The 113,183-nt window shown below is 39.2% G+C and overlaps 7 protein-coding genes and 3 long non-coding RNA genes across 10 annotated transcripts; 4 read left to right on the forward strand and 6 right to left on the reverse strand.

The window, feature by feature from the left end:
* Positions 1-9,877: 9,877 nt before the first annotated feature.
* LOC123658207 (probable ATP-dependent RNA helicase DDX10) lies at positions 9,878-12,789 on the reverse strand. Its single transcript, XM_045593650.1, has 3 exons — positions 12,425-12,789; positions 10,197-12,340; positions 9,878-10,087 (listed from the first exon to the last, which is right to left on the reverse strand). Exons 1-3 carry the CDS (start codon positions 12,551-12,553, stop codon positions 9,946-9,948), a joined length of 2,415 nt encoding a protein of 804 aa, XP_045449606.1. The 5' UTR covers positions 12,554-12,789; the 3' UTR covers positions 9,878-9,945.
* Positions 12,790-14,365: 1,576 nt separating this feature from the next.
* LOC123658620 lies at positions 14,366-17,297 on the reverse strand. Its single transcript, XR_006743918.1, has 2 exons — positions 17,203-17,297; positions 14,366-14,520 (listed from the first exon to the last, which is right to left on the reverse strand). It is a non-coding gene; the product is annotated as an uncharacterized LOC123658620 (long non-coding RNA).
* Positions 14,420-27,202, forward strand: LOC123658619 (cathepsin L). The gene is made up of 6 exons (XM_045593987.1): positions 14,420-14,527; positions 15,364-15,566; positions 18,667-18,829; positions 24,098-24,303; positions 24,785-24,983; positions 26,820-27,202. Exons 1-6 carry the CDS (start codon positions 14,435-14,437, stop codon positions 26,979-26,981), a joined length of 1,026 nt encoding a protein of 341 aa, XP_045449943.1. The 5' UTR covers positions 14,420-14,434; the 3' UTR covers positions 26,982-27,202.
* A 3,049-nt stretch (positions 27,203-30,251) lies between these two features.
* Positions 30,252-39,125, reverse strand: LOC123658485 (zinc finger C4H2 domain-containing protein). Its single transcript, XM_045593893.1, has 5 exons — positions 38,952-39,125; positions 38,161-38,332; positions 32,949-33,127; positions 30,963-31,136; positions 30,252-30,417 (listed from the first exon to the last, which is right to left on the reverse strand). Exons 1-5 carry the CDS (start codon positions 39,008-39,010, stop codon positions 30,291-30,293), a joined length of 711 nt encoding a protein of 236 aa, XP_045449849.1. The 5' UTR covers positions 39,011-39,125; the 3' UTR covers positions 30,252-30,290.
* Positions 39,126-40,089: 964 nt separating this feature from the next.
* LOC123658299 (PHD and RING finger domain-containing protein 1) lies at positions 40,090-49,342 on the forward strand. The gene is made up of 11 exons (XM_045593737.1): positions 40,090-40,244; positions 40,329-40,802; positions 40,874-40,969; positions 41,076-41,522; positions 41,959-42,085; positions 42,119-42,261; positions 42,346-43,727; positions 43,815-46,744; positions 46,814-46,908; positions 48,395-48,523; positions 49,183-49,342. The coding sequence occupies exons 1-11, from the start codon at positions 40,110-40,112 to the stop codon at positions 49,285-49,287; spliced, it is 6,063 nt and encodes a 2,020-aa protein (XP_045449693.1). The 5' UTR covers positions 40,090-40,109; the 3' UTR covers positions 49,288-49,342.
* Positions 49,343-49,452: 110 nt separating this feature from the next.
* Positions 49,453-64,051, reverse strand: LOC123658484 (lysosomal aspartic protease). Its single transcript, XM_045593892.1, has 10 exons — positions 63,804-64,051; positions 63,619-63,709; positions 63,406-63,532; positions 57,615-57,738; positions 56,876-56,994; positions 54,291-54,400; positions 53,289-53,378; positions 52,568-52,724; positions 51,927-52,133; positions 49,453-50,452 (listed from the first exon to the last, which is right to left on the reverse strand). Exons 2-10 carry the CDS (start codon positions 63,678-63,680, stop codon positions 50,291-50,293), a joined length of 1,158 nt encoding a protein of 385 aa, XP_045449848.1. The 5' UTR covers positions 63,681-63,709; positions 63,804-64,051; the 3' UTR covers positions 49,453-50,290.
* A 10,393-nt stretch (positions 64,052-74,444) lies between these two features.
* LOC123658471 lies at positions 74,445-78,632 on the reverse strand. The gene is made up of 2 exons (XM_045593886.1): positions 78,491-78,632; positions 74,445-75,053 (listed from the first exon to the last, which is right to left on the reverse strand). The coding sequence occupies exons 1-2, from the start codon at positions 78,597-78,599 to the stop codon at positions 74,560-74,562; spliced, it is 603 nt and encodes a 200-aa protein (XP_045449842.1). The 5' UTR covers positions 78,600-78,632; the 3' UTR covers positions 74,445-74,559.
* A 52-nt stretch (positions 78,633-78,684) lies between these two features.
* LOC123658472 lies at positions 78,685-79,084 on the reverse strand. The gene is made up of 2 exons (XR_006743881.1): positions 79,044-79,084; positions 78,685-78,951 (listed from the first exon to the last, which is right to left on the reverse strand). It is a non-coding gene; the product is annotated as an uncharacterized LOC123658472 (long non-coding RNA).
* Positions 79,085-87,485: 8,401 nt separating this feature from the next.
* LOC123658300 (tetraspanin-11-like) lies at positions 87,486-96,289 on the forward strand. The gene is made up of 6 exons (XM_045593738.1): positions 87,486-87,718; positions 90,274-90,418; positions 91,463-91,581; positions 91,880-91,969; positions 92,519-92,677; positions 96,059-96,289. Exons 1-6 carry the CDS (start codon positions 87,653-87,655, stop codon positions 96,287-96,289), a joined length of 810 nt encoding a protein of 269 aa, XP_045449694.1. The 5' UTR covers positions 87,486-87,652.
* Positions 89,569-89,814, forward strand: LOC123658729. The gene is made up of 2 exons (XR_006743923.1): positions 89,569-89,600; positions 89,747-89,814. It is a non-coding gene; the product is annotated as an uncharacterized LOC123658729 (long non-coding RNA).
* Positions 96,290-113,183: the final 16,894 nt, after the last annotated feature.

Here is a 113,183-nt window from a genome sequence, read left to right on the forward strand (position 1 = left end):
AGCGGCGTGTGGCACGAGTGGCGCGTCATACTCACGAGCGGCGTGTGGCACGAGTGGCGCGTCATACTCACGAGCGGCGTGTGGCACGAGTGACGCGTCATACTCACGAGCGGCGTGTGGCACGAGTGACGCGTCATACTCACGAGCGGCGTGTGGCACGAGTGGCGCGTCATACTCACGAGCGGCGTGTGGCACGAGTGGCGCGTCATACTCACGAGCGGCGTGTGGCACGAGTGGCGCGTCATACTCACGAGCGGCGTGTGGCACGAGTGGCGCGTCATACTCACGAGCGGCGTGTGGCACGAGTGGCGCGTCATACTCACGAGCGGCGTGTGGCACGAGTGGCGCGTCATACTCACGAGCGGCGTGTGGCACGAGTGGCGCGTCATACTCACGAGCGGCGTGTGGCACGAGTGGCGCGTCATACTCACGAGCGGCGTGTGGCACGAGTGGCGCGTCATACTCACGAGCGGCGTGTGGCACGAGTGACGCGTCATACTCACGAGCGGCGTGTGGCACGAGTGGCGCGTCATACTCACGAGCGGCGTGTGGCACGAGTGGCGCGTCATACTCACGAGCGGCGTGTGGCACGAGTGGCGCGTCATACTCACGAGCGGCGTGTGGCACGAGTGGCGCGTCATACTCACGAGCGGCGTGTCGTGCTCCGCCAGCACGGTGCGCAGGCGCATCTCGCGGAACGCGTCCCAACGGAACTGCAAGTTGTGGTCGAGCGGAGGCGAGTTCTGGTGCAGGTCGCGTAATGCTTCGATCAAGTGGCCCATGTAGCCGGCGCGCATTTGGTGCGGCCTGGAACGAGCGTTTTCTATTTTCATATGGGAGAGCCGAGCCAAATGTATTTAATTTGTGAAATGACAATTAAAAAGGCTTCAACAGCGCTTTTAAGCCGTCATTTCACAAATTAAAATTATATTTGTCGTGACGTATGACACCGTAAGCGACTTACGTTAAATTTTCGTTTGCCTCGAAAGCGTCCATAAACCGCGTTAACAGGTTGCACTCTCCTATTAACTGAAACAATAAGGAGAAGTTAGACAGTTCCTCCCACTAGCCGACAGTTTATCGGTGACAGCTAGTCGGTGTCATGTGGGTATTGTATCGTGTCATGTCGATGTCGTCGCCGATACTCACGTACGCCGTGTACCGGTCGCCGAAGCGTCGGTTTGCGCGGGCATTCCGTATGAGCATGCGCACGTTTTTGTGCAAAAAGTTGTTGTTCGGATACGCGAAGAACATGTCGAGTAACACGCCTGGCGTGCCTGCGGAACAAAATCCATCATTGACTCACTTGGCACTCATTTGATTTGTACAAATTTTTTTATATTTAATGAAAACATTTCATACGGAATCATTGAACATGTTATACATGAACATGTTGTATAAATTAAATCATAAACTACTTTCAAGTAAGCTTTGAAAGCGCTTTTGATTTGTCATTTTACACAAATTATACACAAAAACACATTATAAACAAAAATTGTAATGTAACTGAAATTGAACCAAAGGAAATTGAGATGGAAATTCTACAGGAACGAATTAGCAAAAAACTCCGCAGCTACTGTTTTAAAGTCAGGCAGACTCTGAGGTTGTAAGGGAAAAAATGTAGACGTTTTTTTGATTATACACTACAAAGATCTCTCTAACCTCTTTATACTAATATTATAAAGTTGAAAAGTTTGTTTGTTTGAAAGCGTTTATCTCAGAAACTACTTGAGTTGAGTGTTTTTTTTTTTTTTTTTTTTTGTTTGACAGTCCATTTTTCAAGGCTATTATAGGCTATATAATATTTTTTCCGCAAACAAACGTGGGTGAAACAGCGGAGCACAGCTGGTCTAGTATAATTGAATGGTACTTATAGTACTCACCGAGCGTGATGAGCGCGTTAGGCACGTCGTCCACCTCAGAGCACGCGAGGCGTGCCAGCAGCGCCGACACCGCCAGCCGCTCGTTGCCTACGCCTTTGCTCTGGAACACGAGCACGTGAGATATAGTGATTTCGTAAGCGGCAAGGATGTATCCTTTTTCATTTGTTTAAATTTCATAAAATATACAAATGTGGTGCAGGCGACTTTTGCCAACGTGTCTTTGGTTTTTCTTATTATTTTTTTACGAAGATTAGTATTTCAATGAATAGTCATCACATTAATTTTTGTCTTACAAAGTTTTCATATAATCAGACATCAAGACAGTTTATTATTTTATGTAACTTATAAAATATATAAGTGAAGTGAAAGAGAGGGGGATGGAAGAGAGGAAGGGAGAGGAGGTGGAAGATGAATGGGAGAGAGAGGAAAGAACGAGTTATAACGCGTTGGCGCAACGGTTACAGCACTGGTTGATGCGGGTTTGATTGTCACACATAGCATACATTTCTATTGGCTATACAAATTGCCGTGGTCTAGGCGTTTGTGCTTGATGATTGTATTTCTGGACCCCCGACACAGAAGTAAATCTTAGTAGGTGTGAGGCATTCTTGAACAGAGGGGGGAATGGGTAAGGATGAGAGGGAGAGGGGGGGGGGGAGAGGGACAGGGGGAAAGGGTCAGGGAGAGGGGGGGGGAAGTAGAAGAGATTTTAGTGTACCAGTACGGGCAGGTCGTAGTCAGCGGGGTCGGGCAGCTCCGTGCGCAGCAGCGCGTGGTGCAGCAGCGGCAGGTGCGGCGCCACGGCGCGCTCCAGCTCCTCGGTGTCCGAGCGCGCGCCGGGCTCGGGCCTGCGGGCAGGGCACGGGTTACTGCGGGGCTACTGTGCGCGTGCGTGCGTGTGGCGCGTCACTCACTCGGCGGCCAGCAGCGCTAGCAGCAGCTCGCAGGCGTGCTCCAGCGCGGGCCGGCGCGCGGGGGGCGGCGCCGTGAACACGGCCTGCAGCAGGCGGCGCACGTGCTCCTCGCCGCGCAGGCGCGCCCGCAGCGCGCGCGCGCCGCAGCCGCACGCGGCGCCGTCCCCGCAGCACGCGTCCGCCGCCACGTCGCACAGAAGCTGCGCCGCGTTGCGCGCTGCGAATCGCCGCCGCCACCGGCGATCTGCGCAAACGCACAAATCATTTTTGAAGTGAAACCTTCTTTAGAACCGTTCTAATTAGAAACTCGATGAAACGACAATGCGTCACGATAAGGAAACGTCTATAAATTTATAGGAGAAATTGAGATAGAATACGTCACACAGTATTTTATATTCTCGGTAAAAAAATCTATCGGTAAAGCTTTTGATTAAGAACTATCGAAGTTTGAGATATTGGGGGGAAGGGAGGAAAGAAGGGTGGCGGGGCGCTACCCCCGATACTACTGCCACCCTTCGGAACCCCATGGTTATAGAGATATTATAGAGATACTCATGGTTAAAAGTTTGAGATTAGAAGAAGAATTTCGCCACTTTCACATGTTATTTTCACATTTCACACGTTATTTTTACATTTCACACGTTATTTTCACATTTCACACGTAATTTTCGAACAGGAGTATGTAAAACCGATTTCGACTGCAAGATGAAAAACGTACGTTGTATTGTTTGTTCATTGTTGAATTGTTCGCTTAAAACGAAAATAAAATCATCATATCAAAAATTTCGACCTAACGGGTACATCCAAAACGGTTCCATAACTTTGATCGCATGTTCGATCCCCGCTGGAACGGTCAATTTTTGATATGATATTCAAAAACGTTTAGAATTTCTAATGTGTGGGTAACACAAAAATAAAATTGTACATATTAAAAATAGGAAGGTGTCGTCTCCTGTCAAAAATTTTCATTTTAATATGAAACTTTGAATAGTTACGGGTTTCTGTAAAGAACTCACTATAGACGGCGCCACGGTTCGCTTAAACCGAAAATAAAATCATCATATCAAAAATTTCGATCTAACGGGTACATCGTTCCATTGCTTAATTGGCTAGAGCGCCGACACGGTCAGTCGGAGACGCAGGTTCGATCCCCGCTGGAGCGGTCACTTTTGATAATCAAAAATGTTTAGTAAAATTTCCTATAAAGCATGAGCATGTTTATTAAATGACTGTAACAAACCTCTCTCTTCTTTTTCGGCAGCTTCCTTCTCCTCTCGTTTTTTCTCCTCGTTGTCCGTGCTGTCTTTATCGACGTTCTCAGTAAGCTCAGCGGTGGAAGAGGAAGTAGCAGAGGTCGGGGACGCAGGGTCTGATGGGGCGGAGTCTGCGGGGGCGGGAGCCGCAGTAATAGAGGCCGGTTCAGGAGGTGGGTCGCCGTAAGTTCCGCAGATGATCTGGATCATGCTCTCGAGGAACTGGTGTTCATCGAACCACTGAAAACGAAACAGTAAGGAATTCCACTATGTTTGAAAAAGTACTTCCAAATGTTGATTTTCCAATAAAAAGCCACAAAAAAAATATATTTCGGCAAAATAAACACGCTTTTATGCCATAAAATACATTTTAAACCTTTTTTATTTCCGCGAAAACGCTATCAGCTATTTTGGTGACGTAATATGGTTAATATCAATACGTCAAAAGTTCAATACCTTATACTCTTTGTCGTTCAACGATAACAGCTACAAATATTTGATGTTTTTGTGTAAAATAATGAATTACAATAGCTATCGTTGGTGTGTAGTGTCTAGATGTATAAATACTAGCATTAAAAAAACTATTGTCTTAATTTGGCAGTAACATAAGAAATAAAACATAACCTAACACTTTCTAACATAATTTTTTAAATTAAGTATACTTACATTTAAAAAAAAAACAGTATAATATAACAAGTAATACTTACAAAGATGTTTTAACACTTCGAAATTCGGCAGAACAGTAGTCTGGGTTACATGCAAAAAGCTTTGCAACCGTCATTTAATTAATTTTTTGCATTTTAATAAATAAATATATACAAATGAAATGCACTAACGAAAGAGCACAAGTATTACTCCTTGAAGTTAGAAGTTGATAGATATGTACCTAGCTGTTTACAGCTCTGACGGAACTTTGTTATTGCCTTTATGACGTCATACCATGGCGGGTCGTGTTTTAGGTCACGTGATATACAGATTAAAATATACGACTTTTAATTTTAATATAATAACCTCGTACAGATCAGTGCATTGATACCACAAATAGATAAGAAGATTTATTTACTGCAGTTAAGCAAATCATAAAATTGTGAAATATCTTGTAAAAAATGTTTAAATTGCCATCAAAAAAACCCAACCTAAAAAATATTCTTAAACTTCTAAAAGATACAGTTTCCATTCTAAAGTAAAATTATTATAAATATTAGGATATTTGGTTTCGATTTATCAAACTTATAAACGTTCACAAACCTCTATAATGATCTTGTTGAAGGGGTCCATGAGGCTTAGGAATATTTTGAAGATATCACAGATAGCCGACGTTGATATATGGCGCAGCAGGTTGGGCAGGAAGTCGCGCCGTGACTTGAAGAAATCAAGGACTCGAAGACTGACTATGTGGTGTAAGTATCCATCCTGGAAAGTATAAAATTGGTTTGAGCCACACACATATGGCACACATAGACGATGCGTTGGCGCAGCTGTCACAGCACTGGCTATTGCACTGCGATCGCGGGTTCAATCCCCGCACATGACAGACGTTTGTATTGGCCATTATGATGTTTGTCGTGGTCTAAGAGTTTGTGCTTGTGTATTGTGTTTGTTTGTGGGGCCATTGAATGTGAAATGTTTATTTCTTATTTATTTATATATCCTTCTCCTACGTAGGGAAAGAGGCCTATGCCCAGCAGTGGGATATTACAGGCTGAAGCGTTATATTATACATTCTCTTGCTACGTTTCCTATATGCCAAATTCAAATCAAATATTTATTTCTATATGTCTAAGGCCTATACACCAAGGTCGTCTAGAAAAGTTTGCTCTTTCAGCAATACATCCAATATATCTAGCATTTAAACATCTTACTTTGAACTTATTTTATCCATGTACTATAAAGAGTGTTTATTATACAACATCTTGCTGTTTGCTTGTTTATTATGCAAAGCTGTGTGGCTATGGCAGTGAAGAATATAGACACCCTCTCTCTTCCTACTAAGGATAACACAGTTCCACTACCATCTTTACGTATAAAGCTAACCGATGGTGGGATAACCATCCAACTGCTGGCTTTGAAATACACAGGCTGAAGACGGCAGCAGCGTCTTCACTGCGACAAAGCCAGCCCTGCGGTCACCAACCCGCCTGCCCAGCGTGGTGACTATGGGCAACACACATGAGTTCACGCCATTTTTGGCGCGAGCTTGTGGAGGCCTATGTCCAGTAGTGGACTGCGATAGGCTAAAGTGATTATACAAAATCATAGATGTATTTGGTACATACAATAATACATATTGCCTATGTACTATGTACTAACATCAGTAAATTCTAATATATTTTTCAGACAAACCAATCATAAGTTTATGCCTTAAATGGGGGCAGAAACACAGGATTCTTTACACAAGTATATACATGTCCTGACTCTCAGTACAGAAGATGACGTTTGAAAGTGGAAAATCTAGCCATTTGACAATAGATATTCGGAGCAATAACACCCAATATCAAATTGCTTGCCACTATGGTTTAAATCACGCTTTGCTGTGTGGGCAATGTACATAGACTATCATGCACACATAGCACCGCACACTTAAGTTAATTGAACTTTACATTTCAATGTCAACCAGTTTCAATAATCAGTCCTTGATTTTGCTTACTAGGGATAAAGCAATTCACATGGGGCTTATGGCAAAATTTTATTTCTATATATGTTATAAATAGGTACATTGATCTTTGCTATAATATTACATGATATACAATACACAACATACCTGCTTAGGGTTTCTTTGTAGAAGTATCTCAATAGTCTTGCTATAAAAGGATGACAGCAAAGGGTTTAAGGTTTTGTCCGTATTAACAAAATCACACAGCCTGTTCATCTGTACCACGTCGATGGACAGTCGGTCCCTTAAGGTGGAAATGTTGCTGGCGATCACTTCGCTGGCGGTGTTCGCGTAGCGGTACTGTAAAGCAAGCTCCACATTCTTGGGAGGCTCCTCAGTGACGTGACTTATTAACTCTGCGAGGATATCTGATCTTGTTAGACTGGAATAAAATATTACACATTAATATTCATTCAAAAAAAATAGAAATAATCACTTTTAAGCTATTTAAATTAATTACTAGCATAAAGTCAAGCTTGAAATGCTTCAAATATCCCTACACTGTTATTATGTGTGTGAAATGTTTATTTTCCGTTAACTGAGGTAGGGCACAGCAGGAATTTCCTGCTCAAAATCTGGAGCAGCCTGTCTGGGGTAGTACCTCGACCTTACAGAAGATCACAGCTAAATACTACTGTTTTCAAGCAGTACTGTGTTCCTGTTGGTTAGTAAGGTGACCAGAGCTCCTGGGGGGGGGGGTGGGGGATTGGGTCGGCAACACGCTTGCGATGCTTCTGGTGTTGCAGGCGTCTATAAGCTACGGTAATCTCTTACCATCAGGTGAGCCGTACGCTTGTTTGCCGACCTAGTGGTATAAGAAAAAAAAATTTTTAGAACTAACTAACATTCGTGTAAGCCCACAGAGCTATTTGCTCCTACTCATCACCAACTTAGCCTGCTGTTGACCTATAGTCAGGAATATTAATAAAATTTTGTGATTTTAATTTTCAACTTTTGCTTCATGATCCTAGTACTCAATGTTTGCAAAGGCTATGTAGGTGTTCGTCATATTTGGCAATTTATGTGGCCTGTTTCCTTTCAACAGCTACAATAGATTAGTTTATTTATTGTATTGTATGAGTGGTACAAACGAAGTTAAAAAATAATAAGATGAGCATGTAGAAAAATCAAATGTTACATCATTTTTTTATTTGGTTAACTCAAAATTATTTGTAAATAATGATGATTTAAATTATTGTCATCATTATACAACATTTTTTTATTTCCAAGTGGCGACAGATTGCAGTGTAATGGCAGATTTAAAAAAAAAAAACTGAAAAAATAAATAAATTGGAATTGAAATATTTAGAGTATATTTAGACTACATTATGAGACTACTCTTATTAATTAGTGATATTTATTTATTTAAATTCTTTATTGTACAATAAATACACTAATACAAGTGTGTACAAAAGGTGGGCTTAACGCTTATGCATTTTCTACCAGCCAACCTGGGTATGTGCAAGAAAGTATAGTGTGTTGGTGCACAATAAAAAAAACAAAATAAAAGTAAAACAAATAATATAACATTACATATCATAACATAATATAATGAATTATATAATACAATAATATATAATAAATAATAATATGATATTATAATAGTAAAAAGCGCAACATGTAAGTTTTAAAGATTTCTGAAACTCTTTAGAAATCTGAACAAAATTTCCTTAAAAGATTAAAAAGTTTTCTTCCTACAATATTTAATTTTAGTTAGCCCATCCGAAAGACCGTCATTGAGTTTCAAAATATCTAAGAAAATAATAAAGTATTATCCATAACATTTATATATTAATTGCATATGATAGGCTACATTGTAAGATTAACTGATTATCAGACTACCCACAACGGGGTAAGAGGATAATCTAATTAATCTTGACATTATTACCTTAACAATAAACGAAGTAACTAATTTACTTAACACTAAAGCTTTAAATGAAGTTAAATTATAACTGGTTTATGAATAAGTAATCCTTAAGACTAAACATGATGATTATTATTGAATTTTTTTAAATATCCGTTTAATAATAGAATAAAAAGTCAACTTACAATTGTATTAAGGCCTTGTTGTCCGCCTTGCATTCTTGCAAGATATCGTCCGCTTCCAAAACCTGGGTTAAAGTTACGTTCTGCAACAACCGACAATATTCACATGAACCACCAACAAATCGTTCAATAGCACTACTTCATGTGTGCTTTGCTGTTTTATCATACAAAAAGTGAATTGCAATGGATAGAATTATAAATAGTGGAATAAATTCAATGTTCTCGGCACTCATAACCATCAATTTCAACAACAAAATACGCACCTCCTCCTTCAGGAGAAACTTTAACTCCCTCACTGCTATAAAATTACCGCTCCAAAACATAATTAAAATGAATAAGTACAAAGTATTTAATTATTCTAAATCCATAGAAATTCATTAAATTTCAAAGAATTCAGTATTTCTTGGGGTAGAAGTGCAACGATCCGTTTTCTATTTGACAATCGCCGACACCGACAAATGTATTATCTGTCTAACAAGACGTTTCAATACTGTATTGCCACAGTCGAGTTTGTAGTTTTTTGTCTAGAACTAGACTCTACGAGTTCTAGTCTTAATATATTTAACGAGGATTATGTTATATACTAGTTGTGTCTACGAATCCATCCACGTGGAATTTAACAAAAAATTATTGTTCAATTTGCAGTTGTAAAAAAATAAATTCCTAAAACAAAAGTAGCCTAAGTTACTCCTTATTACATCAGCTATCTGCCAGTGAAAGTCCTCTCAAAATTGGTACAGCCGTTTCAGAGATTAGCCGGAACAAACAGACAGACAGACGAATTTGTACAAAATGTTATTTTGGTACATGTACCGTGTATCCACATACATTTAGTGAAAAGTGGTTATTTTAATATTACAAACAGACACTCCAATTTTGTTTGTATAGATTGGGTTAAAATGAGTCTTTCTCATAATATTTAATTACTTTTTTATTATGCGAATATTTTGCGTTCCTTATCTTTAAAGGTAAGAATATGGTCAATTAGATTATAATTTTGTATTAAATTTTCGTGTAAAATATTTCAGTTTCAATAAATTTCGAGTATAAAATAAAACTTTACAGTGTAGAATAACCATAGAACATTTAAAAATATTTAAACACAACTAGGAAAATAAAAGCACTATGTAATTGTATTTTTTTACTAAAACATCATATTAAAATTACAATAAACAATTAATAAGTTATTGTTAAGATCATTTGGACTTAAGCAATTGCATGGCTAGAGCTTCAGCTTCATTTACAGAGAGTGATGCAGATACATCTTCGATCTTCCTTAATTTGCGAGGTTTTATACTTTTTTGGGGAATATCACCATTTTGTTTTCGTTTATGTGGTCTGTAAAATAACAATAACATCATTATTATATTTAAAATTATTATAAAATAAATGTTTATAAAATATAATAATCCAGTATAAAAAACATAATAATAAACAAAGAACTAACCTGTGAACTTCCTGATCATCCTCGGATACTTTACTTTCAGGTGAATTGTTATTTTCAGAATATTCACTGTCGGATTTTGTGTCATCAGTTTGATCATCCTCTTTTGGCCCATAAAGTTTATCAGGATCTGGAAGCCATGATAGATCAGGCCCGTCTGACTCGGACTGTGACCCAAAGTCATCTTTTTCTCCATCATCTTCCTTTTTCTTGTTCTTGAGTTTCCGCTTCTGCTCCTTGTGTTTGGCCTTCACTCTCTCCCTAAATCTTGTTTTATCGAATTTGTCTTCTTCCTCCAAGAGTTCTCTCGTTTTCTCTAGATCTAAAGTGAACACACTTTCATCGATAAACTGTTTGCCTAAGTCAGATTTTATATCTTTCTTTTCATCTGCAACTACTTCACCGTCGTCTCCAAACTTTACTTTGTTATTCAGTTTAACTTTAGGATCGAGTATTTTCTTGACAACAGCGGTTTTATTTGAAGGTGTATCAATTTTTTTTCGTGGTAGATCATCTTCATCTGGCGGTACAACAACGTCTATGCTTACATTTTTCTCTTTGACTAAAAATAAATTTTGTTCATCACTATCTACTATGACATTATGAAAATCAAATAGAGGAACTTCTTTCTTTGTTTTGGTCTCCGTAACCTTAAAAACAGGTTCAATGACAGCGTCTAGGTCACTCTCATCTGATTTTTCATCATTTCCCTTTTTAGTTATTAATTTTTCAACAGCATCATTTTCGACCTCTGTCACTTTGTCCTCTGTTGCACTTTTATTCTGTTTGTACATAAACTTGACCACCGGTGGAACTATAAGACCTATAGATCTAGCAAAAGCATCCGTGTCTAATAGCTGAACATTGAAGATATCTTTATTTTTCATCAAATAAATAGATTTTATGTAGCTCATAAATGCTCTTTGTGCAGTTTTCTTAAGTTCGCTGTTATCAGAAAGTAGACTTTCAATTTTTCTTAAAGGTAGCATAACTTTGGATGTATCAACGAAAATTTGATTTATCGGGATTTTACTCTTTTGAAGATCTTCAACTATCTTTTCTTCATGTGGTAACAACATCAGCAGTCCGTCCCCTTTGCCCATAACTCCCCTGGCTGTGCGACCCGCTCTGTGTATGTAAGTTTCTACATCTTCTGGACAATCATATTGTATAACCCAGTTAACCCTTGGAAAGTCTAACCCTCGGGAAGCTAGATCTGTAGCAAAAAGTACAACGTTTGATTTTCTGCAAAACTCCTGATAGATTCTTTCTCTTTTCTCTTGATGTAACGTTCCATACAGAGCCAGCAGACTGACGCCAGGTCTCAATTTACAAAATATTTCATATGTATACTTTACTTGCTTACAAGTTGACATGAATACTAACACTTTTTGCTTTAGATGATTTTTTATAAAAGACCACAAGATGCTAAATTTCTCATCAATTTTGCAAATAATGTAGTTCTGTTGAAGAAACTCAGGGGTGACCGTAGCAGCTTGCTCATGAGGGGCGACATATGTAGGAAAAGATAAACTTAATCGTGCTAAATCTTTAACTGATTTGGTTTGAGTAGCTGAAAATAAAAGTGTTTGTCTCTTTGGAGGCAAGTTTTCAACAATTGCATTCATTGTAGCCTCAAAGCCCATGTCCAGACATCGGTCTGCCTCATCCAACACTAGAATCTGAAGGTGAGAGCAATCAAACAAGGGATTTTCGTCCATGTGTTGCAAAAGTCGTCCAGGGGTACATATGAGAATGTTCATTTGATCCATTCTCTTTCTTTCAAATTTAAGGTTTTGGCCTCCGATTATTAAACCAGCAGAAAAGTCATGCAGGTGGCCAACCTTTCTGAGAGTTTCATAAATCTGGTAGGCCAGTTCCCTAGTCGGCGATATGACAATTGCACCAACACCATCCAATCTTGTCCATTTTTTGCAAAATAATAGCTCTAACATTGGTATCAAAAAGGCTAATGTTTTCCCCGAGCCTGTCTTAGCAGCTCCCAATATATCTTTTCCCTGTAAAGCATAACCTATGGCTTGCCTCTGTATGTCTGTTGGAGTGATAAAATTATTTTCTTTTAGACCTTTTAAGGTCTTTTGAGATAATGGAAAATCTTTGAATGTCTTGATTTGATCTGGAAGGATCTGAAAAAACAACACAAACATTTAAAATTAAAAAAATAACACGCTAAGAGCATGTTGTACAAATTTGAGAAGTTACAAACATACGCTGTTATATTGCGCTTGCAGATATTGGATGGCAGCATCTTCTTCCGCGCTCCTTTTCTTCTTGGGTTTAAAAAGCCGGTGCTTCTTTCTATTCGAGTTATTTTGTGGTTTTATACTGTCTTTCGTCATATTGTGATTGTTAATTTAAGTTTTAGAGGCCTTCAGTTGTACACGTTGATTCCTTCAATGTCACGTTGGATATACAAGCATGAAGGATCAGATGAAACAATATTATTAATAAATTTTAGTAAACGTGCGAAAATTGTGTTAAATTTTCTTCGTCTTAATTTAAAAACACGCGTATTCACATTTCAGATGTTGAAGTAAATTTGACAACTGTCACAGTCAAACGTCAATACAATGAGTGCGCTCCACTAAACGACTGTAAAGATTGCAACAGCCACGGCACACTATTGTTCCCCTTAAAGCTCGTGGTCGTCGCGAGCGATTGCTCGACGTCATAGATGACGTCACTGTTCATGACCACATCGCGCACACTTCACCCACAAAATATTGAGCAGGTTATCGCCAAAATGTGACGAGAATTCAAAAAAAAAAAACAACTATCAATATCAAATTGTGAATGTCATCAGAACTTAATGAACTTTTCGAGTCAGTATCTCTCATTCATTTCGTTAAAATAAGCAACGATAAATTCATGGGAATCCATTCATTCATTCATTACAGCCTATACAGTCCACTGCTGGACATAGGCCTCCACAAGTTTACGCCAAAAATAACGTGAACTCATGTGTTTTGTGCTGTGTGGCTACGGCACTAAAGAATTTAGCCACCCCCTCTCTTCCCGTGGGTGTCGTAAGAGGCGACTAAAGGATAACAAGGTTCCACAACCACCTTGGAACTTAAGAAGCTTAAGACGGGCAGCAGCGTCTTCGGTGCGACAAAGCCAGTACTGCGGTCACCAACCCGCCTGCCCAGCGTGGTGACTATGGGCAAAACACATGGGAATCCATGTTGAATTAAATTTCATTCCAATCCATGCAAAATATTTACTCATACACTCCCCACAGCTGCATATTTTTATCATGCCACCATATTGCGAGTACACAGCGCTAGATTATGCGTTCCACCTATAAAATTCACCTACAACCATGGCCTACAACGTCCGTGATGTTTTTACTTTAGTAGAACAAATCAATTTGTTCATTTTTGAAACGATTTATTTTTTGTCTGTAATTCTGAATTGATCATTCGTTCTAATAGCCGGTCTCTTATCCCGATGCTCAATCGTACATCGTTCGTACACTAATCGATGTCGGTCCGATAATCAACTAAATGTTAAAGCAGTAAAAGCAGTAAACAAGGGCCAATCAGTCCAATCTTCATTCTTCAATCAATTTAGCTTGTGCAGTGGAACAGAACTGACGTCTGAGTTGCAGTTTTTGTTTTGACTTCGTATTAAACTACAAAACTAGAATTTACAAAAGTTATTTACTGTAATCATTAAATACTTTTCATAATTTGATTAGAAGAGGAATTAAGGTACGTAAAATTTATTCTAATAAGATCTTCAAATACACCTTCTTTTTTGTAAATGTTGTATCATGCGTAGTTTCTTTGTATCATCGATGTTAACAAATATGTAATTATAATAATTATTTGCTTATATAATATATATATTCCATAAGAAGTATATTCAATAAGAACTATAAAATAATGCTGAAAAGTATATCTATTTGTACTGCAAAATAAGTTTTTTCGTACGAATAAACTAGCCACCAACTTTCTTTTTTTGTTCAAACCAAGCACAACAAAGTGATTTATATATGACGGTCAAATAAATAAAATTAATCTGTTTTTTATCGTTTTTAATATTTTTGAATTGTTAATAGCAAATTATATGATTCATTACGATCAATTAATGAAAAATAATTAGCTTAATTAGTGTCGTTTCAACGTAATAAAGAAATTTTGATTTTATTCCTTTTTTATTTATTTTAGTTATTACATTTAAATGTATATTAATTTCGTAGGTATTAAGACAATAAAATGAAGCGTCTCGCCGTGCTGCTGGCAGTTGTGGCGACGGTCAGTGCCGTCAGCTTCTTCGACCTCGTTCGCGAAGAGTGGAACGCCTTCAAGGTAAAACTCACACATAACACGCTTTTAATATTCAGCGAACAAACTACGGATATCGAGTATAAGTTGCGGAAATATTAAATATGACACTTTTTTTAAAAAATGGACTGATACTTTTTCCCGATGTTTCTCTGCGGAATCTAAATTCCGAATCGCTATTAGCTTCATTTTTAAATGATATTGATAAATTAAAGCTAATATAATTTTAATTTCTAAAATTACTATTTAAAAGTGCTTTTTAAGCCTACTTGAATAAAGTAATTTTTGAATTTAATTTTGACCTGAAAAAAAAAAAGCTAATTGTCTAAGATCCGAACTAGAGGCGAACTTCATCCATCTGTAATGGATGAATTAAAAAAAATCGCGAAAGTGTTGGCTGAAAATTCCTATTAGATATTTATTCCTATAAAATCTAAAGAAATTTTAAGTGTAATAATTTTAAATTAATTGTGCTTATTATAGCATTTACTGAAGCGATTTAGATATTGTTTTTGCTTACGCGCGAATTATCGAAGAAATTAAATATCAATAAATCACACGACGCTAATTTAGTTATGCTTTAGGTACATAAGTTTTATACACTTGATAAATATGCAAGTTAAAATCTTAACTGGAAATAATGGAATTTTTAATACAACTGGGTCTCCAAACAAGACACAGCTCACAGAAGCACCCCAAATGCGTCGGCGACCCTACTCTCCCCAGAAGCTCTGGCCACCTTACCACAGGAATTATTATTTAGCTGTGATCTTCTCTAAATTCGAGCTATTTCCCCAGTAGGTACTTCCTGCTGTCCCCTGTCCATTACCTCACTAAAATATCATATTCTTTTCCAACAGCTCGAACATAAGAAGTCCTATGAAAGTGAGACGGAGGAGAGGTTCCGTATGAAGATCTTTGCGGAGAACAAGCACAAGATAGCCAAGCACAACCAGCGCTATGAGCGTGGTCAAGTGACTTACCGTCTCGCACCAAACAAGTACTCCGACATGTTGCCTCATGAATTTGTCCACACCATGAACGGCTTCAACCGCACTGCCAAGTGAGTTTATGATCATCATAACTTGATAATTGAGTAAATTACATCCAAGTTTTTAAATTTGGTTTAATTATGTAGATACTAAATTGACCAAACATTTCCAAGTTTATAAAACTTTAGGTTGGGTGTCATTAAGTTACGTTATGTTATATGTTCATCATACAACAAGTGTACTCTTTAGTTAATATTTTAATATAAACAAAATTACCCAAGCCAAACCTAAATTTATAATATTTTGGTTCAGTGAAATTAGGTTTATGTTTAGGAATCTCATGAATTATATGTGTATAATGAGTTATATTTTAAATTCAACCATTTTGTTCATTGTAACAGAAAGTATTCGGTGTTTAAATATTTAAAATCTTTATTTAGACGCTCTACTGAACTATATAATTAATACAGAGACGCTGACCGCTGAACCAACAAATTGTTATCTGCCCTGAAGTCAGGACAGATAACTCAGTGTTTGTTCTGTTCATGTTGACTAAGCAAATTCAGATAAACGTCTGCATAAATTTAAATATTGAGACAGTTAATGATAGTGAGAATCAATAACAACAAAAAAAATATTGCATCATGTTTTAAACAGAACTTATAAAACTACTTATTTACAGATTATAGTTTAAAAGATTATCACATTAATATGCTAATGAGTAATTGTTATTATTGTGTTTGTTCGAACGAAAAAACAACCTACTTTAATTATATCGACAAGTAATACAATGTAGGTCGACAAAAAAGTCTAGTAAATACGCATTATTAGATATAATTCGAAAAGTAATTGTCGCATCACAACTAAAATTAAATGCGACCACATGACACGCAACACCTTGCGATTAAAAAAAAAAGATCGAAATCGATCCTCCCAGTCAAAAGTTCTGAAGTACTAAAAAAAAACAACAAACAAAAAAAATACAATTGATTTGAGAACCTCCTTTTTGGAAGTTAGTTAAAAACAGGCCCTAAGCAGTAGTTCCTGTGACATTTTAGCTTTATAATATTAGTATCGGTCACCAACCCGCCTGCCTAGCGTGGTGACTATGGGCAACGCATGAGTTCAAGCCTTTTTGGCGCGAACTTGTGGAAACCTATGTCCAGCAGTGGACTGCGATAGGCTGAAGTGATGATGAGTGAATATTAGTATTAATTAGTTAATTCAGGATAGTGCGCAATGAGACAGGCCCTTTATTTATAAAGAGCGTTTTAAATAAAATAGTAATGTCATGTCGGAAGTCAGTATGCAAAGGTCGGTAGTTGGTACGTCACTAGTAGTGAGTCACGTGTTATTCTAGTTAATCTCATTTGCAAGTTCTGCGTCTTTATTGTTTACTTATCGAAGTCAAACAAACTGATATTCGGTCTATTTGTATATTGATAAGTAGAACGAACTCTTTGTGTTCAGTAGTAGTGATATTTCATTGTGACCTTATTATTTGATTTGGGCAACTCGTTTTACTTATACGAGTTGGTTTTCAATTGATGCGAATTACGTCAAGCTCTTTCATCATCATAATCCGACGAGTTTTTATTCATTCAATGGATGCTTCTATATACGATTTATATGTTTGATAAGTTTTTTTTTTATTAGTGCTCGATTTTCGAAGTTTTAAATATTTATGAATTTTATATTTGTTGTTACCTCATAGTGCAAACAGTAGCTTATTCCATTTCCTACAATTAGGTACGATGTTGTTTCATTAGTCATCTTTAAGCAATTGTGGTAGGTACTGGTACGTTAGGATTTATAGACATCAAAATGGCGGATACTAATATTGTAACAATAAACAGACTTTTATTGTTCCAAACGTTTGCTGTCAAAATAGAGTAGACAATAACAATAATATCGTTATTCTCTATATATATTTTTATATATAGGCGTTATTTACACGAATGGATAATTTTGTTAAATAACCAATTGTAAATATTTACATGTTCATTTATAGTTTTTCGTTGTTCGTAGCAAGCGATGATGGATCGAGGGTCAATGACATGAAACAAAAAGCAGGTTTTACATTTTTTGGACTTGTTTCAAGTCATGAGAAAATTCACGAATATTTTTCAGTTTTATTCTTTCAGTTGTATTCTTCAAAAAGACGTATTTATTAAAAGTCATACAGAGTTATGAAGACTTTTTAAGATTTTCTTCAAAGAAATATTTCTACCAGGGTTTTGTTTTTCATCAATTATCATCTTCGAAAACGATCTATTCTTGTAGTGTATATATAAATAAAAATAATTCCCCGAATAGTAGGTATATACGCGCATAACTTCAGATCTACTGCACCGATTTTGAATAATTTTAATTTTGTATTCGTTATTGTCAGTACAGAAAATTAAAAAAAATCGATAATTTAAAAAAAATACATATTTGGCGGTACAAAGTTCGAGGAGTCGTAACTCACAGTATAAAATAACTAAGATTTAGGTATAATAGGGTTTGTTTCATTTTGTTTTCCTGTAAGTTCGTTGTGTTTCCTAAAGTAGGCATGAAACGTAAATAAGGAAATATTGTAAGTGTTATCGATACAAGTTTCCGTTTGAAGTTGAAACGTGAATTGTTAGTTTTTATTTATCAAAAACAAAATGCAACCTTTGACCTGACGTAACTTTATGAAAGATGCGATATAAATGTATTCGCAGAATTCGCACTAATTACACGCAATTATATCAGTTATTGCGTTGTAATTCTTTTTTACTAAATGAACAAGCGTACTTCGTCGTTCTAAATCGTCTTTTAATAACAGCTAATTATCCATTTCATCCATAATTCTTAAGTACACTACAGTAACAGGTTGGTTATATGGCAGAGCTAAATACTTTGTCTTTTACTTGATCAAGTTTCAAGTTTAATTCACTATATTGTTCCAAATAGATTGATGGATATATGAACCAGAATTCGTTCCCAACAATACTCACAACGCTATACTAAGATTATACTAGAAATTAAACTATATATATCTAAAATGGACAGTAAATAATATTTTAAAGCATAAAACCTATGACCGTCTGTTGTACCATATACGATGCACAAGTTGTGCCTACTGGGTCGTAGCGTGGTCTCTTTACCATATAATTTCTAACGTATGACGTAATGTTAACGCAGACACAACAAGGGCCTGTACAGCAAGGGTAGCGAAGTGCGCGGAGCCAGTTTCATCGCACCCGCCAATGTGGTGGTTCCAGACCAAGTGGACTGGCGCTCTAAGGGAGCCGTCACTGACGTCAAGGACCAGGGCAAGTGCGGCTCCTGCTGGTCCTTCAGTACTGTGAGTGTTATTGGCATCATTTAATTGTATATTATATTGTTGTATGTGTCTCGTAGTGTTTTTAGTTCTCTCGCACTACTGTACCCCGAGATAACACCATCATTAACTCCCACGGGAACTGGCGTAGCGAGGGGTGCGGGGGCGGACACGGGGGGGCTTCATGCCCCGGGCACTACTCACAAAGTGGGGGCCAAATTGTCCGTAAAACAAAACATTTTTGAACATATTATGTGATTTTCGAATCGCTAAAAAGGTATTGTGCCCCGGGCGCGAGTTAAGCTCGCTACGCCACTGCCCATTGGTAAACTGGTAGAAATCTCTTTTAGAGAAAAGTTCGTTCTTGCCAACTGCCATGGTATTAATATTTTGTATATGTGTTTTAACATATACATGCCCGACACGTACGACTGAATAAACTCTGAATGAAACGGATATATTGTGTGTCATTATAACACAATTGAATTATTAGAAGATCAAAACTGTCAAAACTTAACATAATGTCAAATATAGCAGAATTTCGTTCAGTTCATAATTCTTTCCTTACATTCCATAATGCTTCGTATTGAACAAAATATAAAAAAGAAAAATAGCGTTTTTACCTATTCTTGATAATAGTAATTACGGTATTGTTAAATGTACCCACAGATGAGTTTCTGTTTGGATTTTTCCTCATGCCAATAGTTTATATTTTGAAGTGCATCAGACTGACAATTTGATTTACATTTTATGTCAACTACACTATAACTGTTATCTTTAATTATTGTTTGTTTTTTTTTTTACAAACCGCTCAATTTACATCGACAAGTAAATAAATGAGAATATCGTCCTCGTAGTCGAAGTCAAGTTACCGCATTATCCCTATATATCGTAATATATATATCGCGTATATATAACGCGTCACGTTGTTTGTCTGAGATGGACTCCTAAACTACTTAACCGATTTTAATCAAATTTGCACTCCGTGTACAGTTTGATCCAACTTGAAAGATATAGAGGCTATATTTTATTTCGATATATCATATGTAATTATTATATTCAAAAAAAAATTAAAGCGGTACGAAGTTCGCCAGGTCGGCTTACTAGCCTAATATCATGTGAATTTAAGTTTGTTTGTTACGTTTTCACACGAAAACTACTTAACCGATCATCATAAAACTTTGTACACATAATCTTAGAGGTCATAGAAGTAACATAGGATACCTACTTTTTATTTAAAAAAATCAATGCGAGCGAAGCCGCGGGTATAAGCTGTCACATATAGTTCAATTTTAAAAAGCACCACATGATGGGCACTAGCATTGAAATATAAAAAGAATCATCAAAATCGACACACTGCACACACAGTTCAAAAGTTATGAGGTAACACACTAAAAACACTCGAATTTCGAATCACCTCTTGTTCGAAATCGGTTTAAAATTAACAAAAAGCTTCATTCAAGAGATAATAAAACCAGTACGTAATGTATAGATGTAATTGCGTCATGAAAGAACAACAAAACTGGAATCAACAGTTGCGTGACCGCAAAATGAATACCTAACATTAGTGTTTGTTTCCTGATACATATTATCAGAATATGCGTTTATGTTGCTATTTATTATAAAACATAAAAAAGCCGATAGCCGTGTCTTATTACGAGTAATACTAAATACAAGATATGAAACAAATATATCCACAGCTAACTTAATTGTATAGGTAGTGATTATAAAAATCGTATCTTGTTTTTTTTAAGTGAAGGTTTATATATTTTTTTTTAGATAAAGATGGAGTAGGTGTTTGTATAAACAGTTGCTGACGGTAGGTTACGGTTGATATCGCTTCAATAGTCTTTTCGTAACACGCGTAAAACGAAATACCTTTTGTCATCTATTCATTTGTCATATATACAGGGTGTGGCGTAAATAGTGGTCCACCGTTAAGGATTCGATAAACCAGATAATTTACTATAACATATTACAATTTTATCCATTTTTACCCAAAGGTTCCGGAAATATTTTTATTTTTTATTTTTTTACGATATTTGTACCCCTTGTTACAAATTTGGTTGTAGTTTTAATAAATACCATTATTTTTTCATTTTGATTACTGGTAATTACTGCTGAATACTAGAGCTATCGTTAAATAACATGATTTTAATATAAATTTAAAGCTTTTGAAGAAAAAAATTAGTTTTACTCTACTTTTAACCCAAATTGTTAACATATCATGTTAATTCAAGAGCGATTTTTGTAAAAAAAATGTACTAAGCTGTCAGTGCCCATTCATTTAAAAATATGCCTACCAAATACCAATTTCAAAATGGTATCACAATAGCAGATCCTTTTGTTTAACAGAAAGATATACAATTTTAATTGAAGAAAAGAAGTTTTTCATTAAAATACATTTTAAAATTTAGTTGCGTTAATACTTATGATTTTTGTAAAAAAAGTAACTACACTGTCAGTGCCTGTTCATTTTAAAATATTCCTATTAAACACAGATTTTTAAAACGATTTGCCATCCCATTAATAAAAAAAATTATTGCAATTTTAATTGAAAAAGACTTAAAATAAAAATAAAATACTACTGTTACAGAGTGATCTTGGCCTAACTTGTAAATTAGAACAACGCATTAAAAAAAAAACAAGTCATACTGTCATCGTTTATTATTATTCTTTGACATGATTACAAACACTGTAAAAATTACACCAAATGCTCGAATTGGCGCCCATTCGCAACTATACATGCTCTGCAACGTCAAATAAACGACCGTTTAAGTCGTCGAGCAAACTCGCTCTCGCTGATTTTTCTAGCCACTGTCTGGATTCTAGTCCTCAATTGGTCAATAGAGGTGATTTGTTCCTTGTAGACATTTTCTTTCAGGCAACCCCAATAAAAAAAGTCCAGGGGATTTAGGTCCGGCGAGCGCGGTGGCCACATTATTGGACCTAAGCGCCCTATCCACCTTTTTGGATACGCTGTGTTACAGAGCATGTATAGCTGCGAATGGGCGCCATTTCGAGCATTTGGTGTAATTTTTACAGTGTTTGTAATCATGTCAAAGAATAATAATAAACGATGACAGTATGACTTGTTTTTTTTTAATGCCTTGTTCTAATTTACAAGTTAGGCCAAGATCACTCTGTAACAGTAGTATTTTTTTTTTTAAGTCTTTTTCAATTAAAATTGCAATAATTTTTTTTATTAATGGGATGGCAAATCGTTTTAAAAATCTGTGTTTAATAGGAATATTTTAAAATAAACAGGCACTGACAGTGTAGTTACTTTTTTTACAAAAATCATAAGTATTAACGCAACTAAATTTTAAAATGTATTTTAATGAAAAACTTCTTTTCTTCAATTAAAATTGTATATCTTTCTGTTAAACAAAAGGATCTGCTATTGTGATACCATTTTGAAATTGGTATTTGGTAGGCATATTTTTAAATGAATGGGCACTGACAGCTTAGTACATTTTTTTTACAAAAATCGCTCTTGAATTAACATGATATGTTAACAATTTGGGTTAAAAGTAGAGTAAAACTAATTTTTTTCTTCAAAAGCTTTAAATTTATATTAAAATCATGTTATTTAACGATAGCTCTAGTATTCAGCAGTAATTACCAGTAATCAAAATGAAAAAATAATGGTATTTATTAAAACTACAACCAAATTTGTAACAAGGGGTACAAATATCGTAAAAAAATAAAAAATAAAAATATTTCCGGAACCTTTGGGTAAAAATGGATAAAATTGTAATATGTTATAGTAAATTATCTGGTTTATCGAATCCTTAACGGTGGACCACTATTTACGCCACACCCTGTATATATAATATTCTGTGCGTGCGTTTGTCACTGAAATCCAGCTGGACCGCTTTGGTTAAAATTTTGTACGTATATTTCTACGGGTTCAAGGATGGTTTGAAAACAAAATTGGATCCGGTAGGTGGCGCTGCTATCGGGCAACGTTTGCTGGATCCGCTAGTATTATATATATATTAGCACAACTTTGTACCACTGTTTTTGGAATTAAGTGGTAGAGCACACCAGGATATATCCTGGTCAAAACCTGGAGCGACCCGACCGGGGAAGTACCTCCATCTTACATAATATAACGGCCAAGTAACACTGCTTTAAAGTTGTCTTGTGTTCCTGTGGTGAGTGAGGTGACCACAGCTCCTGGGAGGGACTGGGGTAGGCTCGGCAACGAGTTTGTGATTCTGGTGCTGTAAGCTTGTTTGCCGACTTATTTGTATAAAAGAACACATGTGTAAATAAGTTTTAATACATTTGAATTTGTTACACAAAGGTATACGGACATAGTGAATTATGTATGTCGAATTATATACATAAATTATATATTTACATATGAGTGTAAGTTGTCCTGATTTCATCGTTTACAGTATGACTAATTGTTAATCGTTTAAAACAATATGATATCGCGTTTATAATAATATGAAAACAAAAAACCGTATGTCGTCTGTTTGAAGATTATACACAATTGTAACAAGAGGAGGATCTGGTTTGAAATCATTGATTATTCACACATGACTCATTCGATACGCGGATGTTATCGGAAATTATGATTAATACGCGTGAAATGTTGTGTTTCGGAAATTAATTTGCAATTGCAACTTGCACCGGACAATATTATATATTTTGATTGGTTTGAATATAAGCTACAAAGTTAGTAGAACTAAGCTATAAGCTTTCGTTTAAGTGTCTGAACTTTCAAACCACGCATATACTGTTACAGCGTTATAAATGTTAAAAAGTCTTTAAAATTTATTTATTTAATTTTTAATGGAAACAAACTATATAATAATTTTTATAAAAAAGCACACATTTGGAAAATCATCACCAGAACAGTTTCCAATGACTACTGTAATAAAATTTAACATTCAAGTATATTTTGTTAAGCAATATTGAAAGCAAACACACAAAGAATATTATTATCACTTAAGATAATAATTAGAAAAGGAATTATTGAAAATTATGGGGTCCAAAAGTTCCTTTTCCTATGTGGAGAAAGAGGCCCATGTCCAGCATATTGGAATGTTACAGGCTGAATCGTTTCTTCCTCGTCCACAAGTTATTTAACGAGACTTAGAGACAGCTAACAGTAAATCTTTTTTATTATTATGTTATGGGCTTACTCTTGACCTCAGTCTAGCTCTAGAGCACAGACGAGGTCGAAGATGGAGCGAGTTCGCCCAGAAGAAGCCTGTTCACTCGCGCTTTAAACATGTTTGGGTTGTATGTAAATGTATATGTAAATCTTTGTCGCAGACGGGCGCCTTGGAGGCTCAACACTTCCGCAAGAGTGGCTTCCTCGTATCCCTGTCGGAGCAAAACCTGATCGACTGCTCGTCGGCGTACGGGAACAATGGCTGCAATGGCGGTCTCATGGACAACGCCTTCAAGTACATCCGCGACAATGGAGGCATCGACACCGAGAAGAGCTACCCCTATGAGGCTGTTGATGACAAATGCAGGTAACGTACCCCCTATCTCCAAGACCAACCTCCACTAGGTAGTTGGTAATGGCAACATGCTACCCACGAAACTTTTACTAAATTAATCATATAAAAACTGTATTAGGTATATATGGTAGATTCGACCTGATATCCTCTCCGTTTGTTATCCCTTTTTTTATGGGGAAAATCCTCATGGAAACCCTCCGGCGCGGTGGCACCGGGTGTGACAGACTCTTACTGCTTAAAAACCACCCACCCCTCCTGAGTGAAGCGAGAGGGACACCCACAAGACCAACCCTCCCGACGACCGTTTGTTATCACTACCTCAGCTTTCTTTTACCTGTATTTACTCCATTGATCACGAAATCGTCTGTGATTACTCTGGAAAATATCAGTTTTATGAAAAAATACCTTCCCTAGAAATAAATTATCCTTGTAATTGTACTGTCTATCGATGTCCGTCGATGATTGCCAATGACGACAAGCCTTCGCTCTGCAGATACAACCCTAAGAACGCTGGCGCTGATGATGTGGGCTTCGTGGACGTGCCCGAAGGTGATGAAGAGGCTCTGATGAAAGCTGTGGCCACCGTGGGGCCTGTCTCGGTGGCTATCGACGCCAGCCAGGAGTCCTTCCAGCTCTACTCCTCTGGAGTCTACTACGACGAGGACTGCTCCTCCAGCAACCTAGACCACGGGGTGAGTTACATCCGACCCACTGCCACAGCTTGGCCTTTTTGTCTGTTTTTTTTTTCTTCTTTAAATAGTGGTTGCCAACAGCATACAATAAAAATAGTAATATACATACATTTGTTCGAATAACTATGGACAAATTAAAATAAATTGAACGTTACAAGTAGATAAAATTAAGTCAGATCCGTACTTGACCAACGATTCAACTGAGGTAGGGAACAGTAGGGAATATCCTGCTTGAGCCCGATTGAGACATTATACATCGACCTTATATCGACCTTATAAAAAAGCTACACCACAAACAAGAATAGAAAATGCATGAAATTAAAACATATTCCAACAAACATTCAAATATATCCTTTGCAAGAGATAACAAAATATACCTTCATATTAACATCTAGTATTTACCTTCCTGAACGAAATATTAAATTTATAATCATTTTTTAAATACACTGTTGTGTTGTTATATAAAATTAATTAACAATTCTGACTAGCCCGTTGGCGCAGTTTGTAGTGACCCTGCTTTCTGCTCCGAGGATTGTGGGTTCGATTCCCACCCCGAGTCTGGGTGTAATATACGTATTTATTTATATATGTATTATTTATAATTATGTTTATCGAAAAAAAAAATTTTTGCTGTATACCAGTCGGCTGTTACCTATAACACAAGCATTAAGTTGCTTCCTTTAGGAACAGACGACCGTGTGTGTATTGTGTAGATATTTTATTTATTAAAATTTACCTAATTTATAACTAATTAAGTATTAATCATAATGAGGTAAGACCACATTAGCTTTAAATGGGCCATTAACTGGAAACTGTTTATTAATGCAAAACATAATTAATTAGCGATAAGGAATTAATTTCTAAACATTTATGCAGTCGCTGCGATAACTGCGGCTGATTTCCTCTTAAATTTCACGCCTATCGCTCTTTTATTTTAATAATATTATTTTCCTATATTTGTGTATTCGTTTATCTACACTAAAATAATTTAATAAAGTGTATTAAAATGTCTGCATTATTATTGGGTTAGGACGTGAGGTATACCCGTAATCATGATGATCTCTGAGCAGATTAGCTTACATTATTATTCGTTCAATAGCCTCTTTACTCCCTCTCTTCCCGTGGGTGTCGTAAGAGGCGACTAAGGGATAACACAGTTCCGCTACCACCATGGAACTTAAAAAGCCGACCGATGGCGGGATAACCATCCAACTGCTGGCTTTGAAATACACAGGCCGAAGACGGGCAGCAGCGTCTTCGGTGCGACAAAGCCAGCCCTGCGGTCACCAACACACATGAGTTCGCGCCATTTTTAGCGTGAACTTGTGGAGGCTTATGTCCAGCAGTGGACTGTGATAGGCTGAAATGATGATGATGAGTCTCTTTACTAGTCGGGGAATATTTATAGTTGCACATTATATACACACACTTATATTATTCTTTAAACCTAATCTCCGTTACTATATTCAAAAAACAATGGATGAACAGTTACAAAAAACTGACTTCAATTGCATCGACAGGTAACACAACGTACGTAGACGAAAACATAGTCAAGTAAATACGCATTACTAGAGGTAACTCAAAAAGTACTTGTCTTTCTATGAGACCAAATGATAAGCACCATTTCTCGATTAATAATAAGAATCACCAAAATCGGACCACACAGTAAAAAGTTATTAGGAAGGTTATTATTATGAGCACTCCTCTTTTTTTAAAGTCGGCTAAAAACTAGATAAACGAGTTCTAAATTTAACGGTTCGAAAGCAAAACGAACCGTTTTCTGAATATAGCAACCGAGTTTTAGTAACAGCTGGATGTAACGTGGGTGTGTTTCAGGTGCTGGTGGTGGGCTACGGCACTGATGAGGCGGGTGGTGACTACTGGCTCGTGAAGAACTCGTGGGGACGCTCGTGGGGCGAGTTGGGATACATCAAGATGGCGCGCAACCGCAACAACCACTGTGGCATCGCCTCTGCTGCCTCCTACCCGCTTGTCTGAGCGGGGGCGCGGGTGTCGGTCTGGCACCTGGTGTGTTTGCTTTTGATCGATTTTAATTATCCATGACCCGAAACAATATTATCTTCGGTTAAACGCATTCCATCTCATCGCTAGCGTTAAGATTTATTATTATTAGTTTAAGTGAAAAAAATTTGATTTTATGATGTCATCAGTTCATGTGATATAGAGTAATTTTATATAATAAATATTTTTAAAACGTTTGTCTTTGTTTTATTGCCTAGCTATCAAAGATTACTCAAAAAGTAGTTATCAGATCTCGATAAAATTTAAATGTGACCACATGATAAACATCAGCTTTCGATTAAATTAAAAATTATCAAAAACGGTACACCCAGTAATAAGTTATGCGGATTTTCGAGAGTTTCCCTGGATATCTCTGGGATCCCATCATCAGATCCTGGTTTTCTTATCATGGTACCAAACTAGGGATATCTCCCTTCCAACAAAAAAAGAATTATCAAAATCGGTACATTCAGTAAAAAGTTATGCAGTATAATATAACGTAGGTCATTTAATAAAACACTTTTTTCCGGATTTTATCGCGGTTTATTGTTAACTTTTGATTCCCGACGTTTCGGATACTTTACAGCAACCATGGTCACGGGAGGACTCCTCCCATAAAATTCCCTCCCAGTAAAATTCGCGTAAACATTAGAAAACAATATAACGTAGGTCGACGAAAAAAGCGTCAAGTAATAAGATAATAATTAAAAAAAAAACAAAAAACTCGCCTGCGTGAAGAACAACTAATAGAAAATCAACTGAAAAAGCTGGAACAAGATAAAAATTCAATATGCACACAAAGTCAGCGAAATAAATAGAAACAATATCAAACATTTTGTGCTGTACATTTAAAATATATTAATACGGTAGTCCTTCGAAATTTTATGCAACGTCGTACATAACATGCAGTCGGAGACATGCACAAAGAGAGAATGATTTGACTTAACCGGAGATAATGTCCCTACGTAGTAATTTCAACATTTGAGTATTATTATACTCTACCTATTAAATTTTCACTACTAAATTCAGATACAGAAATATTTTACCCACTCCAGAGTATGTAGTGATTTAATGAACGAATCTTCACACTTTTAAAACTGTACATTATTTTGATTTGGTTGAATGCTGCCCAAAATTCAGAGCTTAATATCACAGCTAAATAATACTGCTTTCAGGAAGTGTTGTGTTCCTGTGGTGAGTCACCTTGACTAGAGCTCCAGGGGTGATTGGGGATAGGGCCGGCAACAGCGTTGCTTCTAGTGGCTTTCTGGCTACCATCAAATGTGCCGTACGCTGGTTTGCCGACCTAGTTGTGTATAAAAAAAAGATTTGCTCTTTTTTTGTCTAAAATGTAAGCGAAATAAAAAACTTACCAAAATCTGTTACGGTTTCGGTCCCTCTGTCAGTCAAAAAATCAATGTTTCTGATAGAATGTCTTTTTGATTTTGATTTAGTCATAGGTCAAATATAAACTGTAGGTTACAGTATATCCCTACAGGGATACCAAAAGCTCAAAATAATAATAAATATTTAATTACTCTCGACGTTAATTCATTCAATTTCATTACATTCTTTTACAAAATAATAACTCTATTCCCAGACTGAGTCGAGATGAAAGCTAGTCTACATTTAAGCTATAAGCTTAATCATATATGTTAATAACTTACCTACTTGGGCTCGATTCCTATTATTACGTAAATAATATAAGAACTGCGCAGTTTTTCCTCCATGACCGGTATGACAAATGTTTTGAAGTCTGTAGATAACCTTTCCAGTCGAGACGACCTAATTGATACGATCCAGGAATGTGAATTGTTTTCGACACATACGTCAACATGCTAAAAACTCAAATTATGAACTACTTTGTACTAATCACATACTTATACTATTTATATAATAAAAGAGTTAACGAGCACTTTATAATTTACAATATATGTAAAAAAAATGCGGTAGCATATTATACACATTAGCGGGAAAGCAAATGCGGACTTAATTGTAGCCGTTATTTCTTTTACACTCTGGAAGCACTGTACTCATCGAAATCAAAAACATGAATTTCCTGAACCATTCATTACAAAAACCTGCCAATTATTTTTCAATAAAAAGCTTTTTATGTAATAATTTAATTTTAGCCCAAAGTTATTATAATAAGAAAAAAAATAAGGACAGGTAATTAATTAAACAATAGGGACACCTAATAAAAAATAGGCACAGCTAATAAAATAATAGGGACACCTAATAAAAAAATAGGGACAGGTAATAAAAAATAGGCACAATTATTAAAAAAATAGGTAATAAAATACAGGATTTCGTGACAAAATAAAGGAATTTGTAATAAAAAACTTAATTGACACGAAAAATGTATATTATAAAAACAGATGATATTCACAGAGACGACACGGGGTTATTTACAGGCGGCGCGACCGCAGTCGACAACACCGTCAGACACGCATCATTATTAAATAAATAAATTACCAGATATATATGTATACATATATACGATTATATACACTGTGGTGAGTTCTTTTTTTGGCACAATAATAGCTCGAGTCTCGATAGTGTGAACTTTGACGTGGCTTCAAACATACATTTTAATTACAGTTTTTTTTATACGCAACCTTTGAGTCACTGACAAGTTTTATTGGTTCGCTTATAAACAAACATTTGTATTGAACACTCAATTGAGTACGACATTATCATTTATTTATTTTCTTATAAAGCTACAACCTAAACACTATGGTACTATTTACAGTTTAGATTTGGCACGATCTATTAAAACACGTCGAACTCGCCAGCAAATATATTAGCTTAAGACTAGACAAAACACCAACTTAAATACATAATACTAATATGTACAACCGCGACTTTAAAACGTAAAGCTTACGAGTGACTTCTCAAGGTGACAGTTTACTCTGAAGTCAATGAGTACCTACTATTGACGACAGAACTTTTGATTTGGACAGCAAAGTTCTGAACAATGATACTTGTTAAAATTGTTTTAAATGTCTGTAGTTTAGCGTTTGTCAGATAAGGGCAACTTGGGGGACGGCAGCCCTTAGCAACACACAGAGGCTCTTTATTTAATTCTTGCAGATCATCGACAATTAATTTGAGATACCTGCTACCATAAATCTCACAAATAAATTTATGCCCAAAACGCCTCGAATACAAGGGTACAATTTTAACGCATTTTAACTGAACAAACAAAAATAGTTCTGTCTGAAAAAATAGTGTGTGCTAGTCGGATGACATTTGTTGGACAGCGAGTACTTCGCACGGCAGTTACTATTTCTTCTTGGGCTTCTTGGGGTTCCTCGAACGGCTCTTGGCCTTGCAGAGCGGGCAGATGGGCGCGTTGCGGTGGATCTGCTGGTGGCACGACAGGCACGACTTCATGGGCGGCGGCTGCTGTCTGCGGGCCACTTCACTCTGAGAGAGCTACACACACTCGAGAGACGGGAGCCCGCCGGTAACTTTGTGTCACCATAGTACGTGGTCAATTTATATAAAATTGTCAGAACAGAAACAACATTTTTTTTTAGAAATCTGTTAATATTCAGTTACGATGCCAAAAAAACACTAAGTGATCTAGCGATCGAATTTTATAAAAGTTTAGCTGAATCATAACGAAAGTCTGACTTCAAAGATCATTACGTGTCTCTATTTTAATTTTATCATTATCAAATAAAGTAATAAGTAATATAGTAATAGTAATATTTCTAATAAAGATAGTCTCGGTAACAGGTTTAAAAATGTTATCTCTCGCTACTATTTATTCAATTACTCAAAAATTTGTCATCGGCATCGATTGGGGCTCCATCTCTCGAGTCAATTTCTACCACACACGCATACAGAGACGAAAAGTAGTCGGTTAGTAAATAAACAAACGAATAGAAGCGGCGGGAGTGGGAGGAAGGGTGTGTGGGGGCGGGACGGCAACATAAGAAATAATCGAACCTCAGGTCAACGGTAAGGAAATCTCGGTCGAGAGCAGACCTGAACGCGGGCGGCGGCGGCGGCGGCTTGCGCGGCGCCGGCGCCAGGAACGCGCCCGCGCCCAGCGCCGCGCCCCCCGCCCCGCCCACCGCGCCGCCCGCCCCGCCCACCGCGCGCGCCGGCGCGGGGAAGCGGCTGCGGACACGGAACAGTCAGCTGAGTGGCTCGCCAGCCGTGAGGGGAAAAGACCTAGAGTCTTTTTTTATAAACGGGCCATCCGACACAGAATTTATCGATTGGTACCAGTAGATCCTGAGATTAGCGCGTTCAAACAAATAAACAAACTCAAATTCAAATAAAGTACTCTTCGGCATTATAAAATTAGTATAGATTGAAGAAGGCCACAGCGCCATATGTTCTGCTTAAAATCGACAGCCACATCTCGGCCTCACAGAAGGTCACAGCTATGTAACACTGCGCTCAAGCGCGATCAAAGCATTAAACACTACTTGCACTGGCTGTCTTGTCAGAAAGTACGGTAAGTTAGCAATGGGTTGTCCATTTATCACGTGACTTTTTTGGTAACTTTTTAACCCCCTACTCCTTGTTGTGATATTTGGTGAGGATTTAGAGTAACTTTTTTTCTCGACACCCCCCTGCCCCCTTTCGAGCTCCACGTGATTAACGGACGACCCCCTAGCACATAGGGTACACGGTAAACACTCGTATGTTTTACAATACGATACAAATGTTTGCCACGAGCGAGGATCGAACCAGCTACCGTAAGCATAAGTAGCCAGTGCTGTGACCACTGCACCAACACGTCGTCAAACACAATTGCCCGTGTTTACGAGTGGCAGTGAGAGACGAACACGCACAAATGTACCATTTATTTAACATTACTAAATATATCCATACGCTATATATTTAATCTATCTGCCAAGAGCAGTGTAGTGGATTAAACTCCATTCCTTCTCCTACGTGGAGAAAAAGGCCAGTAGTAGGTTATTACAGGCTGAATCGTATACAACAAAAAATTTCAAAAGATATAGTCTACTATACTTGAATAGCCCGATGGCGCAGTGTGCAGTGACCCTGCTTTCTGCTCTGGGAGTTGTGGAATCAAAACCCGCCCCGAGTCTAGATGTAATATATGTATTTATTTATATTTGTATTATTCATATGTATATTTCTTTTCAAACGACGATGACGATGCGTTGGCACAACGGTCACAGCACAGGCTGTTACGCTGGCGGTTACGGGTTCGATCCCCAAACATGACAAACATTTGTATTGACCGTACAGATGTTTGCCGTGATCTGGGTGTTTGTGCTGTCCTCGTGGGTCCCCACCGTGCCTCGGAGAGCACTTTAAGCCGTCGGTCTCGGTTGTTATCATGTACACCTGATAGCGATCATTACTCATAATCTCACACTAGGGAATATGTCCTCCAACCCACATTGGAGCAGTGTGGTAGAATAAGCTCTGATCCTTCTCCTACTGGGGTAAGAGGCCTATGCCCAGCAGTGGGATATTACAGGCTGAAGCTTGTATTTATCAGAAACAAATTTTTGTATACATCTAGCTAAATCTGTCGACTGTTACCTATTTACATAAGCATCAAGTTGCTTACCTTAGGGACAATCATAGGTGTGTTAAAGATATTTAAAGATTTATTTACACAAAAAGTGTCTAATTTTGTGCTTCTTTAAAGAACTTGACACCATATTATTTTGTTCAAAGTTTTGAATCCACTGGCTGTCAAATAAGAAACTACAGTCAAAGGTAGTAAGGCAGTGCACATTTACAGAAGATACACAGCTAACTAAGCAGTGTTGTGTTCCTGTAGTGAGTTAGGTGACCAGAGCTCCTGGAGGGGGAGTAGGATTGAGGGTTTGCAAAAGCGATTCTTCTGATGTTGCAAGCATCTATAAGCTACCGTAATCGCTTACCATCAGGCGGGCTGTGTTCTTTTTTGCCGACCTAGTTGTATAATAAAAAACTCACTCGGGTGTGATAGGGCTGCCTTCTTCTTCATGCAGATCGGGGAGCCGGTCGAGGCCGAGGCACTGCCGCCTCAAAAGGTCCACCTCAGCTTTCAATGGCCTGTAGTCTTCGTGCAATCTTGATGCATTGGTCAGCTTGCGTGACATGCTTTCTTCTGTCTGTTTTATTACGGTTTCCATCTGAAATATGAAACATAACCTTTGTTACAATCTAAAACTACAATACATTATAGGTTTTTTAACAACCGTTCAGGTGTAGTGGTGCGTGTGTGCTATGTTCGTGCCAAGACATCAGCGGTTTGCACTTAAATTCCTGCTTTGGATGGATATTTTTATTATATTTGTACAAATATTCCTTTCCAAGTTAGATGTCTGTCCTTGTGAGTCTCCCCACCGTGCCACGGAGGGTATGTTAAGCTGTCCTAGCATGATAGTAATTGTTACTCATAGTAGGGTATATATCCGCCAACCTGCAGTTGAGCAGCATAGTGAATTAAGCTCCAACCTTTCTCCTACATGGAGTCCTATGCCCACAGTGGGATGTTACAGACGAAATTGTAAATACTTTTTTTAGCAGAAAACAGAAACTAAAATCAAGTAGACCTATGTAGGTAATCTTGGTATTTACTATACAAATCTATCCTGTCAGCTCTATAAATATAAACCTATTTCCAGTAAGAGTGGTGTGAGTGAGTTGTTGATAAGTGGTTCTTATTTTCTTATCGTATATTTGCGTTTTTCCGCTTGAGGCTGAGTGCTAGTTGCAAGGATTTGATAGTAATCTTGTAATAACTAAGTGTTTTTACCTGTTAGTTGCTTGTGTTGTATTATATATTGTGAACGTCATATTGTAACTGTAAGTAGTCTTTGTTTTTAAAATGGATACTGATCCGCCGGACCCCGGTGGAGGTTATGTTACTCCTCCACATTTGACCTTAAAAGCCATTTCACAAAAATCGGTAACAATCCGCGGAATTGTAATATTTTGACGTCGTTAATCTCAGTGTTGGATGCAATAATGTAATTTATATTCTTGAAATATAATAGAGCAACCTTTGTTGTGGTCGATAGTCAGATCAGAATTTTGATTTATATTATGTGTATAAAATAATTAACCTTTTCATCAGCCTCCTCCCTGGGTAAACGGTCGCAATGTATACTTTGAAGTCCTACTTTTCAATAACCTCTACGTTGAAACCATTTTAAAAAAACAAGTAATATGTGAAATATAATTTTCTTGAATAATAGAACAGAGTTTTATTCCATTTGTATATCTATTAATCGATGAAAAAAAATTAAAGTTACGAATATTTTCCAAATAAGTACAATTTTAAAAGCGACATTTTTCTTAGAAAACTAAGAAATTTTAACGAGCTATCTTCATCAAAGTAAACTTACATCATTAAGAAATACAAAAAAAAAATGATTAAAAGATGTAATAATTTTTAATACATTTTATATTAAATAATAAAAAGATAGTATATATTACCACGCATTCAGCTCAGTAAATCAGTCGAGCGCTAGCGCTCTTAGAGGTAAGGTCCACACCAAATTCTGCGCAGCCGTCTGTTTCGCTCACACGCGCCAAGCGCCTGTTGTTATAGCGGATAAACCGCATTTGATACTTTCATAATAAAATATAAATAAAATAAACATATATAATGATAATTTATGTAAACAAATGTATGACTTTGAAGTACCATTCTTCATAGCGGAGCTTCAGCTTGTATTGGGTCTCTCTCTGACTCATCTCCAGGAGTTGATGGTGTCCCGTATTCTTTTATTATTAAGTGTAATATTGGTTCTCAAAGAGTCATCTTGAATTTCCTCAACTCTATTTTTCAATCAGAAATACCCCCTGATGAGTGGAAGACTCACATCATCATCCCAATTCTTAAACCGAAAAAGCCTGAAGAAAATCCTGCAAGCTATCGTCCTATTGCTCTTTCCACCACCACACACAAGAAAGAGTCGCTGGTGGGGATGTTCCTTGATGTTTCGTCTGCTTATGATAACGTGCGTCTTCCAATACTCAGGCAGACTATGCTTGATCTGAGTATCCCAGTGAAGATTGTCAATTACATCTGCAACTCCCTTTGCTCCCGTTCCCTTCTTATCTCTCATCAAAATTCACCCGTTTTTTCAAGGATGGCCTGGAAAGGACTTCCCCAAGGATCAGTCTTAAGCCCCCTGCTTTATAGTTTATACACCTACAACTTAGATTTATCCGTTAACTCATTTTGCAATGTACTTCAATATGCAGACGATATAGCTTTGTATGTGTCCACCAGTGATCTCTCTGTCGCCGCTGCTCGCCTTAACTCTGCCATCCATTACCTAAATGAGTGGCTCACAGAACATGGCTTGAACATTTCTGTGGAAAAAAGTTTATTGTCATTTTTTCCCGCTCAAGAACCATCCCTAATTTAACTGCAACTATCAATAATCAGGTTTTTCCGTTTTCAGATAAAGTCAAGTTCTTGGGTGTCTTTTTGGATTCTAAAATGACAGGAGTCCACCACATAAATCATGTCCTAAGAAAGCGTGAAAAAAACTTAATCAGTATGAGATGTCTTTCTGGAGTCTAATGGGGCTCCCATTCCTATACACAAAAACTTATATATAATGCTCTGATACGTAGCCATCTTGACACTGGATCTTTTATCCTCGAGCCGTGTCATAAAACTATTATACGCGAACTCTCACAAATCTCCCCCATGTCTAATTAAAAGCTATAATAAATTTATTGGCCTTTCTTCCCCTGTCCATCAGTGTAGAATCTTACCTATTTACGTGGTTCCATTCGATGCTTTAGTTCTGCTTCCCAATATTTCTTTCAACCTTGGTATAGATAAAGGATCGCATTCAGCAAATCAGTAATTTAACTACGCCATAAACATATATTTCAAAGATTGGTATCATTTATTCACAGACTCTTCTATACTTTCTGAACATGGGTGTATAGGATCAGCTGTCTGAATTCCGAGAGTTAATGTAGTTCTGAACTGCAAAATGCCCCCTGCCTCCTCAATTTTTACTGGGGAAGCTGTGGCTATCTTGGAGGCTCTTTCGTTTATTGAGTCACATCAATTAAACAACTCTGTTATATTCTCGGACTCCAGAAGCTGCCTGCAGAGTATTTCACATAATCCATTTAAGTCTAAATTTAAGTTTCCTTTTATCCTCAAAATTAGACATCTCCTCCTTAAGTGTCTGGCACAAAACATCCGTGTCGAGATGGCTTGGATTCCGGCTAACAGTGGCATTATAGGGAATGAGAAAGCAGATTTTTTCGCAAAAGAAGCGACAACATCAGGTGGCCTCAGCCACTACAAAGTCTATAGCCATGACTTGATCTCACTAGCAAAGACACGAATGATGCGTGATTGGTCGGAAGTCTGGTCTCACTCAAGTATAACTAAAGGAAAGTTTTATGCTAGTGTACAGGGATCCATTCAGGTCAAACCATGGTTTTTCAAGTATAGAAAGGCTAGTAAGTGGGTAACCTCAACTGTCTGCCGCATAAGGTTAGGTCATTCTTGCTTCCCTGTCTTCCTTCACAAAATTAGAGTTAAGGACTCTTCACTTTGCGAATGTGGCCTTGAGGAAGGCACTCTTGATCACATATTTTTTAACTGTCCAAATTCCAGTTTTCCCTCTATGATGTTCTTCCCCCTCAGATACCTCGCCCAACTAACCTGAGGTCTCTTTTATCATTAGTTCACTCTCAGTTTATTGACATTTTATGTACATATATTAATCAAAATAACATTAGATTGTAGCACTGTTTGTCTTGATTAACCCTACTAACCAATGTTTATATATGTTTGTTTGTCTTTTTTTTTCAGATACTAACTGGGCACTTAAAATTGTGAAAAACTGGCAACAACTGATTCTGATTCACTTCTTAGTCTTTATTTTTGCTCTTACGACTTGCACTCTTACAAAGCCAAGTTTTCTGCCCTAACTTAACAATTCTCATAACATAAGCTAAGCTCCACTCAGATATTAGCAAATCCTTCAGGGAGCCAAAGTAAAAGAAGAAGTATTTTCAGTAAACAAAGTTAGAAGCAACAATCGCTAGGATAGTTTAATGAATGAGTAAAAAATATTCACACTGTAAAACTTATTGGATTCTTTTTAACATATTGATATATTGTCATCATGTTTCAAATTAAGGTCAACAATAGTTATTAGGAATGAATTTCCTATAAAATCGTAAAATGAATAATCTAAACTAAACTAGGGAGCGCTCCAGACAATGGCAGATAGGGTAAACATTAAAAGCAGTTACAATCATGCTCACAACACTTTCGTAGCTAAGACAACAAACAGTACAGACTCACACCTGGTGTTTACATTAATGTGGTATTTCTGATCTCGAACCAAGTGCATCCTATTTTAACAATGATACGTTGACTTTTTAGTACAGTTTTGATATAGTTTCTTACTAAATTACAATTAAAGTTATTTTTTAAAAGGGTCGTTCAAGTATTATGTAAGCACTGAAAGGGGGTGTGTCTTTGTATTGCTTATTTTTGATGACATGGGGCCTGGGGGGGTCGAGATGGTGGTTATGTCAGCATTATTTTTAAAAATATATATACCAGTGTTTACAGAAGCATAGTGGGGGGGGGAGACTTTCGCTGACAAGGGAAAGGAGCGAATTAAAAATTACTAAAATTCTGCTTACATAATACTTTGAATGAGCTCAAAGATTGAATATATGAAAAAAAACTAACAAAAATTGGTATTGAGTATTATGTCAGTACTTATAATGATAAAGCGTATAATATTGTAATTTAACATGAGATTCCTTTTATTTTAATTCTATAGTAATGCAAAATAAATTTGTTTATACAACCTAGCTGTTAGAATAAAATGAAATAGTCAGATTATATAAAAAATATTTTTATGTTAGACTATTTACTGACAAAACTTACAGATATGCCTCAAAATGTTACAATAGATGGGTGTGGTTCGGTGACAATGGTTCGCTTTAGACCAGCGCTTTATAAATTAAGAGTTAATGTAGATGTACTACAGCTGCACGAGAGGGTTTAGCACCCTCATAATCCAAGAAGTGCTCTCGATGGAGGGCCCACTCATCACGCCAAATATCGCACCAGCTATCCGCTTATAGTCCAAGGACTGATTGCAGATGAAAACATAACACAAAAAAAAAAAAAAAAATGTAGATTTAAAATACCTACAGCGTTAATATCAGCGTGTATTTGCCGAAGCTCCTCAACGTGGCTCATCTTCTCCTGCTGCAGAAGCTCCATTTCTCTCTTGTACTGGGCGAGGCAGCGCCCCTCTTGGTCTCCACTACGAACCTCATTTAAAATACTGCGCTTCAGCCTTTCTAAGGTAATAGTCTTATTTCTGTAAAATAAAATTATTAATATAGATATTATGAGAAGTATATGACTCATTTTACGTGAAATAAGCAAAATTAAACTGAGGTAGGGCAAAGCAGGAAAAATCTTGCTAAAATTCTAGAGCTACCTGACTGGGAATGTACCTTGATCTTACAGATTACAGCTAAATAATACTGCTTTCAAGGAGTGTTGTGTTTCTGTGGTCATTAAGATAACTAGAGCTCCTGGGGGTATTGGGAGTAGGGTCGGCAACACGCTTGTGATGCTTCTGATATTGAAGGCGTGTATAAACTACGGTAATTTCTTACCATCAAGTGAGCCGATTGCCAACCTAGTCGTTAAAAAAAGAATTAAAATTAAATAAAAAAATACTTAAATTTTAAACATGTTCGCGCCACCCAATTCTTGATTGTAAGATGGTAGGTTGAGGATGTACTTTACGGAATATAATTTATGCTACAAAAGGTCCGCAACATGTGAGCAAACATTAATACACAGGAATCGTAAATCTAGCATCTACTTTACCAAGAACAAAAAAAAAAAACAATCGGTGTCAAGTGTTTATTGATCGAGCCTACAGGTGCAAAAGCCATATTATTAAAATCATCGGGCTATGTACTTACCGGATCTCTTTCATGGCCTCTAACTTGTGATAAATTTCTCTTTCGTTCTCTGCAGTCATTTTCTGCGTACATAAAATAATAAAAATTTCTCCAATGAGAAAATAAATTAAAATATAAAACGTTAAGCGCTCACAAAACACAAAATTATCATCGACACCACTGAACCACAGATTACACACTAACCACAGAGTACATTGTTATAGTAAGATACTAATTTACTTTTAGTAAAAGCGTGTCGTGTGGATTAGAATGTTAGATAGTAGAACACGAAAAAAGTATCGATACTTTGTGGTATCGAGTCGACATTTCCATTCGATACCGATACTTTTTAACCGACTTCAAGAAAGGAGGAGGTTGCTAGATTCGTCCGTATATATATATATATATATATATATATATATATATATATATAATATATTATTCAATATATATATATATATATTGAATAATATATTAGCAAACGTTTTCAAAGAACATGTCAATACTACTACTTATTTTGTTTTTGAGCAAAGAAAAATACATTGCAATTACTTTGTAAAAAGACATAAGTTATAAAATAAACATAACTTTTAATCATGATTTGATTTTTAACACTTTGTGCAATTTATAATATTGTATAATACATCAAAAGATGTAGGAGTTTGAAAGTATTGATAGATGATTTTTTTTCAACGACTTTATTGATTATTAATTAAATAATTTAAGATGAGCAATTTTAAAGGACAACGTAGTTGAATTCAGCTATTGAAAATCTATTGATTAGTATTTTTTTTAATTACAAATATCATTATTTTGCAGGCTGGGGTGGTGTAGATCTTCAGGCTTCGCTTAACATGAGTATGTATTACTGTATTGTCTGTGTATAACAATTAGAATGGAATTACTGTTAGCTATCTGTGGAAATGAAAATGGCTGATAGACTGTTGAGAGCGGCTTGCTGTCAAAATAATAAAAATACTTTTTATTAACGTATATGCCATATTTGTATGTAATTGCATAGATTCGAAGCATCGTTTTTTTATATGTAACTGAATGAATCCTAAAAGATTCCTCTCAGATGTCGTAAGAGTTTATACGCAAAGGTCATTTACACCTTTGCGGATTGCTTCGTGTCGTGCGTATTGAGGCACCAGTCGTCCGCGCTGTTTACTTCTTAGGATGAGTGAAGACGGTAGCGATGACTCTCCGCCGCGGCCGAAACGTAAAATCAAAAGAGTGGTCGTGTTGTCGTCGTCGGAGTCTGAGAGCGACGAGAGCATCAGCGTAGCGGGGACACGTAGAAAGAGATTGAGAGTGAATATTAAATCGGTTAATACAATAAATTATAGACATTGTTTTTTGTCACGTCCTATTCACACGGTTTTTAACGATTTACAGGTCATTAGTGATGAGGAAGCGAGTGACAGCAGTGGAAGCTCAGTGGTGTGCGCCGGAACTAGACGGAGGCGAACACTGCCGAAGCTCCGTGACTCAGAAGCGGAGAGCGACAGTTCCGGCTGTTCGTCAGACCGAGCGGACACTGCCAAGCCTGTGCCTTCACCATCGAAACCCGCCTCAGGCTTTGCATCTGACAGTTCTGAAGGAAATTCTGACAAATGTTCAATTTGCCTCCTGCGTTTTAAAGACCAACAAGTAGGAACGCCAGAAAGCTGTGAGCACATATTCTGCCTGGACTGTATCACAGAGTGGTCGAAGAATGTTAACACATGTCCTGTTGATCGGATGACATTCAATTCTATAATTGTGAAAGCTTGTGTAGGTGGTCGTGTGCTACGAACAGACCTTGTTAAGGTGTTAGAGCGTAGGCCTTCTGTTGAGGCACTAGTAATTGAGGACCCAACCTTGTGTGAGGTTAGTGACTGGATTATTACAGTTATTAAAAAAATAGAAACAATATAACAATTTTATACATAATTTTTTAGATATGCGGCAGCGCAGAAGATGAAGAGACTATGTTACTTTGCGATGGTTGTGACCTGGGCTATCACATGCAGTGCCTCACACCTCCACTCTCTGAGGTACATTACAGAAATGATGTTTCATGATCATTTTTACTTACTTTAGTAGTGTAAATAATTGCTTATATATTTACTACTATTAATATACGAAATATTATATTGGTAGGTACCCACCGATCAATGGCTCTGTCCTAACTGTTATGTATCACTACATGGAGAAAGCAATCTATTAGAAGATATTAATCTGTCCGAAGTGGAGGATTTATTAGATGGTGTTGATGATATAGACCTACCTATTGGGCCTAGGGCTTCAATGCTGAGGCAACAAAGGAATGTTCGGAGGTCATCAAGGACTGCGAGCCGTCTTGATCAACCATCTACATCGAGCGGCACGGGTGGCCATAGTGTTAATGTAAATGAATTACGTGTAACATCCAGAACTTCCAGGAGTTCCCATAGAAATACTTTTCGTTCTACAAACAGAAGACAAGCCATAACAAAACGTAGAAAATATAAGAGGCGAAGAACAAAAACAGTAATTATTGAATATGAAGTTCAAGAAAATGGGAAATTCCCTATTACAAAAAGAGTTAAAAAGAAAGTTAGGAGAAGGGTAAATATTCATACATTGTATTAGTGTCATAATATGTGTCAGTAGCGTAGCGTAGTTGTCGGCTACCCGGAGCAGAAAAAAATTTGCCACCCTCTTATTTAGGTATTTCAATTGAATGTATACTAACAAACAAGTATAGACATTGCCAGTCACTACAGAATATCATTAATAGAAAAGGGATTCCCCGACTTAAAAAAATAAGTAATTTAAAATTCCGTGCTCCATTCAATCGGTCCAAAGATATTGCGATAAAAATAATATAATTTTTTTCAAATATTTATTAAATATTAAAATTATTTATTTATTATTTAAATTTTGCAGCCCCCTAAAATGTTCCGCCCGGGGCGGGCCGCCCCTGCCGCCACTATGCTACGCCACTGATGTGTGTAATCATTTAATGTGAAATGTGTATGTTTAAAATGATATAAAATTACAGGTTAAGAAACGACAACCTCGAACGGCAGCACGGCGATCGTATGTGAGAGCAAGTGTACGTGCCAAATTGGCTACTTTAAAGGGGGATCAAAGGGTGGACTTAGCTCAGGCATCAAGTGCTTCGGGTGGTGTCCGTGATTTATCAGTTCAACGATATAGAGCTGGTATTCCTTCTCTGAGTCTTTATGGAAACCCCCATGAATTGGATTATTTCTCTGATGACGACGACAACACTATCTCTGAAGAAGCATCTACTGCCGTGGCCACTAGATCCACATCTAATATACTAAGTGCTTATAGACAGGTTAATAATTATATATATATATTTTTAATATTTTAATTCTTGCTTACTTTAAAATATAATTTTATTTTAAATTTTTGCTTCTAGGCCAGACGAAAGATGGTCACCTTACCGTCCCCACCTCACGCGTCATCTGCTCCAGATATCCTTTCTAACATTTTAGAGAGTCAAACTTTGCTGCATTCAAAAGATTCTGTGATTTCTATTTCTGTAGATGGAAATGTTGATTATAAACTTCAATCCCGAAAGCAAAATTCCCAAAAAAAGAGTGTTACAGAACCCAAATCTGACGAAAAAGTAGATTTATCGAAAGCAAACGAGGCCGTTAGGAATGTACCTTCATATCCAGGACAGAATCGAGGGGGTGGGTGGGGAGGCGGATACCGTGGAAACTACCATCGTGAACAAAATTCTAATAATTTCAATAGGGGTGGTAATTACGAGAACAACTACGGTGGAAACTACAGTCGAAATAGACAAGGAAATGCTTTCAACTATCAAAACAACAACATGCGCCGCGATGACGCCGAGTACTACGATAACTATTCGAGAAGACCACAGCAGTATTCACACACTGAGGACGCCTACTTCGATCGGACTAGAAGACCAGGTCAGATGGAGAACAATAGGGGTAATAATTACACAAATCAGAGACCAAACGAGCAGAATCAAGGTCGATACAGTCTAGGACCGTCCTGGCAACCGACCTACGGCGGCGGCGGGCCTCCGCCACCCGCGCTCCGACAGGACGCGCCTCTGACCCAGGCTCGACATTCTTTCGGTGGCTTTGAGAATCCTGTAGACATGAGAATGGGTCAGATACCTCCCGCTAATACGATTTCCGACCTTTTCCCCACCGTCGAAGCACCCCGTCAAGACAAAACGCAATCCCACGCGTATCAGTCAATGCCGGAGCCCAAGCCATACCAGCCCTTACCGGAGGCGCCCGTTTTCAACTATCCAAAAATTTTAGAAGTTGAAAAATCCGAGGACGAAAAGAGTGACTCTGGTCTTGTCATCGATACAGAGAAGTACGACCCTACGGAGCCTACCAACGACGATGATAGCGGTGAAGAGGAGCTAACGCCCGAGGTGCCTGCGCACTCTGCTCCCCTCGCGCTTCCCTCGCCCCCCGCCGCGCCGCCCATGCCGCCCTCGCCACCCCCCGCCGTACAAAGCATCCTGGCCGGCCTCGATCCTGCCGCCATGAATGTCCCTCCCAACATACTAGACACCGCCGTTCGACAAGTTTTGAAGGAACATCGGAATTTGATCACGCCATCCACTGCGGAGCCGAACAACGACAGGAGCGATGACGATTCCGACGGCGACTGTCCCAATTTCTCGATCTATTCCGCCACGAGTGTTCATATAGCTAACAACAGCGGTGGTCTGCCGGATGAGGCGCCTCGCGAGCAACCGCAGGACAGTATGGAGGATCTGGTTCAGGAAGATGACGAGACCCCTCCGTCGACCTCACCAGTTCCGCTGCCCGATACCACCTCTAGTGAGAAGAAAACTGAGACGATTAAGTCCTCCTCTAAGTCTCTATTCAGTAGTTATGAAGTGGACGACAAGAAAAAGTCTGAAGAAGAATATAAAGAAAAAGTTTCGAAGAGATGTCCAATAACGACGAACACGCGCAATCCCATTAAAATAAAACTCAATACGTCATCGTTAATTAAAAGGCAAGTTTCTCTGTATGACGATGAGGAAGCTAGCCAGGAAGCCGAAGTTAACGAAAAGACTGACGCTACTCCCGAGACGACTGGACAGAAATTAAATTTGAATTGTGCTATTAAAAGTCCTAAAAAAATTTCAGAGACTAATGAAAAGTGTGATGTCGAACCCAAAAGCAAAACTCCTAAACGTGATAGATCTCAAAGTCCAATAGACAAAAATGTAGTCGACAAAGGTAAAAGTCCAGAAAAACAAAAAAAGATTCAGGTCGAGACCAGCGAAACTAGTGTAAAAGTAAGTAAAGAAGACGTGGATAACGAAGACTTGTGTCAAAAGACAAACATTGATGATAAATGTGAAAAGTTAGAATCTAATGAGAACATAGATATACTTAAAGAAAAAGTCGACGAGTCCACGAAAACTGAAGAAGACTCTGATGAAGAGGAACATTCCGACGGCGACGGCGAGTTGCCGACGAGAGCGGGGACACAATCGCCGAGAAATGAAGAAATTGCTAAAATTGACGATAACGTTGAAAAGATGACCGAATCTATAAGCGAAACGGAAGACGAACGGAGCTATACCCCGTGCCTAGATGAAAATAAATCGACTAAGGACGCGTCATTCGAAACGGAAAAAGATAAAGGTCTAGAAGGCCTAGACACGGAAATGATATCCGAGGAGGAAGGAAACGAAATGTTTTCAGAGAACGAGCGAGCTCCCTCGGTAGTTTCGCGTGCCTCTCCTCGCAGGGCGCCGTACGAGAGTGAGGACGGAGAGATAGCAGATAAGAAGAAGGAAGCGAAGAAGGCGTCGCTGCGGGAAGATAGCGCTAAGAAAAAGAAGAAAAAGGACTCAAAGAAGGAGACGAAAGATAAGAGTAAGGGCAAAAAGAAGGGGGAGATTTCGTTCAAAAAACTCAGTAAATCCGGAAAGGAAAGAAATTACAGGGAGAGGGATAAAAACGAAAAGAGAGGCGAGAGGGAACGCCGAGACTCCGGCGACGGTGCCGAGAGCCGGCAGCGGAGGCGTAAAGAAAAGAGGAAAGATTTGGAGCGCTACGACGTGCGCACCGTCGTCACCGAGAAAAGAAGGAAGCAGAAGGATCCTTTCGGGCGGGACGTGTCGCCTCGCGGACGGTCGCCCTCCCTGTCGCCGCCCCCGCGCTCCCCCTCGCCCTCCCCGCGCCGTCGCCGCACCGTCTCGCGCCCGCGCCGCTCGCCCTCCAGGCTCCGGCGCTCGCCCTCCCGCCTGCGGCGCTCGCCGTCGAGGGTCCGCCGCACGCCGTCCAAGGGTCGGCGATCGATCTCGCGGGGGCGACGGTCCGGCTCGAGGGGCCGGCGGTCGCCGTCGCGAATCCGGAGGTCGCCGTCGCCGCCGCGCCGCTCGCCGCCCGCCCGCCGCTCGCCGCCCGCCCGCCGCTCGCCGCCCGCCCGCCGCTCGGCCGCCCGCCGCGCCAGCCCGGCGCGCGGCCGCTCCCCCTCCCGCGCCCGCCCCTCGCCGCGCGCGCGCCGCTCGGCGTCGTCGGGCCGGCGCCGCTCGGGCACGCCGCGGGCCTCCCCGCGCCGCCGCAGCCCCCCGCGCCGCAAGCGCCGCCGCTCCGCGAGCGCCAGCCCGCCGCGCCGCGCCGCCAAGAAAAAGAAGCGCGCCTCGAGGCGGGCCGCCGCCTCGCCGGCACGCAAGCGGCGCCGCAGCGCCAGCGCCGCCCCGCCGGCGCCCGCCTCCCGCCCGCCCTCGCCGCGCACGCCGCCGCCGGAGCCCGAGCCGGCGCCCGAGCGGCCCGAGCGCCGGCGTCGCGAGCCCGAGCGGCCGCGCCGGCGCGCGCGCGACGCCGCCGGGCCCTCGAAGGAGGTGTTCACGTCGGGCGACAACATCCTCGTGAGCGTCAGCTTCAAGGAGCAGGAGCGCGGCGAGGCGGGCGAGCGCCGGCGCCGGCGCGAGTCCCGGCGCGACCGCCGGCGCCGGCGCCGCGTCGCCGCGCCCGAGCTCGAGGTCGCCAAGCCGGTCGCCATCATCGACCTCGAGCGCTCGCCCTTCCGCGAGCTGACTCCGTCGCCGAAGAACGTCATCGTGCTCAGCGACAGCGACCACGGCGAGCGCGAGGCGGGCGAAGCGAGCGCGGCGCCGGCGGTAGCGCCCGAGCCGGCGCCGGAACCCGCGCCGCCAGCCCTCGGCCCGAAGACGCCGCCGGAGCCGGCCGCGCCCGAACCGGCCGCGCCGGAGCCGACCGAACGGCCCGCCTCGCGCGCCTCGCCGGCCGCGCCCGAGCCGCGCTCGCCACACTCGCCACACTCGCCGCCCTCGCCGGACGCCTACGACCCGTTCGAGCCGACGCGCAGCGCGTCCGCGTCCCCGCCCTCCGCGCCGCCCGCCCCGCCGCCCGCCGCGCCGTCGCCGCCGCGCGCGCTCATCACGCTGGAGGCGGCGCAGCGCAGCAACCTGTCGGCGGACGAGGTGCTGGACCGGCGGCCGCTGACGCCGGTGGAGAAGGTGATGGCGCTGCTGCAGTCGACGCGCGAGGCCCGCGAGAGCCCGGAGGCGGAGCCCCCGGAGCCGCCGGCGCCGGCGCCGCGCATCGTGCTGCCGTCGCCGACGCGCGCGCCGCCCAAGCTGTTCCCGGGCAAGCCGTCGCCGATCAAGTCGAACCCGGTGAAGCCGATGCAGGCGCTGCGCCTGCCGCGCGCCCCGTCGGACGGCGCGTCCCCGTACTCGCCGGGCTCCAGCGACTTCGGCGAGCTGTTCGAGCCGCCCCCGCGCCGCCCCCGCGCGCCCTCTAAGGTGCCGGTGCGCCTGGACCGCAAGAAGAGTAGGTGTCGCCCCGGACCGCCCCGGACTACCCCGAGTGTTAGTGTCTCACGTGTCGCTCTCGTTGCAGGCAAGACGCAGGTGGGCGTGAAGATCGACGACGAAAACCTGAAGATCCTGGACGACTTGCCGAGCTCCGCCGTCGAGATGCAAGTCAAGAGCAAAGTGAGTATTGTAAAATTTGTTCTACTTTTATTAGTGTGTTCTTAGAGGATAACTTTGTCAGGAATCACTTCTAGAACATCGGCTACTTTGTCGGAAATCACTTCTAGAACATCGGCTACTTTGTCAGAAATCACTTCTAGAACATCGGCTACTTTGTCGGAAATCACTTCTAGAACATCGGCTACTTTGTCGGAAATCACTTCTAGAATATCGACTACTTTGTCGGTAATCACTTCTAGAACATCGGCTACTTTGTCGGAAATCACTTCTAGAACATCGCCTACTTTGTCAGAAATCACTTCTAGAACATCGGCTTCTTTGTCAGAAATCACTTCTAGAACATCGGCTGCTTTATCTTTGACCCCGAAAGTTCCGGTCATCACTTTCTAAAAGACCTACATTTTAAAGACACATCCTAACATCCCACCCAGTATCGGAAAATTGTTAGGTCATTGACTCCTAAATAATTTTGAGGGCTCTTACAATTTTGTATGAAGGTCCTTCATTTTTTATGCTACAAGCTTCAAATTTGGCAGGAAGATAGTTAATAGTTAGTAAACGTACCTACCTGACTAATTTTGCGGCAGGGCCGTATTATAAAGGTCTAGGGGCTCGAAAGATTTTATAAAAGTTCTAATTTTGTTTCTAATAAATATAACTTGAAATTGAACACAGATATCGTTTATATTTTGGCTGTGTGTACGGCAGTAAAGAATATAGCCACCCGCTCTCTTCCCGTGTTTATTTCTTATTTATTTATATATCCTTCTCCTACGTAGGGAAAGAGGCCTAGGCCCAGTAGTGGGATATTATAGGCTGAAGCGTTATATATACATTCTCTTGCTACGTTTTCTATATACCAAATTCAAATCAAATATTTATTTCTATATGTCTAAGGCCCATACACCAAGGTCGTCTAGAAAAGTTTGCTCTTTCAGCAATACACAGTATTTTTTTAATATTTTTTTCCTTGACTTTTTGTACGTAAAAACTGGTAGTGTGGACCGATTTTGATGATTCTTTTTCAATCGAAAGTTGATGCTTGCTAAGTTGAATTTTTTTTTAATATAATAGATACTTTTTGAGTAATCCCGATTAATACGTATTTATTGACTTTTTTCTACCAATGTTTAGTTGTCGATATAATTAGTCGTTTTTTTTTGTTGTTTTAAGAGCAAACGCGATTATTATAATCAGGAATTATCCTACTACTATTCTAGAGAATAGGCTTCTTTTTATCTTTAACTACCCACAGAAGTTATTTATTTATACTGTACTGTACACCACGAGACGTACTACACGTCATATATTGAGACAGTTACAGACTTACAAAATTGTTTAAAACGGGATATGTACCATGTTTTTTAATTTTATTTTTCGGAGTTCGATAGTTACAGACTGTGTAATACAATGGGCGGACTTACGGCTGTTTAGCCGTTTCTTCCAAACAAGACAAGCTAGATTTAGTTGTACCTTACGCCCACAGTTCCTCAAGAAGCTGAACCGCCAGGAGCGCGTGGTGGAGGAGGTGAAGCTGGTCCTGAAGCCGCACTACAACAAGAAGCGCGTCACCAAGGAACAGTACAAGGACATTCTGCGCCGCGCCGTGCCCAAGGTAATGCACCTCCACTGTGTATCTACTGAGGTAGGGCACAGCGGGGAATGTCCTGCTCAAAATCTGGACCTGCCCGACTGGGACTGGGCCTCGACCTCAGCAGATCACAGCTCTATAATATTGCTTTCAAACATTGTAAGTGTAGGTCATGGGGGAGGGACGGGGCTAGGGTCGGTAACGGCTACAGTGATCGCTTACCATCAAGTGAGCCGTACACTTCTCTGCCAATCTAGTTGTATAAAAAAAATTAGCTAACTGATAAACTGCTTGCGTTTGTCTATAAAACTGTTTGTAAATTATTACCAATCAAACTATGGGCAAAACACATAAGTTCACGCCATTTTTGGCGCTGGCTTGTGGAGGCTTGTGTCCAGCAGTGGACTGGGATAGGCTGATGTGTGTGTCTGTGTATGAGACCAATCAAAAGACAAAAATATAGATGTACATATTTTTTTTTTTCTTTTAAGTTGTCTAAAGCTTTGCCTCTGGCTCTACCAAATATCATTAGTCTGTACATATTAAGGTTCGAAAGTCTGTTTAGTCCATTCTGACAGCAGTGAATGGTATACTTATCGATGGACACACCACTGTACCGGCATCATTTTTCGTTGGATGATAAGAATGAGTGACTGGTGTCTTATGTGCTAAATTTGTTTCAGATCTGCCACAACAAGTCGGGCGAGATAAACCCGACGAAGATCCAAGCCCTCGTGGAAGCTTACGTGAAGAAATTCAGAAAAAAACACAAACTCGGAGTAGCGTAGTGTGTAGAGTAGCGGATGTTCTATCAGATTATTGTAATTATAATTTATGTACGGACAATGTATTTTACTTAAACATTTTATTTAAATAAAATAATATAGATTTAAATCGAAAAAGATGATTTATTTTGAAGCGAGTTGAGTCGGGCGTTGTAAATAAAACGATAATTAGTTTATTGAAAGTGTATTGAAAAATTAAGAGCAAAATTACATTACATTAGACATCTTTGTGGACCTGTAAGTATTAAATGATATCAGAGAGCTAGCGTCTGAAACATGTTTGAGATGCAGATCAAATTTTTTTGTAATAACTATAGTTTTATTAAAATTCACAATCGAAAACAATTATTTTTTTTCTTTGGCTCTTTTATGTTATCAGTAACATTTGAGTTTACTGACCAAACGATAGCTTTCACTGTATTATTGCACTTTAAAGCTCTACAAATATATCAATAATAAATATATAAGGTATATCAGAGTTCATAAACAGATCTATAGAAAGCAATTCTGTTAATAATCTAAAACAGATACAATTCTAAAAAGTTAAGACTAACTACTACACATACATCAAATATACGTCTGACGTTACATCGAGTCACATGAGCGGGTGACACGTGTACAGATGTACATATGTACACAAGTACAGATGAAGAGAAATTGAATGTGAGAAGTTACACCGTGAAATATTGTATCTAATAGGCATTAATTTGACGCGGTAAGTTGCTCATAATGTCGACCAAAGACGCAGTACTTTCGCTCGGCAAAACTGGTCTTTGCAAGGGACTAAATAAACAAGACTACGAAAAAATATATAGCAATACCGCGGGCGAGAGGGGGACGAGGCAACCAATAATTAAAATTTTAGATTTAACTAAGGAAACTGGGTGGATTTACCTCAATCCTCCGCAAACTATTGTGGGTGTGTAGGTATTGAGAGTATATGACAAGTTGCAGTCGTAACGGAGGTCTGCCAATACATAATACGAGATCGCGGAAGGTCGCCGCGCTAGACGGCCTCCGCGAAGCCGACGCGGCGGTTCAGCGCGTCGAACTCGGTGTAGAAGCGGCCGATGAACACGTCGCCCAGGATCCACAGCGGCCCGTTGGGCGGCGGGATGTCGATGCCCATGAAGCCCGACAGGCACACCGTCTTGCCGAACTGCGACACCTGGGACCGAACGAACATTACTGGATCCCGCATTTCCTAGTCACGTATTACTTCCCATCGCCCCGGTGTAGTGGTGCGTGTGCCAAGTAGGCGTTCACGCCGACGATTGCGGATTCGATTTTCGCTCGAGATGAATATTAATTTGTATTTGTACAAATATTGGTAGGTAACGGTATAATTGGTTCGACTCCTATGGCCATCATACTTGACCCCCTTCTTGCTAGCTCATCAGCCCTGTCGTTACCGCGTGTGTTGTTGTGACCTTTGTTGTTGCTGTTGTTATTTTCACCTACCTGCATCAGGGTGTTATGGCATTCATAGATTATACCACTAGAGCAGACCATATTAACACTATTTTCTAAAAAACATAAAAAAGTTTGTGACCCACCACCGATCTACCATTGTGAAACGATTGTCACAAAATGTTCTGGTCTGGTTGTTTTCCTTGTGGGTCTCCCCACCGTGCCTCGGAAAGCACGTTAAGCTGTCGGTCCCGGTTGTCATCATACACCCCTGATCGTGACCGTACTCATAGTTGAGAATAATATATTATCTGTCAACCCAGTGTGGCTCCCGACCCTTCTCCTACGCGGAGAAAGAGAATATACCCAGCTGTGATATTTTACAGGCTAAATGGTAACGTACACTATTTGCAAATTTCCCAAATTATTTTCATCGTGAACAGTGAAGCGAAACAGATGCTCTAAATTTCGGAATGGTGTGTACACGTGGGTTGTGGGTTATGTGTTATTGATTTCTGCATACGAGTTGGCAGCTTACACTTTGCGAAGGTTATAACAAATAATATAGATTTTTATTTAAATTATAATTATTATACCTACATATTTCAATCCGAGAATCTTACTAATAAAAAAAATTCTCAACATTTTGCCAAAGTTTGAACGGTTTGAGAACCGATCTTATCAATCAAAAAAATCATCATCGCCCAAACTAGCTTCCGATCAGATCAAAGCCGGGCGAATTTATTGACACAAGTCTAAAACTAAAACTGATTCGAAGGCACTCTCATTGGCATATATCGACAACGATAGATTGGATTGCAACGACCATAAGTTCTTACAAGTTGCAAAGTAACAAATTTCCACAATTATTTAAAATGTTCACTAGCTCGCATATTGTTAAGTGTGTTGAGACGCCAGATCTACAATTATAAGAGCATTTATAGAAATTAGGTCCAGTGAAAAATATCTTGTTTAAAACGAGTGGGGAAGTATCAAAAGCTTAACCTTACAGAATATAAACACAGTTACATACAACTTTAGTGTTCCTGCGGTCACGAAGGTAGCCAGAGTGTCTGGACAGAGGCACTTGCTGGCAATGTTGGTGTTGCAGATGGCCATTAATTAAATTATCCGCTTATTTCAAGTCAAGCGTATGCTCGCTTCCCACTAGAGCTATAAAGCAGATCGTCCAATAAAGAAGATGTGCGGCTAGGACGAGGAGCGCAACCCACCCTCAGCACGTAGTCGGCCCCGTCGAGGCGGAAGTCCTTCCCGGCGACGGTGAAGGCCACTGGGGGTAGGCGGGGCACGAGCGCGCAGTCCACGGCGAACTGGCCGAAGGCGACGGGCGTGGCGCCCAGCGCGCGGTTCAGCGCCGCCATGTCGGCCACGGGCCCTCCGATGAGCGACGTGCCCGTGTCCGCGATCGCCTCGCAACCCTGGGGTTATGCGCACGATGCTGTATTATAAAACCTAGCTGTGTCCCGTTATAAAAAAACTTATTTAAACATTATACAGCCTTCCCCGATAAATGGGCTCTCTGACACGAAAATAAGTTTTCAATTCGAACCAGTAGTTCCTGAGATAAACGCGTTCAAAATTCTTCAGCTTTATGATATTAGTATCGATGGAAATTCTAGCAGTCTCGCGCCTCGGCTAAATAGTGAGGGTGGATCTAGTTTCTTCCACTTTATTCGCAGGCAGAACTTTAACATTTTCTCTCAGAATACCCTAAAGTTCTTCCCTAGCTACGGACTTATGGAGAGGTCTTTTTGTACGGAAGTTCAGGCAATTTCGGCTGTGGGGAGGATAAATTTAGACACTTCAGTGTTGTCCTCGGGCGGAACACATTTTCTCTCTCCGGGCCGCTCACCTGTTCACAGAAGCGCGAGCCGTTGAGCGCGACGCCGTCCAGGCGGAACTGCCAGTAGGCGGCGCGCGACAGCGGCGCGTAGGCGAAGGGCCCGCGGAAGTGGGCGGGGTCAGAGCCGCCCAGGATGATCTCGCCGCCCTGCGCCGCGCTCGGGTCCCTGTGAATAAAGACCCGAATAATGGACCGAAGAACCCAAAAACATAGACTCATCATCTTCATCTTCCTGCCCTTATCCCACTTATGTAGGGTCGGCACAACATGTTTTCCTCTTCCATTCCTCTCTATTATTCGTCACTTCAGTGCTTACTCCTTTCTTTCTCATATCCTCACTCACACAATCCATCCATCGCTTTTTCGGTCTGCCGATCGCTCTTCGTCCTTCGACATTCATCCCTAACATTCTTTTACCGACATAGCGGTCATCCCTCCTCATTACACGCCCATACCACGCTAACCTATTGCTCCTCATTTTCTCTGTCACGGGTGCTACTTTCAAACTTCCCCTTATATACTCATTTCTAATCCGATCTCTCCTCGTTACTCCACACATCCATCTTAGCATTCTCATCTCGGCTGCGTGCACTCTTCTTTCATCCGTCACTTTTGTTGCCCAACATTCCGATCCATACATTACGCAAACCCAAAAACATAGACTAATGGACTATATTCTTTCGGTCTAGTTGTAAGAGAACAACCGTACCCCCGCGTGTCGGCGACTCACCTGTTGAGGTAGAAGGAGAAGACGGGCTGCGGCACCAGCCCCTGGGCCACCATGTTGTCGAACACCGGCGTCACGCGGTCCACGGAGATCCTGACCACGCACGACGGTAAGTCTCAGATAATATTTTCAGATTAATTACTGGTGTGCGATATTGATTACAAGCTTTTATTTAACATGCAATGTTTGTATGTATGTATGTGTATGTATGATGTTGTTGAACTCAATTTTGAAGCAGATATCTTCAATGGTTAACTTTGTGACGTCATTCTAAATCCAACATGGCGGCATATCCAAGATGACGGACTAGTTACTCTTAATTCACTTCTACAAGATGGGTATCAAATGAAAGGGCTTGCTAAGAGTCTAGATAAACAAGTAAATTAAATAACTTGATGTGATTGGTTGTAACTATTAAATTTTTTCAAACTAAGGAAATACGAGTCCTCAAATCTCGCGACAAGCTTTTCTGTCATATAAATTGTGTAATGAGCAGATAGTAAAAGTTTTAAAGTGAAAATTTATTTTTTCATTTTACCGCATTCAAAAATCTAAGTTTGTATGATTCCATATGGAGTTGGAACACAATAAAACCGTTTTGAAATTTGCTAGCCTTTTTACCACATGTACTAAACAGCACATTAACTATTTAAAAAAATGATTAATATATTTTTTTATTATTTTGTACAAATAACACGGAATAGATATGTATTTGTACATTAGTGATTACAGAATATACCACCAACCCGCATTGGAGCAGCGGCATGGGATCGATTCTTGTAAAAGCGTGTATATGTAGAGTATAGAAGAAGTATTAATTTATTTTTGTGTTACCCACACATTAGGGAATTCTAGACGTCTTCTACGTCTAGTCGGAGATGCAGGTTCGATCCCCGCTGGAACGGTCGATTTTTGATATGATATTAAAAAATGTAAAGAAGAAGTATGTTAAAGTGTAGAGGTAAGAAGATATGTAAAGAGGGCGTGAGAGTGGGCGGTACGTACGAGGCGAAGGCCATGCCCAGGATGCCGTCGAACTTGGCGGCCACGAAGGCGAGCCCGGGCTCCGACAGCGCCTCCGCGAACGTCTGGCCGCGTACCACCAGCCCGCCCACCTGGTCATAGACGAACACATACAAACGCGTCACAGACGAACACACACAAACGTCCGTGATGCACGCACAAATATGCTGCACTGTAGGGAAGTGAATAAATAATCGATTTTTAATTTAATCGATTATTTTTTTCTTATTGCCGATTTTTTGCAATCGATTTTATTAATGGTAAACATCGATTTTTAATGAATAGATAAGATAAATTACACATTTTAAATTGATTTTTGCAATTAGTGCCATCTGTGTGATGAATGAAAAAAATAGGTAAGTAAGTTTGCTGTATGCAAGCAAAGGAGATGGATAAGATTCCATACATTCTTGGGCCAAAATGTAATGAGATGAAAATGGTATCAATTAATGCATTTAGGCTTATTGATTCCTCGCTGAAAATTATCTGTATTTTGGCTATCTGAGAACGGAGTTATTAGATTTTTTGTAAATGTGAGGTTTTGTTACAATGTCTACAAAAAAACCTGATCACTAAGTTCTTGTTGCACTAATGTTTGTTTTATTTAGTGAAGAATGCTTGCAAACTCATTACAAATATTAATATACACTTGAAACCAAAAATAAATATCTGGAATGGACTCAGAATGCATCGGAAAACAGTAAACACAACAACGAGTGACGGACACAGTATTACCGTCAGTCAGCTGTCTAAGCTCTTATTACGAATATGATTAATTTTAAATCAATACGAAATCGACAATCATTTTGGTTTATCAGATATTAATTGATATTTTCGCTATTAATGTAACTTTATTTAAATGCACTTTATTGTTTACAGCTTTAATTGTGCATTTAAATACCTTGAGTTAATTAACTACCTAGTGCAAACATTATCTTTTTGAATTCTGTAATCGATTATAGTTGAATCGATACCCAAATAATTTGACAAAAACTATCTTTCTCAAATTTCTCCGCTTCCAAATTGAGAATTGAGTTGATATTTTATATTTTAAAATAAAAAAATATCACCAATTTTTTAAACCATATCTCTACTCATTACATTTTGGCCCAAAAGTCCCATTCTCCTTTCTGTACATACAAGCAAGTACTGAAAATTTTTATATGAATAATTCGAATCTGTATTTTATCTAAATAATGTTTTAAAGTTTTTGTTTTCTGTGCATAATTATTTTTAATGATTTTCATTCTAATCATTTTTTCATAAAAAAATTTCTCTAATACATCACATAGACATTTTTTCAAAAAGATCGAAATAAATATAAAAATCGATTTTGTAGAAATCGATTCATCTTGAAACAAACAAAAAAAACGATTATTCGATAATCGATTTTTTCGACTCGAGGTCACATCCCTACTGTACTGGCGACAGACACTGACCGCGTCGCAACTCTGATATAAATAAACTCGCTTGTTTTAGAGCCATCAAAGTTTTAGCAACGAATTCCAAAGACGAAAAGAAATGAAAAAATTACTTTTATGCTATCATACACGATTTAACGATAGATAGGTTATCTGTAACCTATAGAGGTTATTGAGTTTGAGGCCAGTCGTACCGCTATCCAATAATTAAATGTATGGCTCGACCGAGGTTGAGTCGTTCGAATAGAAAAATATTTATAATCTGTTTTTTTTTTAACAAACGAGTACCGTAACCGAGTTGTTATTGGTCCACATAAGTCCGTTTCACACAAACGGTGTAATTACATGTTCACTCAGTTGACTTAGCGACTACCTGCACGAGTGAACCAGACGATATTGTTTTTGCATGTGTATACAATTTATTTTAATCATTTTAAGATTCTGATTGTAATAGATTACATAATGAAATTGCCCATTAAGTGACACCAAATCAGGTGGATCATCAAAATCCACCAAAATCACTGAAAAAGAAAATAAATCGCTTGATATAATGTAATTTTGCGAAAAGTACTCTTTAAAATATGGTCCACAGACTTTATTCCCTAAATGAAATGCCTTGGCAATGTGCGCGACACATACTCGGTACTAGTTTGTTAAGAATCAGACTATAGTAGTTACAAATACATTCAGCGAGACAGCGCACAACGGTTCCTTCTTACATTTATTTTTTCCATTTCCTTTCCTCCTACTGCTGCCATATCTTTCGTAGCCAGCGACTTGTTTGACACTTTAGTGTTCCAAATGTTTAAGAGCCGCAATGATCACTATGAGAGCGGTCCACCACCAACGACGGTTTGCGGGTTCGATTCCCGTTCGGAATGGATATTTATATTTGTACGAATATTTCTTTACAGTTTGGTTGTCTATCCTTGTCGGTCTCCCCACCGTGCCTCGGAGAGCACTTTAGGCTGTCGGTCCCGGTTGTTATCATAAATACCTGATAGCGATCGTTACTCAAAGTAGGAAACATAATATCTGCCATACCGCTGTGGAGCAGCGTGGTAGATTAAGCTCCAGTCGAGAAAGAGGCCTATGCCCAATGGGATGTTAGAGGTTGAACGCGAAGAAAGCGGTGGTGGTACTCACGTTGACGTCATCTGTGGAGAGGAAGCCCGACAGGCTGCCGCTGCCGTAGTGGATGGCGAAATCCGTGCCGTTCTTGCGGTACGTCTTCGACTTGGTGCTGTCGTACTTGTTATGCAGCACTGCGGCAGAGAGGGGGTTATAGTTATCTAATATATAAAATTCTTTCCGATTCGACCGATTTTAATAAAATTTTGTGGGCATATCGGGTAGGTCAGAGAATCGGCCAACATCTATTTTTCATACCCCTAAGTTATAGGGGGGGAGGGGGATTAAGGGTGTTAATAACATATATGGCAAAACAACGTTTGCGGGGTCAGCTAGTTTTTTTATACAATTAGGGCGGTAAACAAGCGTACGACTCTCCTGATGGTAAACGGTTACCATAACGGCCCAAGTACCAAAAGCATAGCAAGGGCGTTGCGACCCTACCCCCTTCTCGCCACAGGAACACTACACTGTTAGAGAACAGCGTTATCTAGCGGTGATCTTCAGTTTACTGACACATATTTATTTCCGACCTGGGTGTCTGTCCTTGCGGCCCACCGTAACTTGGAGAACACGTTAAGATATCGGTCCCGTTTGATATCATCGACACCTATTGGGAATATATCCGCCTTTCGCTGTGAAACCGCGTGGCAGATTAAGGTTTGACCCGTCTCCTACATATAGAAAGAGGTCTATGTCCAGCAGTGGGATGTTACAGGCTGAATAAATCAATTGTCAGGAGTGTAACACTCACGGCAGGCGATGTTGGTGTAGTGGCACTTCTTGGAGGGCACCCATAGGTTGGAGGAGCCCGTGTCGAACACCACCTTGAACGACTGCGGCGGGTTGCCGATCGAGATCGGCCCGAAGTACTGCGCCTATCGTCACATGTACTTACGTTAAAATATGGACCAACTTTTCTGTAAACACTTCTTGCGTATACAGACATTAGCCACCGCCGCGACATTTTTATCTTCTTCTTTAGAAACGTTATAAAGCTCGTGGTTATTAATATATTAAGATTGAAATCGTATGAAACAGTAACGCGACACGCTCTGAGAGTAATGTTTTACCGTGGGACGTCTCTGGCGAGAAAGAGATAGATGTATTTTTAAAAACCACGGTATTCTTAAGGAGTAAACTGCAGTCGCGTGTTGACTCACATTTTTGAAGTTATACCTCTTTTGGGGCGTTAGGAAAAAAATATGAGAGTTAATTTTTACGATGCGCGCACAAACCGACACGAAAAAAACCGACACCTTGAAGTTAGTAAGTTAGTTAACCAATGAAGTGTAACTTCTTACGTGGTACATAAGTACACATACACTTTGTTTTTATTAATTGAATATAATGTGTTTGATGTCCTTGATATTGCGATTATTTACCGATTAGTTCTAGCTATTATACACTTTTAACCTTCCAAATGTGGGTACAAGTCAACTACCGATATGTTTAGTTCTGTTATCGGACACACAATTTCTGTTGAAGAAAAACTTTACGCACGCTTGACTTGGGGAGTACGCTGGTGTATGCGTGACGAGGGCGCTACGAAAAGTGTGATCGGGCGAGGCGAACGGGAATTGAAAAGAAAGATATAAGTTAAATGGAGCTAAAGAAGCTTCACTTCAGTCGTGTGGTCTAAAGCACACTTCTTTTTTCGAGTTTTCAGACGATTTTGTGTTTCCTTACCGGACACACGTTTGAAAAAAATACATAACTATTAAGCAGTGTAAGCTACATTTACTTTGACTTAGACCTAACAAAGTAGGTATCAAGTTAGTTTTTAACATACGTTACAATTGTAGTGAGGCCAATTCTGTACGATTGTTACGGTACGTGCTTATGGCTAAAACCTGGCTGTGTATCACGGAGACTCGTGAAAGCAGAGACCAGCCATTACCATTAATAACGCGTATAAAACCGCGCGAGGTGTTAAGTATAACAATACAATACATAATAATATTAGTGATAATATTTCAAACGAATAATGATTAAATATAGCCGATTAGCGTCCAAACAATTTTATTCGAATTAATCAGGTTTCATAAGGGACGGCGTTTCCAGCAATTATTATTAATAATTGTGTTTGCTCGCAAACGAAAAAAACCGACTTCAATTACATACATAAGTATACAACGTAAGTTGACGAAAATAAAAATAGGTAAAAAAACTTTTTAAGTTAAACGGTTTTATGTTAAACATACATTGCAATGTTTAAGATAAATGTACTAAAAACCAAAAAATAATAAAATAGATACAGTCGTGGGAATTATAAACATATGCATAGACTAGACTAAAATAAAACCGTGGGGCACGTCAATTGTCTACAATCGTTGATTAAAATGTTTGTTTTGTAATGTTACACTATAATTAGGCAGTTGTTCAACCGACAACGATGGACGTGTGATAAGTAGGGCTAGAATGTGGAAACAAGCTAGCAAGCTCGATTATAAGCGAGTTTTAGGGTTTCATAGTGGTGAGCGAGTAGTACTTTTATCATATGTTTTGTCGATTAAAGACAAACTACGAGCAGTGAAACGATTCCTCGCCAGCCAGCAGTGTGAATGTCCAACGATAAACTAGTTGAAACATCTCTTTTATTTACATGGAGTGTATAACTATTGGAATTTCCATGAGCAAGAAAATAGTAAGTAATTTCCTCACCGTCTGCGGGCCAACTGCCTATTTTAACGACGAATTAAACGATTCTTCTATCGCACATTAAGTCGATAATTTGTAGACAATTGACGTGCCCCACGGTTTTATTTTAGTCTAGTCTATGCATATATTTATAATTCCCACGACTGTATCTATTTTATTATTTTTTGGTTTTTAGTACATTTATCTTAAACATTGCAATGTATGTTTAACATAAAACCGTTTAACTTAAAAAGTTTTTTTACCTATTTTTATTTTCTAGTTTTTAGTTTTTATTTCGCATTCTGTTTAATTCATTTAGTGCTTCATTATTGCAAGGCCCATCTTAAATATTGAGGTTGTATAGTGCACTGTATTCTTCTTGTCAAGCCCTTTTATTTGATACCCATATTGGTGGGATTGATAAAAAATTGTTATCAGACATTTGGTAGCGGCGGCCAGCTTAGATTTCAATTTTGCATAGTAAATTGTATTCTACTTGTTGAGACCTTTCATTTGATACCCATGTTGATGGGATTGATAAAACCTAAGTTATCCGCCATTTTGTAGAGGCCGCCATCTTGGATTTTAATTTTATATAGTACATTGATTATACTGGTTGAGCACTTTCATTTGATACCCATATTGATGGGATCGATAAAACCTACGTTATCCGCCATTTTGTAGCGGCCGCCATCTTGTATTTCAATTTTTTATAGTATATTGTATTCTGCTTGTTGAGCCCTTTCATTTGATACCCATATTGATGGGATTAATAAAACATAAATTATCCGCCATTTTGTAGCGGCGGCCATCTTGAATTTATAATGATAATGAATAAACATAATTGTATTGTCACCAAAATCCAAAGTGTATACAAAATTTCAGATTAATCGGTTGACAGGAAGAGGGTGAAATTTGAATTACTAAATTTGACCCAAGAATAAAAAATAAAACAAACGGGGTGAGCTAAATAAAACCGTTTAATAAAAATTAACAAACGCACTAGTCGTAACTACGATTTACGAAGGTTTCCCTCGATTTCTCTGTGATTCCATTATCAGATCCTGGTTTCCTTATCATGATACCACCCTTGGGATATCTCCTTTCCAACAAAAAAAAGAATTATCAAAATCGGTTCATAAACGACGAAGTGATCTCCAAACATACATAAAATATATATAAATATAGCCATATGTATGTATGTGTAACTTCCTTTTTTGAAGTCGATTAAAAAAAAGTTAATATCTAAAAAATAGTCAAGTAAATACGCGATATCAAAGATTACTCAAAAAGTCATCAATCTCAATAAAATTTAAATGGGACCACAAGAAAAACATCATGCTCTCAATTAAAAATCAATAAAATCTTAATTATTTTCATTAATAATTAATGATTTTATTTTATCGAAAAGTGACGCTTGCCATGTGGTCCTCTTTAAAATTGAACGAGATCTAACGAGTCCTCCTAGCGTTATCCACAATACATACATACATATAATCACGCCTCTTTCTTGCAGGGGTAGGCGGAGACCACTTCTTTCCACTTGCTACGATCCTTACATACTTCTTTCGCTTCGTCCACTTTCATTATTCCCTTCATACATGCTCTTCGGTCTAGGGTACTCTTGACCTGGCCTTTTTTCAAGACGTCCCTTATTTGGTCTTGGAACGTCCGCCTAGGTCTAGTCCTTCTACCCCTTCCATTCACACTCGCCCTATACACTTTTTTCGTCAATCGTTCTTCACTCATTCTCTCGACATGACCAAACCATCTGAGCATACCTTTCACATTTTTTTTCACTACATCTTCTTTCAGACCACAACGTTTCCTTATCTCACTATTTCTTATTCTGTCACTCAGTTTAATTCCTATCCGTAATAATGTGTATTTAATTATTTTTTCAACTACCTTCGATTTATTTACTTGTCGATGTAATTTGAAGTCGGTTTTTTTTCTTCTTTACACCGCAGTGCATGTGCACGATAAACCACACAAACAAACTCTTAACTTCAGTTTTATTATGTGTAACCAGATAAGGCAAGTGTGTAAACATTGCTATGTCTAATCATGCTGTGAGAAGATGAGTAGCATTCGTCAAATTGTAAGCTAAGAGTGTGCGCCAAGCCGCAGTGGAGCAACACGATGGATTAAGCTCCAATCCTTCTCGTACACGGAGAAGGAATAATAGGCGTGACTGAAGTATAACTTCTGTAGCTCCACCTATATTTATGTATATATGAGAGAAAGAGAGAAAGAAAATGTGCGCTCGCACCTCTCTCTCTAGCCCCTACAGTAATATACAATACGTAACTCTCTTTTTCTATCTTCACTAATTTATATCTCCCTCTCAACTTCCGTTTGCCTCGCCTGATCACACTTTTCGTAACGCTCTCGTCATGCATTGACCGGCTTACTCCGCAAGTCAAGTAAAGAAGTTTTACTTCAAAGAGCGATTCCAATTAGGTATGTAACGGTAACATAAGAGGAAATAAGCGAAGGGCTTTAAAATGTCATTTATAAGATATTTTTAATAATACAACTAAAAATGAAAACAATAATTAATACTAATACTATACCCGTGCGAATAATTCGCACTAAATGTGTACATATATTGTATAATAATTATCACTTTACAAAATTACAAAAAAGTATTTAAACATGAGTTGATTTGAACTTGAACAAAAAATGATATATAATTTATTTATTTTTTCTAAAAAGGGAGGCGAGCATCGTTACCTAGCGTTATTCATATAATATATGATGAAGATATAAATACAAAGTGTGGTCACGGTGTCGACACACAACTTATATAACATGTAATATTCAAGGGTCATTAACATGATCATTAATAATGTTTTTATTGCAAATGATTAGGTTAAAAGTCAAAGAGCAACAAACAAACTTACAAGGGACATAAATTTAATGTCAGCCGTGTAATTATTATTAAAGTTACCTCACATGGGCTTTTTAAAAATAGTATTTTAAAAATTTTCCAAGTTAAAAAAAAAGGTTTTTTTGAATTCAATCTTCTTAACGCACGCTTGACTTGGGAAATAAGCTGGTGAATGCGTGACGAGAGCGTTACGAAAAGTGTGATCGGGTAAGGCGAACGGTAATTGAGAGGGATATATAGGCTAGTGAAGATAGAAAGAGAGAGTTCGTTTCGTAAGTTTCACTTCAGTTGTGCAGTTTAAAGCAGGTTTTTAACAATGTAAGCTGTTGAAATATTTCCCTTTAAGAACAGAATGGAAAAGAAGAGTATGAATATACAAACACTATCAAGTTACTATTAGTCACAATGTAAACTTTTATAGCCTATGTTGCTTCAGGATAGTGTAAATGCTAATCTTAAGAAAAATATTAAAATCATATCAGTAATGAAATCCCTACACAAAGAATTTCTCCATAATTGCTAATAAATAACATTACTTTAAAAAAAAATCAATATTTTTTTATGACTTTTGAAAGGCCAAATATCTTTTAGAATACCTTTAAAGAAAATATTTTAAGGTTGACATAAATATTTACTAACTATGAAATATGCAATGTTTTGTTACAACACAAACATTCTTGAAAATCAAGGCGCTGACACACGCTGATAAACTGATAGTGCGGGGTTATCTCGTATGCCTTGTGTTATATGCTCTTTGTTTAACTCAGACTCACTAGGAGATATTTTATGAAAGTGACACCCAGAGCCTCAACCTTTCAATCTATCTTTCTAAATTATTTGTCTCCATTTGAATCAAGAGCTTCCAAGAAGGAAATGTCATTAATTAAAATTAACAATATCATTGCACTATAATAACATAATGTAACATAAATAATAACATAATGCCTATCATCATTCTTTAAATAGTTTATTTCAAAAAATCTTCAAAATAAAAATAAAACAAAATACGTACATCAAGGTAGTTTGAAAGTGGCTCGGGAGCAGGCCCCGAAGCGGCATACTTGATGCGGGTCACTTGCAGCTCTGTGTTCACCTCATGGAAGTGTTTGCGAACTGTCTTCATCCGATACAGAGGTATTCTATACAAGGAAAATATTTTTAATGGTGGAACAATTATAATACAAATAAACAACAAAAAAATACATAATTAATTAAAAGAAATTACCTTGAAAGCTCGGCCGCGCATGTTGTGGCTATCGCCAGAAACAAAAGTAATATTTTTCTCATTATTACTGCTAGTCTTCGTGACTTGGCCTCTGTAAATACGAAAAAAAAAAAAAAAATTATATAACGTTATTGTAGATTTCTCTTTTTTTCTATACTATTCACATTCTATTTTTTATGCATTACTTGTATTTATTTTCTTATAGACCGCAACCTACATGCGAAGTAATACGTGTCGCAGTTATTCTTTGGCTTGAACGATTAATCAAATTACCGGCAAAAACACAACTTATATACACAGACGTCAATAAAATTCTTATAGAACTGTCACATTTAAAATTGCTTTGCTAACACATCAGTGACGCATCAGTGTGTCTCAGTTGTTTTTATTTTCTCGCTCTCTATTGATCCATTCGCTCGTTTAAATATGTGCCGATTAAGACCAATGACAATACAGCCTAGATTCATTTATAAATATTAAATTAAAAACAAATACTACACTCAATACCTAGGCTTTGAATAAGTTATTATTTTATAATACATAATATCAGTACAAAACTACAAATTATTCAGAATAATGTAATAAATAGCAACCCACTCGATCAAAAATAATTAACTGCTTTTGTTCTCAATCTTCTTTTATCGGTCACTCAGGTGTATAAAATCTCATTTATAAATTTACATATTGAATATATCTTTGTAATTTGTCTATCTTTTACATTTCATTTTGTTGATTTGTCCTAAGACTTTTAAATGTTTTACGTAGTTAAGTATCTTAGGCTAGTTCTCAAAAAAGTAGCAGTGTGAATAAATTATTCATTTTTTTTTAAATATGCAATCTTGCGTATTTCTCTATGACAATCCGTTCGTATATAAATTATACAGATTGTTGAGAATAAGCTGAAAAATTAAAGAATATGAAACATACTTTTAGAAACTTAACGATTGGTAGAACCGTATGTGACATATAACCATGCAGATGCTTTGTCATGTCTCGAATTTGCGCTCATGGGCGTTTCCGGAATTTTGTAAAAATGGGGCAAAAAATGGCAAAAAACAAATAAATGAAAAATTCGATAAGCAGTAAAAAATTAAATTGTTTTTATTTACTGCATTTTTTATTTATTCTGACTATCTAAACTGCTACAATAATACTTTGCGTGAGTTTTGGCATAATCTACTTAAAAATTCCTTATTGAAAATCTATAATCAATTATTAATTTTGAGTTATGGTGGGGCAAATGGCCTCCTTGGATACGCCCATGCTTGTGCTAACATCGACACAATTAGTTTTTGTTCATTAACTTCGAAAAATTGATATAGACTTGTATGTATTAATTTTATATGAAGTCGTATTATTTGCTTCTTCCAAAATGCGAATTTGCTGGAATATATTATCCATTCTAATAGTATAAGGAGGGGAAGATATGGTTTTTTTGTTTGTAATGTACAATCCCAAAAGTAATAGAGCCGATTTTAAAAATCCTATCACCAGGAAATTGTTATTTATGTAATACTCGCGAGCGAAAAGGTATTATTTAGTAATTTCCTTACTAACCCGTTGGCGCAGTTTATAGTGACCCTGCTTTCTGTTGCGCGGGTTGCGGGTTCGATTCCCGCCTTAGTCTAGGTGCAATGTTAGTATTTATGTATATATTTTTTCTATGTATATCTATAAAAAATATATTTAGCTATAACAGTCGGCTGTTATCTATAACAAGCATTAAGTTGCTTACCTTTGGAACAGACGAATGTCTGTGTAACAAACAAAAAAATATATATATGTATATATTCCGGGAGAACCACATAATCATTTGTTTCACAATCTATCAACTGCAAGTCTGACTTTGATTGTTTAACAACACATTTATTTAGAGGGTAAAAAATTAGCACGGTTTTCGATTGTAGTCCGCATTTTCCCGTATTCCGTTACATGCGCTTCAACCACGAGCTCTGTGAAATGTATGAAGAGCGTAATGAGCCTAAGGGCAAGTAAAAGGAATCGACGCCAGGTTCCCAATATTCTTATTGTTATTCAGAGAAGTTTCAAAACCCTGGGAAAAGTACCACACTAACTTAAAGGTAGCAGAAGTTTTAAGTTGTTTTGACTTCACGAATTTGTGGTTTTAAACCGAAATCAGTATAATAAAATAAAATCAAAAACTAGATTGATTAAATAAAATACTTTAGGGAAATTAAAACAACACATTTAGAATATAATTATTTTATAAATAAAATAACAACATTAACCAGTTTGGCCGCTCCACAGGACTGTCGCTGTACATTATGTATTTACATTCAAGGAAACAGTTTCCTCAGACGAACAGCAGCTTAGCCTTCACGACGTGATCAAATATATATATGTCTAAATTAGTTATATTACAAGTTACATACTCAGTGCACTCCACGTATCCGAAATATAGAAGGCACAACATTTTATATGTTATTTTTAACCGACTTCAAAGAAGGAGGAAGTTCTCAATTCGACTTTATTTTATTCGGTATGTTACTTCATAACTTTTTACTGGGTGGACCGATTTCGATGATTCCTTCACGTGGCCCACTTAAGTTTAAGATCTGACGAGCATTTTTTAAATGATCTCTTATAATATATATAATATATAGATAAGACGAGAAAAATATCAAGTAATTATGCAATTATTCTCTATCTGTCTATCAACGTTTTATTATTTGTCGATTTATTGAAGTCGTTTTTTTTTTCGTTTGTGAGCAAACATTGATAATATGTATTTCTTACTCAGATCTGGTACATCAACAACAAAATAATACCGTTCATAACTTTATACAATATAATAAACACACTAGTTTCGATAGTCAAAATAATATTTCATGAGAGTTAATAAATATATTATCTAATTTAATCAATAACAATTCTATGGTGTCAAAGGAAAAGGAGATAAGTCAAAAAATTTATAAATGAGTGTTCAAAATATTAATGTCTCACGGCAAAAAGGAGTTAAGTCACTAATATATTGTACATTAAATAATTTAGAATTTTCTAACAAATCACGTGAGCTGTTTTCTTCTTAACTTATCTCGTTTTCCCTTAAAACCACAGAATTATTACCGTTTGTCGTTAAGTTCGCAAGTAGATATATTTTTTAGAATTTAAAAAAATACAATTTTCTTAAACTAGTAATTGTCAAAAGGGACGGTTTATCAAATGATTTAAATTATTTTACAGTAAATACTCTAAACATTACGTGAAGTAGAGAATCTTTTGTTATAAAATATAATCGAAAGATTCCAAGTCATCTAGAGATAAAAGAGTGCACTGAAGGGCATACCCTGCAGCCGGCACGCGCGTCAGTTGCACACTCAGACACACATAATACTTATCATCAGTGTACATAACGACGTGATTGAGCGCATATAATTCATTTTTGGTAAAAATTCGTTATCTCAGAGAATAGCATCATGTTCTTATGTAACGTCACTATTTGAAACCATCTGTGGATTAGTAGGCCGAGTAGGCTGAAGCCTAAAGTGGCAACATTTATGTTTTTGAAACACTATTATACAGGATAATTTTACACCTACAGAAGGAACGCAGCTAGGAGTCGAACATCCTGTATACAACCACAAAATATATGGGTATGCCCACAACCTTTGTACAAAAATGGATAACTAAAAATAATTATCAGCCGAAATAATCACGACTAGCACTTGTGGCTGTGACCACAACCTTTTTTAGGCCTGGTTCTGCGCCTGACTGTTCTCCTACTAGGAAATAGGTTATCAGTTTTCAGAGGTCGGTGTAGGGGCGGCAAATTTGTAAATCCGCTACTGTTTGTAACATTAATAGATGTTTTAGAAATAGGTAATGTGTGTTGTTTCCTATTAATTTAAGCATGTGTTACTAAGTTCAAGTAATACTCTGCTCTGAGATATGGAAATATACATTTAAGTTTCCGAGTACTGAGGGCCGTTTTCAATAACCTGATAGATAGGTTGGTCTACCTTCACTTACTAGCGACAGATTTTAGACACATTAAGCATGGAGCTTACATCAACATTCTATTTCTAGTAAGCAAATTGATAGAATATTGAAAGTGGCCGTAAATGACTCACAATTTGATAGTGACCAAGTTTTACAAAACACGAATCATTTCAAATACTTTAAATGTTGAAATGATTCACAACGTGTCATTTGAAATGACGACGGCTACAACACTTGGAGTCTAACATTAAGTAATACTATATTTACAAAAAATATCCGTATAAACCACACATGGTTCATTTAACATAAAGCTGCATTTAAAATGTCCGTGTAAAATTAACTGTACGATATCAATAAAATATTAGTTTACTTAGAAATTAATATCATTATGATTGAATAAGATTCCTGAACACAATAAAGTCACAACTATACAAAATGTAAATAATGCCAAAAAATGCCAAATATATTATACATTTAATATAAACTCTTATATAAATAGCCATCTGACAATATATTCCTTTGTTCTAAAGTTTCATAGCGTACATTACATCTATAGTATACAGCACAAAGGGGCCATCCATAAGTTACGTCACACCTTTGGGGAGGTCGACGAAGTGACATTGTGTGACAAGGGGTCGGGACCGATCCAAAATTGTCTGTGACATCACACTTCAAAATATTATTTATCTAATTGTAAGTATATTTTAAATACCTACCTATTAACAATTAACTTTAAAAAATTGTTTTGTTTAATTGACATAATTAAAATACGTATAAAAAAAATATTGCCAAAACTGATGGGCAAAATTGCAGAATGTATGGCATCAAACTATATCGGGTCTGGGGTCTCATAAATCTGACCGCCTGTGACGAAGACGGCGGAGAAGTCAAAACAATCGTGAAATTCGTACGACGTAATTTATGGATGGCCTCTAACGTCAAACTGCAACATGGCAACATTATTTACAAATTTCGATACAATTTCTCGGACCGCATTAAAAACGGACATAGATATGATACGGTACACCTTTGTACATCAGTTATTTACAAGTAAAATTTGTAAGATTTTCTACGTATTTTGGTCAGAGACTTGCGTCCGCGTGTTCTGTACAACGCCATTGACGTATATTTACACTATAAGATAAACATTTGAATCTTTTAAAGCAATGTCCGCACTCACAGCCCCTTAGCTTCTTCGGTTCTTTGACATGCTGTATCATAGCGCTCCGTATACTGGTTTAGTTCACGGCACACTGCAATCTACCAACCGGCAAAAGCAGTATAGACGCTTCATACGCGCAGCACTGTGTGTGCCTTGTATATGCAGTACTAGCGTATGTATAAGAGGTGCGTATCTATGTATATTTTTATATAAAGGTACATTTGGTATGTTAAGGCAGATTTCACCAGTTGTGGGTGAGGATTATCCTGCAAATGAGTTACGATTAGACTTTAACAGCAGGCGGTAGAACAATCTAAAGGCTGCTTCGCCTCATTTATAAACTTTTAGATTCGCAATTTGCGAATTCAAATATCTCATAAATACAGTGGAATTCGAACGTTTAAAAGAAGAATTTATGAAAACCTTTTATCTGATGGATACCGTTATCCGTCAAATAGACATTCACAACTGGTTTAACAGATCCCAAGATACATCACAATAGTGAAGATATCTCAGAAGTCCTCTGTCTCTCTGTCACACTAACCACTGCATACTACTCACACACACAGCACAGTTCACTTGAATGTTGAATCTATACTACTGCCAATCAACAAAGTTAATAATATCACTTCACACTCAACGGCCCCCGGTAGGATTGTCTCCTGTGTCGGGGTGTGGAGACACAATACACAAGCAGCGTGTAGTTCAGTCACATTCTATGTACAAGTTATATTTATCTATCTGTCTGCCTCTATCGTAGGAACTGTTCGTCAGCCGCGGCCGCGGTGCGGTACAGACGCTCGTCTGTGGAGATCACTCGAACTGAGAAAGTGTTCAGCGTTAAGGGCGGACCTTGCACTATTTCCACGTTGCCAGCGTTCGCCTAAAATAAAAAATAAAAACATTCTGCTATTTAATTTTGTTATCGGGAGAAATTCTAATTAAATAAATTGTTTTTCTTATCATACTAATCTTTTGGGCTATGCTATAGATTAAGAACCATCGAATTATGGGGTTTTGGGGGGTGGAGGGCAGAGGGTGGAGGGAGAGCTGTAGCTCTAGTGTACTAGGTAACACTGCCATCATTCAGAAACCAATGGTTATATAGATATTTAAAACCGAATCGGAGCACCCCACTATCCACGTGGTCTTGGTCTGTCCTACCCCTAGCGTGTACTTTAGAAGCCGGAGCCGCGGAGGGAGGGCTGCCCTCGCACTTTGGCACTCGCCCCCCCGTACGTTATTTTTTTTGTAACGAAATTATGCCGATAAATGGTCAAATTTGAGCTTAGATGGTTAGGTTAATTTTTTTTTTTAATTTAATTCTTGTCATGTTTTTCACTTCAAAATATTTTTATTTTTACTATTTATTGTTATATATTTAGTAACAATTATTAAAAATGAACCTAAATATTGACTATTTTTCGTTTATAACAGTAAATAAGTAAAAATAAAATATAATTAAGTAAAAAACATAACTACTGTGTACTGTGTGGCTACGGTACTAAAGAATATAGCCACCCCCTCTCTTCCCGTGGGTGTTGTAAGAGGCGACCAAGGGATAACACAGTTCCGCTACCACCTTGGAACTTAAAAAGCCGACCGGTGGCGGGATAACCATCTAACTGCTGGCTTTGAAATACACAGGCCGAAGACGGGCAGCAGCGTCTTCGGTGCGACAAAGCCAGCGGTCACCAACCCGCCTGCCCAGCGTGGTGACTATGGGCAAAACACATGAGTTCACGTTATTTTTGGCGTAAACTTGTGGAGGCCTACGTCCATCAGTAGACTGTATAGGCTGTAATGATGATGATGATGATGATAAAAAACATAAAATAAGGCTGTATGGTCTTAGATCTTTGCCTTTTACACTTATTTAGACAAAAACAATGAATTTATGCTTACATTGCTTTGGAGCGAAACGATAAGTGGCGCGCCATTTCATCCATCTTTTAGTCGTTAAACATCAGTTGTATCGTTTGTTAAAAAAACGTGTGAAAACGTTAAATTAACGTGTGAAATGTGAAAAAAATGCTTGTGAAATGTGAAAACAACGTGTAAAAGCTGCGAAATTCTTCTTCTAATCTCAAAACTTTAACCATGGATATCTCCATAACCATGGGGTTCCGAAGTTTGGCAGTGGTACCGGGGGTAGCGTACAGCACCCAAAGTCTCGAAATTCGATGGTTCTTAATCTAAAGCTTTACCATCTTTTGTACTAAAACACAGTTTATATATTATTTTTCACAAGAGTAACTGCGGAGTTTCTTGCCGATTCTTCTCTGCAGAATCTACATTCCGAATCGGTGGTAGTTTTAATTTTACAAAAATAATAAACACCTTAATATTTTAATTTGTAAAATGACGATTCGAAAGTGCTCTTGGGGCCTATTTGGAAGGAGCTTCGCGAGACGCTATACAATCGCAGAACTGACTCATTCCAAAACTTTTTAACAGAAAATAAATAACACTTAAAACAGATTTAGACGTAAGAAACGCTGCATAATATACAACTAACGTAGCTTTACTAAATTAGCGGCTTGGAAGTCCACTTCATAATTAAAATACAGTTCTCAGAAACAAGATTATAGCCTCATGTAGAATGGGCGAGGAATTATACTTTCCATTATACTCCGTACAGGCTGGAGTACCATAGGGCTGCTGACTTGCCCGTCTCAAAGCTAATTATTACTGCAACCTATGCGGACAACATGCTATCCTATCTTGCGATAAAGACCAGATTAGAGCATCTACAAATCTCCAAGAGCACCTGGACAAGATAGGGTCATAGTTGGAAAAGTGGAGAATCAATGTTAGTGCTCTAAGTCTGTCCGCACTACGTTCATCCTAAAAAGAGGAGACACCCACTAGACACTTATGGGAGACATTCTACTGCAGAAAAGTACTGTTAACGTAACATGATCATATAAAGACCATGAGGGATGAAGAAAACACGAAACTAAGAGATATTTACTGGCTGGTGAGTAGTAAGACAGTCATATCTTATATGGGCATATGGTATAGAGTATCGTATTGCTGGATGTGAGGAATTTAGAACCTGCCTTTTAAAGAAAATTCCAATTTGATTAAAGCTCAAGGGCTGATTGCAGATAGGAAGAAAATTAAATTATGTAAAATGTTTTTTTATAAGAATGTGAATAACTTTCGAATAGTGCAAATCGGAAAATTAAAGCGCTAGGTGGATCAGAGAAGAATTTAATAATTTGAGTAAATTTGATTGTAGTAAAATTCATAGTGGTAGTCATTTGGGCGTCTACGTAGTAATTTTTGGACCGCTTCAGCAATGTTTCGAAAGTCGCTCGCTTCAGCCTGTAATATCCCACTACTAGGCATAGGCCTCTTTCCTCATGTAGGAGAAGGATCAGAGCTTAATTCACCATGCTGTTACAATGCAGATTGGCGGATATATTCCTTACTATGAGTAACGATCGCTATCAAGCGTTAAAGGTAAGTGATAACAACCGGGACCGACGGCTTAACGTGCTCTCCGAGGCACGGTGGGAAGACCGACAAGAACTGCACACACTTGTATGGCCAACACAAATGTTTGTCATGTGCGGGGATCGAAACCGTAATCGCCAGCGCGACAGGTACAATCAATGGCTGTAACCGTTGCGCCAACGCGGCGTCGAAAGTAGTCAAATCAAAAATGTGTCCATTGGACTTAATTCGCGTAAGTTTTGTCCGCCGGAGATGGCACTGACCAGGAAGAGCGTGGCGAGGAAGAGGCGCGACACGTCCTCGGGCTGCCGCGCCGTGCGCGCCAGCAGCGCGCGCGCGGGGCAGGGCGCCGGCAGCGCGGCCGCCGCCCGCAGCAGCGCCGCCGCCGCGCCGTGCACGTCCACGCCGCGCGCCGCCGCCGCCGCCGCGCGCGCCGCCGTCTGCGCGCGCCACGCCGCCCACTCGTCGCCCGCCGCCTGCCGGATATGTTCGCTACTATGAGTGACAATAGTTATCGGGTATTCATGATGCCGACCGGGACCGAGGGCTTAGCGTGCTCTCCGAAGTACGATGGGAAGACTCAAGATGGACAGACAGCCAAACCGGAAATTTGTCCAAATACATGAGGAGATCCACGAGGACTGAAATCCAAACGGCAAAGAAATAATTGTTCAAATACAAACATCCGTCCCGAGCGGGAATCGAACCCGCAAACCGCCGGTGTTTTAGGCGACTCCTCGCCCCACTACACCGGAGCGGTCGTGCACGCCGACAACGGAACAAACTGAGGTAGTGAACGGAAACCTGAGGAATCAACTGAAGTAAGGCACAGCAGGAATTTCCTACTTAAAATATGGAGCAGCCCGACTGGAGTAGTACCTCGACCTTACAAAAGATCACAGCAAAATAATACTGTTTTCAAACAGTATTGTGTTCCTATTGGTGAGTAAGGTGACCAGAGCTCCTGGGGGGATTAGAGATTGGGTCGGCAACGCGCTTGCGATGCTTCTGGTGTTGCAGGTGTCTATAGGCTACAGTATCTTTTACGATCAGATGAGCCGTACGCTTGTTTGCCGACCTAGTGACATAAAAACCAAAAACAGGAGAAAACAAAACAAAAGCAGGAGATCGGTACCGCGACGGTATCGGCGGGCGACTCCCGCGAGGTGTCGGAGTCCCCCAGCGAGCTCTGCTCGAAGAAGCCGTCGTCGTCGCTGTCGTCGCGCCGCGCCGCCGCCGCCGTCGCCGCCAGCGCCTCCGAGCTGCTCCAGCCCAGGAACCCTGCCGACACAGACGGCTCTACTGACACTGCCACATACTTCCCCGCAGACGGATCTCGCCCGTTATTGAGGTTCATCGATATGACTCACTGCTAACGTAGAACTCAATAACGGATCGTCTCAAAGAGAGGGCAGACATTTCAACCCGGCGAAATAGTTGGGAGAAATTATCATCTCATTAGGTACACAAAGATTTTAATGTCCATTTACTTCATTAACATAAGTATAGTACTTGCCAAAAACATATTTTAAAAAAATGGTTAATAATATGAAATGGTAGTCAACTCACCTCCTATGTCCATCGAGTCCACAATGTCGAATCCGAGAAAATCTGAAATTAAAAAACAAAAACAATTTATAAAATATATGACCTTATTTTAAGTAATACTTTCTTCCATCGAGGGAAAACAGAAGTAAATCAGGTAAATATTTTTTACAATATTAACAGAAATTAGTATTTAGGAAACTAATGTTTAGGTAAGTAGTTTTTAGCACTCTGCTATTTTTGACCATTACCTACCTTTGTGGTAGTATTAATTCGCGGATTTGATTCCCGCTTAGAGTGAATATTTGTGTTTATACAAGTATTTATTTTCAGTCTGGTTGTTAGTCCTTGTGGGTCTCTCCACCGTTTCACGGAGAACACGTTAAGTTATTGGTCCCGGTCATTATTATTATTATATATATAATAATAATTATACTTTTTCTGTTCCTTTTAATAGAAATCCCAAAATAAAGACTATTTGCGTTTCTCTAAAACAAGAAATTTATTTATTTTACCACATATTTTCTATATTTACAATTCTTAGCATTTAAACTACATTATAATTACAATATTCACTTACCTAAAACAAGAAAAACAACATTTAAAGCCTTTATTTAAACTAATTTCCTTACAATCTTAATGTAAAAATAATTCTGTCATCACAACAAAGTTTTATTTTTCTGTCCTGACAATAAAATAAACAAAAAGGTTCTAATTAAAAAAAAAGTAACAAAATATAAAATGAATGTTGTGTTTTCTTTACATCTCCCCCCCAGAAAGAAACAATTGCAAGCGGTAATCCATGCAATTGTTCATTTAACAACCAAAACTGGAGTCAGTTTGGTAATGTGGTAGAAATTTGATTCCGATTTTCTATGTCCAGTATTAACTTCATAGATTGATTTGGAAATCTTCTTCAGAATTTCATACGGTCCAATTCTTAACTCATCTGTTTTCTTCCTATTTAATCGATTTCCGTTTTCCACATAGACTCTGTCTCCCACTTTCAATACACATTCTTTTCTATGTAGGTCGAAAATTTTCTTATTATAATTGTGAGAATTAATTGTATTTTGTAAGGCTAATTTTCTATCTCTTTTTAGATCTTCTTTTGTAGATCTTGATTTCAGTTCAGTTGGTAGAATATTTACATTTTCTCCTTCCAAAAGATATTTTGGAGAAAACTTTGTTACTGTATGTTCCGTTTCATTATATTTTTCTACACATTTATGAGCAATTGTTGTCCATGCTGTTTTTTTATCACTTTCATTTATTTTGCATCTTATTTTATTGACTAAAGTTTGGTTTAGCCTTTCATTAATTCCGTTTGAGAATGGTGTATCCACAGCAGTAAAAATCATTTTTATGTTATTTTTTTTTAGAAATTCCTTAAAATCTTTCGAATTTATACCAGGGTATTGGTCCGTTAATATCATATCAATATTGTAACTTTCTGTCACACTTTTTACAAGTCTAATGAAATCATTTGGGCTTTGAGTTTTTGACGTGAAAATAAAAGCATATCTAGTAAAATGATCAACCAGTAAATGAAGGTACTTTTTTGTTGACCGTGATCCTCCGAAACCTCCAATAGTATCAATTGATACAATTTCAAATGGACGTCTTGCTGGACCTAAATATGACAATAAGCCATACTTTGGCTTTTTCCTTGATTTGTTTTTTATACAAATTTCACAGTCATTGCAAATTTGTTTAATGTTTTTAATGAGGTTTTTTGCTGTGTAGAATGGTGTTATTTTATTTATCATCTGTGTTGTTCCAAGGTGACAGTAAGTATTGTGAACATCTTTAATTAGAGTCTTACTAAGTTCTTCTGAAATTATTATTTTTTTTTCCTTTTTTCTCCTTTTATAATAAATTTCATTCTCCAATATAAATTTTCCTTTTTCATTTTGTAAGTGCATATTTGTTTTTTGATCATGTTTTATGTCTTCTAGGTTTATTAAATTTACTACTTTCAAAAAATCATCAGCATTCTCATAACAATCTAGAACTGGATTTCTGCTTAAACTATCTGCTTCTTGATTTGATTTTCCTGGGTTGTATTTAATTTTAAAATTATATTGTGATAGATAGTAAGTCAAATCACCAAGTTCTTCATCAGTTCTAGACTTGATGTTCAAATTTTCTAATGGTTTATGATCTGAGTATACTGTAAATTCTCTTCCCATAAGCCAGTGCTGCCAATATTTCACAGCTTCTTTTATTGCCAAACATTCTAGGTATATAGCCTTTTTCTTCTTTTGAGCTTCAGTTAATTTTTTTGAAAAATAAGCAACCGGCTTATTGTCTCCTTGCTTATCTTCTTGTTTCAACACCGCTCCCACTCCCTTAATGCTTGCATCTGTGTAAATGCTTATTGGTAGTTTAGGGTCAAATATCTTCAAAATTGGTTCTGAGCATAGCAATATTTTTATTTTATCAAATGATTCCTGACATTCTGTAGACCATATGAATTTTACATCTTTCCGTAGTAAATTATGTAAAGGTTCCAGGATGATTGCGCTGTTAGGTATAAACTTATGATGAAAATTTACTTTTCCAAGGAATTGACGTATATTCTTCCTTGTTTCTGGAACTGGGAAGTTTTTCACAGCAGTTAAGTAGTCTTTCAATGGCTTAACTGAATTGTTTTCTATTATATGGCCCAAATACTTGGCATAATGATTTGCAAAGATACATTTAGAAAATTTTAGTCTAAAACCTTCAGTAAGGATCGCTTCCAATAATCTTGATAGGTGTATTATATGTTCTTCAAAACTTTTTGAAAAAATTAAAATGTCATCTATAAAATTTACTGCAAAACTAGAGAGTTTGTATTTCCTAATGATATTACTCAATATTCTCTGGAATATAGCCGGAGCTGTCTTTAATCCAAAAGGAAGGCACGTCCATTGGAAATGACCCTCTTGTGTCACAAATGCAGTTTTGTATCTATCTTGAATTTTTAATGGAATTGACCAGAATGCAGAATTTACGTCTAAAGTGGAAAAGTATTTACAGTTAACAGTTTTCATTATTAAATCATCAATTAATGGAAATGGTTGTGATTGAGGGATTACAATTTTGTTTAATTCTCTAAAATCTATACATAATCTTGTTTTTTTTTCATCTTCCTTTTTATATGCCAGTGTTACTGGAGCAGCAAATGGGCTATAAGACTCCTCAATCAAATTTTTTTCTAGTAGTTTTGATATTTGACTTTCTATTTCTTTTCTATCTTCTGCTGTACATCTGTATGGACGTTTACAACAATATTTATCTACCATTAAGTCAATGTGAGCCTCATAATCCCTTACAGTGCCGACGTCATATTTATCCTTAGCAAACACCGTTTTGTATTTTTCTATTAACCTATTTATTTCTGATTGTTGAAATGAATCTAGATGGTTTACTATCATTTCAAATTTGTCCACGTTTATATTTTCATTAAAATTAATTTCATATTTGCTTACCAATTTTATTTCTTCTCTATTTTTGTCACCTAGTACATCAGGAATTTCGACATTTTTATTCTGAGCATCTCTCTTTAAGTATTTATTGCCCTTCATATCCTCTTCATTTGAAGTTAACCCTTCTTCATTTTTATTATCACATTGTGTGATTTTTAATTCTTCATTTTGCATTAATTTGAAATTTTTAATGCAATCCAGACCAATCAAAAAATCATAATGGAAATTTTCACTATCTATTACAAAAATATCCATAGTTTTTTCAATATTATAAATTTTTATTCTTAATGTTACCATTCCTTTTACTTTTTTATCACCATTAATAGTTTTCAAGTTTACCATTTGTATGTTATTTGTATTTTCTTTTTTTTGTATCTTCAGTAACTTAGCATTTATTAATGACACATTTGAACCTGAATCATAAATTCCAGAAACTTCTAAAGTGTCATTTAAAAGTAACTTTACTTTTATTAATGGTGGCGTTATTAGTTTTTTGGATTTTTATCATTTAGTTCAATTTCTAATTCTGAGTTATTTACATGTTTTACCAATGCGTTTTTATTTTTCTCTCGGAACCAGCAATTTTTCTCAGGATGGTAACGTTTTCCCCTTTTTTCATTAACACAAATTTGGCAGGGTTGTTTTGCTTCAATTTGTTTTTGTTTAGGGTTCAAATTTGTACATATATTTTTTTCATGTTTATTTTTTCCAATTAGATATTCCAATTTTCCTATTTCATTGTAGAGATCTTCCGTTGTTTGTAAAATTTCTCTATCAATTTTATCAGTAACATAATTAGGTAAACCTAATGCTATAAGATCAATAAGCGTCCCAGTATCAATAGATTTTCTTACTTTTAACAACAATTTTTCTTTTTTTAAAGCATATTCAAGTAGCGAGCCTGCTTGGTATTTAAAAGTAAGTGCATATCGAATGGGCGACCATCCTTTGCTTGCAAAAGTCTCACAAAATTTTTTCTCCCATTTGTCCCATTCTGATTCTACTGTATATTTAATTATCATACAGCTGTACCAATCAACACCAGAGTATTCCAAAAAATTCTTTAATATTTCGATTTTTTTCTTGTCTTCGTTAATTTGGAAACGTTCACATTCTTTATTAAAATCTTTAATCCATTGGCAGGCATTTGAGTTTCTTCCGGTGAATTTTTCAATCATAAAATCCTTTGCAATTTTTCCCAAGGTTTGAGTTTCATATTCTTTTTCTTTTCCTTCAAGTATTTTTTCTAATAATTTTTCCAATGTTTGATTTGAATCGCCAGGTATAGATTCAACCTTATCTATTTTTTCTACAATTTCTTCCAGGTAAAAATCATTAAACTGCAAATTTTGTTCTTCATCTAAATATATTTTTGACATTTGATCTGTCAATGTTATCCATATTTTCCTTGTTTGATGTATTTTATTTAATGATTTTTTTACCTTTACAAAGTTTGTGGTATTAGTAATTTCTTTATGTAGACTTGTAGGTTGGTATTCGGCTGGTATTTCAAAAACTCGACCATCAGGTGTACCTATTGAGGTTATGCATAAGATATTGGATTTTCCATCTGCTGCTGTCTTGACAGCGAAATCAAATCTTAATTTATCCATCTTTTTTATTTTATTTTTGTTTGTAATAAATGCGGAAAATGTTGTTTTATAATAATAATTATACTTTTTCTGTTCCTTTTAATAGAAATCCCAAAATAAAGACTATATTTGCGTTTCTCTAAAACAAGAAATTTATTTATTTTACCACATATTTTCTATATTTACAATTCTTAGCATTTAAACTACATTATAATTACAATATTCACTTACCTAAAACAAGAAAAACAACATTTAAAGCCTTTATTTAAACTAATTTCCTTACAATCTTAATGTAAAAATAATTCTGTCATCACAACAAAGTTTTATTTTTCTGTCCTGACAATAAAATAAACAAAAAGGTTCTAATTAAAAAAAAAGTAACAAAATATAAAATGAATGTTGTGTTTTCTTTACATATATTTTTTTATCTTGTCACACGGTCGTCTGTTCCTATGGTAAGCAACGGTAAAGCTTTAGATTAGGAAAAACCGTATTTCGGGACCGTGGGGGGAAGGTGGGGGGGGGGACGCCACCCCTGGTACCACTGTCACACTTCGAAACCCCATGGTTATGGAAATATCCATGGTTAAAGTTTTGAGGTTAGAAGAACAATTTCGCAGCTTTCACACATTATTTTCACATTTCACACTTGATTTTAACATTCCACACGTTAATTTAACGTTTTCACACGGTTTTTTAACAAACGATAGAACTAATTTTGAATGAATTTAGAATTAATGGCTACAACTAATGTTTAACAACTGAAAAATAGATGTTTTAATAAAAAATGACAGGCCACTTATCGTTTCGCGCCAAAACATCGCCACGCCAAACTTAATCTATCTAATTTAAAAATTACACCGTTTATAGACATAGTTTTGTTACTAAAAAAAAAATAACCCTAACCTATCTAATTTAAAAATTACACCGTTTATCGACGTAATTTTATAAGAGTAAATAAAAATAAAATATATTTAATAAAAAAAAACATAACATGAAACAAGGCTGTATGGTCTTAGACTTTTGCCTTTACAGTTATTTAAACAAAAAATGAATTTATGCTTACATTGCTTTGGAGCGAAACGATAAGTGGCGCGCCATTTTTTTTTAAAGCATCTATATCTCAGTCATTAAACATCAGTTGTATCGTTTGTTAAAAATACGTGTGAAAACAATAACTTAAAGTCTGAAATGTTAATATCAAGTGCGAACTAGTGGGGGGTCAGTACCGGGCTCGGGCGGGCGCGCTCGGCGGCGCGCGGCGCGCAGGGCGGCGGTGCGCACCCGCAGCACGCGCGCGATCCACTGCGGCGGCACGCTGAACTAGTGGGGGGTGGGCCAGTGGGGGGAGGGGGTCAGTACCGGGCACGGGCGGGCGCGCTCGGCGGCGCGCGGCGCGCAGGGCGGCGGTGCGCACCCGCAGCACGCGCGCGATCCACTGCGGCGGCACGCTGAACTAGTGGGGGGTGGGCCAGTGGGGGGGGGGGGTCAGTACCGGGCTCGGGCGGGCGCGCTCGGCGGCGCGCGGCGCGCAGGGCGGCGGTGCGCACCCGCAGCACGCGCGCGATCCACTGCGGCGGCACGCTGAACTAGTGGGGGGTGGGCCAGTGGGGGAGGGGGGCAGTACCGGGCTCGGGCGGGCGCGCTCGGCGGTGCGCGGCGCGCAGGGCGGCGGTGCGCACCCGCAGCACGCGCGCGATCCACTGCGGCGGCACGCTGAACTAGTGGGGGGTGGGCCAGTGGGGGGAGGGGGTCAGTACCGGGCTCGGGCGGGCGCGCTCGGCGGCGCGCGGCGCGCAGGGCGGCGGTGCGCACCCGCAGCACGCGCGCGATCCACTGCGGCGGCACGCTGAACTAGTGGGGGGTGGGCCAGTGGGGGGAGGGGGTCAGTACCGGGCTCGGGCGGGCGCGCTCGGCGGCGCGCGGCGCGCAGGGCGGCGGTGCGCACCCGCAGCACGCGCGCGATCCACTGCGGCGGCACGCTGAACTAGTGGGGGGTGGGCCAGTGGGGGGAGGGGGTCAGTACCGGGCTCGGGCGGGCGCGCTCGGCGGCGCGCGGCGCGCAGGGCGGCGGTGCGCACCCGCAGCACGCGCGCGATCCACTGCGGCGGCACGCTGAACTAGTGGGGGGTGGGCCAGTGGGGGGAGGGGGTCAGTACCGGGCTCGGGCGGGCGCGCTCGGCGGCGCGCGGCGCGCAGGGCGGCGGTGCGCACCCGCAGCACGCGCGCGATCCACTGCGGCGGCACGCTGAACTAGTGGGGGGTGGGCCAGTGGGGGGAGGGGGTCAGTACCGGGCTCGGGCGGGCGCGCTCGGCGGCGCGCGGCGCGCAGGGCGGCGGTGCGCACCCGCAGCACGCGCGCGATCCACTGCGGCGGCACGCTGAACTAGTGGGGGGTGGGCCAGTGGGGGGAGGGGGTCAGTACCGGGCTCGGGCGGGCGCGCTCGGCGGCGCGCGGCGCGCAGGGCGGCGGTGCGCACCCGCAGCACGCGCGCGATCCACTGCGGCGGCACGCTGAACTCCTCCACCTGCCGCAGGCGGCGCCGCAGCTCTACACCAGACCACATTAGCATTACTTCCGAGTTAAGCTTCTCTACGCACGCAAAGTTTTAACACAAACTTTCATTTATTCTACCCGTTTTGACTTCTTCGAACCTCTCTCTAGAAAAGGTGACCTTATATTAAAGTATACTTTCGTATAAGATATAGGAAGGACACAAGTCACCTTTCTTCCTGAGAGGTATAATATAATATATTATTATGACGCTCTCGATACAGATTATTTTTTATTCATGGTTGCAGAATGAGTTTTAACAAAATTTTTAAAATTAAAATCGTATCAAGGCATTTAAAAAATTCACTGTCGAAACTAAAATATATAACATCGATACTCACTTTTGTTCAAAATCAGTCGAACGGGACTCTCCAACAGCTCGACGTCGACGTCGCTCCGTCTCTTTCTCTCCTTTTTCTCCAGCAGGGTGGAGTGGACGGGTGGTAAGGGTGGCGAGGGCAGTGGAGACGTGGAGGGGGGGAGGGGCGTGGAGCACGCCAGCACGGCGGGGGGTGAGGGTGGCGCCGCAGCCTCTATCGCAGCCTGCAGTTCCATGAGCGGCAAGGCTCGCAGTGTCGACTCGCCCGTACTTCCCCCCGCTAGCTCCTCTACTAGTAGCCCATCCTGATGACCGATTGAAATTAAAATTTATATTAAGTTTATCTTAACAACTTAATTGGAAACTGACGTGAGGACAGTATCGACAAAGAGAGTTTGAATTATTTAAGACATTTCCGATACCAACATAATAAAATTGTTTACACAACAAGTGTTTTATTAAAAATTCATTGAACATACTGTACAAACTCCAACATAAGTTCTGAGATTTTAATAGATGGCGCTATTGGTATTTTTAGTCGCGCTTACATTATTATGTGTGTATAACTTAAATTTAAATTTAGTTCTAAGATTTCATAATAGATCGTGCTGTCAGTTTTTTACAACGCGCTTGCATTATGATGTATTTAACAAGTGTTATTAAATTTGGTGGAATGTAAAATTTGTATACCCCTAAAATATACCGTTGGTGCACAGTTTTTTTATTGACGTGACAACGTCTTATAAATTGGTTTGCCGGGTGACACTTTAAGAAACTGCGTTACGCTCCGCTCACGTTATGCGCTCACAATGAGAGCGAGTGAGAGGCACGCGTCCCTTCCACTCGGGCAAAATCACTCAGATAGGAACAAGTTGTAGTAAACGCTGTTTCATTGTACGCAAATGTATTGCAAGTTATTGTATGTATATTTGTATATAATTACGTATGTATGTGTAAAGGTAAAAATAAAATTTTGTTAATATGAAATTCAGTGCGAGATTCTTTGTATAAATTAATGTTTTAAATATAATTCTTTGTATAAATAAATGTTTTAAATTGTTACTATTATTTCATCCTTCTTCCTACTATACGAATGAATATTCACATTAAAATTATTTTACCACTCAAAGTCGTTGTCACGTAAAACTTTCGCCCGTATACCGACTTTACAGGCAACCAATTTTTTTTTATTTACAACCCTTGTTGCATCCCTCGTTTTGACCTGGGTATTATACACATACCATGCTCAGCTGGTTAACGTGTACATATCTGAGCTCCAGATCCGCTTCAGAGCACAAATGACAAATTTAAAACATGACAGTATGTAGCAGAAATATTTATTTTAGGTGAAATAAATGACCTGTAGGGTAATTTGTTTTTACAGAATATGTAATAATGATAAAATGAGGTATAGATTTAGACAATTTCAATAGAATAACAAATTTGGTATTTATTATATCTAGGTGTACAATTCAAATTTAGTTCTGAGATTTGTCAATGGCGCTGTAGGTATTTTACGTCGCGCTTCCATTATTTATTATTTAGTCTTATTAAATTTGGTAGCAATTTTTTTTTTATACCAGTACTCTATGTTATGATGTTTTGTTTTTCATTTCAAATTTATCAAGTCTTTTATAGATTTATATAATATGTATTTGTGTATGTATCTGTGTATATGTATGTTTATGTATAGTGTATAATGTAGGTATATGTATGTATAAGAGTATAATATGTACATGTGTATGTTACATAACATTTTTGCGCTCCATCCCACACTCCTTATTTCGTCCTATGCCTGGAGGTTGCCTGGAAGAGATCGCTGTACTAGCGATAAGACCGCCTGTTGCAAATTTTATTTTTATATATCATTTGTAACCTGTTAAAACCTTGTATCGGTATACTCTCGAAATATAGTGTCGGTGCACAAGGTTTCCTTATGTCCGCCCCGCCAGCCCGCCGTACCTGCAGGCGCCAGAACACGTGGAAGTCCGCCAGCAGGCCGACGGGCTCGCCCGCGTAGTCGGCGAGCGGCGCGTCGGCGCGCGCCGGCACGCGCGGCTCCAGCTCCACGTACAGCGGCGGCAGCGTGGGCGGCGGCCGCAGCGGGCCCTCGCGCCGCGCCGCCGCGCTCGCCTCCAGCGCCAGCGCGCCGAACGCCACGCGCGCGGACGCGCGGCGCCGGCGCCGCGAGCCGCCCGGCGTCGCGGGCTCGTCCGCCGCGCCGCCCTCGCCGCCCGCGCCCCCGCCCGCCTCCGCCTCCCTGTTGAGCGGCGCGAGCGGGCTCTTTTAAGGCTCATCGCTACCCGCACAGTAGAGCCGTGACGGATCGGTACGATAGTCGTGGAGTAATTCCAAGGTATTTATTTCATTTTAAATAATGTTATAAATACTTTCATATATATGAATGACGCATGGAGCTACCGAATTTTTATAATTATCAATTTTAAAATCCGATTGAAATTTTATTTTTAATGAAACGTTTTGGGTAAATGACGATGTGTCGATGTGATTACGATAAATCGCTTATGCGTAATGTTTCTCACGTTCGCACCCCGCACGTGACAAATATTCGTGTAGACCACATAGGGATTTCTTGTCGTATAGGTGTTTGTATTCATGTTAGTCATTGAATTCATACCCTAGACGGTCAACAGTCAACCGTGAGGCATTCATCTACTTATTAATATGTAAAGCAAAAACTTTGTACCCCTTTTTACGAAAATATTTCGCACACTTATAGTTTATTTAGAGAAGGAGTGCAGAATGCTAATATTAAATGATCAATGATCAATACAAAATAAAACATTATACACCATGTATTTGACACACACACGCATATATACTCTTTTGTTTATTATTATAGAACTATAGTCTTAGGAGACAATGGGACCTTAATAATGTTCAAACATATAATTTAAATCAATAATTGAATTAACATCAAAATAATTTATAGATTCTTATAGAATTATTACATAGAAACAAGTGTTGAAAGATTTTTATTTTTACACAATCAGTTTATCAGTAATTGTACGTAAATTCCAACAGATAATGCATTTAAAAAGCGAGATAGTAATCTAGTTTTTGGAAAAGTATCACTAATCAAAAACAGAATAATTTCATACTGTCTATTAACTTATTATCATAGTAAAAAGCATACAAAATTCATCTAGATTTCTTGATATATTCAGACATATATAACAGTATAGCTTCCTACATAACACGGAGCAAGTACACAGCACGATAAACTCTCATAAGCATATTTATAAAATATTATAAGAGAAATTAAATTAAAGGTAAATTGAAATATAAAACAAACACTTGATAATGTCTTGGTAACTCAACATTACCAAGTTTATAATGTACCTAATGTTATGATGTAGCATTCTTTTAATTGAATGTTTCTGCTACCTTGATTTTTTTTGTCTTCTTCTTTTGAGAATGTAGATTTTTTTTTTTTTACATTTGTTAAGTGTGTATTATATATCATCTTATGGTGAAATAAATATTTTTATGTCATATATTGCTCAAGCGAGCGAACGATATAACGTTTAATTTCAAATGGAAACAATTAATAAATAATTATTTATTATATTCAGAAAGTACATTTTTCTTTAGACAACCAGAGCTGAAAAAAAAATTATTCTTTGCACAAGTGATTAGCAGATTTGCATATTATCAACACCAAATAAATATTTGAATAAACTCGTTCTGTACCAGTACATTATTCAGTGTTTTCATTACTTCTACAGTTCGATTCCTCCTACAGCGCCAGTTAGATAAAACTCAGTTTGACCTTGTGGTTCTAGTCTGAAGGTAAACTATTTATTTTGGGCACATGACACTGATAATATCATTTACGTGGAAGTTGGAGGTCGTTGAAAAATTCATGAACCATTGTGTCTTTGTTACACGTTCCTGTATGTCTTTTATTATTTAAAGTAAGCACCGAGAGGTTCAGGAGCCCGCTGCTTTGAAAATTTAAGCACGTAACATCACTTTGCATTTACTTTTCAAGCATTAATATGTACTATTATAAAGATATGTTGTTTTTCTTAAACCATATCAGCACAGCAAAAATGCTACATTAAAAATGTATTAAAAATATTACTGAACGTTTTGGTGGTTAATGAAATAAATGCTTCACATTTAATGACCTGCAGTAGGATTATCTCCTGTGTCGTGGGTCCAGAAACAATAAATAAGCACCAAGCAGACCATGACAAACATCTAAATAAAATACAAATGTTTGTCATGTGGATGAATCAAAATCACAAGCACTAGCTATATTGATTTTAATACAACAGTAAATAACTTATATTAAAACAAAAAGTCAACAGAATTCGTACTCACTGTATATTATTTTGTAGAGACTCGCTGACACTGAGCACATGCTGGTAAAGGAAGTCCACCTTCCTACTGTAGATGCTGGCCGACTGCTGCAGCAATAGTGCCAGCTCGGCAAAGTTTGGGATCGTAGAGTTGATTTCTTCCTCTTCTGCGTCCAGGGCGTGGAGCCCCGCCTCCGTCAGGTATTCCTCCAACAACTGAAGGTGATATATATTATTGATATTTCACTTTTCATAGCATAATAAGTTGTTATTTATACACAATACTAATTTCTTATATGATTCTAACTTGACATCTTTTAGGCTAGTTTCTTCCTTCTATCCTTTAGTTAGTTAGTTAGATATGTGTGGGTGTTGACATTTATTTTACAATTATAAATTACGACGTAAACAACAAAAAAAAGCTTATATTTATTGCTTACAAGATATGGTTAGTACATAACTACTATATCAAAATGAAACTCAATATATAAAATATATTAAAAAAAAATTGTAATGGCATACTTTAAGCCGAATTTGTTTGTTTTTGTCTATTCACAAGCATCTAAAATATGTTTTTAGTTGTTGTATACACAAGTTTCGCAAATAACGCCCATTTTATTTTTAAACAAATCAGTTTTTGTTAAATGTGATTGTACTGCAAGCTATTTTGTCAAACAAACAAAAGTGGCGGGACGTCGCGCTGCGGGTCGCCGGGAGCGGAACTCACCGCGCTGAGGTCCGTGTCGAAGCTGCGGCGGACGTCGCTGATGGGCTTCATCAGCTCCGCCACTATTTCTTCCAGCCGCTGAGAGTTCATGCTCCACCGTTTCTCTCGCTGAGGTATATTTCTGAAAACAATGTGTTTCCATTGATAACATCACTGAGAGGCGTCGCGAACATAACACAGGCACTAACTCCTAGCTGTGGCGCGAAACTTTCTGTCACTGGCGCTATTTTGATTTGCTAAAACATATTGCGAAATTAGTAAAATTCTAGCACACAATCGTAAATTTCTTTTTACGTTAGATACCTTCGTCTTTCTCTGTAGTCGGCGTCCATCTTACAAACATAAAATTGTGCGATTAGGAATAACGTAATAACAACGGTGTCCATTTATTTACGTTTTTGAGGGAACAATCCATATTTCTAAATTCGCTGTCAAACATTGTTCGCGCTCGCTTGTGTTCGCTTTTATCATCTGTATTCACATGAGTGTGCTTCACACTAGGATCAAGTATGCTTCGCAAGATTCTTGTCTATAACACAAGACAAAAAAATTAAGGATTCATAAAAATTGTGTAAAGAACACAATGATATTATAAATTAAATTTAAAGGTGATAAAATTATGTTGACAAACAAATCACATTCTAAATTTATAAAAAAAGCAGTAAAATTATCGATTTTACACAAGTCAAGTCATAAGCACGAACGACTGACAAAGACAAACGCGATATAAATTATTATAATCTGTAATCGGAATGGGAGGAGTGTTTACAAAATACAAATAAGATATTTATCGACCGTTTATACTCAGTTTCATTAAATAAAAAGACAAGAATCTTGTACAGGAACATTACCGAATAAATTGTTAGCTTTATTTAAAGACATTCACGTTAGTTTCAATTAGTTTAAGTAAAGATGAGCATGTCTCGCTGCTACTCGTTGATGAAATGTTTGCTGATTATATGCAACATTTTATTTCTCGTAAGTACTCAATTTCTATTAACGATAGCGACTTGCAATGAATTAACAATGTTGTTAAATACCAAAATGTGTGATTACCAAAACTCTGTTTGCAAATGTTAATTTTAAAAATTATTAATTTGCGAATTTCGTAATCGTATAGCGTATCGCAAACTTACGAAATTAGTTCACTTATAGTTTTTATTTTAACCAAAGGAACTTCCTTTTATAGAAGTAGATACTTTCGAATAATAATAGGATAAATACATCTTAAATATTACAAACAATAGCCAAAATAATTATCTTTTAATCTTTCATAATATGCTATTTACCTTATTTAAGATATTTTATTTTAGACCATAAATGAATTGACTACGTTGTGAAGAAATGAGCACTTATGAGTCGGAGTTCTCTGTTTCTTTATACGAAGTTACTTAATGCCTATATCCTGCATGTTGAAATATACCAAATCTATTTGTACACCTCAGTATTGAAAACTGTCGAAGAATTATACTGCAGAATTCTAGATGACACATATTCTTTAAAAACGGTTATTTCGCTTTACCTGTGCTGGGTATAGGCCTCTTTCTCCAAGTAGGAGTAGGCTCGGTGCTTAATCCACCACACAGCTCCACTGTAAGGTGGCGGATATAGGGAATATACATATGTATGCCACCCTGCTTGGGTTGTAGCATAATATGAGATTATTAAAGAAATTTCTTTTCAAAAGGATTATGTTCCAAATTAGAGTGGGAAAGCAAAATATTTTATGAAGAAATACATCAAGTTAAATGTCAGAAGTTACCGAATCAGATAAAAGAGAATGAAAATGATTAATTGTCATCATTATTTTTAATCACTTTGTTGAAATAAGTAAATATTAATAATATTATAATAAATATTATTCATTAATTACTTTACTTATACCAACATTTCCTCCATTACTAAACTTCATATTTCAATATAGTTATAACGGCTAAAACTAGCAAACTCCCGAATAACTTAAGAAATGTGACTTCATCCTGGATGAAAATTTATAAGTGAATTGTTAACATGCCCCTAGTAAATAATGAGAACAATCGGATACCTGTAAGTCAAGGGAAAAGTCAGCTGGTAAGATTCAGTAGGTGATAGATGCTGCCACGTTATACCTTTCAAGCTACCAGCTGACAAACTTTCCACTGAGATACAGCAAGCTGACAATAATTTTCATTCATTGTAGCATATAGCATATAGCATATAAACTAGCACCAGGAAAATTTTTAGTTGAGAGGAAATTATTAAAAATATAATTTTTTTTTTCATTTTTAAGCAACCAACTGATGTATAATCCATGATACTATGGTCAGCTGATTTTATTTTTCCTTCAAGACACTAGGTAAATTATAACCCGATAAATTTGAAAGTGGGAGGAAATGTATAAAATAACTTTTTTCTCCATGCGTGGGAGGCTGCCACTGCTCGCCCCACCCACGGAGTTGCAGCTGATGGTCGTGAATATTCATAATATAAATCCCTAATGCATTTTACGAAGTTCCACTCATAATAAAATAATTAACAGAATTTGTACCTGACTCCCGGACCATACATCCTGTTAAGTTAATATATGCAATCTACATTGTGCAACGTTAACCAGATGTTAACACCAGACGGCTCGTGTAAACAAACACTGTCTTGATATAGCTCACCTCGTTTACTTTTAATTTCACTGTGTATGCTTATATACTAGTGTTACTACACGAAATTTGTGATTTTCAGAGAGAGTACAGTGATTTTATTATTCACTAGCTGAACAATGTTTGCTGCTAAACGCTATTAAAAAATAGGGGTTGATCGTAGAAAGGTGAAGATTTGAAGTTGAATCTACTTTACAATGCTAAATCACCACCCTTCTCATTTAGGGGTATGAAAAATAGATGTTGGCCGATTCTAAAACCTACCTGATATGCACACAAAATGCCATAAAAATCTGTCCAGCCGTTTCGGTGGAGTTTGGTAACAAACACCGCGACACGAGAATTTTATATATTAGATGTTTTTACTAATTAGATAATTTACAAAGATTAAACATACTTTTGTAAAACTTGATCGTTGAAAATTAATTTTTAAATATGTTATTTCTTGTTTTTTTATCTGATTAAAAAGAATGTTTGAGGATAAGCATGTTTGAAAAATAATAAATTCACGTGACTTTTTGTGAGTATATTGTATGCTAATAAATCGTTAAAATGTTATTTAGATGGTAATTCTCAAAATAAGCGATTTTCTAGTATACATTTATTTTATAAGTTTTCAAATTTTTGCTGTTTAAAAAAAAATCATCTTTTTTCTCAGAATGATCCAACCAATTAACATAATTCCAGGAAATTGTTTCTTTTTAACAATCACGACTAGTATGAAACACAAATAAAGCAATTGTTTATTGTTGTAATTCTCCTTCGATGAGCTAGAACCGCAAGGCATCAATATAAATCAATATGCATGTTGTATATTTCTGTTTGCTAAATTTCATTTTGTATAAAAGCCTATAACTTTTTGTCATGGATGATCAATGTGTGTGTGCTTGTGAATCATAGATCGTGGGCGTGGGGGTGTGCGGGTTCGCGGGCTGGGCGCTGTGGGACGGGCGCGCGTCGGAGACCAGCGCTGGGCGCGCCGGCCTGTGCGCGCTCGCAGTGTGGGCCGCTGTGCTCAGCTTCGGAGCGGTGGCGGCGCTGGCGGGTAACAGGGCGCCTTCTGATACCTCACACTCATAGAACATCACACGCAGCCTCTTCATATTATATTTAAAAAATCTAGTCTATTTCGATAACTTTAGAGAAGTGGTTCGTAATGTAGGTATATTTTGCAACGGTACACTAACTCTTTTTGGACAAAATACATAGTACCTAGTTATACCTAATCAATAGTAGTTGGAGTAATTATTTATGCCCGAGTGAAATTCACTCATTTTTCTCCCCGCCTCTGCGGACCGTTTCGGTTATTCCAGGGATGACCAGTGGTCTGCGGACTTCTGGTTGAGAACCACTTCCAAGTTTAAAGTATTTAATGTACAGAAATACGGATGTATATATTTTTTTAATATATTAATAACGGGTTATCTATGAACATCGTATGCAATAAATTATACCATTTCTATCGGGGGGAGGTCTAATAGATCATGTTTCGCGTAAAGAAAAAAAATGTACGGGTTACTGCACATATCGACGTTAGTAGAGCTAAGTCACACAGACAGTCACTTCAGACAATTCCAATATGCTATACTTAAGAGCATACTGGAATCTGAAGTCCGAAGAGAGAAATTACAACTCTTATAGAGCCCAATAGGTCAAGAGATCATTGGGGACAAGCCTTCTTGCGAAGCTCAAAACAGCGAATGGCAGAACAGTTTGCCAATAGATCCAAGAGGAGGTTGAGAAATTAATGGATAGCTGTACTCGTCGAGTGCACACAAGCCTCAGACTCGGGACACCAAAGATGGCAGAACATTGTTGTGCCATATTTTGGAAGACATCCTGGATATCGAAGTCGACGAGATTAGTGCGGCGCTCGAGCAGTTTAGAAATGGTAGGGTAAATTTAAAATTAGGCTAAATTTTTTTTACGTGTTACGTGATCTATTACACCCACAGAAACCCCCATTTACGAACGCAGTTAAGAGTCGGACATCCTGTATATAATAATGGAATACAAGACACAAATTTTTCATAAACTTTGGCGGAAGTTTCCAGCCGGTATACATATAGTAATAGAAAATGTCTGTCAGGTGCCATGCGCGGCTCCGCTTCTCTACTGGCGGGTGCGTTTGCGCTGCTGGCTCTGAGCGCCGTGGCGGAGGGCGCTGCCGCCTGGTGGGGCGCCGCGCACGCTCCGCAGCTCAAGCAGGTCAGGGATTGTGTATCAAAACATACTCATCAGATCTCAATCAAATTATAATGCCCATATGAAAGGCACCAGCTTTATTTGTATAATTTTTTACAATAAACATAACATAAAAAGTGCAGTCGAACCTGCTCTGTTTTTGACGTTGCTTAACAAAAAATGTTCCTTATTATAATAGTATGTGTTTAGTAAATCCACCGCACGATGTGTTTTGATATGACGGGACAGGTACGTTACTGCGATGACGTAGATTAGCTTATACGTACAATAGTTATTTCTAAGATAAGCGTGTTGTCGGCAGGCGCTACGCGACCGGCTCCGCTACACGCTGCTTCACGACTACGGCATGCTGCCGGCGCGCACGCAGGTGCTCGACGCGATACAGCACGGGGTGAGCGCTTTTTTATACAACTAGGTCGACAAACAAGCGGACAGTCCTGATGGTAAGCGATTACTGTCGTTTAAAAACACCTGCAACCATAAGCGTTGCAAACGCTTTGCTGACCTTACTCACCACAGGAACAGAACACTACGTAAGTGTAAGGAGATACTTCCTCTGTCGAGCTTTGATTTTGAGCAGGATATGTCGTACTGTGCCCTCAATAACGCGCGTGCTACTGGCATCATTTAACTGAGGTAGGGCACAGCAGGAATTTCCTGCTGAGAATATGGAGCAGCCCGACTGGGGTAGTACCTCGACCTTACAGAAGATCACAGCTAAATAATACTGTTTTCAAGCAGTATTGTGTTCCTGTTGGTGAGTAAGGTGACCAGAGCTCCTGGGGGGATTGGGGATTGGGTCGGCAACGCGCTTGCGATGCTTCTGGTGTTGCAGGTGTCTATAAGCTACGGTAATACCATCAGGTGAGCCGTACGCTTGTTTGCCGACCTAATGACATAAAAAAAAAACCATGGTCACGCCTGTCCGTCCGGTCCGCAGCTGCAGTGCTGCGGCGCGGAGAGCGCGCTGGACTGGCAGCAGGCGCGCTGGGCGCGGCCGGCCGGCGCGCTGGACCTCAGCGTGAGCGCGCCGCCGCCCTCCTACCGCGTGCCGCCCTCCTGCTGCAGCGTGAGCACACTCTCCATACCGTCGCTGCACGTGCTCTAACTTAGCATCATCTAATTGGCTTTGGCGCAACAATTACAGCTATGGATTGTACCTGTTGCGTCGGCGGTTGCGGGTTCGATCCCCGCACATGACGAACATTTCTATTGGCCATACAGGTGTTTGCCGTGGTCTGGATGTTTGTGCAGTCCTAGTGGGTCTCCCCACCGTGCCTCGGAGAGCACGTTAAGCCGTCGGTCCCGGTTGTTATCATGTACACCTGATAGCGATCGTTACTCATAGTAGGGAATATATCCGCCAACCCGCATTGTCGCAGCGTGGTGGATTAAGCTCTGATCCTTCTCCTACATGGGGAACACCTTCTCCTACAGGCTGAAGCGATTATCTAATTACAATTTAATTTATTCGCTCTAATCGTTTCCGTACATTTTAAAAGGGCACATTCATTCCTTTGCTTTATCATTTCTGAAAGTTAACAAGAATATAGTAGTTACGTTCTAGCCCTGTGGTACACCAGACGATATGATATGATTTGTAAAATGACGATTCGAAAGTGCTCTTGGAGCCTATTTGACTAAGGAGAATCCATAGGTCGCTGGTTCAAATCCGCCTCGAAGGACCACAATGTAGGGTGCCTGAGCCTTAGCGAAATGTTTTTGTTTAAATGTTAAAATTAGAAAGAACTATAGGTTCAAAATGTTTATTAAATTTAAATATTAATAATGTTAATAAATGTTAATGAGCGCGTCCGATTATAGACACGGTGAAATATGCACTGAAGTAACATGCACGGCGTTGGCCTAATTTATTTAGTGCGGCGCCATGCATGTGCGATGTTGTTTTGCTGAGCACCTAAATGCTCGGTAATTGACCGAACACTTTTTGATTTTGATTTTAGTTTTGATTTTGATTTTGATTTATACTTTTCGCTTTTGATATATAAGCAAGTATAATGCGATATAATTTTCAAGCATAGAGCAACACGGAGGGGAGTAGCTCTGGCGTTTTTTACCGATACAAAACTGCCTGGCATTTTTTGCGGGGGGAAATTACACACAAGCTTACTTTATCTAATTCGCACAAAAAATAATCGTCTATCACTAAGAAACTCACACATAGTAAATTAAAAACACACATTTGTCACACACACATAGATACATTCTGTGTCATTACAGTATAATGACACCCCGCAACTACACTAACAAATTGCTTACAGCCGTGGTTGTAACAACTGTCGATATGCATTATCGATAAATTCAAGTACTCGGTTAGGGAAATAAGGTTTTTAAAGCGATACAAAGGTAAGATGTTATTATAAAAATAGACTTAATTTATTATATACTACAAATTAAACATCTTCATGTACAATAAACGATTATAAAGAGTAAAGATTTGATTGTTTGTTTGTTAGCATTGAATAGGCTCTGAAACTACTGGACCGATTCAAAAAATTATTTCACCGTTGAGAAGCTACACTATCCCTGAGCGATATAGGTTATACTATATTTTCAAAAATATTAGGGATCCTTACTAAAACAATTATTGTAACCCAAGGGATAAAAAAAATAACCTAAAAAATTCCTTACATTGCGTCCGCTGCAAAAACTAATGATGATAGAAATAAATAATGTAGTAAGACTTTGTAGAACACATCATTATCTACAATAATTGTATTTGCTCGCAAACGAAAAAAAAAAAAACCGACTTAAATTACATCGATAAGTAATACAATATACGTAATATGTACGCGTTATCAAAGGTTATTCCAAAAGTTGTTATCAGATCTCGATGAAATTTGAACGCGACCACATGATAAACATCAGCTTTCTATTAAATTAAAAATTATCAAAATCGGTCCACCCAGTCAAAAGTTCTGAAGTGACATACATAAAAAAAAATACAGTCGAATTGAGAACCTCTTCCCTATTTGGAAGTCGGTTAAAAAGTGCCGCGACAGCATATGTCAAACACACATTTTGAGGAGTTGATGATGTACACGGTGATGTCAACGAATCAGTAATAGGGAGCGTAGCACTAATGGCATCGTAAGATGATAGCCTGTCATCTGCTAGATTGAATAGTTTGTTGATGACTCTGAAAGGATGGATTTAACATTGTTAATTTTCAAAGTTGATAAATCTAAGCTTCATTTCACTACTATGGCTAAGGTGAACCATATCTTGATTACCCTGTACATGAGACAAAAAAAAAAACTTACGGGACAAAAACAGTGTGGAGTTAGTGTCTGTTTGGTGCCCTCGACAAATTTCCTTCTATTGTTCGCCAACACTTGAAAGTTAGTGGTATTGATATGATCTGAACAAATTACACTATTTTTTGTGGGCGTCCAGGTTAGTCTTTTATTACAATTTTTTTTTCCATGTATCCCTTAAATTTGGATTTTTAGAAAGCCTGCCAAATTTTTATATAAAACATTCTGGTCGAAGTTCACATTAAGTACCTAATTCTAGTAAAATGTGTTAATACTTATAATATGTGTATTATATTTAATTTATTGCAATTTTATTATATAACTATGTTTATTTAAAAAAGCTAGCAATATAATATTTTAAATAAATCAAAATCTCAAAAATGTCTGTCTCCTCTACCTATGCCGTTTTTATCGATAACCATCTACAAACAAACCGGTAACAACACTATCGCTCGGCGACAGTGACTTCTCGGAAATAGACTCCGATCAGTCGCTCGACCGATCCGCATATTGTATGAGGGCGAGCGGCCTGTGTTGGTAAACAAATCGAGTCAACACGACCGATAATATTTGTAATTTTTAAGTTTAAAAAAGATTTAAAAGAAGTATACAAGTAATAATGTGATTAAAAAATACTTACGTATGAAAGGTAACGCCATGTTTTAGTAAATTTGACGTGGCAGATCTCTTTTTGCAGCAAAAAACAGAACATTTTGGCATTTTTTGAAGGACGTTGATTCAATCGCGCAACTAGATTTAGTCTAGTGATCAGTGCGGCTGCAACTAGTTTTATTGTACGCATATGGCCATTTGGCCTTATACCTTGACAGAGGGGAATGCCTGTAAATGGCTACTCCCCTCCGTGTTGCTCTTTGTTTTCAAGTTTGACTCGCACTATCGTAATGACTTCTTTACGAGATACATGAGCTATGGCTTCCTTAAGCTAAGATTTTTGCAGAAGAATAAGGTGACATATTAAGTGGAAAGCTTAGTTAAAATCTTTATAATTATAGGTCTCGAGTTTCGGTCCTCTCACTCAGAGCCTCAGCTCCCTACCGCTTACAAAATCCACTGAACTCGATGAAATTAACTTTTTAGGCGTAAACCCTTGTCATTGCGACTTGAATAGTTTGTTAAATATGCCGATGTCGGTCGGGACTGGTTACACTTTACCGTGACGCGACGGTTCCCGCGCTTCGCAGACGGAGGATTCGGCGGAGTGCGAGGAGGCGCGCGTGGTGCCGGCGACGTCGCGCGGCGGCGCGGGGCTGTACGACGTGCCGTGCGGGCCGCGCGTGCTGGCGGCCCTGGAGCGCGCGGCGCGCGGCCCGCTGCTGGCGGCCGCCGGCCTGCTGGCCGCGCACGCCGCCGCGCTGCTGCTGGCGCTGGCGCTGTGTCTGCGCGCGCGCCCGCCGCCGCGCTACAAGGCGTAAGGAGGTGAGTGTGAGTGTGAGTGAGAGTGAGAGTGAGAGTGTGAGCGGCCCGCTGCTGGCGGCCGCCGGCCTGCTGGCCGCGCACGCCGCCGCGCTGCTGCTGGCGCTGGCGCTGTGTCTGCGCGCGCGCCCGCCGCCGCGCTACAAGGCGTAAGGAGGTGAGTGTGAGTGTGAGTGAGAGTGAGAGTGAGAGTGTGAGCGGCCCGCTGCTGGCGGCCGCCGGCCTGCTGGCCGCGCACGCCGCCGCGCTGCTGCTGGCGCTGGCGCTGTGTCTGCGCGCGCGCCCGCCGCCGCGCTACAAGGCGTAAGGAGGTGAGTGTGAGTGTGAGTGAGAGTGAGAGTGAGAGTGTGAGCGGCCCGCTGCTGGCGGCCGCCGGCCTGCTGGCCGCGCACGCCGCCGCGCTGCTGCTGGCGCTGGCGCTGTGTCTGCGCGCGCGCCCGCCGCCGCGCTACAAGGCGTAAGGAGGTGAGTGTGGGTGTGAGTGTGAGTGTGAGTGTGAGTGTGAGTGTGAGTGTGAGTGTGAGTGTGAGTGTGAGTGTGAGTGTGAGCGGCCCGCTGCTGGCGGCCGCCGGCCTGCTGGCCGCGCACGCCGCCGCGCTGCTGCTGGCGCTGGCGCTGTGTCTGCGTGCGCGCCCGCCGCCGCGCTACAAGGCGTAAGGAGGTGAGTGTGGGTGTGAGTGTGAGTGTGAGTGTGAGTGTGAGTGTGAGTGTGAGTGTGAGTGTGAGTGTGAGTGTGAGTGTGAGTGTGAGCGGCCCGCTGCTGGCGGCCGCCGGCCTGCTGGCCGCGCACGCCGCCGCGCTGCTGCTGGCGCTGGCGCTGTGTCTGCGTGCGCGCCCGCCGCCGCGCTACAAGGCGTAAGGAGGTGAGTGTGGGTGTGAGTGTGAGTGTGAGTGTGAGTGTGAGTGTGAGCGGCCCGCTGCTGGCGGCCGCCGGCCTGCTGGCCGCGCACGCCGCCGCGCTGCTGCTGGCGCTGGCGCTGTGTCTGCGTGCGCGCCCGCCGCCGCGCTACAAGGCGTAAGGAGGTGAGTGTGGGTGTGAGTGTGAGTGTGAGTGTGAGTGTGAGTGTGAGTGTGAGTGTGAGTGTGAGTGTGAGCGGCCCGCTGCTGGCGGCCGCCGGCCTGCTGGCCGCGCACGCCGCCGCGCTGCTGCTGGCGCTGGCGCTGTGTCTGCGTGCGCGCCCGCCGCCGCGCTACAAGGCGTAAGGAGGTGAGTGTGGGTGTGAGTGTGAGTGTGAGTGTGAGTGTGAGCGGCCCGCTGCTGGCGGCCGCCGGCCTGCTGGCCGCGCACGCCGCCGCGCTGCTGCTGGCGCTGGCGCTGTGTCTGCGTGCGCGCCCGCCGCCGCGCTACAAGGCGTAAGGAGGTGAGTGTGGGTGTGAGTGTGAGTGTGAGTGTGAGTGTGAGTGTGAGTGTGAGTGTGAGTGTGAGTGTGAGTGTGAGTGTGAGTGTGAGTGTGAGTGTGAGTGTGAGTGTGAGTGTGTGAGCGGCCCGCTGCTGGCGGCCGCCGGCCTGCTGGCCGCGCACGCCGCCGCGCTGCTGCTGGCGCTGGCGCTGTGTCTGCGTGCGCGCCCGCCGCCGCGCTACAAGGCGTAAGGAGGTGAGTGTGGGTGTGAGTGTGAGTGTGAGTGTGAGTGTGAGTGTGAGTGTGAGTGTGAGTGTGAGTGTGAGCGGCCCGCTGCTGGCGGCCGCCGGCCTGCTGGCCGCGCACGCCGCCGCGCTGCTGCTGGCGCTGGCGCTGTGTCTGCGTGCGCGCCCGCCGCCGCGCTACAAGGCGTAAGGAGGTGAGTGTGGGTGTGAGTGTGAGTGTGAGTGTGAGTGTGAGCGGCCCGCTGCTGGCGGCCGCCGGCCTGCTGGCCGCGCACGCCGCCGCGCTGCTGCTGGCGCTGGCGCTGTGTCTGCGTGCGCGCCCGCCGCCGCGCTACAAGGCGTAAGGAGGTGAGTGTGGGTGTGAGTGTGAGTGTGAGTGTGAGTGTGAGTGTGAGCGGCCCGCTGCTGGCGGCCGCCGGCCTGCTGGCCGCGCACGCCGCCGCGCTGCTGCTGGCGCTGGCGCTGTGTCTGCGTGCGCGCCCGCCGCCGCGCTACAAGGCGTAAGGAGGTGAGTGTGGGTGTGAGTGTGAGTGTGAGTGTGAGTGTGAGTGTGAGTGTGAGCGGCCCGCTGCTGGCGGCCGCCGGCCTGCTGGCCGCGCACGCCGCCGCGCTGCTGCTGGCGCTGGCGCTGTGTCTGCGTGCGCGCCCGCCGCCGCGCTACAAGGCGTAAGGAGGTGAGTGTGGGTGTGAGTGTGAGTGTGAGTGTGAGTGGGAGTGTGAGTGTGAGTGTGAGTGTGAGTGTGAGCGGCCCGCTGCTGGCGGCCGCCGGCCTGCTGGCCGCGCACGCCGCCGCGCTGCTGCTGGCGCTGGCGCTGTGTCTGCGTGCGCGCCCGCCGCCGCGCTACAAGGCGTAAGGAGGTGAGTGTGAGTGTGAGTGTGAGTGTGAGTGTGAGTGTGAGTGTGAGTGTGAGTGTGAGCGGCCCGCTGCTGGCGGCCGCCGGCCTGCTGGCCGCGCACGCCGCCGCGCTGCTGCTGGCGCTGGCGCTGTGTCTGCGTGCGCGCCCGCCGCCGCGCTACAAGGCGTAAGGAGGTGAGTGTGGGTGTGAGTGTGAGTGTGAGTGTGAGTGTGAGTGTGAGTGTGAGTGTGAGTGTGAGTGTGAGCGGCCCGCTGCTGGCGGCCGCCGGCCTGCTGGCCGCGCACGCCGCCGCGCTGCTGCTGGCGCTGGCGCTGTGTCTGCGTGCGCGCCCGCCGCCGCGCTACAAGGCGTAAGGAGGTGAGTGTGAGTGTGAGTGTGAGTGTGAGTGTGAGTGTGAGTGTGAGTGTGAGTGTGAGCGGCCCGCTGCTGGCGGCCGCCGGCCTGCTGGCCGCGCACGCCGCCGCGCTGCTGCTGGCGCTGGCGCTGTGTCTGCGTGCGCGCCCGCCGCCGCGCTACAAGGCGTAAGGAGGTGAGTGTGAGTGTAGTCTAGAAATTTAATGTCGTACGATTAGTATAATATAACACTCCCTGCTTGTCCACCTGTATATTTTGTCACATTTACGTTTTCTTGATACTAAATAAAATTGGTTGGTAATTAAATATTATTTTTTAATCTCTTCAGGCCGCTCCACATTCACCGTCGATAGCAACATCCGGACAAAACCAAAAAACCGACGCAAACATACAACTTACTATTTTGCAACTCGATTGATATACAACACTTCGTAATATTATACTGTTTGATACTTTTATACAAAGAAAGATAATATACATGAGAGGCGGTTTTAGAACATACTCGCCGAAGTAAAAGTAAGATTTCTACTTATTATACAGCGTAGACTCGATCCGGCTCGAAGGACCAAGGTCAAGTTTGAACATGATCCGTCAAGCCTTAATATGATATCACTAGTATATATTTACTGTTAATTAATCGTTCGTTGGAAGATTTGACGTGAAAGAGTAAAATGGAGTAAGTTCAAATGGAATGTACAAAAATAGTTTATAGATTATATCGTATCGGTGTATGCAGCTTGCAGACTACTGTATAAATCTTTCAGTTCTCTTATAACGTCTACTCTGATATATAATTTTAGTAAATATGATTTAAAGCTGGTTCCAAATCTGCAACTACCTAACAACTATAACAACTTTTAAACTTTCGCGTTTCATTATTATATTTTAATGTTCATACGGGGATTAACGCGAACAAAATTTTTTAAGGTAAAATATATTACCTTGAGGCCTGACGTTTCGGCCAGGTTACACCAGCCGTACAGAGTCTGCCTGCGACCACGGCTGGTGTAACCTGGCCGAAACGTCAGGCCTCAAGGTAATATATTTTACCTTAAAAAATTTTGTTCGCGTTAATCCCCGTATGAACATTAAAATACCTAACAACTAAATTAAAATTCTATTTTTCAATGCTTATAGCGTAAAAGAGAACATCTAACATAATATTGTTAATAGTGTAATTTGATTGGACTTTTTTACTTAGTAACAACTTCGAATGAGCAAAAGAACTGATTGATTTATAATATATATGTCGACGACAGCGTTATCCTAACTATCGTCAAACACCATGCAGATAACAGAACAGTGGGATAACGGAGCAAAGAAACGACGACCTAATCTATCTTCGATTTAATCATTTTCACAAATTTCTATATAATCGTGCGACGTGTTGACGTCTCGCCGTCTTGACCACTTAGCGCGTCAGTGCTGCCAACCTTAGGACGCCGCGCTAAACTTTCTTTTTCGTTGTGAATAAATGGCTGTCTCCGATATACATAACTAATGATGTCCATCTGTTCCTCTCGCACGCTGCGTACACCCTGTAGCTAGTCACAGTAGTGGAGCCCCCGCCATCTGTTGCATTTACTTTGCGTTCCTATTTTAATTGATTATTTACCGATTACCGCAAGACTGATCACTATTGATAAAAGACAAATCTCATTCGTAAGCCGACTTTTTATGATAATTTATATTTTATGAAAGTAAAAACGAATGCGAACTGAATGTGACGAGATTTGATATTAGTATTAACCTACTGAATACTTTCGTTACCAAATAAATGATAGTTTTGTTCAATAGCACTGTATGTGAGACATTTAACGCAGAGCATCCCAAAAGAATTTGTACAAATTGTAAACGTGGAGAAGCTTATTTGGAGGGTTTAACGTCAATATCAAAATTCGTCTTGTATTTATAAAATTTACTAGCTGTGCCCGCGGCTTCGCACGCGTTGAAATTAGTGTGTCACAAAGTTTTCCCGGCAAACTTCCAGTGAAGATCTCATCAAAATCGGCTTAGCCGTTCCGTAAACCTGCCTCTTGCCATTGGTGAAACCGCATGAAAATCCGTTCAGTAGATTTTGAGCGAATCGATCACATACACTTTTGGGGACTTTGTTTTATAATACACTAACTGTTGCCCGCGACTACGTCCGCGTGGTTATGAAGATATACATTACTTTTAAGATGTTTAACGCAAATTGTTTTTTTATTTCAGTCACTTGAAATGCTTATCAAGCTGAGTAACTTTTTAAAAGGCACAATTTAGTATAATTTAATAGTTATTTTTATAAAACCTCTCTATACACCACATTTTTGGTTTTATTTTCAGGCTGTGTATGTTTCATACAAACTATCAACCTCAATTAAACCCCCTTAGCGGTGGAATATCGTAAAATCCGTTCTTAGCGGACGTCTGCTAACTATAATCTACCTCCCTGCCAAATTTTATCTTTGTCAAACCTGGATGGATTTTGAGTTCTCGTGATGAGTGAGTTAGTGACCTTTCTCTTTTATATATATAGATTACGATGCATTATTTGGACACCTTCTCACCATCTAAAGAGCGAACATTCTAAATTTCAAGTCTCTTACTTCAAAAACAAAGGACTTTCATACAAACTTCCAACCCCCGTTTTATCCCTTTAGGAGTCGAGTTTCGTAAAACTCTTTCTTTTCTTAAACTCTCTTAACTCGTTCTTAGCAAATGTCTACGCCCTATAAGGAGCCTATCTGCCAAATTTCAAGTTTGTAGGTGTTATAGTTCCGGAGATTTCGTGATGAGGGAGTCAACCTATCATCCCCCGTTTTAACCCCAAAAGGGAGTTGCTGTCTAAATATACATTATTTGGACACCTTCTCACCATCTAAAGAGCGTACATTTTAAATTCCAAGTGTCTTACTTTAAAAACATAGGACTTTCATACAAACCTTCAACCCCCGTTTTACCCCCTTAGGGGTCGATTTTCGTAAAATCCGTTCTTAGCGGATGTCTACGTCCTATAAGGAGCCTACTTGCCAAATTTCAAGTTTGTAGGTGTTATAGTTTCGGAGATTTCGTGATGAGTGAGTGACCTTTCGCTTTTATATATATTATTATAGATTATAGATTATAGATTATAGATTATAGATTATAATTTTTGACTTGGTCAAGTTATTTATTGAAGTAATAACAAGAGTTAATAAATCTAAATAAAACATTTGTAGTTTGAAACAAACAAACGATATGGTATGGCACAGCAGGAAATATCCAGCTCAAAATCTGGAGCGCTTCGACTGGGGAAGCTCCTCGACCTTACAGAAGACCACAGCGAAATAATACAGCAACTTCAACTTTCAAGCAGTATCATATTCCTGTGGCGAGTAAGGTGACCAGAGCTCCTGGGGGATCAAAAGTAGGGTGGCAACGCGTCAGCGTTTATTGCTACTCTATAAGCTACGGTAATCCTAATCGCTTACCACCAGGTGAGCCGTACGCTTCCTTCCCAACCTAGTTATATAAAAGAAATGAGGGGTACGATGACGTAGCGCTGGTAGCGCCGTGCGATCTTTTATTATGAAAGGGTGGTTTTGTGGTATAAATAGAAAATTGTCATTTTGTGAATGTAATAATGACCAAAGATGTGCAAACGTTTACAAATTCTATTGAAATCGCCTGAATCTCACATTTCTGCGAACTTTACAGTGTTTTGAACGGAACATTCGAGTGCTCGCATCCGATATTGTCATCATTACAGCCTATACAATCCACTGCTGGATATAGGCCTCCACAAGTTTACGCCAAAAATAACGTGAACTCGTGTGTTTTGCCCATAGTCACCACGCTGGGCAGGCGGGTTGGTGACCGCAGTGCTGGCTTTGTCGCACCGAAGACGCTGCTGCCCGTCTTCGGCCTGTGTATTTCAAAGCTAGCAGTTGGATGGTTATCCCGCCACCGGTCGGCTTTTTAAGTTCCAATGTGGTAGTGGAACTGTGTTATCCCTTAGTCGCCTCTTACGACACCCACGGGAAGAGAGGGGGTGGCTAAATTCTTTAGTACCGTAGCCACACAGTACGTGTACGTATCCGATATTGTGTTGATATCAAAAAACTATGTGTTTGATTATTAATATATTTTAATTTCTATTGTTTTTATAATTTAATAAGAGTAACGTAGTGGCACCAGTCGTCGACACTTTAAGGAGATAGTGGACTTCTTTATAAAATTAAAGGTCATTTAGTCATCTTTAAACCAAAAGTAACGATTGAGTATGGTAAGGTATATTCTTGATATAAGAATAGGATGTAATATTTTTATTAACTATATCCGGATTAGAAAAAAATCCTAAAAATGGAAAAAGTGTATAAATCTCCAATCATCGACACCGAATCTCCAGTAATCGACACCCCAGTAATCGACAGTTACCAATTACCGACTCCCTTTTATCGACTATTACCTATAATGTGTATCTGCCAAATAGCGGCCACTTTAGTGGGTCGTTAAAATAAAATTAACAGTTTAATAAGTATTCATTTATTGTCCATAGTATAATGTCCATATTTTTAACCGACTTCAAAAAAAAAGGAGGAGGTTACTCAATTCGACCGTATATATATATATATATATATATATATATATATATTGATTTTTTTTTTATGTCTGTTCGGGGATAACTCCGTCGTTTATGAACCGATTTTGATAATTCTTTTTTTTTTGTTGGAAAGGAGATCCAGAGAAATCGGGGGAAACTCTCGAAAATCCGCATAATTTTTTGCTGGGTGTACCGATTTTAATGATTTTTAATTTAATCGATAGGTAGTTGATGTTTATCATGTGATCACATTTAAATTTCATCGAAATCTGATTACAACTTTTTGAGTAATCTTTGATAGTGCGTATTTACTTGACTATTTTTTCGTGTACCTACGTTCTATTACTTGTCGATATAATTGAAGTCGGCTTTTCTTCGTTTGCCTGCAAACACAATTATTCTTTCTGAAGTGTATTAATCATACAAATACACAGATTACACACTTACAGACTTATGTAAATTATAATAAAAAGGGTCAATATAAGTTACAAACAATTATCAAAAAGTTTCATCATCATCATTTCAGCCCATTCCAGTCTACTGCTGGGCATATGCCTCCACAAGTTCGCGCCAAAAATGGTATGCGACTGCAATCTTTTCGCCGTTTTTTACAGCTTCTAAGGTTTTTTCTAACTGGTTGGGAGTATAATTTTTTCTCGGAACCATCTGTAAGAACCAATCATCGACACATTATTTCCCAATAATCGACACTTGTCGATTACTGGTCTCTCGACTTTGTTTAGTTTACTTCAAATATCTACCAAGTACGCAAAGTAAGAAGAACTATATTCGCTTGTCAAATGAAAAATGTTTTAAAAAAATTATTATCGACCCGTGTCGATTATTGGTAAAAGTCAGTTTATGAAAACCAGTGATCGACACCAACATTATAATAATATCAAAATAACCTTAAACTTTTGTTAGAACAAAAATCGATCGTATAGTTCTTATAATAACCCGTGAAAAACATAAAATCCAAATATGTTAGACTACATTAGTATAATTAATAAAAAAAATGTACTCACTTCCTTAAGGATTTCACTAAGAAATGTTGTAATTTTCACCGGTACTCCAGGCGCAATCAGTTGTCACACCGTCATTTAAAAAAAAAAAAGACGGATATCGCTCAAAAGTCACTGGGAGCCAATCAAAAGTGTGCTATCTATGGTACAGTTTTGCTATATTAAGAAATCGTTTTCCTACTCTTATTTTATTGAATCAAAATATAAAGTGTCGGTTATTGGGTCTTGTCGTTCATTGGTGCCACTACGGTATGTGTGTAACAACAAATTAATACTTTTTTATAATAATATTTTAAGGAATTAGTGCTTAGAGGAATTAAGGGTTTAATTGTATTAGTGTTTTTAATCCATTTCATACAAATTGAAAACAGCGTCATATCCTTATCAAACAGTTGTCTTTGAATTCAAGGTTGTCAGCCATGTTTGATTTTTTAGTGACGTCATAATACACTAAATAAACCGAAGCGTGACACTAAGTAATTTGTTGCAGTTTACACCTTGTATGTAATGGAATAAATGTTTTTATTTAACAATAGTTAGTAATAAAACTGTTAATATTTATTGAGTCGTAACCAAACGTGTGTAGTGCTAAGTGTCGTTTGTTAGATTGTCTGTACTTACCGTGTGTTCGTCCCACTGATGTAGTTCCTCGCCGGCGTCTGCGGTCTACAATCCATGAGATTAATACATTAAAACGATAAAATAATTCAGCTAGAACATTGCTATAGAAATAATGACGAATAATGCAAAAGACGTGCGAATTTTTATCAGACGTTTAATCGAATTTTAATTAAACTGTTCGCTAGTACATCCATTTAGAGAGTAGGCCTTTCTGAACACAAAAACAAAGCTATGAGTTAAATAATCGTGTTGCAGCAACGCTTCCTGCTTCAGCCTCTAATATCCCACTACTGGGCATAGGCCTCTTTCCCCATATAGTAGAAGGATCAGAACTTAATCCACTATGCTGCTTCAATGCGGGGTGGCGGCAACAACGCGTACTGTTTATTTATTCAACAAGATCAAAGCTGTTGTTTTGATGTCTCAAAAATGTTTACCACTTTTATTCGATAAAGTCCTTAGTGCGTTGTCGACATATCTCGTGTAATGCTTATTCGGCTTGAACGGTATCACGAGGCTTAAAGGCAGCATAAATTTAGTCATTCTTGAAGAATTCGTCTGATTGTATTGTGTGTAAAATGAATGTTTAGCTTTGCGTCTCATCGAGTGTAGAGCTCGCGACGCCGGGACAAGAGACTGCACCTATTTTAGAAGTAATAATAATACTCACTGCCACTTTGTACCACCTTCTATAGATTTTAAGTTGAGACTGATTTGTTTTTAATTATATTTCCGTGCGGTCGCTGACGACGTGCCCACGTAGAAGCTTGCAAACATTAAAAGACTGAAGTGTGAAGTCACGTGTACAAATGCGGCGTATGGTTGTGTTTGTGTCTATTTTGGGGTCAGTTTCACTGTTGTAGGCAAATTATTTTGCTAATACGTTACGAGTGGACTTTAACAGCATGGGGTCGAATATGCCATTAAGCTGTTTCTTCTTAATCAGTGAACGACGAGTTTTAGAGTCATATTTGCGAATGCAAATAACACATGAATAATGTGGAATTCGATAGCAAAAAATATATATGAATAATTGTGTTTGCTCGCAAACGAAAAAAAACCGACTTCAATTACATCGACAAGTAATACAACGTAGATCGACGAAAAAATAGTCAAGCAACTACGCGTTATCAAAGATTACTCAAAAAGTATTTATCAGATCTCGATAAAATTTATATGTGATCACATGATAAACATCAGCTTTCGATTAAATTAAAAATTATCAAAATCGGTACACCCAGTAAAAAGTTATTACGGATTTTCGAGAGTTTCCCTCGATTTCTCTGGGATCTCATCATCAGATCCTGGTTTCCTTATCACGGTACTAAACTAGGGATATCCCCTTTCCAACAAAAAAAGAATTATCAAAATCGGTACATTCAGTAGAAAGTTATGCGGTACAATACAACGTAGGTCGACGAAAAAAGCGTCAAGTAAAAACGCATTATTAGATGTAACTCGAAAAGTAGTCGTTAGATCTCAAATAAATTTAAATGGGACCAATTGGCACACACCACCTTTCGATTAAAACAAAATTTGTCGAAATCGGTCCACACGGTCAAAAGTTCTGATGTAACATACATAAAAAAAAAAAAAAAAACAGTCGAATTGAGAACCTCCTCCTTTTTTGGAAGTCGGTTAAAAACTATCTGTTGGATATGGTTACGCTACGTGACCCGTTTTCACAATTATACCAACTCATAAGTACCCCTTATTATTTGCTAAGACCCCTCGAGTTTCACGTTGTAATTTAGAAGTATGGTTTATATAATTTTTTATCCATACTTCACTGCTCAGTATACCTACTGTCAGTTTTTAATCAGCTGACGTCCTGGCATATGTGCGTCAGTGTTGCCACTTGTCAGTTTAAAAAAACCGTTTATTTGAATACAGCTCGCAAAAGCGTGAGATTTTTCTAGAGATTATTGATAACGTGCCCAAAATATAATATAAAAAATACTGCCCCTGTGACCAAGCGTAGTATTTTAAAAGACCCACCCTGAACAGGTCACGTAATATGGATACTTTCCCTGATTTATAACTTATATTAAATCTGCCAAGAGATCTCAGCCATACATATGTATTAGTATTTTCAATTATTTTTTATATAAAAAGAACTCTAGAAACATTCCTCTTTGATCTTGTACTTGACTTATTCTGATACAAATTTTATTAATATTTGTAATGCGTTTGTCGTCGTCAGTGGCTGCCGCTGAGTACAAATTTTTAACTCTTGTGTTAATACATAATGTAAGTAATTTATAAAGTTATGTTTTTAAGTTTGTGCCAGCGTTCCACATTCACTAAATATTTTAAGTAGTGTATAGCTTCTGAATGTCACGGTTTCGTCTAGAGGCTGAGGATACGTGTAATGTGTATCCGTATACATTAGCTGTAATATCGAAATAAATGTCTAAGGAGAGATTATTCAGAAGTGTAATTTGGTGTGCTTACTACTCGGATCTTATTTTAATTAATTATACATTTTTATGTTTAATAAATTGCGCCGCCGTCTGCGACCGAGTGATTTTAACTACTGCACAGTAAATATAAGAATATGTCTACAAAAATTATTAAAAATTTGTCGACTTTGATTGTGCTTATTTATGCTTATGGCTGCTATTGATTGCTGATGTCAGAAAAAATGTTGATTATTTGGGGTAGTTTGATAGTTTCGGGCGACAGAAAAAAAGTTAAATCCAAGTGCCTTCTAATCTAGGATAAATTCGCGGTAAGCGGACGGATGGCAGCTCTAATATTCTAAAGTACGTTTTAAAAAGCCATTTTTTAATTACTCGGGACTTCCTCGATTGTTATTTTGAGATTCCCGATATTTCGACAGTGTTCAGAGGCCATGACCACGGATGCGATCGTGTGTTTGTGTGCATGTGTAGCGCTAGTAGTGTGCGACCGGTCGCAGACGAGCGGCGCTCGCGGTGCCATCTAGCGTAATACTCGGTTACTAATTATTTTGAACACTAATAAATGTATTAACTAATACGCGTCTTTTATTTCCTTCTACCTAGTATCGCCTTGAGTGAGAATAAGAGAATCGACTCCATGACCGTAGACGACTATCACGTGATCGATTTAGTCTGTAACTTCTCACTGCTGGGCATAGGAATCTTTTTCCACGTAGGAGAAGGATCAGAGTTAAATCCACCACGCTGTTTCACTGCGGGAGTTGGCGGATATATTCTCTTTTATGAGTAATGATTGCTATCAGGTGTATGTGTATCGTATATGATAACAACCGGGACCGACAACGTTCTTTCCGAGACACGGTACACGGTGGAGGAACCCACAAGGACACACCCGGACCGGACTATCGCGTAAATTAGTAATGTTGGCTGCTATTGCTAATGTAGTTTTATTGGACGACAAGCGCTATGGTGTAGTGCAAGAAATCGCCTTAAAACCGACAGTAGTTAGTTCTATACCCAGTCAGAGCAAATACTTTCATTAATACAAATGTTAAGAAGAAAAAAAGTCTTCGGGGACGTTGGAACGTGATTTCATAGATTTCGTGTACATTTGGTAGTAGGGACCTACCAAAGGCTCTTTAAATTTTTAGTTTTTTTTTTTATACATAAGTAAGATGTCTAACATGTTACAGTTTCTTCTTTTAATCTGTTTGTAAATACCGACCGAAAGTAATTATTATATTCTGAATATTGCAAAACATTCTGTCGATGCATTTCTGGAGTCGTTTTCTTGGTACCACGCGGCTCAGTTCCGAAAATGTGCACAGTACTAAAGTCACGTCGACACGTAAAATCCGACCGCTCTTATCTCCTTTCTTAAATTTCCGCGCGCTCTTTGTCCAGAATCTAACAAGTAACAACAACAGCTATAATACCGTTATGAATTTCCTCAATTACGAGTAAGTGACGCTCATAACTTCCCCGCGGAATTTACATAAACGTGGACTACATTTTATTGCATCAAAAACGCAATGACACATTGCACTGTCGAGGAATCAAATATACATTTGCGATGCGTTGACGCAACGCGATATTATAAAACGCTTACGCGGCGATCCTGTCCCATCGAGCTCTAACATACCACAATGACATGTATGTAAACTACGCTACTATAATTACACTTATGGACACTGAGTGATCGGTGCGATTAGTTAATTTGCACCACAGTATGATTGTATTTGGTGATAATCTATAGAAATAAATAAAATTGGAGTGTCTGTTTGTTCCGGCTAATATCTGAAACGGCTGGACCGATTTTGACGGGACTTTCACTGGCCGATAGTGATGTAATAAGGAGTAACCTAGGCTACTTTTATTTTAGAAATTTATTTATTCTATAACTCTACGACCTGAATAATAACTTTTTGTTAAATGCCACGCGGACGAAGTCGCGGGCACGACTAGTATTCAAATATAACATAAAATAGTTCCGACTTCAAGTTCGAAATTTTTTCAAGTACTAACCTAAAAAACTGCGTAAAATTGGAGTTGCGTTCGGACATCGATAATTTTATTGTGTTTGATAGAAAACGAAAAAAAAAACCGATTTCAATCATATCAAGTAATAGGATGCAGGTAGTCGCTGAGAGTAATTGGAAAAATACGCATTGGTTATATAACTCTAAAAGTTTGAATCTAATTTAAATGGGACCACGTGACAAGCATCAGCATTCGATTAAAAAATGAATCATCAAAATCGGCACTTCCAGTAAAAATTAAAAATTATAAGCATACATAAAAAATACAGTTGAATCTGAATATATCTCTTGAATAGATACAGCTACAGTGTTGGTTTAGTTATTTTTTTAGATTTGTGAAAGCTGTGAGACGCTCAAGCTAAGCGAGGAACCACGTCAGAGGAAAAAATTTATAGATGATTGGTGATAAATGGTTCACAATTTATTTTACCTCAATTATTTAATTGTGTCTGCTCGCAAACGAAAAAACCGACTTCAATTACATCGACGAGTAATACAACGTAGATCGACAAAAAAATACTCAAGTAACTGCGCGTTATCAAAGATTACTCAAAAAGTAGTTATCAGATCTCGATAATCACCAGCTTTCGATTAAATTAAAAATTATCAAAATCGGTACACCCAGTAAAAAGTTATTGCAGATTTTCGAGAGTTTCCCTCGATTTCTCTGGGATCTCATCATCAGATCCTGGTTTCCTTATCATGGTACCAAACTAGAGATATCCCTTTTCTAACAAAATCATCCAACATCCAGTAGAAAGTTATGCGGTATAATAGTTACAACGTAGGTCGACGAAAAAAGCGTTAAGTAAAAACGCATTATTAGATATAACTCGAAAAGTAGTTATTAGATCTCAAATAAATTTAAATGGGACCAATTGACACACACTACCTTTCGATTAAAAAAAAAATGTCTAAATCGGTCCACCCGGTCAAAAGTTCTGATGTAACATACATAAAAATAAAAAAAAAATACAGTCGAATTGAGAACCTCCTCCTTTTTTGGAAGTCGGTTAAAAAGTAGGTTGGTTTCGTTTTCACAAGGACTATAGCTATTTATGGAGGCTATATGTGTTATCATGTATATATATTTTAAATTGAATGCGCGTTATTTAATAAAAATCAATAAAACATTTTTTTTTATATCACTAGGTCGGCAACAAGCTTACGGCTCACCTGATGGTAAGAGATTACCGTAGCTTATAGACGCCTACAATACCAGACGCATCGAAAGCGCGTTGCCGACCCAATCCCCAATCCCCCCAGGAGCTCTGGTCACCTTACTCACCAACAGGAACACAATACTGCTTGAAAACAGTATTATTTAGCTGTGGTCTTCTGTAAGGTCGAGGTACTACCCCAGTCTGGCTGCTCCATATTTTGTCAAGGAAATTCTTGCAACATCCAACAAATATCCTGCAATCTTGATGTCTGTCTAGAAATTTGTATCACGATGCTTCATTTTCCAATATTTAATGAGATTATACCTGCATTTAAAGATAATATTCTAATCATCATCACATCAGTCTATCGCAGTCCACTACTGGACATAGGCCACCACAAGTTCGAGCCAAAAAGGCGTGAACTCATGTATTTTGCCCACAGTCACCACGCTGGGCAGGCGGGTTGGTGACTGCAGTACTGGCTTTGTCGCACCGAAGACGCTGCTGCCCGTCTTCGGCCTGTGTATTTCAAAGCCAGTAATTGGATGGTTATCCCGCCATCGGTCGGCTTTTTAAATTCCAAGGTGCTAGTGGAACTGTGTCATCCCTAAGCCGCCTCTTACGACACCCACGGGAAGAGAGGGAGATAATATTCTGAAAACTTCAATTTACATACTTATTTGGGTATGAGAGGGTAGTCTAAAATCTTACCACAAATCACCAAAGGGGCCTCCACCTAAAAAATCAATTCAAAGAGATGAAGAAACATCACGTGATACATGGACGACCCCAACTTTTAATTAGGTCTCCGCGCTAATGAAGTCGCATGAAGCTTATTATTTAAAAGCTCTAAGAACAATATCATCTCTCAATACTCATATACCTATTAACATCACGTAATGTTTCTGTGTTATTGTTTTATTTTATTGTTAAAAACTGTTTTAATAAAATTGTGTGATTAGTATATGAGGCTTCATTACGGTTGGTGTGTTATATTTAGTTGAATGCAATAAATAAGGTGAATATTGTATGTAATATTAAGTTTCTTTGCGTTTTGTAATTGAGTAATTAATAAGTTTAATATGTTGCACCCAATTACAAAATTCCTGAGTGATAATTATTTTAAGCAACAGACTCTTTAGATACTTACTTATAATGTGGCGAGGAGACAGACATATTCTGTCTCGTTATCTGCTCATTCTCAATGCGACTTGTGTTGCTTATCTCGAGATGTTACTCACATTGCAAATTGTATCAATTACTGTCCCCCGAGCAATTCGATATTTGTGGTATGTTCAATGAGAGCTTTCAAGAATTATCGCTAATGCATATGTTAATGTTAGTCGCGATAACTTTATTTCATAAAATGTAAATTGAACCTTTATTGTCGTATTCATAAGAGAAGACACAAGCTATTATCATTAAATACTGTGTACATTATTTAGAGTATGTTGAGTTTCGTGAGGATTGGCTCGTCGCTCCTAATTGCGCCTCCGAACGAGCAATTGAAAGTCATTGAAGCCGATGCCGCGTTTCTGCCCTCTGACCGATTAACGAATGCCGCCAAATGCCTTATTAGTTACAATCAATAGGACGCGGGTTTGGCAATCGCTAAGATGCCGTCAAGGGCGTGACCTGCGGGAATTGAGCGACATACTTTTAAATTAATTATTAAAATAAAATTCGTAAAAATATTATCTATTTGATTAGGAATTATTTGGCAATGACGACAATGATTACTTTCTCATTCATTGGGTATCCACGCAGTAAAATATTTTATTGTCTTCGTTTGGCTTCAGTATCAGAAATGTTTTTAGAATATATCTAACAACGACATGACATAAAGCTTTCACAGTTTTACATAAAACTTAAGTACATAGTTATATGACAATTAAAATTTCAATTACGACTTATTTTAATTTAGTTAGTTTTATTAGTTAATATATGTCTATATATAAATAAATAAATAAATAAATAAATTGTTGTCACAAGTTCACCCCGTGTGGCCTTGTGATAGAACTGGGACGTCAGTGGAACTGGTCGTCGCCGTCGATTTCCCAGCGAACGACGCATCGCTGCAAGTTGTTTCTGTGTCAACGTTCGTGTTATGTCGTCGACTGTTGAACCAGCTCATAGCACCTACTTCTATTCAATTTGTCTTCCTCGAGGTATACTGCCCTATGTGCAGTTAAGGATGGGGGACGTAATTTTATTATTAAATGTGTTTGTGTATCATCGTTATTCACCGAATGCATATTTGTG

The sequence above is a fragment of the Melitaea cinxia genome, chromosome 12 (genome assembly GCF_905220565.1).
Source record: "Melitaea cinxia chromosome 12, ilMelCinx1.1, whole genome shotgun sequence".
Classification (NCBI taxonomy): Eukaryota; Metazoa; Arthropoda; class Insecta; order Lepidoptera; family Nymphalidae; genus Melitaea; species Melitaea cinxia.

Coding starts and splice junctions, on each gene's coding strand:
- LOC123658484 (XM_045593892.1), bottom strand. CDS start 63,680: ATGAGAAAAATATTACTTTTGTTTCTGGCGATAGCCACAACATGCGCG. Junction 54,401..56,875: donor TCTCCACAGATGACGTCAAC/GTGAGTACCACC, acceptor GTCTATGACCAG/GTGGGCGGGCTGGTGGTACG. Junction 53,379..54,290: donor CTGGGCATGGCCTTCGCCTC/GTACGTACCGCC, acceptor GTGCGTGGTCAG/GATCTCCGTGGACCGCGTGA.
- LOC123658471 (XM_045593886.1), bottom strand. CDS start 78,599: ATGTCAAAAATATATTTAGATGAAGAACAAAATTTGCAGTTTAATGAT. Junction 75,054..78,490: donor ATCTATACCTGGCGATTCAA/ATCAAACATTGG, acceptor ATGAAAGGCTAA/ACCAAACTTTAGTCAATAAA.
- LOC123658207 (XM_045593650.1), bottom strand. CDS start 12,553: ATGACGAAAGACAGTATAAAACCACAAAATAACTCGAATAGAAAGAAG. Junction 12,341..12,424: donor TGCAAGCGCAATATAACAGC/GTATGTTTGTAA, acceptor TTGTTTTTTCAG/ATCCTTCCAGATCAAATCAA. Junction 10,088..10,196: donor GATGATCAGGAAGTTCACAG/GTTAGTTCTTTG, acceptor GTTATTTTACAG/ACCACATAAACGAAAACAAA.
- LOC123658485 (XM_045593893.1), bottom strand. CDS start 39,010: ATGACTGCAGAGAACGAAAGAGAAATTTATCACAAGTTAGAGGCCATG. Junction 33,128..38,160: donor TACACGCTGATATTAACGCT/GTAGGTATTTTA, acceptor TTCATATTTCAG/ATGGAAACCGTAATAAAACA. Junction 30,418..30,962: donor TTCCTTACCGTTGACCTGAG/GTTCGATTATTT, acceptor AGTGGCCCGCAG/ACAGCAGCCGCCGCCCATGA.
- LOC123658299 (XM_045593737.1), top strand. CDS start 40,110: ATGAGTGAAGACGGTAGCGATGACTCTCCGCCGCGGCCGAAACGTAAA. Junction 42,262..42,345: donor TACTAAGTGCTTATAGACAG/GTTAATAATTAT, acceptor TTTTGCTTCTAG/GCCAGACGAAAGATGGTCAC. Junction 46,745..46,813: donor GCGCCTGGACCGCAAGAAGA/GTAGGTGTCGCC, acceptor CTCTCGTTGCAG/GCAAGACGCAGGTGGGCGTG.
- LOC123658619 (XM_045593987.1), top strand. CDS start 14,435: ATGAAGCGTCTCGCCGTGCTGCTGGCAGTTGTGGCGACGGTCAGTGCC. Junction 15,567..18,666: donor GGCTTCAACCGCACTGCCAA/GTGAGTTTATGA, acceptor ATGTTAACGCAG/ACACAACAAGGGCCTGTACA. Junction 18,830..24,097: donor CCTGCTGGTCCTTCAGTACT/GTGAGTGTTATT, acceptor TCTTTGTCGCAG/ACGGGCGCCTTGGAGGCTCA.
- LOC123658300 (XM_045593738.1), top strand. CDS start 87,653: ATGAGCATGTCTCGCTGCTACTCGTTGATGAAATGTTTGCTGATTATA. Junction 87,719..90,273: donor TATGCAACATTTTATTTCTC/GTAAGTACTCAA, acceptor TGTGAATCATAG/ATCGTGGGCGTGGGGGTGTG. Junction 92,678..96,058: donor TCTCCATACCGTCGCTGCAC/GTGCTCTAACTT, acceptor CGCGCTTCGCAG/ACGGAGGATTCGGCGGAGTG.